The following is a 144,179-nucleotide window of genomic DNA, read 5'->3' as shown; positions in this document are numbered from 1 at the left end:
TTTTTTTTTAGGGGCAATGAATATTACAGACATTAAATTAATTGTTACCATTTATTATAATTTTATTGTTGTGTGTATGCACTACCTAATTTGCATCATCTCATTTAATCTTTGTAGTAAATCAAAGGTTGTTAATCCCATTCTACAGTTGAGAAAACTGAGTCTTAACAACATGACTATTGTCCAGGGTCACACAGCCTGGAAACAGACACAAGATGAGATCCAAACTCAGTCCTAACTCTTAAAGGTTGTTTGGCGTTGCCTTCTTAGATAGTTTTCTTTTTTACATTTATAGAATGTTAATTTCTCTTGAAAGGAACATCTGTATACCTTAGAAAATAATAACTAGTGCTTATGTCCCGGGCTTCCATTGGGAAGGAGAGGCAGGTGGCTGAGAGATCTAGAGCACAGTGTGGAGCTAGGCCCACCATCTCCTTTATGTGGGGCCAGAGGTAAGTCACACACATCCCTGTGCTTCCATTTCTGGGCCATGTAACCTTGTTGTGAAGATTACTTTTTTTATATTTATAAAGCCCTAACTGTGTTTAGCAGATACTATTCAAATGTACTTCCTATTACATGGATCCGTGAATGTCAGTCCCTGACTTAAATAGATCATAACCCACTGGTACGTTATCCCCACTCAGCCACTCAAATGACACAGAGAGCCCTTCCCAGAAATGAAATAGAAAGCGTCACCACAGCAGTGACTCCAGGACGTCCCAGTCCCAAGCACGACGCAGTGAAAAATGATGGAGTGATATACTGAGTCATAAACCTTTAACATAAGCATTGCCATCCCCACCCCCCAAAATATTCAGGACATCGTAATGCTGTTCTGAACTTCACCTTACATTTCAACAGTTCTTTGGGCCGTATCAGTTGATCCAGTTCAAATTTCCTGCTGGCCAGGTAGCACAAATACCTGCACTTCCCTTTTATTCCCTCCACATCGTCTCAGGGCTTTCTTCACTGTGCAGGCGCTGCCTGATCTGGGGTGAGGCAGAATCTGGAAGGCAGTAGGGGCAGCAAAGCCAGGCGCTGGGGGGCTGGGGGCGGGGTGGATCGGGCGGCTCATTCATCAGGACCCAGGGCTGCCCCGTGAGCACGCTGGGAAGCAGGGTGCATTCCTCCCCGCGGGGGGAATGCGAAAGTGCTTGCCTTTTTTCTTTCTTCTTTCCTCTTTTCCTTTGGTGCCTCCAAAAATGTGCAAGCTCTGGCCCCCAGCCCGTGGGGTGATTTCTTTGCTTAAGGAAAAGTGTCAAGTATTTTCACATTAAATGAAGAACTTCAGACATCTACAGAATCTGTCCTTGGAGGGCTTGTTAAAATTCAACAAAGACCCGTTTATATTTTAAGAGAACCTCTTCTTCCTTTGCTGGGGCCCCTCGAGGATTCCCATTTCTTTCTGCAACACCACTCCGTTTTGTCTTAGCAACTCCTCTTGAGTAATTATGGCCCGGTGCATTTCTCTTGTGTTTATAAGCTCCTGGGTCTCTCTTGTTCTTATTTAATCTCATCTGTGCTCATAGTGTTCATAAGTCTTTAGAACAAAACGAAGACATTTCAGTTTGTTTTAACTGCCTTGTCCACTGGTTAGGGGTAGCAGAAATATTTATGTTTAATCTTTGAAATCTCTAAAATCAAGAGATAAACTAAGAAACTAGTTTTCTCTGAGGTGGGGATTTCTCATTCCAAGTTTTGTAAGGCTCCTTGTGTACCTTTAATCTGCAAAATGGATGTCAGGAAATAAATTTAGGAGCAAATATCCAAATGAAAGTTAATTCCTGCTCCTTCTATTTATCAGGGCATGTATGTATAGCTTGCCTTTTTTTTTTGGGTGGGGAATGAAAAACGTTTTTTATATGAGTGAAGAAGTTTTTAAACTGTAGGCTGTGTGTCTATTAGGCAGTAGAGTGTCTCTTGTGTATCAGACCCTCAAAACATGTTGTCCGAAGGATAAAAAGTAAATAAATAAAAAGATAAAATATTTATCCTTAAAAACAATTTTGAATTGGTTATTTCTTCTTGTATTGTGAGAACTTAAACGTGTTCTGTTGAACCCTTTGCCGTTTCCTTCACGATGAACTGCACACCACAACACCCTGTAGGAAAGAAACGAACACGCATGCTCACAAATGTGGTCGGGTGACGTCACCTTTCTGGGGCTTCTTGGGCATAGGTAGTGTCGGGCAGATCGAGGCAGCGCGGCCTTTTAGTCCCATATGCTTCACTGCCGGCGACTGTCTGATGTCATCTCAGAAGTGTGCCCGGTGACACTCCCAGTTCCGTACCTTCAGTGTAACAGAGGAAGACAGATGAGTCTTTATTATTGTTGGACGCCCAATTAATACCAAAAGAATATTTAAGTGAGATTATTTCCTGCCTAATTACATTGATTGATTGATTCTTCAGGGATAATGTAAACTGATTATGTGCCTGACTGTGGACACTTTTATCACTACATAATAGAGGATATAAGTAATGTTATAATAAGGTAATTTAATTGACTGAAAAATTACTTGTTTTAATCATATGGCAGGACTACTAGGAAAATTTTGAGAGGAAACTTTAAACAGTAAAATTGAAATATATGTATCACAAATCTATCATCTATCTATCTATCTATCTATCTATCTATCATCTCTCTATCATCTATCTATCTATGTATCTATCTATCTATCCACCTATCTATCATTGCTCTGTCATCTCTCTAATCTGTTTAGAATCAAGCAGCCAAGGTCAGGAATCACTCCTGTAGCTGCAATTGGTTCCTCCTTGAGGACACTGTGTCCCTGGAGCCCTCAGACCCGGGGCTCATTCGCCTTTCACTCTGTCCTTCCCCTGGGCCTGCTCCGGGCCTGAAGCTCTGCTCTTCTTCCTCATTGCCTCCTGTATGCCGTCCTTTTCCTCCTCCCATCCATCCTTTCCCTTCAAAGCTCTTGCTGTGAGGGCTCCCGTTACCCTTTCCAGCTGCACTCATTTACTGACCTTCGGTCACTGTCCTTTTCTCCTTCGGGAGTTTAAGTTCTTGAATAACAGTCACTCTCTCTTACACCGCTCCTGTCTTATTCTTGGTGATCTCAGAATCTAGGAAGATGCTTTTCTATTCTTGCTTCTTAGTGCTTTGGCCTCTACTCTGAAATGATCACCTCCATCTACATAAGACAGTGATAAAGTTATACCATATAGTTTTTTTGGGTTTTTTTCCTAACAACTCTTAATGCTCAAAAAATTAATATCAGGATTCAGTTGCCATGATCATTACCTTTTGTCTTTACAGTTTATGAGTATTTATGCCTTACTGGAGCCAAAATCAATTGATCACACTGCTTTTTCATTGTCCCCTTTATTAACTCCCTTTCTTATTCACCTTATATTCCATAACTCATCGTTATAATCTCTCTCTCTCTCTCTCCTTATGTTGTAGGTGTCTTGCAGAATTTCATCCAAGGATAAATTCATTTCTCTGTGTACTCCACATCTGCTACCACACAGCTGAATATGGCTACAGAAAAACACAACCGTAATAATTGTCTTCTTTTAAATTTATGACCTCTACTCTCAAGTGGGCTCTTAATGCTGCCTGGCAATCATATTATATTTCCCTAGTCCATTCATTCTCCCATTCTCCCTGAAAAATATTTCCTACTTTTTCTTCTCTCCTCAGACTTCTAATACTTCCTCTTAAATCCTAACTCCCAGCTGAGGACCTTGCTTCCAGAGAAAAAAGAAATAAACAGAAGAGAGCTTCCATAAGCTCCTACCATAATAACTAAACACCAACTGGCATCTGGTCCTTTGATAGTGGATGACTTGAGGGTGTTTCTAGCTAAACACAATTCCTCTACTTGGCTGGACACTACTGCTTAACTTTCTCTCCTACTTCTAGACATTGCTCTCCCTCCTGTATCATTTTCTCCTACTTCCTTTTTTTCTTATTTACTGAAATTAAAGAGAGGAAGAGAGAAAGGGAAAGAGACAGAAACATCTATCTGTTCCTGTCTGTACCCTGACTAGGGATTGAACCCAGAACCTTTGCATATCAAGATGATGCTCTAAGCAACCAAGCTATCTGGCCAGGGCCATTTTCTACTAGATCATTTATACCAATATACGACCACACTCTTATTTCTTTCATCTGAACAGAAGAAATTTATTGACTCCATCCCCAGTCAGCTACCACTGAATTTCCCATTCTCTTTTACTTAAAACCTTTCAAAATGTTGTCTAAAATGATAGTCCCAGTTTGTTTTCAAACTTCTCTAATCAGGCTTTCGACCACATCACTCTCATAATGAAATCGCTCTTATTGAATCACCAATGATCTTCAGATTGCTAAATCCAAGTCAGTCTGGTTCCCATCTCACTTGACCCATATCAGATTTGACACAGTTGAGCACTCTCTCCTTGAAAGTTTCCTGTGTGGACGCCAGGATGCTACACTCTTTAGGTGTTCTTTCTCCTTGCTGGTTGCTCCTTCTAGGTCTCATTTGAGGATTTCTCTTAATCACTTTTACCACGAATTACGGGAGTGCCCCAGGACTAAGTCCTCAGACTCTTCTGTCCCCACACTTACAACAGTCTCATCTTTTTGTTTTTCGTAATTTCAAAAATTATTTCTGTTTTGAAAACTCCCAGAATACCTCCATCTTTGACCTCATCTCTCAATTTAAGATCTCTCTACTTAGTTATCTAATTGGTTTCTTGAAGTTAGCAAGTCGAAAATCACACTCTTCCCCTTCCCTCCAAGTATGCTTCTCAGTAAGGCTTCTCCATATCAGTAACTGGCAACTCCACACCTCCATTTTCCCAGACCCAAATCGCTGGGATCAGTCTCTCATTCTCTGGTAATCTGCTTTCCGTCCACCACCACGTACTGCTCACTCTACCTTTAAAATACTTCTACAATCCAAACATTTTGCACTTAACTTACTTCTATCAATTTAGTCCAAGTCATCATTTTTTTTTTGTTGTTGTTGTTGTTTTTTGTATTTTTCTGAAGCTGGAAACCGGGAGAGACAATCAGACAGACTCCTGCATGCGCCCGACCGGGATCCACCTGGCACGCCCACCAGGGGCAACGCTCTGCCCACCAGGGGGCGATGCTCTGCCGCGACCAGAGCCACTCTAGCGCCTGGGGCAGAGGCCAAGGAGCCATCCCCAGCGCCCGGGCCATCTTTGCTCCAATGGAGCCTTGGCTGCGGGAGGGGAAGAGAGAGACAGAGAGGAAGGAGAAGGGGAGGGGGTGGAGAAGCAAATGGGCGCTTTTCCTATGTGCTCTGGCCGGGAATCGAACCCGGGTCCCCCGCACACCAGGCCGATGCTCTACCGCTGAGCCAACTGGCCAGGGCCTAGGCCATTGTTATTCTTGATCCCAAGTCATCATTTTTGAATGAAAAATTATGATCACCTTCTAGCTAGTATCTCTATTTCTGCCTTTGTCACCCCAACAGTTTATTATCAATATAACTGACTTCTAAAGCATACATTCAAACATATCTCTCTTCTACATAAACACGTCAATGACTTCTCATCTCATTCAGAATAAAAGCCAGAGTCTCTACATTGGTTTAAATATCTGGTCCTGGTTATATCTTTGTGGTCATCTTTGCTGGTTGCTCCATTCTGGTCAGATTGGCCACATTTTTTCACACCACATGCATAATCTACCTTCAAAGCTTTTTAACTTTTTTCCTTCACAGAACAGTTTTTCTACTATCAATGCACATGGCTGGATTCCTGTCTATCTATTGAAGTATAAATAACCTCTCAGTGAAGCATTTCCTGGCTACCATATTTAAAATTCCTTTCCCTATTCCTCTTACTTCCTTTATTTTTCTCTCTAACACCTATTACTATCTAGCTCACTAGATATTTTACTTTTTCTTTTGCAATCCATTACTTATCTCTTTTTGGTAGAGAATGGGCTTCATTCTGTTATGTTAACTACTGTACTTCTAGGTATTCAGTAAGTGTTTGTTGAGTGAATAACTAAATGCATGAATCAATATAACAATTTTCTGGTTGTCAAATTGCCAACAACCTTCCTGAACTCTCAGAAAAAAACTGCGTATGAGGGAAAATGAGAAAAAAAAATTGTTTTCAATGCTTAAAAAATATTACAATGAAATAGAAGACTTTGAGAATTCTGTTAGTATGTTCAAAGAGTTGAATTATAGGTACAAGTTATATAGGATTCTTTCTTATATTTACAGCTATAAATAGCTGTATATTAGAATCACTAACTGTTAAGAACATATTTTCTTCATGAGAGTTTGATAGGTAAAGGTAAATTTCAACGCATCTTCCAATACTTAATAACTAAACACCAATTTATATAGACCAGAAAATGTACAAGTTTCCACTGGCAATAACAGAGATAGAATAAGATGATCTAGAACATTTTATTTGGTGATACTCACTAATTTTATGGTGTTATTCCTTTATGAACTAAAATAAAGTACCACGTGGAGTAGAGAAACCTGTCACTCATGATGTAGATCAGGGGTCCCCAAACTACGGCCCGCAGGTCGCATGCGGTCCGCTGAGGCCATTTATCCGGCTCCAGCCGCACTTCCGGAAGGGGCACCTCTTTCATCGGCGGTCAGTGAGAGGAGCATAGTTCCCATTGAAAAACTGGTCAGTTTGTTGATTTAAATTTACTTGTTCTTTATTTCAAATATTGTATTGTTCCCACTTTGTTTTTTTACTTTAAAATATGTGCAGTGTGCATAGGGATTTGTTAATCATTTTTTTTATTGTCCGGCCCTCCAACGATCTGAGGGACAGTGAACTGGCCCCCTGTGTAAAAAGTTTGGGGACCCCTGATGTAGATTTTGCACTTAAATTTTATATAGAATAGTGACATTTCCATTAGCCCTTACGAGGTCCTTTTTACTATAATCAGTTATTAGCACTCTATATGCTCGCGGGGGTTTTGTACCACAATCAGCCCACGCTCCCTACTCTGCCAGTCACTCTACAGTTAGTTCTGAAGATCTGATCCCCTTTATCTCAGTGAATGAAAAGCACCCGGAGACAGCTTGAAGAATTCCAAATGCTGTCCAGAAAGCAGACTGAATTAGCTGAGGGAGGAGAAGGGAAGTGGAAAGGAGCAGCTACATGAGTTCACGGGGCTGGCTTTTTATCATACCTACTCTTGGGGCCACATCAGTGGCCTTGCTTTCGTGCCAGGAGCAGTGCAAGTCATAATTAGAATATGGAATATTGCAAAGAAAGGGGAAAAGGCCCCATCTGTGCAGCCACTTTAACTACAAGTCCAGAACCTGTTTTACAGCTGAGACACAAAGGCTGTATTAATACATGTGGTTAGTTCCTTCTCTGTACATACTGTAGATTCATTGTGTCTGCCTTTTCTAGGTGGAGCAAACACAGACATAAAATATTCTGTTCTCTTTGTGCTGTTACACTTCCTTTCTCACCAGATGCAGCAAACCCTTTCCTAAGCCGTTCTGTCTGTGCTGCCCCGCATGTTGACACCAATCAGCTTGCAAGTGAGCAGAGCTGTCAACGCTGGATATTTTCTCCTCCATTGTCACTGGTCTAATGACATCCTCTGGTCTATGCGCTTTTCTCTCCAACACCACTGTAAGCTAGAATAACTCTCTCAGTCTGGGTGTTAGGGAACTCTCCTATAATTCATGCCAAGGAGAGGAAATCCCCAGACTTATGGACAAACAGTGTAGCATATGTAGAGAATACTGTGCAGTCTCCACGTGTACACTTTGTATTTAATACAATGAAATCAAGCAACTCAATGTGCATGATGCTTTTTTTTGCCCTCTACAGATAAAGGAGTAATCAGGGATGAGAGATCCTAGTAAAAAGGACCATTATTCCAAAATCACCATAAAAATAAGTGAAAATGTTATATATTTAAATGGATTGCAGAGTCTAGAATGTTATTGAAGCTTAATAAATTATTGTTAATTATTATATAAGCACTAGTATTGGCTGAGTCATAATGCTGATAGATATCTCTGGAAATATTCTTTAAATAGCGATAATTTATTTAGACTCGGTTTCAGGATTTGATGAAATATATCAACATAAAAACACCATATACATTTTTTTTTAATTTCCAAAAGCCAGTGGGGCCTGGCACAGAGTAGGTGTTCCAAAATATGTTTTAAATCTTTGAACCAAATTTCCTGGATTTTTATAACCTCTTTGGGTTTTGTAGGACAACTAATGCCAATTGAGAGCTATATTCTGGCTGCTCTAAAGATAAACGTTTAGGAGTAGTGTTTTAGGATGCTGTTCAGCAGTACTTGACTTTGGAACTTATTCCTCTCTAGAATGTTTCCTTGTTAAAATGAGTGAAGCCATTAGCATCAGAGAAGACCAAGCTTCAAGGCTTACTGCTATGGATGAAATGTTTCTAATATCTTCGTTTAGATTATACTTTAAACCTAGACATTATTTTATTTCATCTTCAGTAATGATAATTTTGTTACAAAGGTATTTATTTAAACTCAGGTACAAGATATTTTAAGGTTGGCACAGTTTAGTGAAGGGTAAATGCAATGAAAACATTGGGCTATTGTCCATCTTCAAAATAATCACATAGCATAGCATTTCTTCATGATCTAATGTAGAAAACATTGTATAAGAATAGTATAATTACATGAAAATGAAGGCACCTGACAACAGAAGAGAAGGTAAGCTAAAACATAATTCACATTGAAATAAGGCTTGTGGAGAATTCCCAGAAAGTTGTGAATAGAAAGATCTGGAGAAGGGATCATTTAAATTATTTCTGCTATGATTTTGAATTTTATATATTGTTTTGCTTTCTCTAATTTGCATTAGAAGTTTGGTTGATTTAGGCCTGAAGGCTGATCTTATAATTCTAGACTCTCTAACTGATTATTTATCTCTTCTGGTTCTTTTAAAATCAGTTTTACTGTTTTTAAAGATAATTTCTTAAAAGTTTAAACATGTTATACATAGAAGTTATTCTGTGCTTCCTAATGAATGATTTTATTTTTGTTCTTTGGGTAATATAAGTGTCAACATAAATAGTTATAAAGAGCTTGTTGTGTAGGCATTGTGCTGAGCAAGTTTCTACAATTTACATTAATAAATATATAACTGAAAATAAATGATCTCAACTTTTTTCTAAGGCTAATATGTTAAATACACAGAAAAAAAATAAGAGGTAATATCTGCAAGCTGGCAGAATAAAAGATCGCCTGCTCCTGTGCTCTCTTAGCAACAATAATTAGGCAGCCATCCACAGGCCAAAGTGCCTTTGTGGGTGCTTTGGGATCCAGGTAGGATACTGTGAAACTCCACTGATACCCAAGACTGAAGAAAGCCATTTTGAGAAGGCGAGCCCATGCCCAGGGGCCTGACTCACCAACCATAGTCCTGACTATAGACCCAGAAAGAGCCCCAACTTAGCTACAGCCCCACTTGATCTTGTTTTGGCCACTGGCACCATCCACCTGGGCACCCAGCAAGAGCCATACCCCCTGTTTGCCATGGTAACAAGCTTGCTTACATTGGTGCTCAGTGAGGTCCTGTGACCTGACTCCAGCCCTCTGAGCTTTGATCTAAAAGCAGTTGAGTCCACCCAAGACAAGGCAGGAAACACACAATTGTGTGGCCCCAAGGCAGGCCCACCAACCTCACTCCCAATCAGATCCTGAAATGGCCCTGTAACAGCCCCAGTTGCTCTCAGCTATGGCCTGGGAGCAGTCCTGCCTGCCCAGGGACCTAGAGGGAGAAACACCAGTCTGTACCCTTGGAGACCAACTTGGTCACCTCAGTCCAACTGCAAATCTTGAAGCAACACTGTAACCCTACCCCAAACCTTCTTAGCCATGATCTGGGAGGGGTCCTGCCTGTCCAGATACCTGGAGGGTGACATGTTCATCCATGACGCTGGAGGCAGGGCTGCTAACCTAAATCTAATTTTAGGACCTGAAGCAGCCCTGTGCTACTGGCATAAAAGCAGACACATAAGCCAATGGAACAGAAAAGAGAGCCCAGAAATAACCCATGCATATATAGTCAACTACTCTTGGAAACAGGCTCCAAGCACACAAGATGGGGGAAGGAGAAACTCTTCAATGAATGGTGGTTAGAAAACTCAATATTCACAACGCAAGAGAATGAAATTGGACCCTTATCTTAGACCATCCACAAAAAATAAACTCAAAAGGTACTAAAAATACAAATGCTAGGACCTGAAACTGTAAAACTCTTAAAAGAATATATATGGGAAACACTTTTGACATTAGTCTTGGCAATGATTGCTTTGATTTTATACCAAAAGCATATGTAACAAATGTAAAAATAAACAAGTAGAACTACATCAGACTAAAAAGCTTCTTCACAGCTTAGGAAATGAAAAGGCAACCTATGGAATCGGAGAAAATATCTTTATTCACATACCTGGAAAGGGGTTAATATTCAGAATATGTAAGAAACTCAGATAACTCAATAACAATAAAACCAAATAACATGAACTTAAAAAAAAATGGGCAAATTTCTCCTGGGATTACTTTCTAAATAAACCTTTGGATCAGGGTCAGTATCTCAGAGAAACTAATGTAAAGACAGTTATTGAGTTCTGATGAGTGAAACTATAAAATAAAACTTATCACTTCTGATCTGAGATATATAAGAGCCTGTGTGCCTCTTCAATCTTTTTTATCCTTTGGCAGCAAACTTGGGGGCCATATTTTGATAGTAAACTGTATCTTGAGTCACACTTTGGGAGAGCTCTGCTCTAGAGAACTTCTTACCCTCTTTAGACTTTTATGACTGATAAATAAATATTTGTTATGAGAAGACACTGATATATCAAGGTTTTTCTAGATTATTATAACATACCCTATCTTAATAAAAGCTCTTACTACATTTATGTATTAATATTTTAATTCCTTCCATTGGTTTAGATAAGAGTACATATGACTGTGTGTCTTTGATACTCTTTAATACCTATGCATGAAAAATGTTTTTTATATATTTAACAGTGGCTGAATGGTTGAGTGTTTTTGTTTTTTGTATTTTTCTGAAGTTGGAAACAGGGAGGCAGTCAGACAGACTCCCGCATGTGCCTGACCGGGATCCACCAGGCATGCCCACCAGGGGGCGATGCTCTGCCCCTCCGGGGCGTTGCTCTGTTGCAACCAGAGCCATTATAGAGCCTGAGGCAGAGGCCACAGAGCCATCCTCAGCGCCCGGGCCAACTTTGCTCCAATGGAGCCTTGGCTGCGGAAGAGGAAGAGAGAGACTGAGAGGAAGGAAGGGGGGTGGAGAAGCAGGTGGGCGCTTCTCCTGTGTGCCCTGGCCGGGAATCGAACCCGGGACTCCTGCACACCAGGCCGACACTCTACCACTGAGCCAACCGGCCAGGGCCTGAATGGTTGAGTGTCTGAAGGCTTAAACAAATTAATTTAAAAAATGGAATTGAAGCCTTACATATATATTTAAAGTAGTAGATGTATTCCTCAATCCTGGTAGACTCTGTTTCCAATGTCAAGAATAATAGTCATATAACAGGATCTGTTACCAAGTAAAAATAACTTCATAAACTTTCATGGTTTTAGAATTGTACCAGTGTACCCAGATTCTTAGAAATGCACTGCCAATTTAAAATAGTTGAGTGAGAAAGTCTTAGAGTAGCTGACCAGATTTATATTTTGGATATTATGCTATTTTCTTGGCCTCTGATCTTGGGGGAAGTGTTGGCACATGGCTCCAGTTCCTACTCTTCACATTTGCATCCTGAATGGAGAAACCCTGGGCACTGTTCTCCTTTGTTCAGGTGGTTAATTACGTTTCAGGGTGGTACTCAACGGGTGGAACAATTTTACAGCTAGTTGCTGCAATCTGGCCTGCTCTGCCGATCCTTGTTCCACTTGTGGTCAGTGAACCCAAACTCTGGAGGGTTAGTTTCCCACCCAAACTGCCCACCCAAGCTGGGAGCTTGAGTTCAGCATTTGCTTTCCCTGTCAATTTCATCTTTTTCCATTTGCTTTTACCCTTTTCCGGTTCTCATCGAGTTGAACCCAGCATGATTTCCCCTTAGTTAACTGCTGTGTTGTTCTAGGCATTAATATCATTGTCAACACAGTTGTGTGAACAAGTTTTATTGGTTATTTCAGGCTGCTTCTGCCAGTAGAAAGACTAAGTCTACAATAGCAATCAAATGCCTTCAAGAATCATTCATTTTGTATTTGTCACTTGCCAATTCCACCAAAGAGGGTCTTGACTCCCTATTGTAAATATTTACTATTTCTGATTTTGAAAATTAGTGGAACAGGAATAAAAACTATGAAAAGAAAGTAAATTTCACCTATAACCCCATTGCTCAGATATAAACTGTTAAAATTTTTGAAATATTTTTCACTCCTCTCCATTCCTTAGCATTTATTGATAGTTTTATATATATATATACATATATAAACACATATGCATACCCAAACATTATTTTTCAAACTCGAGATTGCAACACATAAGTAGTTTTTAACTAAATATATTTCAAAATTTCCCAAAGTCTTCAATTATTGTGTCGTGATATGATTTCTAACGACTAAAACAATTTCTTATACAAATGAATCCACTTATATGTAAATCATTTCATTTTTAATACACATATGGAATGTATCTCGCTTTTTGCTGTTATGAATACTTCCTGATTAACTATGTATATATATCATTTCATGCATAAATAATTATTTATTTATGATCATTTTCTAGAATTGGGTTAAAAATGTATAAAAGCTTTTTGGTCTCTTGCTTACCATTCCAGATTCCTTCCCTATAAGACTTTGGCAACCTATTTTATAGCTTTTTACAACATTAATAACTATTGTTTTTAACTTTCTTTAAACCATTGAAAACTAGATGTGATTGTGGATATAATTTGTATTTCTCTGAATAAGATATCCTTTTTTAATTAATTAATTAATTAATTAATTAATTTATATGTCTCTGAAGCCGGAAACGGGGAGAGACAGTCAGACTCCCACATGCACCCGACCGGGATCCACCCGGCACGCCCACCAGGGACGATGCTCTGCCCCTCCGGGGCGCAGAGGCCAAGGAGCCATTCCCAGCGTCCGGGCCATCTTTGCTCCAATGGAGCCTTGGCTGCGGGAGGGGACGAGAGAGACAGAGAGGAAGGGGGGGGGGTGGAGAAGCAAATGGGCGCTTCTCCTATGTGCCCTGGCCGGGAATCGAACCGGGGTACCCCGCACGCCAGGCCGACGCTCTACCGCTGAGCCAACCAGCCAGGGCCAATAAGATATTCTTTATATATAATATTTGAATCTCATATGCAGTACCTCCTTTAGATTATTGATACGGTCTTTTTTCTTCTTTCACAGTTTTCTTGTCTTCCGAATTGTTTTATTTCCTATTTGTTTCAGTTTCTTATATCACATTAGAGGCTTTCCTAAAATGCTGCATTCTTGACTGTTTTTAAGAATGGAAGGCCTGAGAAATGATTATAAGCTCTGTGCATGTGATGGAAACTATTGATCTTGAGATTCACAGTGAGACTATTTGAGTTGGCCATTTGTTGGGGCCCTCGGTGCCGGTCTCTTTAGACCTCTTCTCTTGCAGTGATCGGATTTCCCACTGACAGACTCTCTAAACTCGTGCCCAGAACTTAAGCCCTGTCTGCAGCGTTCTGGTACAAAGGCACAGGGAATTGAGGGGGAAGTTTCATCATGCAGTTTGCAGATGTTCTGCGATCTCCCTGGGGCTTTATTGTTGTTGTTGTTGTTGTTATAACACACCTGCCTTCAGCTTTTCCTTGTGTCCCTCAGCCCAGAGAGCCTCTCTTTCAAGTTTCGAACAGGGTCAGGGAAGCACCGTTCCTCAGGGCGGAGAGTGGGAGAGGAGATCTAGGCAGTTTCTCAAATAGCTCTCATCCAAACTTCCTTTTCTCAGCCGTCACCCCACGTACAGAGCTAGCTACCTACTGACATCCATGTCTGAGTCTTTGGAAGATTCTGCAGTCAAATTAGGCCCATGTAAGAGAGATATATGTTCCTTAGGATCATCTGGTCCTAATAAATTTTATTTACTTATCTGAACACCATGTGATGCTTCTGCTCTTTCCAAACAATGTATATAATAAATATGAACAAAATAGGATCAAAGTTATTTTCTCTAATGGGGAGTCCTACATGCTTCTCTGCCTCATTGTGCAGCCTCACTGCATATACAGTAAGTCCAGATTATTTTTTATCTCAAGAAAAAAAATGAGCTGCTTGACTGTTTCTTGGACATAGATAATCTGAAGTTAATGGCAGAAGATTTCAAGATAGAGACGTTTCTCTTTTTTCTCCAATTTCCTTTAATAATAGAAAACCAGACCCCTTCAAGAAGTACATGGAAAATTTCCCCCAGCTGCCTGCTCCTCCTCGGAGATCTGCCCGTGTGAGTCTGCTAGTGCCCACCAGAGGAAACAGTTCTGATAAGAGAGAATAACAAATGGTCGCTGGCATAGTTGAAGCTGCCGGTCACGTGATGTTGCTTTTCCGCCTATTACTTCCTTTGGGAGGGTTGACAGGTACTGTTAGCATGAGGAATAGAACCTAAAAGTTCACTATAGAAGACCTTATTTATACTGCTTCTGTGTTTAATCAAATATCCCAGGCTACACTATATTTTTAGAATCCATCGATCTCTGCTTTTTAGCGCCAGGAGTATTATGACCAATAAGAGTGCTGACTTTGTCTGTATACTTTGATTGCAACTGTCAGCCCTTCCGGCTTTTTGACAATATCAACATAACCATGCCTATGCTGTGATTTTACTTCTATTATCTTCAGCTTTGCAGCTGCATTCAATGTATCATACATTTGTATCTAAGTGTATACTCATCAATGCCTTCTAAGTGTTTTGTAGTTCTGATCACCCTTGAAGTTTCATGTAGAGTATAGCAGAATTCTGCCGATCAAAATGTAACGTGTGTATCTAGGAATTACTTTGCATACTTCTTCTTACAACTCACCTGCGTTTGCCTTTCATTCACTTTCCTTTTTAATTCTTTTTTACTTGACTTGTTCCATTACATTTTTTTTTTACATTTAGCTTAATAAGTTTATGCAAGTTAATCAAATAAATTCAGCAATAAACCCAAAATGACTGTTAAAATGATTAAATAAACTTTGTCAGCCATTGTGCAGCTGTCTAGTTCCTGCACTCTTTGCCTGAATGTATTTATATTTATAAACAAATGCTTCTATCATAGCTAACCAATTGTCAGTTCTAGGAGAAAATGATTCCAGGAGAGCCTGCTTTATGTCATTTGTTTTTATGGGAGATTGGTTACTATGGCTTCTGTTTGGTAGGCCCTTTTTAAAATATTGTAAATCCAGGATTACAATATTCAGACTAAATTGATCACTTAAAACTTTCAGACACAGATACAACAACACACATTGCTAAGATTCTACAGTATTGCAGTTCTTTAATTCTGTCTTTGCTTCTAACAGAATGATAATAGGGATATTATTCCTCTCTTTTTACTGTTGGGAGCATAGACCCAATAGGGCTTAATGTCATTTAACTATAAAGAGTTAAATATTCTGACTCAAGTTTTAGTGTTCTTTCACTGTACTGTTGGCTTCCAAATTGTTTTGGTCATAATACATTTAGATGCACAAAGTCCACTTACAACCTTCCAGTTACATTTTTTTATATAGGTGGGAGAAGGATGAGTAAATAAGATGAAGACAATGTCATAGTCTAAGCAAAATTTGTTCAGGTTGATGTAAAAACAGAATTTATTAAAAAGCAATAAGAGCAATCAAAATATATATTCAATATTGACCTTCTTAAACAAGGCCAAATTTCCAAGTATGTATGTGAGTACAATACAATAGCAGCTTCATAACACTGCTAAATATTGTCTGGGAGCTAGAATCCATAGTAGGGAAAAAAACTTTAAATACCAGGATGTATTGCTTGTTTATAAATATTACATTTAGCACAGGATAACAACTCAAGTAAAAGTGACCCTCAATTATACATAAATATGTATTTGCATGGAGTTGACCATTATATAGTCATAAGAACAGGAAAAGAACCCCTTGCATTTTGGATAATCTTCACCCATTGGGTCAACTCTTTCTGCCCAGTAGGAGATCATACCCAAGACCATGAAATATAATAGTGTGGTTTTTATATAATTTTCAAATTATGTTTCTTAGAAGAAAACTATCTAGCCAAACATATGCCTCTGTTTTAATCACAATAACTTGTCTTTATGGCAATTTATATATTATGATTTAGTGAAAGATTTAAATAAATAAATAATTTAAAAAATAATTCTAAAAAGAGCATGAAATCTCATCCTTCTACATTTTGATGTCATGACAAACATAGGAGTCATTATTTTTAATAAGCACACTAATGTTATCTGGAAGTGATTTGAGGGGGTCTATGTGAAGCTTGATGAGAAACAGTATATTTTCTATATTTTTTTACCATAAAAGTACAAAATATAAAAGAATTTTCAAAAGTTTTAATGAGTAACTTAAACTTGCTGAATGAACATAATTATTATATTAATTTTGATGCTTAAAGTGGCTACATGTCATTTCAACTGATACAAATTTTAAATGGCTATAAATTGATTTAAATTTTGTTATCTTCAGCAACTATATCTGTGAACCATTCCCAGCCCACTAAAAATCCATGGCACATTGGTTATAAAAAGATGCATTATTCCATGTTTTCTGTCTTTACACTTTTCTCTGCTCTCAAATAGTTTGCAATTTAATAAAAATAATATGGAAAGATGACCTTAGAGAATTGGAAAGTCAGTTTACAGAACTCTTATAATCCTCAAAGTAGTTCTTCGATCCTTTGTATCACTTTCCTCCCACCCCCCGTTTACATCAGATTTTTCTCCATTTTGACTTTTGAAAAATATTTACAGGCCCTGGCCGGTTGGCTCAGTGGTAGAGCGTTGGCCTGGCGTGCAGAAGTCCCTGGTTCGATTCTCGGCCAGGGCACACAGGAGAAGCGCCCCTCTGCTTCTCCACCCCTCCCCCTCTCCTTCCTCTCTGTCTCTCTCTTCCCCTCCCGCAGCCGAGGCTCCATTGGAGCAAAGATGGCCCGGGCGCTGGGGATGGCTCCTTGGCCTCTGCCCCAGGCGCTAGAGTGGCTCTGGTCGCAACAGAGTGACCCCCCGGAGGGGCAGAGCATCACCCCCTGGTGGGCAGAGCATTGCCCCCTGGTGGGCGTGCCGGGTGGATCCCAGTCGGGCGCATGCGGAAGTCTGTCTGACTGTCTCTCCCAGTTTCTAGCTTCAGAAAAATACAAATATATATATATATATATATATATATATATATATATATTTACAAACATTTATCGAGCATTTAGTATGAGCTCAAAAAATCATCTCAGTGCTTTGTGTATAAACTAAGCACAAATTTGTATAAGATAGGAGGATAATAATAATATAAGTATTATTATTACACTTATATTGCAGGAAAACTAAAGGACAGTGTATACAAGGTTGCAGTCGGCAGTGGGGTTCAGCAGTTAGTCCCTTAACCATAGGCTGGCTCACATTGCTGCTCTCCTGCTTGAAGCCTTCCAAGAGATGAGGAACTAGCTCCCTGCAGAGCCTCCCATTCTTTTTTCAGACACTTCCTATGTTTACACCTATTTTTCTTCATGTTGAGTTAATATCATAATCCTAATAACTACCCAAGTCTGGCTTTTGCTATTAAGACAAGAAAAATTGATGCCCTACTGAAGATTACATCAGGGTTGCCCTTGAGATATTTTGAGACAACTTATCAAACTGAAATTTCTCTTCTTCAGTTTTAGTATACCCCATTCATTATCCCTTTTGATATGTTTTGGGTCCCTTCACCTTTCAAACTGATCTAGCTCTATGAATGATCCTCTTAAGATATGAGACTATGACTTTGGCCTAAAGTGTCTGGTATCCTTTTACTATCCTAGAACAAGAACATTTATATCCATTCAAACACCGAAACTCCTATCGATGGAAAACCAGATCAAAATTTTTGGCAGCCTCATTACAACGTTGACACCAGTTTTATGTGGTTACAAAAGAAGGACCAGAATACTTAGCATTGTGTGACATACAGGGGAGATGTTTACCTTATTACTCCACAGTGAGGGAATGTTATGAAGTGCAGAGTTCCTCGTTCTGGGTTCTGTCCTTTAACCACGCTCCCTACTAATGAACCTACCCTTTCAAGTATGGCCTTGCAAACAGCAGTGACATATGGCATCAACTGTGTGAGTGAGGGAAGTAATGTGGCCTCAGTGGGAGGCAATCAGCCAAAACAAATTGGGGGAGAGATGAGAGATTGTGAGACTGAAGGCTCTTGTTTGAACTTGGAGTTGAATGAGACCTGCCTGGGACAAAACCAGCACATGAGACAAATTAAGGAAATAAAATATTTGGAAATGTGCTCTTGGAATAATAGAAGACTTCGAGGTCTGGCTTTTAACCAGGGCCTGAAATTGGTGGTTCTTTGGTCTAAATGAAACATTCAGTCATTACAAACTGAACAAATATGGTTAAGTCATGTTCAGAAGGAGAGATTGACTCATTCTTAAACTCCTAATTCCCTGAAAACAGAGTATACAATTTTCTAACAATGTGATTTTAATGATACTGGCATGAGATTTTATTTTTCAACTTTCAAACCATTCTTGACAATTAAACTGATGAGCTCTATAAACAAATTATAAAGAAAATGCCCATGTTGGGTCAGAAAATCTAGAATTGTATCCCTGCACTGCTATTAAATGTTTTAATATCTCTCTGTGTTAATTTCTTCCTATGTAAATTTGAATTTTTTTTCACAGAATTTAATGTAATTTTTTACAACAAAGCCATTTATAAAGAATAATTTAATATTCAAGTGTCAACTATTATCATTAACATTTACGATATTATTTATGTTTCTTAAAGATTCATTTTTATGTATGAAGTTCTTTACTAGTGTAAACAATTGTTAAATTAAGAACCTCCTAAGAATTCTCTTTATCTTTATATTAGAGATTAGGACCCAATCACCAAACTCTTTCTTGTCTTCATCCATAGCAATAGAATGGTAGTTGGAACAGTTCCCAGACCTCCTTACAGTTAGATGTGGCCAGATGTCTCAGTTTACGTGAGTGAAAGTGATGTGTGACACTCCCAGAACAATTTCTTAAGACTAGGCTCCTGAGTTTTTGTTTCTATTGAACGGTAAATCTAAATTGGGCATGGTAATAATATATGAGGAGGATACCTTAGAGCAGGGATCCCCAAACTACAGCCCCGCCAGCCGTATGCGGCCCCCTGAGGCCATTTATCCAGCCCCCACTGTACTTCCGGAAGGGGCACCTCTTTCATTGGTGGTCAGTGAGAGGAGCACATTGACCATCTCATTAGCCAGAAGCAGGCCCATAGTTCCCATTGAAATACTGGTCAGTTTGTTGATTTAAATTTACTTGTTCTTTATTTTAAATATTGTGTTTGTTCCTGTTTTGTTTTTTTACTTTAAAATAAGATATGTGCAGTGTGCATAGGGGATCCACCGGCACGCCCACCAGGGGCAATGCTCTGCCCACCAGGGGGCGATGCTCTGCCCCTCCAGGGGGTCGCTCTGCCACGAACAGAGCAATTCTAGCGCCTGGGGCAAAGGCCAAGGAGCCATCCCCAGCGACCCGGCCATCTTTGCTCCAATGGAGCCTTGGCTGCGGGAGGAAGAGAGACAGAGAGGAAGGAGGGGGGGGGGGGGTGGAGAAGCAAATGGGCGCTTCTCCTATGTGCCCTGGCCGGGAATCGAACCCGGGTCCCCCGCACGCCAGGCCGACGCTCTACAGCTGAGCCAACCTGCCAGGGCCCATAGTTTTTTTATAGTCCAGCCCTCCAACGGTCTGAGGGACAGTGAACTGGCCCTCTGTGTAAAAAGTTTGGGGACCCCTGCCTTAGAGGGTGGTGGAGGAAAAAATACAAATGAAACCTAGATCTCTGTATCACATGGTGGTCCAGAGCTGCCTGATTCCTTGGAAACCCTAATGTGCACAATTTGGGGAAGAGAAATAAACTAGTTTTAATGCCTGTTTGATACATATCTTAGTCAATTTAACTAATAAAAATATCATATCCATGATGTTTTGCGATAGTTTTAAAACAGATAGTTTCTCTGGACTTACAGAAAACACATAGGGGCTAATTAGAAAATGTCCTAAAAAGAAAAATTCTCAAATTGGTAGTGTAGAATGAAAGTATTCATAACTTAATACTAGTTAAATGATCAAGTTTAAGTTTTTATTATTAATATAATTTTATACTTATAAAATAATTTCAAAAGTAGCATAGAGAGTTCCATGCACTCTTCATCCAGCTTCATTTTATGTTAACACCTTATGTAACTGTAAAACATTTCTCAATAGCTCAGAAATTACACTAGGTACAATAGTATTAACTAAAGTTCAAGCCTTATTCAAGCTTTACCAATTCTTTGATGAATGTCTTTTTTCTGTTCCAGATCTAATCCAGGCTTACACATTGTATTTTATTGTCATTACTATGTAGTCTCCTCCAATATGTGAGATTGCAACCTTTACACTTGAAAGAACACTGGTCAGTTATTGTATAGAGGTCTCTCAACTTGGGTTTCTTTAATGTTTTCTTATTGTAATTACTAAATACTATGGAGGAATGCTATTCAAATTTCCTGATTCAGCTTAAATGTTTGCCCACTCATTTTAGTATCTATCTGTAAATCATGCCTGTGGCAATTTTTTACTGTGATGTTCCAATCAGTGGTGGTTTTCTATTTCCTTTCAGTACTTTTAAAAATTTTAATTAAAATTTTTCTTTAAAAAATGTCATCAAGTTCCCCCATTTATTAATGTTCTAAGTTATTTGTGTTAGTGTATATGCATTGATGTTTATATCAGAAGAAGGAGGAGTAGCTGCTGGGCTAGTAAAAGCAATTGGCGTTCACAGCCACGGCCCCTTACAGGGTGAAGCTAAGTGGAAGGGCCTGAAATGAAGGAGAGGGAGCCTTGGATTGCTTCAGCTTTATCCCCAAGGGGCTATGAGAAGCAATCACTTGTCTTTCCTCTGTGTAAGAAATGTGGGAGATGTTGGCCCTGTCTGGTTGGCTCAGTGGTAGAGCGTTGGCCTGGTGTGCGCGAGTCCCAGGTTCGATTCCCGGCCAGCGCACACAGGAGAAGCGCCCATCTGCTTCTCTACCCCTCCCCCTCTCCTTCCTCTCTGTTTCTCTCTTCCCCTCCCGCAGCGAGGCTCCATTGGAGCAAAGTTGGCCAGGGCGCTGAGGATGGCTCTGTGGCCTCTGCCTCGGGTGCTGGAATGGCTCTGGTTGTGGCGGAGTGACGCCCCAGATGGGCAGAGCATCGTCCCCTGGTGGGCATGCTGGGTGGATCCTGGTTGGGCGCATGCGGGAGTCTGTCTGCCTGCCTCCCCATTTCCAACTTCAGAACAATACAAAAAAAAAAAAAAAAAGAAATGTGGGAGATGAGCAGAGGCAGATTAAGGTCAGTTGAGGCCTCGGGCACAAAAGAAAATATTGGGCCCCTTAAAAAAAAAGAGAAAGACAGGGAAAATAAAAATTCATGTTATTGGGCAAATAAGTTTGTAAAATGTGATTTTTATGCTCACTTTGTTAAAAATGGCTGCTGTTCACATGATGCTGCTGCCATGTGATACTGATAATTACCTTTCTGTTTGGGAAGGGGCTCGGTTATGCTAATGTATGTTGGAGGAGGGGTTGTCCCATTGAATAGTTTTAAGAAGAAGGAAGAAGAAGGAGCTAGGAGACCATTTTTGCAGAAGCCATGTGGTTGCAAAGAGACAGGCAGCCAAGATGGCAGGGTGCTGAAGGAGAAGCCAGTTTGTGTGAGTTTGTGCAGAGAGAAGGGGATGGGAACCAGGGGAACTGAGTTAGCTGGTGGGGGCCTTTGATTCTAGGAAAACTCAAATGCGTCAGTAGCTTTGTGAGCACTGAATGAGTGGGTTTTGGAGCCCAATGTGTTTGTGTTTACTCACCTGCCAGGTGCGAGCTAGAATAAAGAAATGGCCCACCAGTTCTTGGCTCCATTGTTTCATTACCATCTGCCCAAATTCAATGAGAACTTCCATGTGAATGGCCACGATGGTGGCGGGGAGGGCCGCAACTACTGGCCTTACAATAGTAACCGTATTTTTAAATAAAAAATATTATGTACTATTAATGTTAAAATTGCAAATATGAAACCAAACTTGGTGTCATTAGAAAAAAAAGTATCAAGTTGGGGTTTTGCGGGGCCCTTCAGAATTCAGGGCCCAGGGTGCGTGCCCAGTGCACCCGCCATTAAATCCACCTCTAGAGATGAGTCAAGTTTCAGAATTCTTGAATAGTGTTCCCCAATGTAAATTATTGTAATCATAAAGTTTGTACATAGCATATAGAAATTAAAAAAAAAACCCTTAAAAGCCTGCTATCTGTTTTTTTTTTCCCTGAAAACAGTTGATGGCAACATATAGATGAGTGTTATCAATAACTGGGACATTGGAAGGGGAAGAGTAGCATAGATTTGTGAATCTGGGGCACAGTGGGTGCTAGATGAAAAATCTAAATGAGAAAAGAAAGGAAACATTTATCAAGATCTGCCCAGATTCTGAGCTAAGTACTGATATGACCATAATAAGTAAATAAAAGTCTTTTCCTGTATTTAATTCATTTAAAAATATATTTATATTGTAGAGACTAAAAAAGATAGAGAGCTGTTTCTTTCCAAGAGTGGATTAACATTTCGCAACCCAAGCACACAGCCGTGTGTGTGTGATGGGTTACACATACAGCTATGCTGGGTTTTTTTTTCAGGCAAGAGAGAGAATAATCACCTCTGATCTTCACTTCCCGAGTGAAGATATACAAATATTTTCAGAAAATTTTTGAGGAACTTCCTGTTGTAATGCAGTTCTTAGAGACTTGGAAGAGTTATTTGCTTACATCAGTTTTTAGGAAGTAATTCACAGAAGAACAATTCGATTTCAAAGCTTGATATTGTTCCTCAAGCTACACCCTCTGTCCCTTCTTGTAGGAAAACACTGCCCAGACTTCCTATTAAATGCACTCTTTTTCTAAAAGAAGGTGAGTGGCATCAATTTTGAAATAATGGAATGCCATCTGGAATAATAACTTATAGAAGAGAAGCTAACAAAAAATAATAATAATAAGCATTAGTATGAAGAAGACCATCCATGCAGAAACTGAAGAGTATTTTGTTAGATTCTAACAAATAAACTACTTATACTCTTATTCAAAACATAGAATCTTATTTAAAACTTTTCAAATTGAAAGTCAAAGCAGAACAAAGAGATACACAAATAAATATTCTCCAAAGTATGTGAATATGTCACACACATATATTTATATAATGTATAAATAAAATATATTTTTGAAATGTTTCTGAATGTTTAAACATAATTCTATAGAGATGGCATTAGAAATTTAAAAATAAAGAGGAAATAATTTCAAACACTTTAAAATAATTCTAACTACTACTTTTTTTTTTTTTTTTTTTTTTTCATTTTTCTGAAGCTGGAAACAGGGAGAGACAGTCAGACAGACTCCCGCATGCGCCCGACCGGGATCCACCCGGCATGCCCACCATGGGGCGACGCTCTGCCCACCAGGGGGCGATGCTCTGCCCATCCCGGGCGTCGCCATGTTGCGACCAGAGCCACTCTAGCGCCTGAGGCAGAGGCCACAGAGCCATCCCCAGCACCCGGGCCATCTTTGCTCCAATGGAGCCTTGGCTGCGGGAGGGGAAGAGAGAGACAGAGAGGAAAGCGCGGCGGAGGGGTGGAGAAGCAAATGGGCGCTTCTCCTGTGTGCCCTGGCCGGGAATCGAACCCGGGTCCTCCGCACGCTAGGCCGACGCTCTACCGCTGAGCCAACCGGCCAGGGCACTACTACTTTTTTGTTAACTGTTTCTAAAATGGCAAATAGTTTCTAACTTGCTGACAATATTTTCTGATCACTATGGTGAATTCTAGGGAATTAAATGTATGTTTCCTTTAAGATCATATTTTTCAATCATAAAGGCATTTTAAAATTTCATATGGAAAATAATCTGGAGTTATGTCAGCCAGAAGAGACAAGACTTGATTTTCTCATAATTACTAACAACTGTGTGGTCATGCATATTCAAAGACATTGGCAGTCATTTTTATATGCATTTGAATATGAACATTCATATTTTTCATTTCCCTTTGATAATTGTGACAGTATTATATACCACGTTGACATCTGACTATTCCTGGAGATTAGAACAATATGATGAGTGGCAATTTATTAAATTTCACAGCACACCTTCTCATGACAAGAAATTATGATCTCCATTAGATGTAATTTGTGTGAGAGTTTTGTGTTTGGAAGTGTCAGGAAATAAGGGACAACAACCTTAGTACATAAAAATGAAAGTTTGAATGAAAATTTGCTTATAAAACAAGAGAAGAGTAGAAATGAGTAAAATAAATATAGAAACAGAAATCATGTTACCCAGCACCCCATTTTAGGAGGAGCTTCACACATACTCCCATTTAGTCACTTTGCGATCTCTATGGAAACTTCAACTAAAATTATGCAGTGAAAAGCTGGAGATTTTAGATAAGAGATGGGAGTATTGGTGTGACTAAGATTCCATGCAAACATATTGCTATAAAATTTACTGATAGCACCCTCTTCCTACTGTGTTCTGGCAGAATGCTTTTAATCTCATATTAGTTATTTATGTATAGTTTCTTTAAAAGTCTTTCTCTTTCTATATAAAGAGAATAACAAGTATAACAAGAGTATAACAAGAGTATATAGAGAGTATAACAATCATTACAATTACTGGATTTTACTTTTAATATTTTTATAAAATTCAGTAGATAATCATTGAAATTCAAGAATGTTTTTAAGAGGTATAATATACTGCTGTTCTATAAGCTATAAGAATTTTTGGACATCACCATATAAAAATTATCACTTAGAAATTCTTTTATGGACTTTGCATATTTTAACTTGTGAAATTTTGGCCTATTCCAAAAATATTTCCTGTTGCAATTGCTACATGATCATTTTCTTTGGTATCTGGGAAATTATACTGTCTGTTACCAAAATGGACTAAAGTCAGTCTTTAAAAAATACACAAGCTTTCCCTTACCTAATTATTTTCTCTGGCATTATTTAAATGATGAGTTCTCATTAATAATTTAAATTTTACTTGTTTAGCAGAATAGAGATTAACCTTCCCATTTGGTTAATATTCACTCCATATATTATTTCTTTTTTTTTTTTTTTTGCATTTTTTTTTTTGCATTTTTCTGAAGCTGGAAACAGGGAGAGACAGTCAGACAGACTCCCGCATGCGCCCGACCGGGATCCACTCGGCACGCCCACCATGGGGCGATGCTCTGCCCATCCTGGGCGTCGCCATGTTGCGGCCAGAGCCACTCTAGCGCCTGAGGCAGAGGCCACAGAGCCATCCCCAGCGCCCGGGGCCATCTTTGCTCCAATGGAGCCTTGGCTGTGGGAGGGGAAGAGAGAGACAGAGAGGAAGGCGCGGCGGAGGGGTGGAGAAGCAAATGGGCGCTTCTCCTATGTGCCCTGGCAGGGAATCGAACCCGGGTCGTCCGCACGCTAGGCCGACGCTCTACCGCTGAGCCAACCGGCCAGGGCCATATATTATTTCATAATGATTATTAATAAGGCTTTGATTTTGGTTAGACATGTACTACTGAAAAAAGTAGATATGCCAAATTTGTGAATTTTTTAAAATTTATAAATGAATAAATTTTATTTTGAATAGAGATTAGAAAAACAATAAAGGTCATCTGAATGTTCTCCTTATTTCTTTGCTTTCTCAACAACAGGGGGGAAAATTCTTGATTTGGTGCCTGAACATGGATATAACTATGCAGTGTCAGGCATAGAAATGTCGATTTCCACAGGAATTGATATAGGGAAAAACTCCTATTTAAGTATTTAAATAATCTTGGAGAAGATGATTCAGGTTATAAACTTTTCCTCTAAAATATCCATATTTTATGTAAACATTTTTATTTATTTATTTTGTCAAATGTGGTTCTACACACATTCACTAGCTCACCTTGATTTGTCTATTTATATGGTGCTTTTAAGAGGTAATAAGACGTATATCTTTTTTTCTCTTTCACCTCAATTATTTTATTTTATTTTTTAAAGATTTTATTTATTTCAGAGGGGAGAGAGGTAGAGAAAGAGGAGAGAGAGAAAGAAGGGGAGAGGAGCAGGAAGCATCAACTCCCATATGTGCCTTGACCAGGCAAGCCTAGAGATTCAAACCAGAGACCTCAGCATTCCAGGTTGATGCTTTTACCACTGCGCCACCACAGGTCAGGCCATTTTCTTTATTAATTGGTGTGTTGTTGTTGTTTTTGCCACCAATTTTTGCAACTGATATTCTCATTTAAACTTTTTTTTTTTTTTTAATGTTGCTGAAGTTCTAAAAGAAGCTATCAGACATTAGAGTCAAGCTCTAAAAAGACACTGGAAAAGACTTGTGTAGCAGCTACACATATATTTATTCAAAGAGGACAGAGGCATTGGTATCAGATGCCATTTTGTTGCAAGGAATATAGTGATAAAAAGGACTCTGGCTTTTAGGAGAAAAAATGACAAACTCTACTTTCACATTAATAATTCCTAAAATCAGACCTGCGGTGGCGCAGTGGATAAAGCGTCTACCTGGAAGTGCTGAGGTCGCCGGTTCGAAACCCTGGGCTTGCCTGGTCAAGGCACATATGGGAGTTGATGCTTCCAGCTCCTCCCCCCCTTCTCTCTCTCTCTCTCTCTCTCTCTCTCTCTCTCTCTCTTCTCTCTATCTCTCTCTCTGTCTCTCCCTCTCCTCTCTAAAATGAATAAATAAAAAATAAAAATTAAAAAAAAAGAAAATCCTGGAGGAATGGATCCAGGGTTCTCATCATTAAAAATAAAATAAAATAAAATAATTCCTAAAATCAGTGATTTTTAACTTTTTTTAAATGTGGTAAATATGCTAGCTGATGGTCAAATACATTGCACTACTTTGAGAATATACTAGGTTATGAATACTTCTAGTCCACTGGTACTAGTTGTAACTCCAAAACCATGGTTATTATCATAGTAGAGGCTACAGCAGATTGATGACTGGTTACCATGGAGGTCAGATAAAACATTTCAGGACTGAGTGGCAAGTATAGAGACTGAACTCGAGTTTCTGGAGAAACAGGGTTTAAGCAAATAGGACTAAACATTTTAGAGGAATTGAAGTTTCAAGTCAGTATTGAGAGAGGAGGGCGTAGGCACAGCAGATGGAACCATGCCGCTAGCATACTGACTTATAAGTCAAAGTCTTGGTCTTACACTTAAGACACAATCTTTTGAATTTAGAACTATAATTTATGCTCAGGAAAGACCTAATGGACCCAGCAATTTGAAAAGAAATCATGGCTTAGACTTCCTCTTAACTAAATGCAGGACTGATTGAGAACCTCAGGGACCATTAAGACTGTTAGATGAGACAATTCGTCTAAGAGCACCTTGCCCATAATCTGGCACTTGGTCAGTATAGTTACTCATCTCCTTTTTATATGCCATCCAAGAAATGCTAAAATTATCCACAACTATTCCAGGATAAGTCTCTAAAAGAGTGATTTATACCATTATCTCTCCTAAATCAGGAGAAATTTAACCTAGAGAAGATTAAGAAAATACAATCTATATCATGCTTTATCTTGTATTAGAGCAGCACTTAACAATCACATCAGCCTCCTCCAGAAAATAAAATGCTTTCTTATTCACCAATATATTGATGAAGAAATTTAAAGAAACTTTAATTAATTATTATTAGGCTAAGGAATTGGTTTAAATAACATCGACACTAAAAATATTTGTTTTGCAAAATTTTCTCCATCCCATACTTTTTGTAGAACTACAAGCTATGGGAAACAAGGATATCTTCAACTAAAAGCTCTACAAGGGAAGCTATCATATCACAAAACCGAATCACAGTGTAAGGAGGCAATCTGTACACCCCTTTCCACACAGAATTTCAAATGTTAGGAACAAAACAACACCCAACCACCACCATCTGACTCCCTATGAACTGTCAGTTAGATAAGACTAAAAGGTTTTTACCACTGATTTTCTGTCTCCAGAAAAAAAAAAAAACATTTAAACTTCATGTCTCATGGTTTACGTTCAATAGACAAGCATTTGAATATCACTCTTGTTTTATGTGTATATTTGAATAACGCTTTATATTGACGTCCTTTCAAGAAAAAAAAATCTTCTTTGGAAATTTAAACAAGATGTTCAAGAATGCAAAACTGGTTTTTAGTAAACTGAGTTGAACTTAAAAGTGATGCTGTGAAGAAAAGAGCAACAAAATGTTTCCTAGTGGTTATGTACGATTGTTTTATTAGGTTTGATAAGACTAAACAGTCCAAAGATTTGACAGTCCTGACACCTGGCATATGAAAGATGGAATTCCTGAATGGAAATTATTCTTATTGAACTTCTCTGAGGAGTTTTGGCTGGAAAGAAGTATCTTTTCCAAAGCCAGTACATTCTCGGCACTCCTTCAACTGGCTGAAAAATGAGGTACTGAATTCTTTGCTTAATGGGAAATCTACTGTTGTTTTAATACATATTTTTGGAACCTTTCTTTGAAAAAATTTCTGTCATCACTTTTCTTTTGTGGAAATAAATATGACACCATATGGGAAAAAATGTTGTAGCTCCATATGTATAGAATAATATTCTGAATTTAAAGATGCACTAACTCTAACCTCCATTTTATAATTAGAAAATATTAAAAAGCAAATACTCATACAAGTCTATATGCAAAAACCCAAGGTAATATGGCTACTGTGTACTTGGCTGTGTTTAGGTAAAATCAAAGGTGTTTATAATATGAATAATAAGGTATTTTTATGCAGCTACATTGTTTATCTTACTGATTCTACTGTGTGATGCACAACAGACCCATTATTGTGCTTCAGTTCAGATATTTATATATAATATAGTTCAAAGAAATGATTCCTATCCTTCCACCTACTGCTTAAAAAATGTAAGACAGAAAGCCAAATAAAAAGAGGCCATAAATCACAATAGTACAGATGTTGAAAAGTGAAAGTGTTTTTTGGGGGTCTGTCAATGTATCACATAAATTTTTAAGTTATGAAATCCATAAAGAATAGTTTCATGATTGAAAACAAAAAAATGAGAGTCTAGATTAATTGAACAAAGAAATACAGAATTCTGCAGAATTGATTTAGAGTCTAGTGGAGGAAGCGATCCATTTTCAAAGGTGTAAGACACAAAGTATAATATTTTGTGGTTCTGGATTAGCTTCTCTACTCAGTCGAAATCTCAACATTAGGGGTCAATCTGAGGCCCCTACTTGGAGTTGGGAGCCAACAGGTATCCTGAGACATTTGCCTTTTTAACCCATTTGAATATGTTCCATATGAGTCTAATGTGGTTATAGGTGATAGACCAGGATTCATGAACCCAGAAAAATGAGCCAAGTGAAATTTTATCCTAGACATGATTAACATCTCTTATTGAATCACCTCAGATGGCAGAGAACTTACTGCCTTCTGAAATATTTTATCTTTGATCCAAACATGATTTCTTTCTACCTCTTACTCATTTTTCTCTATCACCTACAGAAACATATTTATCTTCTGGTCCAGGTGGTAGTTTCAAACATGTGAGGATAGCACTCAGGTTCCCTAGCTTACATGTCCAATTGAATACTGTATTCTCTAAAGAAATTCATAGCTTTTTCTGTCTGGTTTTAAAATTAAATTTATTGGGGTGATGTTGGTTAATAAAATTATAGAGTTTACAAGTGTACAATTCTATGATATATCATCTGTATATTGCATTGTGTGTTTACCACCCAAAGTCAAATCTCCTGCCACCATATAATTGACCCAACTTACCCTTTATTAGCCCCCCCCAATTTTTTCCCTCTGGAAGTAAGCACCATATTTTTTTCTGTGTCTGTGACTCAGTTTTATATCCCACATATGAGTGAAATCATATGTCTGACTAACTTTGATTAGCAGGATAGTCTCAAGATCCATCCATGTTGTTGCAAATGGCAGTATTTTATCTTTTTTTAAATGTCTTGAGTAGTATCCCATTGTGTATATGTACCACATCTTCTTTAACCAATCATCTATTGAGGGACACTTTTATTATTTCCATGTCTTAAGAACTCATACACAACTCAACACCAAAAAATAAAACAAAAAAAACCCAAAACCCAATTAATTCAATTAAGAAATGGACAGAGGACCTGTCGTTTTAAAAAATGTCATTTAGTGTCAAGCTTGTTCCTCATCTTTATTTCGCACCTTGAATAATTTATTGCTTTTGACAATACAGTTTAAAGTGTGTAATTTAGCATTATAATTTTTGTAGAAGATACGAACACTATCACCCCTTACCAACATCACCTGTGATCAGAAAATAAAATGTTTTACAACATATACAACAAACCACTCACTCTTCCTCCATATTGCCAATCTTGATTTAGCAACAAAATTACCTCCTTATCATTAATAAACTCTCTTTCTCTGTCTCTAATACATATGTACATACAAGAATTCTTTGGGTTATATCACAGTTCTGTTCCTACGACGGTGATGTAACCTGAATTTTGGTGTAACTCAAAACACACCCTAGCCTACATCACTTACCTATCCTAAAACAGTTGCAAAATCATAATCCTGAACATAAAAACAAAGTCAAAACCAGCGTAGGTAAGCATACTGGGGGTGGCCAACTCCCTCACTCACATGCCACGTTACTGCATATTCTTCCGCCACGTGCAACCAAACTAGTTCACCCACATAGTCCATAAGTACGATGCTAACGGCATAAGCCAAAACACTCGTGTCAACTTTTTAAAATTTTTATGGAAGTGAGTGTCGTAAACCCAAAACATCGTATGTCGAGATTGTTGTAACCCTGTATATACATATATTATATATACATACATATGAAATTCTATACCAACCTAAAACAATGAGGCATTAGAAAAATAATTTTGAGTTGAATTAGATGAATGTTAATCATATTTGAGGAGAATAAGTGCCATTGTTATTTATTCACTTGGCAGTTGAATTTTTCTTCTATCTTGCAATACTTTATGGATAAGACAGCAAAGTAAGACCTCACCTATAATAGAGTTTCTTCCCCACATAAGTGTTTATACTTTCCTGTTTTCAACTTTATTTTATCTGAGGTTCAAATAATTGACAGCATAGTCACTTTTTATATATTCCCCTGTGCCAATACTTGGCTCAGTTTCAAACTTCTGCTAATATGTAGGTATCAAGCTTCAGGTCTGGGGACCCTGGCAAACATTTCAGAATGGTTCTGCTGTTCTCTTTTGTGAAATGAAAATTGCTGTAATATCAGTGGAAAGGATGCTTTTCCTTTGTGATTCTTAAGTGTATTATGTATACTTCTGCACACATATAGAATCAAATGCAATCACTGGGTATTGGATATTAGAGAAAGCAGGTGGAAAAAAATTTTTCAAGATGAATGATTTCAGCTCTCACCTGTGAGGACATCTCTTGGAATATCCATAAGTTGGTAAATGTATTAGTTTTGTTCTATTCATCCTCAATAAAAGTTTTTAAATTTCCTTTTGAATGCATGTGTTATGTCTGAGGAATGTTTCAATGGTACCAAAGATTTATCACTCATTGAAAATGTTGTCAGAGCTTTCATATGCATTGGCTATTTGGAGAGTGAAAGTTTTAAACTCCCGGAATCCTGGCGCCTTCGCAGGCTCCAACCTAAATTTGATCTAAGCTAGAGAAGAGATTTATGTTTAAGCAAGTTGAGAGTTCTAATTAAAATCTTGTTCTGGACATGCTAATAGTTGAAACAAGGCTGTGTGTGTGAGAGGTGATCCCTTACATAAAGAATGAGGAGCAAAATCAAGGAGCCCGTTTAAGTTTTCATCCAAGAATGAGAGAGAATTCTCCCATGGAATGAGATTTAAAGGGGGCTGCAGGAACGAAGTAAAGTTGCGTTCTGATCAGTTACAATCCAAGATTCTTGCTCCATTGGAGATGGTGGCTGGACCTCAGAGGGCTATAGCTTCAAGGTTCTCCTGGGGTGACCAGGTTATAAGTACTAGAATTGCAAATGTGGGTGAAATGCCCTTTTCCAAGCCTGACAAGGAATCAGTGGTACCTGTCACTCTCAGGAGGCCATTCTCAGTTGACCAACACGTATTGACAAATGAAAAATTAAATCCAACAAACAAGGAGGACCCTGCAAATGTGCTGGATTATCGACCCTCCTTGGGACCTAGGGATGTGCCATATGAGAGATCAAATTTCTCACTAGTGACTCAGAGTCAGACTTTTTTTGATTTGGAAATGTCTATGTTTTGATATCCCAATGTATAGTTTTATTAAAAATACAGTATTTGCCTCATTTTCTAAAGTTTGTGGAGTAAAAGAAAACGCATGGCAGTAGTTGATTCAGGACACGCGCTGGGCGACGAGGCCATTCGACAGGCACGCGTACTGATGCAGTAATATCTGAAGATAACTCCTAAACAGTCTGGAGTCTCTGCACATCTCTACACCCCTGCAGCCCCTAGGTCGCACACCCCTGTCAGCGGCGTTGCTGTGCGCAGTACAGACACCGTGAGGGCATTTTTGAAGATTACTAACCTTGCTTTCCTTTCCTTCCTGGCAAATTCTCTATGAGTGGTTATTGTTTTAATCCTTAATAGATAGTCATTTTATGCCTCTAGAAGTATACCGCAGTTTTGTGGCTCTTCGTGATGAGTGAATTTTTCAGCAATCATATGGTGTGGCTGGCTCTGATTCTATCAAACCCGGATAACCTTCGGAGTCTGGGAGCAGCTTCCTCATTCCGATCTTTCGTGAGCCTGGCTGTATTGATTGCAGTCAAGTTGTTGAGTTTTCAGTCTCTGCCAGAAGGTTTAAATAAGAAAGATTGCAGCTCATCCTTGGGTTGAGCTTTATTTTGCAAAACATTCTTTTTTTTCTGTGTCATAGACACAATAAATATGTGTCATAACTTTTCATAGTCTTTGTGAATATTTTGGAAAATTTTTTGTTTCTCAAGCCTTTACATATAAGGTTTTTAAATCTCTTGGGGTAACCTTACTATGCCTTTTCATTTTATATGGATTGGAATATTTTCTTTCTACAATATACTCAGAGTTTATACTTACTGAAATATTTTGAAATGTGCTTATCTTTGCATTTTTTCAGTTTAATATAGTGAAACATTACATATAGTATCATGAGCTTATTATACAATGTAAAATTCTTTCATTATTTTGTACATACAATAATCATTGACTTAATATCTGCCAAATCCCTTGTGTGGCATCTTCCCTGATGAAATTTAATACCAATAATGAGATATTACTATTAGTAATAATAGTCATAATAATATTGAATACAGGTAAAATTTGTTGAGTAGTTTCTGCTTGTCAGGCACAATTTACATGTCAGATGTCAATTAATTCTCATAAGCAAATGGGTACTATTATTACTTGCTTTTAATATTACAAGAAAATGAGACAAGGACAAATTTATTCTCTTGTCCCACATAGATAGTGCACAATGAATTCAAATGTAGGCAGCTTAAAACTTCTGAATTGTCCTGTCTTCCTAGATAAGATAGAAAAAGACTGACTGAAATCAAATATTTCTGCTGAGAAGAGTTCAGCTTATCGAAGGCCTAGTGATTCTTGCAAACAAAATGGAGCTTTATCTTGGGAATACTGTAGATCATTGAGGAGATTTTAGTCAGGAGCTGACATAATTGGGTATAATTTCCGAAAGCTTTATCTGGTCGTTGTCTGGTGAATTTGAGGCAGGGAAAGTGAGAAATAGTCAAGTATTATTCCTACATTTCTGGTTTGAGCTGCTGGGTGAATGGAATGGTGATATGACAGCAGAGGAGAAGTGAGAAGGCAGTGAACTCAGGTTTGAAAACATGGGGTTGCACTGAGGGAAACTGGGGAGAAAGTAGAATTTTGACAGTCAAATAGAGATCTGCATGAGTTCTGGATCGAATAAGTGAGTCCAAGGAGCTCAATGAGATTATCCTTTGAGCATTATAAAATATTGAGAGAATAGAGCCAAGGACTTAGGAAAAAAAAACTCCAACAGTTATGGGAGTCCCAGAAGAAAGGGAGCTGAAAAAGTTACCTGACAAAAATTCTAACAGTGATGGGAGAAATACAAAAGCCAGCAGGTATCATGAAAGCCATGAAGGGTGGCACTTCAGGAGGCAGGACAACTGTCGTACAGTCTCAAGAAGGGCTTTGTCGTCTGATGATTGAAAATATTCTGTTAAGATTTATTTCCAGGGAGACTGTTGACAATCTTGGTATGAGTAATTTTAGTGGAATGATGAATTTCACAAAGCAAGCTGAAGTTGATTGGAGAAAAAAGTGGGAGATGAAAAAGCAGAAATAATAAATGCAACAACTCACCTGTGAAGGGCAGGAATGAAAATGGGTGGCTGCTGGCCAGAGGCACATAAAAAAACAGTGCCAGTAAACTTAGACCGTAAGTGTTCCAATCCATTTTGGCTCTAAAATAGTAGGATAGGTATAGGTGCAGGTTTATCTATACTGTTCACAAAAATTAGGGGATTATTCAAAATTAATATGAAGCGATAAAATACCCCCTAATTTTTGTGAGCACTATATTTTGCAGTTGAATATAGTGTCAAGCTGAAGTTCTCTGCAGTCAATGGTACATGTACAGTGGGTTAGAGAGAAGGGAGAGATGCTAGGAAATTAGATCACGCTGAATTAGCTACTTGTGGAAAGGGGAAGCAGTTGATCAGGGAAATGTAAAAGGATCAGTAAACTGTGTTGAGGAACAAGTTGAGAGTATAGCTCATGGTATACTCTGGGAGTTGGTACAGTTTTCTCCAGGAGAATTCAGTATCCTGAGAAAGGCAGACATCTATGTTCATTCATGCTTTTTTTTTTTTTCTATACTGGTGACTAATGAACTCATTAGAAAGGAGAATAAATGTATTACTCAGAAATTAAAAAATAAATTATGTTATCTAGTTTGAGCAGCAGCAAAATTGTAAAGCAGGGACTATTTAGTAAGCATCAATAATGTGCCAAGTGTAAGGAGATATGGATATGAACAAAATAGTTGTGTCCTGCCCTTACTCGTGTTAGTGGTTGAGATAGAAATATATAAATACTTATATAATATCAATGATATCAATTATAATGAAAGGAAATTAAAATATTAGGTGAGAGGTCAAAAGTCACAAATGGTATGGATTGTGTTTTGGATTGACTATCTTGGAAACAGACTGACAATGGGGACTTCTTAAAGAAGGCTTAGGGTGGAGTGCTGTCAGGAGGAAGCAGGCTTGGGCTGAGGGAGAAGTTGGCCACAATGTGGCGGCACCTGAAGTCTCAGCAGATCCCATGGGGAGTCTAGTTGTTAGGATGGCCCTTCAAGGCTGTCGCAAATTAAAGCAAGGGGATGGAGCTTTCCATCTTCACATCATACAGCCACTGACTACAAGTTGCGGCTCTGGAAAAGTTTATAACCATGAACAAGGCACGCCTGGTGCACCTGAGAGATTTACAGTGAGGGGTGTTATTAGTGAGCTCTGAGCAGCCCGTGTTGCCAATAGTAGAGGGTGTCATATTAGCCTTAAAGAGGAGATCTGAATGAAGAACCATATAATTGATTATATGTCATATAATTGGTTATCTGTATCATTAAGTGATACAGATCCACCAGCATCTTCCAGTAAGTTTTTCCTATCTGGGAACAGCTCCTCCAGGATTCCTGTTGACCTCCTTCCCTGGGAAATTTATAAGAAGAGGGTTTGTAGGATGAACTAGTTATCTCATAGCAGTAACTAATAACTCATTGCCCTTCTCCACTACACACTCCAGATTATCCTCACTCACTCTTAGCTAGCTTAGTTGCTTGCCCGGCTGTCTGCCTGGTGCAATGACTAAGAGCTTCCTTCATCCCTGAAGGACCCGAGTCTCTGTTAGCATGCTCTTCTCAGACAGTGACTGCTGTGATTGTTCATTGTTATTAAAATTTGTCATGGAAGCGGTGGGACACCCCAGTGAATTCCCAGAGCAAACCTATTCCTTCCCATTTCCAGCGTGATACTCAGGATGAGTTTCTTGCCAAGATGTCTGCTGAAATGGTGATTCTGATGTTTTCCTGGCACAAGGAGTCTGAAATTACTAGGGAGAAATTTTCAGACTGAAAATTAAATGTGGCTTTTATTGTGTCTCTGCCTGGACAGAGAGCCCTATTCCCCTATGGGTCATTGGAGTGATGATAAGTGAGGTCACCGATAGATACTTCCAGCCTTTAGTTTCCAGTCTCATGTGTTCAAGATACTAAGGACAAACCAGCAATTGAAGCCCATGTGTCCTGGAGTGTGGCATTTCTCCTTATCTGTTAGGGGCTGCATTGTGTCCCTCTCCCAAATTCATATTTTAGCCACAAACCCCACTATCACAGAGTGTGACTGTATTTGGAGATAGGGCTTTTAAAGAAATGATTAAGTTAACAATGAGGACTAATCCAATCTTGTGTCCTGAGGCGTCAATCAATCCTACATGATTATCTGGAGCTCAGTTGTCTCAAATTGGGGCAAGGGGCCAGGCCTTATTATCCTCACCTCAGTCTTCTGTAGGTGACCATTTCCAGGGAGAGATGCAACTTTAAGCAGTTGATAGGACTTCCAGAAGTTTCTATCACCTTTGAAAAGGGATCTGGGTGAAGCAGGCAGTATTTATTGCAGGAGGATTCAAAGTAAGACTTTTGTTTTGTGAAGAAATATATAAATTAACATCATAAATATAGAAATGTGAAAGTAAGTGATGGGAAAAGAGCATTTCAGGAAGAAGGATAACTGTGATGGTTCAGGGGTTAGGAAAGACTTCTAAAGGACTAACGGAAGTCCACTGTGAAGTGGAGAGAGCATGGGAAAGAGTAGCTCTCTGAAGAAATAGACACCAGCTAGAACATATAGGATCCTTTAGGTCCTGTTAAGGATTTTGAATTTTAGTGTAATGCAATGGGAAGCCTTTGAAGAATCAAGGGTCAGGAAGTTAAGAAGTCAAAGTAACTTCTTTTTTTAAAAAAGATCTTTTTGTGGGACATTATTGAGATTGTTTTGAGAAAGAGCCAGAATGCAATCAGGGAGGCCTCTTAGTTATTGTGAAGATAAAGACTGGTGAAAAAAGATACAACGTTAATGACAGTCAAAATGCCCAGGGCTGGATAGTGGATTAGTTATGAACACTGAAAGAGAGGAAAGTTTCAAGAAAGACACAGGAAGACAGCATTCTGGCTTAAAACTCAGGTGTTTGACATTGTGATGTGGGGGCAGGGGAGGTGGAGACTGAAGAGCTCAAAGAACCTCCAGTGGTGTCAGGACCTATGAGACGTGGGATGCTGATATCAAGGCAGCCGAATATATGGGCGGAGCTCCAATGATAATACCAGGCCAGCAAATGAAATTCAGGGGTTATCAACTATAGTTAAAAACCAAGGGAAGTAATGAGCTCAAATAGAAGCAGCGTGTATGTGGGGTGGGAACATACCTGGGAATCTCAGGTAAAGGACAGGAAAGAAATTGTCAGGTCGGGTAGTGTGTGTACCCAATTTCTAAATAGTCAAATCTAGCAGTTCCACCTTCCCTTTATGTTCCTTAATCCCCCCTCTGTTTCTCTCTACCCCAAACCCTTGCCCCAGACCCTATCATCAGTAAATGACACTCGTTGCAGACTGTCGCAAGAATGACAATGGAAACCCTTGTCATTCAACTTGAGCGGGTTCTAGAAAGCCTTGTGTTTAAACACAGGCATTTGCTCCCAATCTAAAATGATTCAGACAGTCCCTTTTCTTCCCAAAGTTGTCTATATTACTGTTTTATTTCTGTACGCTTACTCCAGAGAAAGGTGTTATTTCTCCCATTTCTTTTCTTGGTCTTTAACACCAGCCTCTTTTCCTTTTGAACAAAGATGTGCCTCAGGAGGTGTGAGGTACTTGAACGCATTGACCATGTCTTCTGTATCTCATGGTTCCAGTGTTTAACTTACTATATGGTGAGCAGTGGTAAACAAATGTTTATTGAATAAATAAATAAATAAGTGATAACTGAATAAATGACGTGGAAGGTGATATGGGACACAAGGAAATTTATGATAGCACTCACACAAAAAGGCACTGACTACTTATGATCCAAGACATTAGAAAGTCATTGTACCAGGATTGTCTTTCATATAGCCTGCTCTGACTCCTGGGACAGCCATGGATTCAGAGATGCTATCACATATTGTACATTCACTTAAGTATTAATTAAATTTTTTAAATAGGCGTGTTTCATAATACTGTCAAAATCCACATGCCAGGATCTGGTGACGATTTTTTTAACAGCTGCATGATAAATACGAGGCACTACTAAGAATGCCTAAGGTTACACACACACACACAAAAAAAAAAAGCAAAGGAGAAATGAATCATTTGACATAAGACAACTAAGAAAAGAAGCAAACACTTTTTTATTAGTCAAATGTCGATGTGTGTAGCAAAACTCAAAACTTAAAAACAAGCACAATCAAAACATTGCTCAAGGCAGAAAAAGACATATCAACCAACTAATAAAAGGTTCTTCTAACACACAGATTTCAGCTCTTTTCTTTATTCACTGGCAACCTGGAAGCAACTCAGACTTTAACAATTTAGTTTACCGAAGATGATAAATGTGCCAGAAATGTTTATCATAAACAGCGGGAGAACAGGAGACTGCAGAACAAAAAGGCCATGGTTAGAGGTGTTGGGAAGAGTCTGGCTAGAGCTTGGATGGGAACTGAGGTGCAGTGTTTGAGCGATCTGTATTTTCTGAAAATGAGGGGCTAGGATGTTATCCTTCTGCTCTCTTCTTGCATTAATTTTCTCATAATAATATAAATGCATTTATTAATAACAAGGCTAAGTTATATGAGTTTGATTAAAGCAAGTTCATATTGTAGGGTTTCACCACGGAAACCCATTTGAAATTATAAATGAAGGATTAGGGTTTTTATTCCTGTTCAATATTTTTGGGACATTTTGAAGGGAACTTTTTTATTATTCAAAAAGGAAATGATTAATCTGCTTCTATCCATTGTCAGATGGTACCATGAATTTGTAGTTTATTTAAGGATAGTCTTAAATGTGGGAGGAAGGAGGAAAATCCTATTTGTATTGTCTCAATACCTCTGTTGAACATAATTATTTTACTGTGAAATTGCATGACAAATATGGTTCCTATGTCTTCCTTGAAGTCACCACAAATAAATGGCACCCAAAATCATATTACATGCTGACAACTTTATGAAACTATTCCAACGTCCTTTCTTGAAACTATTTTGAGTAGTAAATAAATTTCCTCTTTTTGGCTTTTTAGACTTTAAATGACACCCAAAATATTTCCATTTGACTATGCACTATCTGTTATTAATAGATAAGATGACTCATTTTATGAAATTTATTCTAGAATTATTTTCTAGCATTTTTATAAATATGAGTCAAGCATATTTACTTTGAAAAGATTAGAATTTTGGAATATCTATTTTTTCTGAAGATACATTCATCTGTAGATAATTCAGTACACGAACATACTCTACAAAGGCTACAAAGGTGAAATAAAAATCTACTGCTTCTTATATCCAGGCAGTGGGATATTATTCAGCAATAATAAGAAATGTGCTATTCAGCCATGAAAAGACGTGAAAGAATCTTAAATGCATATTGCTGAGTGATAGGAGCCAATCAGAAAAGGCTATATGTTATGTAATTACTCCTATGTTACAATCTAAAGAAGGTAGATGGAGACAAAGGTATCATTGATTACCCAAGTTTAGTAGAAGGAAAGGATGAAGAGTAGGTTGATCACCAGAGAGCATTTTGGGGAATGAAATCATTTTGCACAATGGTGGTTAATGTCATTAAACATATGTCAAAACTCATAGAAAGCACAACACAAAGAATAAACCCTAACGTAAACTGTGGACTTTAGTCAAAAATCATGTATCAATGTTGGCTCATTAATACTAACAAATATATAGTGCTAATGTCAGATGTTAATAACATCATTAATACTAACAAATATATAGTGCTAATGTCAGATGTTAATAACATCATTAATACTAACAAATATATAGCGCTAATGTCAGATATTAATAACAGGAGAAACAGGAGGTAAGAGGGTATATAAGAATACCCTGGACTTGTCCGTTTTTCTGTAAACCTAAAACTTCTAAAACAAAACAAAACAAACAAACAAACAAAAACCCCTAAGTCTATTAAAGTTTTAAGAATCTCTAATCTTTTCCCTCCCAGATTTTAAAAATCTAGTTTGGGGCAGGTATATAAATAACTCTCCTTAATAGTTTCCTTGGGATGCCAAAAAAAATTACCCCAAACTTGGTGGCTATAAACAACAAAAATTTATTTTATCACAGTTCCGGAATCCAAAAGTGTGAAGTCAAGGTGTCGATACAGTTGTGCTCCCTAGATGGGGACAATCCTTCCAGCTTCTGGTGGCCGCAGCACTTTCTTGGCTTCTGTCAATCCAATCTCTGACTCCTTTTCCCCATGGTCTCTTTTTCTTCCTGTGTGTCTCTCTTCCTCTCCTCCATGTCTTGTAAGGGCACTTGTATTGGATGTAAAGCCCACCGGTTAGTCCAGGATGATCTCATCCTAAGATTCTTAATTACATCTCCAGAAAGCCTTATTCCAAACAAGGTCTAATTCAGTGATTCAGCATGGTAGGGTGTGGTTGTACCTTTTGAGGGGCCACCATTCTGCTCGTGACATCACCCATAACTTGATTTGCACTATAACAGAGTATGGTCACAGTGGGGAGAGAACAGAGAGATGAGCAATTAGACCTATTTTGAAGGTTGAATAGATACCATGAGATGAATAACTGGATTGAGTGAGTAGGGAAGGATGTGAGAGTGAATCTTCAGTTTACAACCTCAAGAAAATTTGATATCATCAGCCAGCGCAAAAACTTTTAAAGGAAGAGAGAGTGTATATGCAGAGTGTAGAAAGTTATGCACTAACTTTTAGATGTATTTAATTTTGGTGTATCCAGTACCTGAGTTCTAAATTTGGTATATCAGAATGTTTTGTTTCTGAGCAGTAAAGGGCTCTGAAAAAAGGGACCTAAGCTTTTGGAGAAATCTTCAAAATTACCTTTATAATTTCCTACATGGGTCCCTCCCAGTCAATTCCTGTCACAGATGACAAGCTCAAATAGACCACATGGCCCTGGAAACCAAAGGAATGAGAGAATCACCAAGTATTAAGAAGTTTTACTGGTTCATAGAGGCAAGAAAATAATTTCCCCTTTTGAAGGGATAGAAGTCTGAAATTACTGCTACAAAATAGATTGTGCAAAGAATTAGAACATAAGCTTTCACCAGGGGAGGAGGTCTTCAAACCCAGAGTGTTGCTTTAGTACCTTTATTTTTATCTGTGCAGAGCTGGTGCAATGAAAGAAGAAATCTACATTTCAACATAAAAAATAAACACAATATCACTGTGACAGGGACTGATTCAGTATGGAAACATTGACTGTAGAGGCATTCTGGCTTACTTCAAAAGACTTTCAATAACTGCCAAAAGAGTTTATTTGGATAGTTTCAGTTTCATGTGTTTAATCAACTAAAAACTCAACCCAGAACTGAGAGTGTGACACAGCATGTGTTCCGGAGGGGGTGTACATGTGTTCATATTTGGAGGGCAGGAGTGTGTTTGCATGTGTGGATGTTTCAGCTTGGGCAAAGGTGTGTATGCGTGTGTGTGCATTATAAAATTTTATTGTTTTATATCATTCATTTCTTTAATAGACCCACACTCATAATCTTCCCAGCTGTGATCATATCAGGCTTAAAATTTCCATGATTTCTGTAACAGTTCATCAGGCTCCAGATCTAACAATAGTATGTTGTTGCAAAAGGATTCCATAAATACAGATAAGACTAGAAAGTAGGAAAATACAACTGCTTTCCTCTGGTTAACAGACTTCATTCAGCTTGATGTCATAAGCCCTTTTTTTTAAGGACTACTATGTTCTATCAGTTGGTTTCAATGTACTTGGATGTACATTTGGCATTTAGTTAATACAATAAAAGCAAAATAATGTGTCCTTAAGGAATTAATCTCTTAGATTTTTCTGTTATAACAATAGGCAAATCTCTCACCATAGTCATTCACAGACAAATGTGTTAAAACATTGTGATACCTACCACCTCCTATGTAGTTGGTTTTTTGGAGTTGGAGACAGGAAAGTCAAACAACACTCAATGCAGTTTCTCCAAATTTTCTTATATCAGTTATTTGGGCATTTGATAAAATCATGAATGCACAGGCCCTATCCTTGCTGAACAGCAATGTTCAGAAAACTGATTTTAGCTAGCACTTTGTGTGCTTATTAAAATTCAGTAAGTTTGAGAAACAAAAAAGTAATTCAAGTCATTGTTTTTCAGATAGGAAAATTAAAACCAAGAAAAATTATTAACACTATGAAGGATGACTCATTTAGGCCTGGTACCCATGTCTCTTTTCCCTAAACCACTGAGAAGGTCCACTTACTTCTTAGGCACTCAATACACAAAGGAATTCTGATTTGGGTTTCTCAATGTAAGGGAGTTTAAAATGATTCTAGTATACCACAGTGAATTAGGTCTCATTAATCAGTTTAAATATGCTTATCATCATACAGCTTAGTGGTTGTATTGTAGACAGAGATTTTGTTTTAAATATTAAAATTTTTTTTAATAGAAAGGAGGGGAGATAGTGAGACAGACTCCTACATGCTCCCCAACCAGGGTCCACCCAGCAACCCTTGTATGGAGCCAATGCTCAAATCAACTAAGCTATTTTTAGCACCTGAGGCTGACATACTCTGACCAATGGAGCCACTGGCTGTGAGAGGGGAAGAGGGATAGATGGGGGAGAAAGAGAGGGAGGGAAGCAAATGATTGCTTATCGTGTGTGGTCTGACCAGAGATCAAATCCAGGACATCCATATACCAGGCCAACAGTCTAATCACTGAACTAACTGTCCAGGGCAAGTATTTGTTTTATATAGTAAATAAAATTTCTTTAAAAAAGAACCAAAAAACGCCAAGCTAATTTCAAAAATGACTGCATCATTTTACATTCCAGCCAGCAATGTAGAATACAGTGTTAATGATGCCAGCCTTGTGAGATTTATTCTTTTGGTATCATATAAAAACAAAAACGAACTAGTGTTCTGCCCCTCCTGCCTCTAACCATCATTCCAGCCAGCTGTCTTGCAAATGTTTGCTGCTGATTCAAAGAGGGCTCAGGTGGTGGAGTGTGGCTGCCTCAGCCCCACCATCCACATGTCTCTCGAGTGTGTGTGTGTGTGTGTGTGTGTGTGTGCACGCGCGCGCGCGCGCATGCATGCGCGTTGATGACAATGTCTCAGTAGCAGGATTTCTACAGATGAAGAACATCTTCTTAGTAGAAGTATCAGGAATGGCTCCTGTCCTGCAAGAACCCTGTGGCTGGGGAAGCAAAGGCTGACACTGAAACAAGATTACAGGCTCTGCACAGACCTGTCATTTTCAACCAGGGGTATGACACCAGGTTCCCTCTGAGTCTTCATTCCACATACAAGTGTGATAAGTTATCTCAACTGATAGAGAAAATAATGTGGATAAATTTGTTTACACCGACAGTCAATTTTATATTAGCCTGGCATTTACCCTCTAAATGATATGCATTCTTTCCTGAAGGATATTCAGTAAATATACGTGCAGCTAATTATCACTCCTTTCCAATTCCTCTAAAAGCAGATGGAAGGAATTACAGACACGGTATTTTCCTTTTGTAGAAAACATAGGTGCGAGACTTGTGCCTTAAAAATTTTGTGAATTTGCAGAAACTACTCACATTTCCATTTTCTCAGTCATTAATTGTGATCAAGAGCAACTAACTGGTTTGACAGCTATGGCCTCACTTGGGGCCAGGTGTTCCTCTCTCTGCCTTGTCATTAAGCTATTCGGTACCAACACTAGGAAGTCACAGTGGGCTGATATTCACCATTCTCTAACCCACCTCTCTCCTGGGGCAGCTCAGAATGCCTGCTCTGCTTCTGAGTTGACCAGAACTGGCAACTGATGCTACTGACTAGCTAAGACAGATAAGAAGATAAAAATAAATCCATATTAAATCTTATCAACCTGTTGCCAGAAAGTTAGCAAACGCTTTTAGCATGCTATTAATCACTGCATTTGTCCTTCACTCCTTATCTTCATCTCTGACGCTTGGGAAATGATTTAACAAATTTTACAATGTGCCAGGATCTAAGATAGACATTTTATTTGCACTAGTCTCATTTGATCCTCCCAACTGTCCTATAATATAGATTAACATTTATTTAAGTTTTCTAGGAAAAATTAAAGCTCAGAGAGGGTAATTTTTCTGACTGCATGACTATCAAGCATAAAACTTGGCATCTGAACACTTCCAGTAGGATTCCAGAGCCAAATATTTCACCCACTTGACTGTACTTTCTTCCAAAGAACTGTGGATTTAGAACTGGGGGTAAGAGGCACCATGGCATGTCTTGAAGATGTAAAGTAAGTGCTCAGTGTTTGGTGAAGTCCCTCTTCTCTTTCTCCTCATTTTCTAAGTACAATCTTCTTCTTAATTGTTGTTTGGAGCATCGCTAGGCAAATCATGAAGGAATATATAAGTTTGAATAATTTGTGGAGAATGAGCCACTAACTACTCAAGAGTAGAATAGGAGCCGGCACCCACTGAATACCAGATACAAGTATTCACTTCATTATCATATGTACCTACTGCTATGTGGGATTGACCTGTTTTGCAGATGAGGCATTTGAGTTCTTTAGATTTACCCAGTTGCATCATTTCTGATACTAAAGATGCAAAGATATTTTTCCTGTCTAGAAGAAAGCCAGATATGAATATGTTAATTACAATAGAGAGAAATAAATGTGATTAAAGAACTTGAGCTGTAAAATATACTTCCTGAGACTTTATTCACTCAAACAAAAGCTTCAAATGAAGATGATAAAAATACTGTCATGAGATTCTACTGAGTTCTAGATGGCTCAGTTGAAGAATAGACCAAAAGTAAGTCTAGGTTGGATTTTAACTCATGTTAAAGGATTCAAAAGTAATTGTTAAAGCTTATTCAAGAACTTGAAGGACATCATTAAAATGATATTTTCTGTGGTCCTGGATAACTTTCTCCACAAAACTTCCACGGCTAGTGCTGAAAGCATGACCATTTGCAGAGTTAGCCAGGTAAAGCATGGACAGTTTTCTGTAGCCAGAGGCAGTAAAATCAAAGCTCTGACATTTTTATCCCATCAGGCTATTCCAGATACAAGTTCTACCTTTTGGCAGGATGCCAAGGAGTTAACCATTAAAGCAACATATCTGGCACCACAATATCTGGCTTTTTAAATACTCTTTTCAATAAAACATAACAACATTGCACTTGGGTTTTCCATTGCTTTTCTTTTTGATTGTCTCTGAACAGACACATATTTGATTGACAGGATGCACTTAAGTTTAATGTTCCCAAAACACAAGACAAAATGTTGTGCTAGTTTAAATAAGTATTTTAATAGAAAGCACGGACGATAGTAAGGAACACAGTAAAATCTAGTGACTTCCCAGTGCATCCATAAACTGTCAGCTGTTTTAGGATAATGTGAAAACAATACACAAAGAGAACTTACCCCCAAAATCAAATCCCAAATATCCCTGAAGCAAATTATTACTAGAAGGAACAGTTGAAACTAAGAAAACCAATTCTATATAGATGACCTGTGAACAGAGAAATATTAAAGCCATTCCCAAATATTAATGAAACGAAAATCCACGGAGATGAACAGTGTCACTTTGGAATGACATCGTCAATACTGCACAGAGTGGTACAAATGGTAATCTAATTGATAACTGTAAGAAAGATTTTAAAGTATTATGAAAGTAAATGCATATATGCATTGTTAAAGGAAGAAAATGAAATAAATATACCAGAAGCTAATTCTATTCATAAACAATATTAAATATTTTCTTTATTAATATAAAGAAATGTTTTATTGTATTTGCTGTGTCTGATAAAGACATATTGTAATATTTTTATCTTCAGTTTTTCCACAGACTAAGAAAAAATCTTATATGCTCTCCCTTCCTCCCAAAGCAAAAAAACAAGGCCATTCTTCTCACTGGCATTACAATTCACTGTTCCCCCTCCCTCCCCACCGCTAACATATCACCTCTTTTACTATATCCACATTGAGGGTCTTGAAAATGTAAACCAGTCCTCCTGTCTTAAAAACATGCATAAGAAGTCTTTCTTTAAAAAAAATAATAAAAAATAAGTAAACTTTTTTTTCATATTGGGACCTAGGGCACTGTAAGAAAAGTATTCCAACTGATGGCAGAGAGCCATTATGGAGAAACAAACTGTATATAAGCATGGGACACAGCCTTTGTAGCTCTGAAATAACTTGCACAAAGAACTCATATATAAATTTGGCTCACCTCAGCCACACTTTTTCTTTAAATTACACAGAAATCTGAAATGCATTGGGTGTATGTAAGGGCAAACTGTGGCCCTGAGTAAAAAATGTGTATTTAAAAGGGGAAATGTGGAAGTAATTATTACCTTGATGTATTTACCAGAATGCATGCACCGAATGTACTCAGTAAGTCTCTCTTGGGCACTCAGGGTTTTGCAGAACACCTATGACTCTAGGAATCCAGCATGTGGCATCATGGGACCCAGGAGTTTATGATAAAGTGCCTTTACCCAGGCACTGTCGCCCTACAAAGTCTCAACCAGCCAGCCTGCTGAGATGGACTGAAATAATTATTTCAAATGAATGAGTCACACTATTCTTGGCTTCAACTCGTCTCTGGTTCAAAATGAACAAATCAGTGTTGCTGGAAGGAAGCAAGGCTTGACTAAGTCTAGAAAAGCACGTTGCAGTTTTCTGCTGAGGACAAATGTTTAAAAAGACTATTCCAGGTAAAGGGGAAACAGCACATGCCAATAAATTAGGGTGCCCAAGGAACTGGTGTCCTTTATTAGGGATGGCCCACAGCTTATTTGTGGGGTAGTGGCAGAAGGCCAGGTGAGAAATGTTTGGGCTGAGGCCAAATTATACAGGAGGACCTAATCCATCCTATGGAATTTGGACTTTATCTTTTACGTAATGATGAGCAATTGAAGGTACTAATGTGGAATGGGGGGAGAGTCACGTGTTTAAAAACACACTTCAGAAATCTCACTCTGGCAGCAGCATAAATAAATACAGTTTGGAAGTGAGAAAAGCTGGAGGTAGGGGAAAACCAGTTAGAAAAAAGAAATTGAGTTCAGGAAAAAAAATTGAGATTATTGAGTAAGCGTCAATAGTAGAAGAGCAGAGGAGAAAATAAATTCAAGAATATTCAGGAGAAAGTGTGACAGTACTTATGGAAATGAAACATGCCAGGAAGGGTGGTTTTTTGACTGCTGGTATGACATAAAGGGGGAAAAACAGATATTTTTAATTTACATTTTATTTTTAATTTACTGTGTTGACATGGTTTCAAGTGTCCCATTTAATACAACACCCTCTACACACCACACTGTCCCTCCATGCCGCATGTAGAGTCTCTTTCTGCTTTCATCTTGCCCCCTTTGCCCCCTCCCCTACCTCTACTTCCATCTCCCTCTGGCTACTGCTACCCTGTTTTTTGTATCTATGTGTTATGTGTATATAATTTGACTAATCCCTTCACCTTCTTTGATCCCATCCCCTCTTCCCTCTTCAGTCTGAAAGCTGTCTCTCTGTTCCCTGTGACCCTACCTCTGTTTCTATTTTGTTCCTCAGTTTATTGTGTTTATTAGATTCCACATATAGCCTGACCTGTGGTAGCGCAGTGGATAAAGCATCGACCTGGAAATGCTGAGGTCGCTGGTTCAAAACCCTGGGCTTGCCTGGTCAAGGCACATATGGGAGTTGATGCTTCCAGCTCCTCCCCCCTGTCTCTGTCTCTCTCTGTCTCTCTCTGTCCCTCTCTGTCTCCTCTCTAAAATGAATAAATAAAAAAAATAAAAAATTAAAAAAAAAAAAAAAAAAAGATTCCACATATAAATGAGATCATATGGCATTTGTTGTTCTCTAACTGGCTTATTTCACTTAGCCTAATAATCTCCAGGCCCATCCATGCTATCACAAAAGGTAAAATTTCCTTATTTTTCATGTCCTCATAGTATTTTATTGTGTAAATGTATCATTGCTTTTTTGTGAGGCACGTTTTTTTTTTTTCTTCATTATTTTAGAGAGGACAGAGAGAGGGAGAGAGAGAGAGACAGAGAAGGAGAGAGAGAGAAGGGGGGAAGAGCAGGAAGCATCAACTCCCATATGTGCCTTGACCAGGCAAGCCCAGGGTTTCGAACCAGCAACCTCAGCATTTCCAGGTCGATGCTTTATCCACTGCGCCACCACAGGTCAGGCTACCATTGCTTTTTTTTTATCCATTCAACCACTGATGGACATTTGGGCTCTTTCCAGATCTTGGCTATTGCAAATGATGATGCAATAAACACGGGGTTGCATATCTTCTTTTGAATTAGTGCTTTGGGTTTCTTAGGATAAATTCCTAGAAGTGATATGATCATGTGAATTTTATTCTTCATTTTTTATGTGATGAATCATGTTTATTAATTTGTGAATATTGTACCAGTCTTGCCTCCCCAGAATAAATCCCACTTGAACATGATGCATGGTATTTTTAATGTATTGCTGGATCTGGTTTGCTAATATTTTACTGAGAATTTTAGTATCTAGGTTTATCAGAAATATTGGCCTATTGTTTTCTTTTTTTCTAGTGTGTTTACCTACTTTTGGAAATAGGATAATGCATGTTCCATATGACCTTAGAAGTCTTCCCTCCTCTTGAATTTTTTGGAATAGCTTGAAAAGGATAGGTGTTAGTTCTTTGAATGTTTGGTAAAGTTTGCCTAGAAAGCCAACTAACTGGTCCAGAACTTTTGTTTGCTCAGAGTTTTTGTGTTTTGTTGTTTGTTTGTTTGTTTTTATAACTGTTTCAATTTTATTTGTTATAATCAGTCTGCTCAGGTTTTCTGATTCCTCCAGGTTTAGTTTTGGAAGATTGTATATTTCTAGGAATTTATCCATTTTGCCTAGGTTGTCATTTTTTTAGGCATATAGTTCTTCATGCTATTTTCTTACAATCTTTTACATTTCTGTGATGTCAGTTATTACTTTTCCACTTTCACTTCTAATTTTATTTACTTGAGTCATCTCTCTTATTTTTTCTTGATGAGTCTGGTTAAAGGTTTATCACTCTTGTTTACCTTTTCAAAGAACCAGCTCTTGGTTTTATTGATCTTTTGTGTGCTTTTTTTTTTTTTTAGCTTCTCTCATTTATTTCAGCTCTGATCTTTATTATTTCCTTCCTTCTACTTCCTCTGGGCTTTGTTTGTTGTTCTTTTTCTGGTTTTTTTAGGTGCAGAGTTAGATTGTTTATTTGAGGTTTTTTTATGCTTCTTAAGGTATGCTTATAATGCTATAAACTTCCTTCCCTCTCAGAACTACTTTCACTGTGTCCCATAGATTTGAGGTTGTTGTATGTTCATTTTCATTTGTTTGAGGAAACTTTTGATTTCTTCCTCGATCTCATTGTTAACCCATTTGTTATTTAATAACATGCTATTTAGCCTCCAAGTGTTTGAATATTTTTCAGTTTTTCTATTGTAGTTGAGTTCTAGTTTCATGCCATTATGGTCAGAGAAGATGCTTGATATGATTTCTATCTTCTTAAATTTATTTAGACTTGTTTTGTGTCCTAACATATAGTCTGTCCCAGAAAATGTACCATGAGTGCTTGAAAAGAATGTATATTCTGCTGTTTTAGAGTGAAAAGTTCTGAAGATATCAATTAAATCCAGTTGATCTAAATTTTCTGTATGAAGGACCTATTCATTGATGTCCATGGGATGTTAAAATCTGCTACTATTATCATATTGCTATTGATCTCACTCTTTATGCCCATCAAATCTGCTTTATATATTTAGGTGCTCCTATATTAGGTGCATAAATATTTACAATGGTTTTATCCTACTGTTGGATTGCTCTCTTTATCATTATGTAGCGACCTTCTTTATCCCTTACTATAGTCTTTGTTTTAAAGTCTATTTTCTCAGATATAAGTATTGCTACTCCAGTTTTTTTTCTTTCCATTTGCATGAAATACTATTTTCTATCCTTCACTTTCAGTCTATGTGTATCTTTTGTTCTGAGATGGGTCTCTTTTAGACAGCATATGTATGGGTCCTGTTTTCTTATCCATACAGCTACCCTGTGTCTTTTCTTTTTGTATTTTTGTATTTTTCTGAAATGAGAAGTGGGAGGGGGGTGGTAGGCAGACAGACAGACTCCCGCATGCGCCTGACAGGGATCCATCCAGCATGCCCACCAGGGGGCGAAGCTCGGCCACTCTGGTGTGTTGCTCCACTGCAATCGAAGCCATTCTACTGCCTGAGGTGGAGGCCATGGAACCATCCTCAGTGCCCGGGCCAACTTTGCTCCAATGGAGACTTGCTTTGGGAGGGAAAGAGAGAGATACAGAGAAAGGAGAAGGGGAAGGGTGGAGAAGCAGATAGGCACTTCTCCTGTGTGTCCTGGCTGGAAATTGAACCTGGGACTTACACACACCAGGCTGACGCTCTACCACTCAGCTAACTGGCCAGAGCCTACCCTATATCTTTTGATTAGAGTATTTAATCCATTTACATTTAAGGTTATTAATAATATATACAGTGTGTCCATAAAGTCATGGTGCACTTGTGACCGGTCACAGGAAAGCAACAAAAGACGATAGAAATGTGAAATCTGCACCAAATAAAAGGAAAACTCTCCCAGTTTCATACCTATTCAGTGCAGTTCCATGTGGGCTCACACACAAATTTTTTAGGGCTCCTTAGGTAGCTATCCCGTATAGCCTCTACAGACTCGTCACTGACTGATGGCCTACCAGAATGGGGTTACTCCACCAAACTGCCCATTTCCTTCAACTGCTTATCCCACTGAGTAATGTTATTCCTATGTGGTGACACTTTGTTAGAAACGTGCTGATATTCATGTTGCACTTTGGTCATGGATTCCAATTTAGCGAGCCACAGAACACACTGAACTTTCCTCTGTACCATCCACATCTTGACTGGCATGGCCGTGGGCTGCTCCGCTGTATACACGGTGTTTTGTCATCATCTGCTCATGCGCACATGCTGCCACATCATCCTACAGAAACTGGGAGGGTTTTCCTTTTATTTGGTGCAGATTTCACATTTCTATCATCTTTTGTTGCTTTCCTGTGACCAGTCAAAAGTGCACCATGACTTTATGGACACACTGTACTTATTTATTTCAATTTTATTCTTTAAACCTATAACCCTCTTTGTCTTGATTTCTTTTTTTTTCTTTCCTCTTTTTATAACAAGTCCTCCCTTTAACATTTTTGCTATATGGGTTTGGTGGTAATGATCTCCTTGAGCCTTTTTTTGTCTGGGAATCTCTTTATCTCTCCTTCATTATAAATGATTGCCTTACTGAATAGAGTACTCTTCCTGGTAGGTTCTTGTTTTGCATCACTTTGAATATTTCTTGCCAATCCCTTCTGCCTAAAGTGTTTCTGTTGATGAGTCAGATGTCAGCCTTATGGAGTCTCCTTTGTAGTAATTAACTGCTTTTCTCTTACAGCTTTTAGTATTATTTTTCTGTCTCTTATCTTTGACATTTTAATTATGATATGTCTTAATATGTGCCTCTTCAGGTTGCTCTTTAATGGGGCTCTCTGTGCTTTTTGAACTGTGTGACTTTTTCCTTCATCAGGTTAGGGAAGTTTTTAGCTATAATTTCTTCAAACAAGTTCTCTATTCCCGTTTATTCTCTTCTCCTTCTGGAACCCTCATAATGTGGATATTATTTTGCTTCATGTTGTTAAAGAAATCTAATAGAGTTTTCTTAGCCTTTTTGAGCTTCTTTTTGCTGCTCTGCTTCTGGGCTTACATTTATCTTGTCCTCTAAATCACTGCTTCAATCCTTTGCTTCATCCAACCTGCTCTTGATTCCTTCTAATGCAGTCTTCATTTTAGATATTTGCCATTTCTGACTTCTTTTTTATGGTTTCAATGTCCTTAATAATGCTTACTATTTCTTTAAGTTCTCGCTGTGATCATCTGTTCTTACTTCAAGATCCTTGAGCTTCCTTATACCTAATATTTTAAACTCTGCATCTGGTAGTTTGGTTACTTCCATTTCATTCTATATTTTATTCTGGAGATTTCTTTTGTTGATTTATTTGGGTTATATTTCTTTGCTCATTGTGTTTGTGTATTGGGTAGCTCTGCTTTGACTGCCAAATCTGTTGTGATGTATTTATGAGGAAAGTGGGTTCAGTGGTACTAACCCCCATGCCACCTGAACTCCTTGCTCTAGGAATTTTTCTTGAGGGTTATATTTATCTTCCTGTTGTATATTAGTCTTGAATGCCCTTGACCCTTTCTTGGGTGGAGGTTGGCTGACCCTAAGGGTAAACCTTGATCATATGTATTAGATGATGTGTGGTGTCTGTCCTATAGGGCATAGTAATTCGCAGCAGGGTCTGGTATCTGCTGGACTCCTCCTTTGGGCATGCCACTTTTGTGGCTAGTTGAATTTAACATTGGTGTGGTCTGTCACCCACTACTGGTTGTGCTGATTCTGGGTCCTATTGGGTGGAATTCAGATATGGGTTGATGTCAGACATTGTAACCCACTGTGGGCTACCTGTTTGGAGCTATTGCTCTGTTCACTGTTTGTGTCGGCATCTTCTGTGCCTGGGTGTGTGTGGGAGGGGCCAACTTGTATATAGGGATCATCTTCCTCCTGCTTAGAACTGACAGTGGCTCAGTAAGAGTGCCCAAGTTCCTTAAGATTTGCCTCCATTTTTCAGTTGCTCCACCACTCTTGATTGCTTTCTCATATGTGCCTTGACCACAGGCCTTCAGCAGACCGAGTAACCTCTTGCTGGAGCCACCACCTTGGGTTCAAGCTGGTGGGCTTTTTGCTCAAACCAGATGACCCCACATTCAAGCTGGTGACCTCGGGGTTTCAAACCTGGGTCCTCTGCATCCCAGTCCAACACTCTATCCACTGCACCACTGCCTGGTCAGGCTGCTCCACCACTCTTGCAGCTGCCTGGTCTTCCAACAGTCTTCTGTTGAAAGATTGTAAAGTGGGCTCTGACTGGCCTCACCCCACCAGCCCTTCCACAGGTTGCAAACTTGGTGGGTTAAGGCAGTTGAGGTTGAGATGACAATGTTAGTGGGACCCCCTGCTTTGGGAGTCTCTTGATCAGGAGCTCAGTATGAGAAAAATGGCCCCTACTCCAGAGCTTAATTCCTCAGCCACTGCTGGACCCTCTAATTCTATTTCCTCCCAACAAGGTAAGAAGCAGGTTCAGGTTGGGTGGGACCAACAGTCCACTCTGCAGAAGTTCTTTCAGCTGGGGATTCCCTGGTTCAGGGAGAAAGATTGAAAGAGTCCTCCATTGGGGCTGATTGTGACACACCCCTTTCCCAGAAGGTGGCTGAACTCCTCATCTGGTCCCAACAATAGGCTCCAAGGTACTCATACTTTGAATATCTGTGCTCTAGGCCCCTCTCCCTTCCTCCTCTGGCTCTTAGCCCACCGGGGCAGGATATACAAGACTTGGGCTGACTGCCTTTGAAGCTCTACCTTGTCAAATGTGTGCAAGCTGATGTACAGGTGTTGAACATAGAAAGTGGAGTTTGCCTTAGCTGGGTTTGGTGTCTGATGATCTCTCCCTTTGGATATGCAGCTAGTAAGTGTAGTTGGCTTCTGCTCTGATGCAATCTGTTGTTGGACACTGGATGTGTGTTCTGGGCTTCTTAGGAGGGAACCTGGTGCAGACCAGTGTAAGACACTGCCTGTGAATGGCCCTCTGCAACTTTTCAGAGCTATAAGCAATCCAGAGTTTGTGGCTGCCTCTGCTGGGCTTAGGTGCCCATGGGAAGACCAAGTTGCACATCTAGGCTGGCTTTTGCCAGCACTGGCCCTGGGGGCAAGTCAGCAAAGGCCCAAGCTTCCCTGAGATGCATCTGTTGCTTCTTCTGTCTGCTGGCTGCTTGTTGGACTTGGCCCCTTATATGACCTCTGGTGGAGTTTAGAGTCTGGAACAATTCAGAGATAAGAAAATATGGTGGGTGTGGCTCCCATCCCTCCACCCAAAGTATTGGTTTGTCCTGACTTTTTTTACAGACCTCAATAGGGTGTGGCCACCAGCAGTCCAGTGGGTGTGGCCTCTGAGACCCAGAGGTGTGGTCTTCCCAAAGTCCAGACAGTTTCTACAGAGTTTCCAGTGGGTGGGAGAACCAGTCATAGTCTCAGGAAAGTCGGGGGAAAGCTCTAGCCTCAGTGCCAGACAACTGAGTCACTGTTACCCCCTGAGTCCCTTAAGCCCCCTGCTTCCTGGTCAAGGCTGTTTACCCTTCAGCAGGGCCCAGTCTCCATAGGCGGGGGCGAGAGAGATTCACGAGGACAGGGAAGTTGCTTTTCACCAAGCTGAGGCTGCACGGAGGGGACTGCTCTGCCCAAGAAAGATGGTGACTACAGTATTGGAGAATGACTCAGCACAGGGGTTCTCGTGGCTGTCCCCTACCACACCCTTCCCTGAACCACCAACTCACACTCTCCTCACACGACTCCAGTCCACTCAGCCCTCCCCCACTGGAGCCCCAGGTAAGTGGCTGTGAATGAGATTTTCTGTGCTGGCCCTTTAAGATGGAGCCTGTGTCTCCGAGAGCTCAGTCTCTTTCTCACAGATAGAAACCTCGGCTCTTTTCACCCCACGTGCTGTATGGGCCCCTCTTCTGGGCTCTGGGGCTCTAGACTGGGGCTCTGGGCCTGGGCTGAGAACCTCCCTTCTCAGGGTGACCCACCCCCAAGCATGAGTCCCCTGGACCCTCCACTCTGCTCACTCCTGGGAGCAGAGCAGCCCTGTGTGAGTCTCTGCCCTTCCTATCAGTCTCTGTGTGGCTTCTTCTGTGATCCTTGGTTATAGATTCCTCTTCAATGAGTCCTGAGCTAGTGTTTAAGGATGATTGTTCTTAACTTTAGTTATAACTCCAGTTTGGTCCTGGGAGGGGTGAGTGGAGTCTAGCTGTCTACTCTGTCACCATCTTAGAATCTCTCCTCAGGAAAAACAGATAAGGGGTATCTGTTTTGAAGGGGTAAAAAAGAGACAAAATTAGCTTTTAAAAGGATATGCCTGTGAGGCACCTGGTGGATTTGCCTGGGTCCTGGTGGAATTATTGCTTACAGAATTAAATTCTATTATTCAGTGCACTTTGTGTTGCAAGCAACACAAACCCGATTCAAACTAGTTTAAAGCGAATCAAGGATTTATTGGCCTTTGCAAGGGGACAGCTGTCCTTAGGCTTTCGTCTTTCCAATCTTGTTGATTCTGTTTGGCTCAGTTTTGGAGGCTCCATTTTACGAGGCAGCAAGGTGATTACAGAGAGCCCCAATTCTACATGCTCTTAATTAGGAAGAAGCATGCTCTTCCCAATTTCTCCTTCGGGATTTCTAGACTCTGATTTGCCTCATTTGCCATCCACCAATCATTTACGGGAGCCCAAAATAGATAGATTGTCCTATCCTGGGTCACATTCCCAATTTGGGGGCCAGATCTCAGGTAAGGCCTTGAATGACCATTCTCAAAAGACCACATGGATGGAGAGGGATGACTCTCCACTGGGAAGGAGGTTCTGAGTGGCAAATTTTGTTCCTACTGGAACTCATTCTAATCATAAGAAGATAATGACATGCACCACTGTTTAAGATTTGCAAGGCTTGACACCAAATACTGTATCATAAGAAACAATGCAACTCTAGTGAAGCGGCAGGTGGGTGACCAGGAGTTTCTCCTGCAGATATAGTTGAATTGCTAGATGCTGGAGGACAGCGATGAAGGTGACACCACAACATGAAACAAGACGAATCTCCTGCTTTCAAAGGCCCCAGAACTGGGCCCCATACAACACTAGGGGAACCAACACTTACCTCAAATGCCGAAATACAAAGACTTTTTATTTCTTTTTGACCTTTGAAGAAAAATGTTTGGTAACCAGTTAGTTGAACAGAATTACTTGGGAAGAACTTTTAGAACCAAACTTCCCCCACCCCAGACATACACGGACGAAGTAAGACTGAGAAAAACCAGTGTGTGTGTTTACGGGGTTCAGGGGAGGCATTGGAGGGGAGAAAATCACAATCTCTGCCTGGGAAGCCAGGGAGGAGAGCTGCTTCTGTTAAAGCGGCTGCCTCAACCCCCACCCCCAACCCCCACCACACACACACACACACACACACACACACACAGGTGTTCCATTTTTGGAAGTGATTAGAATAGCATGGAAATCCTGAGCTGGAAAGGGACAGAAAGTGCTCTGGTTCCCTCCGGAGCTTGGCCAGCTTGGCCCCATTCTGGGCTGGGCCATTCCAGTGACCACTGAGCATCCTGAGAGGCAGAGCAGCTTCTGCCATGCCCTCCACCAGCAGATCCATGTGGCTGCTTGTGTTTGCAGAGAGCAATTGAACCTCAGGGTTCCAGGCTGCAGGGTGAGCTCAGGAGCAAACTTCAAGAGCTCTACTGAACACCAGCTAGGACCAAGCTTATAGCCCAGGGGTCGGGAACCTATGGCTGGGGAGCCAGATGTGGCTCTTTTGATGGCTGCCTCTGGCTCGCAGACAAATCTTTAATAAAAAAAATAATAACGTTAAAAATATAAAACATTCTCATGTATTACAATCCATTCATTTCCTACCGCTCATGTTCATGGTTGCGGGTGGCTGGAGCCAATAACAGCTGTCCTCCGGGACAACACCAAATTTTTATTGGATAATGTGTTATGTACACGGGTCGTTGTATGGCTCTCATGGAATTCCATTTTAAAATATGTGGCATTCATGGCTCTCTCAGCCAAAAAAGTTTCCCGACCCCTGCTATAGCCTGATCTATAACTTTAAAACAGTCACTCATGCAGTAGGCGGGGCTTTAGCCTTTGAAAATGTTAGGAGCAAGCCTGTCTCTAGCATTCACCAATTCAACGCCTTTTATAGTGTAAAAAACAGCAAATTGAAAATGAATTTTATTTTCATCCTGGTAGAAAGAAAAATGTTTGTTTTCCCCCCAAAAAAGGTTTACTATTACTGAAGGAATATACACTCCCAACTTTGCTGGATTGGCCTTTTACATAATTTTGCCATTTTTCTGTTAGGTTAATCCACCATAGCAGACATGTACAAAATATCTGTTATATTCCATTTGGTTTGAGTGTTTTAAAAAATTATATATATATTTTAAATTTTATAATTTTTTTTTGTATTTTTATACTATAGAATGGGTTTTTAAGCATTTAGTAGGTGGAATTTCACCTATTAGGAAAAATGGATTGACCTTTGTGTGATCATCAAGCAGGAACAAATTAGTTTCTTGTTAGGGGTCACCTTCCAGTCACCTTTTATAGCCACCTGTTTTAGGGCTTTTGTAAGTGATCACCTGCCTATGCTTCCCATTAGTCAGTCTGTGGCCCAGCCATGGAGCGGCCAGGAATCTCACTCTGACATACGGAAGCCGACTCCCTGACATACACCTTTCTAGTACAGGATTCGGTACCCTCACTAAAGGCCTTTGTCCTGGTTTTTGACAAAGCTTAAAAATGTGCAGAGAGAATAAACATGCAATCTACTTCAACAGACAATTTTATTTTGACTCTAAAAAGTATTCTCAGGTAAATACAGTCAGTGTTAGACTAATAGGTAAAAGAATAATTATCAGAATAAAAACCGATAGAATAGGTGGCTTTAAGATAAAGTAATTTGACTGGTATTAGTTTCCGATAAGACAGACTGTGTTCTACTTTTCAAAACCATTGAAAGGCATAGATGTTCCCAGTTTTCATAACCTCAGAAACAGATGTCTGGAAGGCCTGTCGTGCTCGCCTACAAATGAAGTATGGGGAGAGTGTTTGCAGAGCACGGATTACCTCAGCCCTGTCCTGGACGTCTCTGTCTTCAGTTGTATTCTTTATGGTCTGTGCTACATAAACTTTTTATAGATGGTGGGAGGAGACAGTAGCTGGAGTGAAAGTAAAGTGTCTTACCATGAGAGAACTTTTACTACAACTTCCTCTGTGACTGAGCAGAACCCCAAGGGAGCAGAAAATCTTTAGCTACAGAATGCTCTTGAGGCATTTCTAAACAGCAAAATCGTTTCATTTTGATGACTATTGGGGGAGGGGGGAAATCCTTCCTGGTAAAACTAACTCTAAGAGCTCTCAGAATCACATAGAATTTGAGTTCAGATTGGTTGCAGTTGCGTGGTAGTTAAGGACTATGGCAAAGAATCTCAGGCAAAGGATGTCATTGAGGAGTACTTCAAATGCAAGGAATGAAGAAAGAAACTTGGGTTTTGTTTCTCAAAAAAAAAAAAAAAGAATTTGAGTTCAGATTATATGGTATCCTTACTAGCTATGTATTCTCAAAGGAATTACTTAGTTTCATCTATAGATTAGAAAACACACACAAACACACATACACACACACACACACAACTCTGACTCAATAGGAATAGTCTGAGAAAGAAATAATTATGGCACAGAATCTAGCATGTAATAGGTGATCAACACTAATTAGTCATACATCTGTATATCTGACCATAATTTTTACTTTTTTAATTCAACATTAATAAGTTAATACCATTCCAATTAATAACACGACATCTGACACATGCCCATGTTGAAAAAGCAGCCACTTATTTGACATTGCAGAGATGAAAACATAATTAATGCAATTTAATTTTATACTATCTATTCAATTATATTGTTGAATATCGCTTTAATGGAAATATACATATTCATATTTTAAAACCTGATGGTTTCATTCCAGTTATTTTGGAATTAAGATACTGTTTTTTCCCCCAGTTATTTTATCATGCATTATTAATCTTTCACACATCTGACCATCTAAATTTTCTTCCTGGGCTCCCATTTAGTAATTCAAGGTTAACGTCTTCCCAAAGACCCAATTCTTTCACATCTTCCTTTCCTGGTGTTATCCCCTTTGCTTGAACAGCCTCCTCCTATATCTTGCCTTATCACTCACTAAAGACACGTCAAACAAAGAGATAAATATAAGAAGAAAATTTGATAAATAGTACTCTCATTATTACAGTATTGCCCGAAGTCATAATAAAGTTTTTAACAGATGGTAAGCCATTTAGTCTTGAATGGTATTAGTGGTTTTCTTGCCACCAGTGACTGCAGTTTGAAATCATTTTTTTGCTTCGATGCTTGATGATCTTTGGATGAATACAACCTCTATGGCAATGGTCCTCAGAGTGTGGTCTCAGGATCGGCAGCATAAGTGTAACTTGGGGAGAATTTGTTCCAAATTTAAAATTTCAGGCTCTACCCCAGATCTGTTGCATCTAAGTCTCTTGAAATAGAAGCCAGCAGTCTGTTTTTTACACACCCTATAAGTAAGTCTGAGAACCACTTCTCTGGGGATAGTGTCTTTCAAGTTGCATTGAGAGACAGTACACCTGGAGAAGAAACAGATTAAAGGGAAAATGTCATAGACATAATAAGAGTTCAAACACTGAAGGGACATGGTGATTAAAAGGAGTGAGACAGATGTGAGGAGCAGTAGAGGAGTAAGTACTTATGTCCCAAAGAACATCTGATCTGGCTTCAATAGCCCAGCTCTTCTCTTCCCTGGTAGTGTGGGCTTAGACAAGTTCCAGAAACTCTTTACTTATGTGAAAGCTCATTGCATGGGCTCAGAGAAAGACAAGAGAACTCCAATGGAGCCTTTTCCCTTTAAGGGCAGTTTTTCCAAAAAAATAATTGTCCTGGGAAAAGTTTGGAGGACACATCTCTGGAGAAATTAGCCCAAGAGAAAAGGGCCCAGATGTTGCACTTGGAGGGTCCTCTATGAAACAGAAGCCAGAATGCCCCAAATGTAGACCACCAATATACAGGCTCTGAGTTCTTTTTATTTATTTATTTTTAATTTTTTTATTATTAATTTTAATGGGGTGACATAGCTCAATCAGGGTACATAGGTTCAGAGAAAACATCTCCAGGTTATTTTGACATTTGATTATGTTGCATACCCATCACCAAAAGTCAAATTGTCATCTGTCACCTTCTATCTGGTTTCCTTTGTGCCCCTCCCCTCCCACCCCTCCCTCTCCTTCCCCCCACCCCATAACCACCACATTCTTGTCTATGTCCCTGAGTCTCATTTTTATGTCCCACCTATGTATGGATTCATATAGTTCTTAGTTTTTTCTGATTTGCTTATTTCACTCAGTATAATGTTATCAAGGTCCATCCATGTTGTTGTAAATGATCCGATGTCATCATTTCTTATGGCTGAGTATTCCATTGTATCCAGTTTCCATGGTATACCTTTAACATAAGACAACTGCCAAGAATCACTACACAGATTAAAAAAAAACCCTTAATAGAAAAGAAAGCAAAACAACTAAAACAAAGAAAATAAATACAGAATTAGACAAGGCAGAGCATTGTGGGAAATAAACTTTCAAAACTACGAATCTTCAGCACTGAGGAATAATGGTTTAAGTTCATGTTTGTTCAACCTTTCTCATGATGGAGAAGGATGGTGGAGAAGAATGGGCTGGAATAGTTAAAGATTCTGTATCTTCAAATGTAATAATCATGTCAGGACTTAACTCCACAGCCCATTTGTCTCACAGAACCTAGTAGAGATAATTTACTCTAGTTTATATTTTTCTTTTTTTTCTTTTTCTTTTTTTTTTTTTTTGTATTTTTCTGAAGTAAGAAGCAGAGAAGCAGAGAGACAGACTTCCACATGCGCCTGACTGGGATTCACCTGGCATGCCCACCAGGGGGCGGTGCTCTGCCCCATCTTGGGCGTTGCTCCCTTTCAACTTGGAACCATTCTAGCACCTGAGGCAGAAGCCATCGAGTCATCCTCAGTACCCGGGCCGACTTTGCTACAATAGAGCCTTAGCTGTGGGAGATGAAGAGAGAGATAGAGAAAGAGAGAAAGGAGAGGCAGAAGGGTGGAGAAGCAGATGGGCGCTTCTCCTGTGTGCCCTGGCTGGTAATCAAACCCCAGGAAATTCACAGGCCAAGCTGATGCTCTACCACTGAGTCAACTGGCCAGGGCCTGCACTAGTTTATATTTTAAATGATAAATACACCCACATATAGACTGAGCATATTCATAAAACGTGACATCCGTCGTGGTCCTTTAACTATAGCACTGATTTTACTCTTGTGAAAATGAAGGGACTTAGATGGTTTGTGGTCCTTGGTAAGCCATCAGATCCAGGTTACCTGACATTCAGGTTGCTGCATGGTTTGGTTTGCTGAACAGGCTCTCAGAGATCCACATTGTTGTGCTTTATTTTTACTCCAATGAATCAGAATTTAACTAGCTGTTTTCCTGTATCAGGAAAACACTGGGAAGAAGGTTAATAACTGAAGCATTTTGAAACCTTCCTAATAAACTAATGTGACTTACAATGTAGTAGTGCCAGTATAATTACAGAGACAGAGTAGTATGTTATTTAAAGTTAGCTGTAACTGTAGTAGGGGAAATAGGCAGTCAAGTAATTCTATGTGTTCACATTAAATATGCATAGAAAAAAAATTGGTCTCAATCAACTTGTCTACAAAGTATTTGCAATTGTTTAAGTGAATTTTGAAGCCCAAGTGAAAAACCATAGATTTAGATGTATGCTATAGATATAGTTATTTATTTGAAAGTATCAGTGAAGAAATAATAACCTCCAAATACTGTGAAAATTAAGGTTTAAAACATTTTGGAAATTATTTTTCTTTTCACAAAATATATCGGACTTTCCATTTCCAATTTTCTTATTTAAGTATAATTAAATGAATCTCTTTATCATGAACTGGGCATTTGAAAAACATTTCTTATTAAATGGTCATTGCTTATAATTAAGAGGTAAATTCTTACAAATGTTTTCATATAAGAAAAAAATTATTATTGCCTGACCAGGTGGTGGTGCGGTGAATGGAGCATCAGCCTGGGATGCAGAAGACCCAGGTTTGAAACCCCAATGTCGCTGGCTTGAGTGTGGGTTCACCAGTTGAGCACATTTACCAGCTTGAGTATGGTGTCGCTGACTTGAGCGTGGGATCGTAGACATGACCCCATGGTTGCTGGCTTGAGCCCAAAAGTTACTGGCTGAAGCCCAAGGTCACTGGTTTGAGACCAAAGTCGCTGGTTTGAGCAAGGGATCACTTACTTTGCTCTAGCCCCTTGGTCAAGGCACATATGAGAAAGCAATCAATGAACAACTAAGGAGTCACAACAAAGAATTGATGCTTCTTATCTTTCTCCTTCCTGGCTGTCTGTTCCTATCGGTCCCTCTCTGTCTCTCTCTGTCTCTATCACACACACAAAAATAATGATTGACTAAAGTTTCATAGAATTTTTTGGGGGGTGCTCTCAAGTTTATGAAACAGTTTGTAAGAAACATGTTATTTGGGCAGATGAGTTTTACCTTTGTCACTAGTCTTACAGTTTATAGTAAGATCCTGAAACAAAAGGTACCATTTCCCCTCACTTTGGCATGTCATAAACAAGACATACACTATCTGAAGTTCTTCCCATAATTAACTGTTAATAATAGTTGTTCCTCAGTATTCCAAGACCCTCTGCAGACACCAAAGTCTGCAGATGCCCAAGTTTCATAAAGTGGCATAGGATTTGTGTATAATCTATATATATCCTCCCAAATACTGCAAGCCATCGTTAGGTTACTTATAAGACCTAATACAATTTTAATATTTCATAAATAGTTGTTACACTGTACTGTTTAGGGAATAATGACTAAAAAAAGTGTTTATATGCTCAGTTTGGATGCAACCATTGTAGGCCTAACTGCACAGTACACATCAGCAAAAATGTAACATTTTATTTTCATTGTTTTCCCTCAAATATTTTAGATTCATGTATGGTTGAATTTGTGGATGTAAACTCTGTAGATACAAAGTGTGGACAGACTATACGTTTTATCTGACTTAAAATCTTTTAACATGACATCGCAGTATGGGGCCAAGAGGGCTGGATGAGAAAGCCCTATCAGAGTTATTTGTTACATGAACCATAAACCCATGGAGTTCTGTTTCTTTCTCTGATATATAAAGTGGTCAGGATGAGACCATCATTATGCCTGAGAACTTTCTGGAATGATGGAAATACTCTATAATCTGTACTGGCCAGTACAGTAGCCACCAGCACTGTTGAAATGTGGCTAGATTTACTAAAGAATAAATATTTCTGGTTTTATTTAATTTTCATTCATTTAAATTTAGATAGCCCCATGTGGGTAGTGACTACTGTGGACAGCGCATCATTTGACAATCTCTAAAGCATCTAATAATTTCATTCTTTTTGGAAACTGTGTAATAGTGTTTAATTGTAATCATGTAACCACATAGGTTGGACACATATCTTTACCGAAATTGTATTTAAGTCAGATTATAGAATTGATAGTGGAATTTTCTGGAAAGCATCTAAATTCATGTTTGGTATAAGATATCGTTATGTGACAAAAGTAGTTAATAGTTAATAATGAGGAGAACTGCACACAATCTGCTTTATAGTGTGATGAAAACGAGTACATTTCTCTGTTCAACAAAGGTAGATAGAGCCACAAATCACATCTGTGATTGTATGACGCTGTCATGCCACTTTACCTGTTTACACCTTCATTTCTACATCAGCAAAACAGAGCTAAAAATAAATACAGTGTGGGGCAGAAGTAGATTTCCAGTTATTCATATGGGAAATAATACAATAATAATTAATAAATAGTAATTAATAATAATAATTAATTAATAAATAGTAATACAAGAATAAATTTTGTGTTTTACGTACTCTCAACTCTAACCTGCTTTTTGCCCACCCTGAATTTTATCGGTCTAATTATGAGCATCACATGGGACAGTACGTGTTAAACACTTAGTGTGTTCTCTGGCACATAGATTCTCAAGAAAGAGTATTACTTCCACATAATGTTTTAAATTTAATTTAAAAATACACAAGTTTTATTATAGTCTGGAGGGTGATCATTTGTTTTCATTCCCTATTGAATTTGGTTTTGTTTCTTTTTAAAAAAAGCCACAAATAACAATAAAAAAACCACAGTGTAGTGTAAACCACAAATCAAAGTGGTGCAGAGTTCAAACACTGAACAAAAGAAAACTATTCTTCACCTTGAAGGCCCTTTTCTATAAACCAGCGAGTTAAAGGACTTCTTGTCTGCTGAGGGTGCTGGCAAGGACACCACACCTGTTTGCTCTCCCTCTCTCTTCCCTTTGCTCCCATCGTTCATTCCTGAGCCTTGCCACTGGAGGTGTTAGCCCCCAGCCTTCCAGAGAGACCCTGTCATTTAGGAAAGGATTTGGGGCCACCAGGTTGCTGGTGGCTCTCTGCCTCAACAGGACTGCCAAATATGTGGGAGCAACTTCCTGAAGTTGCTCCGGTATTGGCTGTGTTCAGGCCCCCACAGTGCCAGCAGCTGTGTGGGGTCCATTCTCACCATGGGCCTCTCATTCATTGCTGAAGCATTCTTGGAAAGTCAAGCTCCCAAACCAAACAAATTTTGCAACAATATGCATTGACATTTTACAGCATGATTGCAAGAGGGTTTAGGGGAAGTAAAACACGTCCACTAATATGCACACAGAACTACAACAACACTACCAGGCTTAGTAAAATTAGACCCATATTGAGATGGCATTCTCATTCATAGTGATACTCTACAGGGATCCTTATTTTAAGGAAGCCAGTGAGTTTCCTATGATTGTGCTTGCTCTTTTTCTGATCACCAACCAGCTCTTGGGTGCTACTGGTGATGCTCCATTTGTCTGACAGGCTCTCTCTTCATACCTGCTAATATTTTCAAGGTCTGTGAACAATAAATTTTGTTGTGAAACTCGTGTAGCGTAATTTAACCAGCATAACTCGTCAATGAATATTTCTTCAAGTAAGACCTATTATAAAAGTCTCACAGTGAGGAGTCATGAAATGTTGAACAAGCATAAGGCTTGGTTTATGCTTAAATGTGGAAGCATTTCTCTGTGCAGGGGTAGAAAGTGCATTGCTTCCTTTAAGAATCTTGCCTAGTTGTTTAATTCCTCTTACGTTCGAGAAGCACACGCTCAATTCAGTGGCAACTTGCAAACGTGTGACAGATGTACAATAAAATGCTCAGTCTAAGGGCTCAGAAGGAAAATGAAATGTTTCTAAGTCGGAGACCTCCAGGCAGTCAATTTTTCCATACTTTCCTGCATGTGCTACGGGCTTTGGAATGTACCGAGGAATGTGTGCAGAATGATTTGGGGTAGACATCCTTCCTTCAGATTGCACTGCACTGACAGGGGCATATAAAATCGTTAGGTGCAGTTTATCCATAGATTTATATAGAAATGAAGTAATATATTTGATACTTAATAGATATATTGCTTTCTCTGCCCAAGAAAGAAAACTTCTTTTCTCCCTGAGAAAAAGCACATCCAGTGAATGCCAATTATAACGCAACTTTCAAAACCCCAAGTTTGGCTTAGGATGTAGCGCTGGACATCAAAATACACCTTGCCTGTGTTGTGAGGTACTGTAATGCCTCATTCATCAGGCGTCATTAAAAGAAGAGTTGCTCCATGTAAAAGAAATGCCCGGATACTAAAATTTGATTCCTTTATATGTAAATTGAAAATAAAAACCACAAAAACTATTTTAAAACTTCCTTAAAGAAGTTTTATGTTGCCTTCATATGCTGTGTGTCCTGAATATAATTTAATGCCTTCGTATGCTGTGTCCTAAACACAATTTAATCAGGTCTGAGACTGAGCTCAGCCACTTATTAGTTCTATAACTTTGGCAAGTTAGTAAAAGCCAGCTCAGCCATTTACTAGTTTTATAATTTTGGCAAATTAGTTAGCCTGTTTTCTCGTCTGTCAAGCAGAGATAATTATATCTATGTCACAATTTGAATTAGCTAATCTATATAAAACACCCCATAAAACACCTAGCTCGGAGACCTACCCAGCACAGCCTCCTGGCCAGGCCTGTGGGTTTTGCAGCCAGACTGTCTGGATTTGAATGCTGTCTTTGCCACTTTCTAGCGAGGAAACTTGAGAAATCTTTTTATTTAACCTCACTATGCCTCAGCTTCCACATCTGTACAATGGAGATGATGATAATATGTGAGGATGATAAAAGTAATTCATGGAAAGCCCTTAAGGAGTGACTCCCATATATACGCAGTGAACCTTCAAATTAATCATGATTAGTAAACTTTGGCAGGGGTGTGTGCGTGTGTGTGTGTGCGGGTGGGGGGTGTTGTATATTCTTTTCCTCTGGGTATTTATGTTTGGCTATTCATTAATATATGGCTAGGTATCAGCTATGAAATGTTCTGTGAGGTAAGTCTATATCCATTGCTATGCTTCTGCATTTTCTGTGTTTGTTGGTTGATTTTGCTCTTCCTTCTTGGTTCCCTTATAAAAAATATCCCACTCATTCCCACAATACTGCAGAAAGCCTAACGTGTCTGAGAAATAATGGCCCCCTCAGGATCTGCTGGTGCAGTGACAGGGACAGCCCAGCAAGACACTGGTGCCACTCACGCAACTAGTAAATAATATGCCATTTTGCTTATAGTTGTGTTTTCCAAGAACCTATCAATGACATTGAGAACTTACTATATATAAATAACCAAGAATATACATAAAAATACATTTACAAGTACCCTTTTTGTAGTAGTTAAAAACTGAAGACAACCCAAATGTTCTCAGCTAGTAGAATGGCTGATGCTGTGCTATATTTATGTAATGGAACACCACTGTATTAGCATAAAAAGGAATGAATTCTGATACCAGCAACATGGGGGAGTAATAAAAATATGTCTTTGAGTGAAGGAAGCCTTACAGGCAAAAAAGAGTACATATGGTATGATTCTGTTTATACCAATTTTAGTGAAGCAAAACTAATCTATGATTTAGTAATTGCTTCTGGGGAAATGGTGATGGGACAGATGAGGCAGAGAATGATGAAACATTGTGGGATGAAGGTAATGGGTATGTTTGTGCTTCTTGTGTGTAGTGTAAGGTGAAATTTCTTGGAGGTGGGAAAGCAGAAATTCCTGGAACTAGAAATGTTTGTCCCACACTGGGAAGAGGATTTCCATCACCAGCAAGAATTCCCACAATGCTCTTTTCCAGGGATATAGCAGACAGAGTAAATTGTCTAGTGCAACTAGAGAGGCCCTACCTTGACTGCTGGGGCTGTGGACCAGCACAAGAATCCCAGGGTCCCCACTTTGCACAGGAGTTGCTTTCTTTAAGGGGTCAGTCAGTCCTAAATAATAAGCAAATCAATAGGGATAGATCTGGACTGAGGACCAGAAAGGATTCCCTGAATAGGTTATCTTTTGTGAGACCCTGGGGTTTTCACAGGAGTTGGCAAAGGACTGAGACAGAAAATTATACTGTTCTGGTAAGCGAGGTCTCAGAATAGAAAAATGAAGTCATGTTCTGGATCTTCAACCTTCAGTTTCTGTTTAAAAATCTAGCCCTGCTATAGAGACATTAGGTTTATGCGTGTGGCCCGGAAGGTAAAAACGTCACAAATGCATGAAACTTTTACAGAAGTCGGTGTCAGCCTCATATAAAAAATATTTCCTCAGGGAACTATAAAACCTGTAGGGGTAATGTGTTCATCGGCTAATATAAGCTCTGGTTAGCTTAAAATTTGATATTCTCTTTGCAAATTAGTAAATGGCATTCTGAGACATTAACACAAAAATAAATACAGTAAGGGCTGCTGCTGTGAACTTACCTAAATTGATTTTAGTCCCTCAGAATTACTGAGTTTTTCTTATTTTGGAAATAATTTCACAATATATCGTATATGAAATCACTGCATCGTATACCGCAAACTTACACAGTGTTATATGTCAGTTAGATCTCCATAAATCTGGAAAAAAATAATCATTGGATTCCTTTGGGTAGATATCTGTAGCCTCCAAAACCTTACTACTGTTTGTTTGTTTTTTATGATAAAACAAGTCATAGGCCAAATTTGGCCACACATATATTATTAGCAAACACACACAAATCAGGAATTCAACGGAAAACTTGACAATGTTTATTTGTCTGTTTGGACACCCTTACAATGACTTGAGAGAAAAGGATTCCATGAGACAAATGCAAAAACCTTCCAGTAGCAGAATTGTTAGTCTGCTAGTCAGAATGAGGGACATAATCTTAAGCATAGGGCATCATTTTAATCAATTGAGCTAATTCAAGATTCTCATACCTCATTCAACCAGAAGTGATCTGTCCATGTTTTATATATACATAATAATCATTTCATCACAGAAAACTCACTGGTAACTTTTCTTAGGTTAATTGTCATACCATCTGGCAGTGAGCAGGAGAACAAGGCTCAGGACAATTGAATTGGTTATGACCATGATTCTGCAGCCTAGGGTTCTGATGAGGATTTTCCAAGTAATAGTTAACCATCCCCATGATGTGTAGTCTTGATTAGAATTCTTTAAACTAACTAATTGTTCCTAGGGCACAGATTAAAACTAAATGCACATGTATATCACTTTATTTAACAAAAGTAGTCTCAATTTAAGAAAATACATTATCTGCTTCATGAAGCTATGAGTCCTCATTAGTGTAAGTGACCAAGCTTTGCCATTGAAGATAATCTCTTCACCGAATCTTTAGATCCTCATCCCATTCTAAAGTTTGTTTATTACCCAAGGTCACACAGCTAGAGGTGAAAGTAGAAGTGGAAACTGGTTCTCCTATTAAACAGAGTTTCTTATTCATGTTGGCTTCAAGACTTAACAAGTTATTCAACATACTCATTAATCATTTCTGATTAATTGTTTAAAGTCAAACACCCATGACTTTTCTTACAGAATGCTAGTTAAACCTTTCTTTTGTATCATTCTCATTTTTGTGATTATTATGATGACATTTATAGTCTGAATTGATTTTTTTATTCTGCAGACCAATGGAAAATCACATTTGTATGAAAAATGTGTAACAAATCTAGTATTAAGTTCCTCTAAAATATTAAATAAGAATCACTCTTGACATTCACTAAAGTTACAAATGAGGGTTTTAATTCCTGCAGAGTACTCTCCATACAGTAATTTGGGATATTTGTAATCTTTCAGCATGGTGATATAAAATAAGTATATCTTCTACTCTTTCTATAGACAACTATGAAATTTAATATTTGCAAATAAGACACAAAGTTTAATATAGGTATATCCTATTCTGGTAATTTAAAATGCAAAATTAAACATCATAATTCTATATTTTAGGATTTAACAAAAAAAATCAACATTATGGCTGAATGATATTTTTGGTAGAGTCACCAATTCAAAACAATTAAAGTTGTTTTAATTTTCACAGTCAATTGAAACTATTTCTTTTATTAGATAAAACACATTACACAGTCGAACTAAGCTTCAAATTGCTCTAAGGTAACTTTTTCATTTCTTTACTGATGAACCCTTCTGGTTCCTGTCATCACCTCCAAGTTTAAGGGAATTTGAAAACCAACAAAAGGAACAAAATGTTCTGTGGTGTGAGGGTTGGTGGTTTTACGGAAACTTAACAGGCTCCCTCTTTCTCCTAGCTGTCCGTATATTCTCAATGAGGACAGCTAAAAAAGGCCAAAACAAATGTTTCCTTTCTGGGGTTTTGAGGCCTCCACTTCCAGTTGAGAAATAAAGGCACACATTTAGTGGGTAGCTCTGTTGCAATAAAAAACTGCTATTCAAGGTCTGAAGAGTTGAATGAGTGATAAATTTAAAGTCCAAAAGTTTTTATTTTTCCTAAGTAATACATTTTGATAGATTATTGATCAAGATATCTACTTGTATTTCAGCAGACCAGATAATTGGGAAAAGAATTTACATCTTAATCTGTACACTGCTTTGAAAACAGATATCCTACAGTGTCCTGCAGCAGAATAAATTATAGACTACAATCTTCTTGAGGACAGAAGTATTGTGTTGTTTATTTTCATAACACAGTAGTCCAACCAGAAGATCAGTGGGTGATTGTTGAATGGGCACCATCAATCAATGCCTTAAGAAAGTAACTCTTTTGTATAGATGAGTAAAACAAGAGTTGAATTGGTTAGTGGTCAGAAAACTGAGGCTCTCTTCCTCTCCCTATGTTCTGCTAACAAGCTTCAATTTATTCACTTATGACATGAAACAATGACGCCTTCCTGCTTACCTCCAGGTTTTATTTTAAGACAAAAAAATAATTATGTTTTTTTTAAAAAATGATTTGTGCTGAATTGCTATAAAAGGGTCAATATTGCTGCCACATAGTATGAGTAGAGAATTTTTTTTAAGGATTTCTGGGCAAAGCAAAGATGGTGTGTTTCTTGATATCCCTAGAACTAGTAGGTGAAACCCAGTAATAAGAGTTCCAAGATATGACTAAATTTATTTTAAAACAAAGTATAATTTGTATACAATAAGATGCACCGATTTTTGGTATACAATTTGGTAATTCTTGACAAATGTCTATACATAGACCCATATAACCTTTAGATTGATCAAGGCATAACACATTTACACCAACCTAGAAGGTTTCCTCCTAGCCTTACAAAAGCAGCCCATTCTGTTTTTATTTTTGTGTTAATGCCTCAGGATGCCATTAATTACTTGGCGAATATAAAAATAGAACACAGTATACATCCTTTTGTGTTAGGCTTATCTTGCTCAATATAAAGTCTTTGATATTCATCTTGTATCAATTTTCTTTTTTCCCTGCTGAGTAGGAAATATTATTTGTTTACCCATTCACTTATTGGTAGACATTAATTGGTTCTAGATGTAGACTATAATAAATAAAGTTTCTGTGAATATTTTTCTACAACTCTTTTTGTAGTTCCATGCTTTAATTCCTCTAGGGTAAATATGCAGGAAGAAAGTTGCTGGATCATTAAATTGGTTTCTCTTTTACTTTATACAAAAATAACACTTTTTAAGGTAGTTGTTACAATTTAAAAACTCATTAGCACCAAATGCATGAGCGTTCCAGTTGTTCTGTATCCTGTCTAACATTTTGAATTATTTGTGTGTTGTGCACGTGTTTGTGTATATGTGTGTAATTTTTACAATTTTGGTGAGTGCTTATTAAGCATTATCTCATATGGTATTAATTTGCATCTCTCAGATCATAAAAATATATACATGATCATTCACACATCTTTTTGAAGTCTCTTACCCATTTCTAATTGTTCATTTACCTTTATATTATTATTTTATAAGAGTTTTATGCATTATTAAGACAAGTTATTTGTAAGATGTTAATTGTGAATATTTCCTCCCATTCTATGGCTTAATTTTCCATATTCTGATACTGTTTGTTGAACAAAATCTTAAAATTTTGACTAAGTCCAGTTTTTGAATTTTTTTTGTTTTACATTGAGTGCTCTTTTATTTATAAAAAATCTTTGCCTGCCTAAGTTTGCAAAGATATTTCTCTCTTTTATTTCCCCCTACTACTTTATAGTTTTAGAATTATATTATATTATGCTAACAATTCCTCTCATGTGAATGGGATGAGGTTTGGGTCAAGGTTTATTTCTTTTCCCATATATTTATCCATTTTTTTCATATGTTGTGCCATTTTTGAAAAAGACTTTCTTTTCTCTCATTAAATAAATTTAGCATCTTTTCAAAAATAGGTTGACTCTATGTATTACATATTTAGTTCTGTTTCTTAACTCCATTCTGATCTGTACATCTATTTATTCTTATGTCAACATTCTCTCTTATATATTGTATATTTATAATAACTCTTAAAGTCAGGTAAGTCCTCCAACTTTGTTCAACTTTATCAATTTAAATAGCATAAATTTGGATAATTCTGAAAACCTATTCTGAAAATCCCTGCCTTCAAATAGAAGTGTTTAATCCATTTACATTTAATGTTATTGTTGACACTATTGAATTAAGTATACCATTGTTCTATTTTATTTCTATTTGTCTAATTTATTTTTGTTCTTTTCTGTGTTTCTTTAGAATTATTGGATATTTTCAAGTATTTTTATTATCCTCTTTAATGACTTTTATCTATACCTCACTGCTTTATATTTTTAGCTATTATTTTATAGAATTTATAATCCATATGATTGGGTTTTTTTTTAACTTGAACTTGTTCTCTATATAAGATTGGTAGAAGAGATATTTGGCTTTTCACCCCTAATATTTGTGCTCAGATCAGGTTATAAAGATGTTGGAAGACAGAATATTTTCAGAGTGACTATATGAAAAGAGAAGAAGGTAGTTCTTATAAAAGAAAACAAGGAGTATAAATATAAGAATAACAAATACCAAGAAAGATTAAAGATCCATAATATATTTGGACTGAAGAGTAACCATAAACTTTTTAAAAATTTATATTAGATTTTAGCCCTGGCCAGTTGGCTCAGCGGTAGAGCGTCGGCCTAGCGTGCGGAGGACCCGGGTTCGATTCCCAGCCAGGGCACACAGGAGAAGCGCCCATTTGCTCCTCCACCCCTCCGCCGCGCTTTCCTCTCTGTCTCTTTCTTCCCCTCCCGCAGCCAAGGCTCCATTGGAGCAAAGATGGCCCGGGCGCTGGGGATGGCTCTGTGGCCTCCGCCCCAGGCGCTAGAGTGGCTCTGGTCGCAACATGGCGACGCCCAGGATGGGCAGAGCATCGCCCCCTGGTGGGCAGAGCGTCGCCCATGGTGGGCGTGCCAGGTGGATCCCGGTCGGGCGCATGCGGGAGTCTGTCTGACTGTCTCTCCCTGTTTCCAGCTTTTAAAAAAACGAAAAAAAAAATTTATATTAGATTTTAGACAGGTAGCACTGCATAGTGAGACTTGATCTAAATTCAATAGTACATGCCTGAAGCTACTATAGCTTGAAAAGGAAACTGTCTTACATGAAAGAAAAATATATTTGACCTTAAGCCATTTACATTATATTAAGATAAAATGTGACTCAGTTTTCTTTTGATTTCACTTGTTTGTTCATTCATTCATTTGTTCATTCATTGAAGAATTAGCTAGGTTTACTATGAACATCGCCATGACTACTGAGGAAATCTTAAGTCAATTCCTAAAATAAAGGCCAGGAGCAGTTAATGTTTCATTTTTGTTCCTTCAAAGCAAAAGGAGGCCTGGCCTAAATTAAGCTGAGAGTGCTTTTTGCAAAGCATACCAAGCTTTATGGGACTTCAAGCTCAGCATTTTAGGCACAGTATTTCAAACTAAATCACAAGAAAAAAATTCAGCACTATATTACTTCTTTTAAACAACTCAGCATGGTGTACATTTTTTTCTTTGGAAATGGAATACAGCTGCTTCTTGGGTCATGATTATGTTTGAGGATCTTTTTGGTAAACTGAGGCCTTCTTGAAGTATTACTATTAAAATGTGTAAAATATAAGTCTTACTGCATTAAACACTTATTGAGCTGTAGAAAAAGAAAGAATAGTGAATTTCTAAGGAAAAATAATCAATTTCCAACTTTCTAATGCATATTCGTAAGAGGTTTTTAAATGCAGCATCTTGATTTCAGACCATTAAGAACAATTAAAATCAGATTTTTATTTTTAAGTAAAAGAACACATTTCACTAAATAATTCACAGTGTAAGAAGAACACTGTGAAACTCTATTTCAAGTGTTTAAATACAAATGTATTTTGCAACCAAACCTTTTTCTAAAACATTTCCTTATTTCAGAGGAATCAAAAGTTGTTCAGATTATTCTTTATCTTACAGATATTTTTTTTACCATAATGCATATTAGCTTATTGTTCATGGTGTGTTTTTCTCCCGTATTTTTAAGTAAATTGCTTAGGCTGTGTGTGTGTGTGTGCGCGTGCGCGTGATTTCAAGAGTAATAGATATTTGTTAGAAAAAGCTACAGAGCAAACACAAAAAGTAAAGAATTTAATATGTTACTTAAAATATAGTCCCCATTATTATCTTACTGGATTTTATTTCATACTTTTCCTATTATGTATTTTATTACCAAACCTGCACACAAATACTGTCTATAAAAACATGCATACAAAAACATATATATGTTTAATGAGTGCATACTAAACTTTCCAAATATATATTGTTTTATACCCTAATATTTCTCTCAAACAGGCTCTAAACATGTTACATATCTATAAATATAGATTCAGTTTGACTTTTGTGCCCATTGCACTGAAGCAGTTTTATAATAAGGTCACTACTATCTTCTAAGTCAATACACAGTTCTTATACCTCATTTTACGGGGCACAGTGAAGCCTTCTCCTCTCCTTAAACCAGTCTTCACTTGGCTTCCAGAGCCTCCTCTAGTTTTCCTCTTGTAGCTGCTCCTCCTTCGTCTCCTTGACTGGTCTCTCCTCAATTCCAGTCTCTAAACATTGGAGTAGTGTTAGGTTCAGTCCCATTTTTCTCTGTATTTGCCCATTCCCTTGGTGCTCACCTAGGGTCTGATGCCCTCAAATGTATTTACAGGATGGCATCTCCCAAATATATATCTCCATCCTGGCCTTCTCCTTGGAATTCCTGACTGATACATACAGTTGACTGAGATTTCTATTTGAATATGTCATAGACATCTGAAATTTGAGTTTCAAAACTTCAAATTTGAGTTTCAGAACTTCAAATTTCATGTTAGAATCTGATAGATATCCTCCAAATCTACCCCTCTTTCCTGTCTCAGTAAGTGGTAACTCCATGCTTTCTGAAGTTGAATCTTTAAGTCATTTTTTAATTATTTTACTAATATCCCACATCTGATTATTACAAAAACCTTATAGTTGGTCTTCTTCCTTCTACCTTTTGACCATCCTAATCTATTCTATTTTTATCTTTTTCTTTTTGTATTTTTTCGAAGTGAGAAGCGGGGAGGCAGACAGACAGATTCCCTCATGTGCCTGACCGGAATCCACCTGGCAAGCTCATCAGGGGGTGATGCTAGTCACATCTGAGCATTTCTCCTCTGCAACCAGAGCCATTCTAGAACCTGAGGCAGAGGCCATGGAGCCATCTTCAGCATCTAGGCCAACTTTGCTCCAACAGAGCCTTGGTTGTGGGAGAGGAAGAGAGAGATAGAGAGAACAGAGAGGGGAAGGGTGGAGAAGCAGATGGTCACTTCTGTGTGCCCTGGCCGGGAATCAAAGCTGGGACTTCCACACACTGGGCCAATACTCTACCACTGAGCCAACCGGCCAGGGCCATTCTAATCTATTCTTAACACGTCTGTAGTATAACCTCATTGTAATGTAAGACAGATCACATTACTTCTCTGTTTCGTCTTCTCCAATGGCCAACACTCTTCATGGACACCAGTTTCCTCTATGACCTCATCTCTTAAGACTCCCCTTTGTTCATCCTTTCTGTCCAAGCTGACCCCTTTCTCTTCTTCACTGAACTTGTTATATTCTTTTCTCTCTGAGTAGGATTCTATTCCTCCAATTATCTGTGTAGTCTATTCTCTCACCTACTTTAGGTCTTGATGTAAATTTCAGCCTCTCAGTGGGTCCTTTCTCAGCATGGTACTACAAATTGCATCATCCCATTTCCCTGTTTTATTATTCTCCTTAGTACTAACATAATATACTTACGTCTATTTACTTAATATTGTACTGTGTCTCTCTCCAGCTAGAATGTAAGCTCCACAAAGGCAAGACATTTTCTGTTTTATTCATTTGTGTATGCCCACTATATAGTATAATTATATATAGCACAGTACCTAAAATACTATGAGCACTTAAATATTTAAGTGAATGAAGAGACAAATGACATCACATTATTGTAACTATTAGTAGCCTTTTACACATTGATGAGAATTCACGGCAGAGCCACTGTCTGTGTGGAGTTTGTGTGTTCTCCCCATGACTGCGTGGGTTTTCTCTAGGTCCTTCCTTTGCCATAGAAGTCTTCCATCTTGGTCTCACAGCCCAAAGATGTACACGGGAGCTGAACTATTGTGTCTCGTTTGTCCCAGTGTGATTGAGTGTGGCTACATTCTAAGATGAACAGGCATCCTGTCCAGGTTGGGCTCCCACTATGCAGCCTGAGCTGCCAGGAAGTCTCGGGCCACCCTCAACCCTGAACCGGAAAAAACAGGTCGGACAGGAATGACCTGACTTGTTTTCATTCTTGTTTCTTAAATGTAGGCATATACATTTACTTATTTTTAATTTATTTATCTCTTTCTTTAAAATTAGAAGTATTTTGAGTCTTTATTTAGATGTTTTTGTGGCCAGAAATATGCTGTAGGAACTTACCTCTTGTTTACATCAATTAATCTTTGGTGAAGTTGGTCTCTTTATGCATCACTTTACTTCAAGTCAGTTTCCAAGTACCTATCAGTGACATTGAGAACTTACTGTGAGTACCTCTAGTCCAGTGCATTGGCTATAGTGATTATATTATTCTCTCAGATGCTTTACAAAATATTAAAAACTTGGCATCTCAGTGTTGTTTTACATTCATATGATATTTCCCACTGGCCTAGATGGTAGCATCTCTCTCAGCCAACAGGTGAGTAAACAGCTATTGTTAGTAGTTTATGGCACCTTCTCTGACTGTACAAGGAGGTTCCTACAAATTCCTCAAATCAAGTTGAACTTTCATATTCATAGATATTTCCTTCCTATTCTCCAGACTCTGATTATAGATCCATTAACAGGACTGACACTAGTTGATTTTTTTAAGTCAGAGTAAAACAACAAACAAACAAAATTGACCACAGCTAAAATTATCTTTACTATGCACGTCACTTGTAGCGCCCCTCTGTCATTAAATGCATCAGTGAATTACTAGATGAGTACAGGTTTTATCATCCCTTTAGGGAGGCATAAGATGATCAGGAGTGTGTAGCTATCCAATGGGTCTAATGTCTTCCAAACTGAAGTTTATTTGCTTTGGCTCTGATTCTGACAGGTCTCCTTCTTGTGCTCTTGTTAGATTTTTCTGGCTACATTCATAAAATAGAGAGCCTGTCTCTTCGTGAATATTGAATTCCTCTATATAATAACTTGTGATTTTAATGAAGTTGTTTTAACCTCTAAAACATGTATTCCTGTGTGTCTAGTCCTTCTAACCTTCCTGAGCTATTTCATATTGTCATTATCTAGGTGTTACTATCTTGTCTGTCAGTATAGTTCAGATTTTCTGTGAATTCTATTAAAAGATGACCTACAAATATATATTCAAATTACATTTTTAAATTTTATCATTTTTTAAGATTTTATTTATTCATTTTGGAGAGAGGAGAGAGAGAACAGAGGAAGGAGCAGGAAGTATCAACTCCCATTTGTTCCTAAACCAGGCAAGCCCAGGGTTTAGAACCAGAGACCTCAGTGTTCCATGGCCAACACTTTTTCCACTGCACCATCACAGGACAGGCTTCCTGTGACTTCAGTTAGTTAGTTACTCTGGTTAAAATTTATTAGTATGGTGATTGAAACTATACAGGGAACAACTGTGACAGAGAAACATGGTTCAAGTGTGGCTCTGGGCGCTAAGGATAGTTTCGTTGGAGTGCATCATCCTCAGGCGCTAAAAAATAGCTCAATATTCAAGCATTGGCCCTAGATGGGGTTGCTGGATGGATTTTGGTTGGGGTGCATGAGAGAGTCTGCCTCACTGTCTCCCTCCTTTCACCTAAAAAACAAAACACGTTTTTAGTTAGAAGAATGACATTGCTTTACATTTTTGTAAATGTCTTTAACATACGAATTAGTAGATGGTAGGTGGATTCTTAACCTGTTTCTGTATTCAGTTTGTTGCAATATCATACACCATGTAGATCCTGGAAAATTGCAAAACACACTTGTGAAGAATAAAAATGAAAAAGACAAATAACATTCTGATATTATGAAAGTAGTTTTGACTTCACAGACTTCCCAAGGATTCTCTACGGGTCCTCAGGCCTATGTTGTCCTACAATAAAGAGTCAGTTTGATCCAAAATGACAAAGAGCATAATTTAGAATAAAACTTGAAAAGTTGGAACTTATTAATCTTGGTTTATAATACCTAAGTCTATGCTGTATTTAAATTTTAGTAACATTTGCTCATTTTTGGTAGACTCACCTCTTTGGTTTACTGAGTCATGCCTTCATCCACATTATGAAAAGATTTTCTTGACCTGAAACTTGCTGAGGTAGCAGAGACTGTGCCTCCTCAGAATAATTTTCTGTGCTTTACAATGACTTTATTACATCTTGGATTATTTAATAAAATACAAAACCAAACAAACAAAAAAAAGTGTTTTTTTTCAGTTACAAAAAGCTGAAGTTCTAACAGTGATATCATCTAGATTTGTTTTGAAAACCTTTATTATAACTATGATTACAGTAAACAGGTAACTAAGAATTGTTTCTTAGACACTCAGTGTTCTATTTCATTAAAGTACTCAAGTTGCCTCTCACAACTCTTCTGACTGCCTTCCCGAAAACTTTCTTGAATTAAGAAAAGGATGAAAATATTTTCAGGATATACTTCATTCCTAAAACAATATTTTGAGATATCCTAGAGGTCTCCCAAGAAATCACATAGATTGGTTCTATTACCTTAAAATAAAGAAATGTGAGATAACTTTTTATTCATATGATCTGTTACTATTACAAGAGTTGCATGTGAAAAGTTGTCACTACAAGAGAGATAGATGCTCAACTTTTCCTAGATTATGTAGGTAAAATAATGTTAGGTAAAATAATGTTAACTTAAATATTTTAGAAATATGGGAAGTCCTTGAAAATTTGTCAGTGCCTTCTCTATCCATAATAAATTTATATTCCCAGTGGAAAAATTGATAAAATTTTCTATAAAATAGTTCGATATACCACAACCACAATAGAGTTTTTATTTCTATTCTTGAGATAGTTTTGATTATGATGATAACATTATTGATTTGGGTGATAAATTAATAAAAGGCATTATGTCTCTGCATAGTTTTGTTTTACTCTGATGCTTGCGTTCAAGTCTCTGCCATGGGCTACTGGCCAGAGTTGTGTCATCAACAGAGGTTCTCTGAGACTTTAAATGATTGACACTTCAAAGAGTAGATATGAGCACAGGCTCTAGCACTGACATCACACACAGCTTTCATACCACCCTAGTAGAGTGCTTCCTGAAATTAGACCACTGACCCAAGATCCAGTAGAATGGGACTTTATTTCCTGGGACTGAATAAACTGATGAAGAAAACTTTACTGTGATTATTTGCTTGGAATACTGCTGGTATTGTTTTAAGTTTCTTTTTTTTTTTTTCTAGAGGAAAAAGTTCTTTCTCTTTCTTTTTAACCTATCCCTGTGAGTGCATATAATTTAGTAAAATCTCCTCTTTTTTTAAAGCTAAAATATAGCATTTAAAAATAATATTTGGTTCTTGCTGACCATCTATATTAGTTTTTACTCAGGTTGCTATAACAAATTACCATGAACTTGGTGGCTTAAAATGACAGAAGTTTATTCCCTTACAGTTCTGAAAGCCAGAGGTCTGAAAATCAATGTCAGCAGAGTTAATTTCTTCTCAGGCTCTGAAAGACTCTGTCCCATGCCTCTCTCTTGGTTTCTGATGGCAGCGGGCATTCCATGACATTCCATGGCATTCCTTGGATTGTAGACATATATCCATCACTTCAATCTCTGCCTCTGTATGCACGTGGGCTTCCCTTCATTGTGTCTGTGCCTCAAATCTCCTTCCTCTTGTAAGTACACCAGTCATTGGATCTAGGGCCCATCCCTAATCCAGGATGATCTTAACCTGAAATTCTTAATTTAGTTACTTACATCTTCACAGAGCCTGTTTCCAAATAAGCTATTAGGACCTCAATGTTTTTTGTATTTTGGGGAGGCACGATTTAACTCCTTAAGTCCCCTGTCCAGAATTCAAACATTTAGTATGTCTCCTTAATTTTTATGGAAATATTTGTACAAGCACAATAAGAATATGTACTCCAAGGTTTGCCTTTGTGTTTGAGACTAAAACTCTTAAGCAGGTATGACAAGCTGCCTCTACGGGGGGAAAAGGCTTTGCTTATGGAGCTAATGCCTCCAAATTTCTCCCAAGGAAACTGAGCCAATACCTGGCTTACAGGGCCCCAGCTTTATCCCTAAAGAGAGTAAGAAAAATTCGTGGCAGACCAGGAATCTTCAAAATCCTGGGAGACTTCCAGAAGATGGAATTTTACTTTGATATATAGGTACTGTCAATAAAATCTGGCGGGTAGAGATTCTTGGGCTTGTTTTCTGGATATCAGATAGAAAAATAGAAGCTCTTAAGAAGTAAAATCTGAGATTTTTCAAAATAAAAATACCCAAGCCGAAGTTCATCGCTGGTGTTTGTTGCTGTTTAGTACTATATGTATTACTCAGGGATTGCAAAACAAAGTCAAGGAGGCTGTATGATACATGAACACTCTTGCTGTTCTCAGGGATAGAAATAGGTCAAACCCAACAGCTCTTTTGTATGATCAGGAATAATCTTTGGGGATATTCTGATCAAAAGTGCAATAGACTGTCAGAAAAGTCAAATTAATTAATTAATTTATTTATTGTTTCTCTGCTCCTCCAGAATGCTTCATAAAGGCAATGATTTGGTCTTGTTCAATACTATTATGTCCAGAAGTTAGAGTAATTCTTGGAGCATTTGAGGTACTAAGTGCTTATTGAAAGAATAAATGACTAAATGAACACATTCTGAGAAATGGGGTTATAATTTTGTTTATGTGATTATATCTAAGTCACCATTTCAACTGATACCTATAGAAGAAATTAAAAAAACTAAGCAATATTGGCTTCAATTTTAAGAGTTTATTAAAATTATTAAAATTTACATATATGTTATATAATTAAATATAAGTTAAGAGTATATATGATAGCCTTTATGGTAAAAATACCAATCAAACGCAAACCAAATGTTTTGTAAAAATGAACAATCATTCTGTTATTAGCACTGTAAATCTAGGAAATAGTAATAGTATACAGTAGGTTATTTTCTTTCACATACTAGTAAAACAGTACGTATTAGATTGATTATTTTCTTCCATATGCCTTATTTCTCTTTACAATGTTCTTCTTTTCTCTCAGTATGTCTGTATGGCTCTGTCTGTCTGTCTGTCACTGGTGCATAGTGTAATCAGGTTTTTTGTCCTCCAGTGTTTACCCGTCAAAACATTTCTGTCTCTTTTTTGAGAGAGCGCCTCCGGTAATAAAAGTGTACAAGAGGTTCTGATCATAGGAGGTATTAACAGTACAGAGAGTTATGTGGCAATTAATTGCAATATTTTTGAATCTACTGTTTCCTAAAACTGATCTGCCTAAGAATGAGTCTGTGGTCAATGGTCAAGTTGATTCAAGAGTTCAGTACAATGCCTGGAATATGAAAAACTATTAAGTAATTATTGGTATTATAATTATTTATGGACTTGCTGATTTATTCCTGCCTATAAAAATTGACTAACATCTATCCTTAATCAGTAATAAACATATTATCTACAATATATTTCTATTTAACTGATTCAGGGTCACTGAGGTGTTTCTCAAATCTTTGGCCACAGAAAATGACTAATGCCTCTATAATGAAAACTAAGATTATGCATTAGAAGATAAAAATAACCTCTTTGAAAAAAATGATAATAACTAGAAATTTAATAAAGAGCTGGCCATTTCTTTGTTTTTACTTCTATTATATAGAAATAATCAAGAAGGATCATGTTTAATTTCTTTCCACTTCTAGCTTGTCAGTAGAAGTACAGTTGTCCATCACCATATCACATTTCACTTTTTGTAGTCTTACTGTATCGCGGATTTTAAAATTGTATATATCTAATTTTGTAACACGGAATTTTCTCTATATCACGGGACTTTGTGGTATATAGGTATTTTTATATATTTATTATCTTAATTATTTTGAAAGTGTTTAAGAGCATAGGAAGTGTTTATAAGAGTGTGGGAAAGGTTAATAACGGTGTGGGAAAGGTTTATAAGAGTGTGGGGAAGGTTTATAAAGCCTTAAAATATATATAAATAATAAAATATATATAAGGTCACTAAGTTTGCGGATTTTCGCTTATTGTGGGGTGTTCTAGAACCTAACTTCCGCAATAGACAAGGGACCACTGTAAATCAAATATGGATTTGTGCATAGGAATAATTTTTTTTTAATCTGAAGTTCGCCATTTATTAATAATATAGCTTTGTTAGAGATATATCCCCCCCCTTTTTTTTCATTCAGTAAGAATAAGGGAGACAGAGACAGACTTCCATATGTGCCCTGACCAGGATCTACCCAGCAAGCCCACTAGGGGTTGATTCTCTGGCCATCTGGGGTATTGCTCCATTGCTCCAACTGAGCTTTTCGTAGTGCCTGAGGTGGAGGCCATGAAGCCATTCTCAGTTCCTGGGGCCAACTCTCTCCAATCAAGCCATGGCTGCAGGAAGGGTAAAGAGAGAGAGAGAAAGAGAGAAGCAAGAGAGGAAGGGGTGGAGAAGCAGATGGGTGCTCTCCTGTGTGCCCTAGCAGTCTCCTGACTGCTAGGAATTGAACCCATCACGCTTGGCCAATGCTCTACCACTGAGCCAACCGGCCAGAGCCATTTTTTCCCTTTGATATTCATGTTTTTATTCCCTATAAAGATACCTATAATGTTTTCTTTAATGGCATTAAATCCAGAATGTGTGTAAAAGACCAGACTTAAACTAGACAATTTGGTCTGACCCATGGTAGTGCAGTAGATAAAATGTCGACCTGGAATGCTGAGGTCACTGGTTTGAAACTTGGGGCTTGCCTGGTTAAGGCACATATGGGAGTTGCTTCCTGCTCCTCCCCCACTTCTCTCTCTTTCTCCTCTCTCTCCAAAAATGAATACATAAAAAAAAAATCTAAAAAAAAGTAGACGATCTATGTACACTGTTCTCTGTCTCCCCCCCCCCCCTTTATAGTGAGGCACATAGCTGTAAGGAAATCCTGAGAGTTTCTAAAAGTCTAGGGCTTTATATCATATAATGTGAAAAGAATAAATAGGTGAACTTTCTTTTTTTCTAAATCATAGGTCATAGGTATAGTTTAATTCCTAAATTTCCATCAACAAACTACTGTTCAATAAATCACTGTTTTCAGTTGGTTGGTTTGATTCCCTTCTCTCCCTGACTCTATGGAAAATGCAATAACCCACTCATTATTTGGCAATAATTCAGACTTTAATTTTAAATTGAAAATATATTAATTTTTTATTTTTTGTAATTACAAATATTTTTGAAGATTAAAAATAAATGTTAATTTACATGGTTGACTTCTTTCTCAGCCTCCCACTACATTTGAAGTTTGAACTATCTTGTAACTATTTTGATTGGAAAATATTAGCATGGGTGGTATCTTGTGTTACATAAAAGTATGAATTTTTAACATAATATCAGTTCTTTTTAATATACCATCTCAGTGCCCATTGCCTCTTCCCAGATTCTTGGTGTTCACCTACAGTGGACCCAATCTCCTAATGACCTCAATAACCCACAGGTGTAAACTGAGCTGTCAGCAGTATTTTCACAACCACTTTGTGAAATTAGAGCAGTGTCCAAAAAATAAATTAAGTACAGTGAAATAAAAACAAAACAAAACAAATAAAACACAACATCAACAAAACCTGACATGATCCATCCAGGTAAGAGCCAAATTTCTGATGTCTTTCCAAACCATTCCTTTTCCTTTTTGTTACCAAAACAAGGACCAGCAATGCCAGAAGCCCCACAAGTCCTCTTAGTACTACTTACTTGCTTTCATTGTCAAGACATGAGAAGGGAAAACTTTCCAATTTTTTTAGGCACTCAAAACTATGAAACTGGCTTTGACCTTCTGCCAGTATAAATGAATTGCTTTAAGATAGTAGCTATTTCACACACACAAAAAAAATATAATTAATTGGAATTCCCAGGCCAGATGACATTAGTGCCAGAGAATTCAGATACTGAAACTAGCTGTAGGTCAACCTCTGACCACGACAGGGAGAAGGCAAGGAAAAAGAAAGCAAACAAGAAAAGCAGGTCCAAAGACTACAGACAACACTGAGCGTTAGATAATTCCTCATCTTTTTGAATCTTGTATGATGTCTAATGATTTCACTCTGCATGCCTCAGTCGGCCCTAGCAACACCAACTGTGCTTTTCTTGGCATCTGTTAAAAACTACTCTAATCTCAGTGCAAGTTTCCTAGTGGAATCCTGTCTAGCACCCAGTTACACTCAGCAGAGCCAAAGTTCTCAATTCCTCAATCACTTCCACCAGCCAGAGGCTCCTCTGAATGGCACACATGTTTTCCCTACCAGAGCTACGATTCTCTTATGATCTGCGCTGATTCTACAACACTTCTGGTTGCAAGTTCAGTTTTTGGATCCAGGCAGTAAGATCTGTTCAGACTCCAGGGCCCATTAAATTTCATCATCTTGAAGTTCACTGGCATCGTTATTATTTTCAAGAACACTTAAAATATGAAACACACATTCCACATTTACTAAGTATAACTTTCATTACCAGGAGAATTTCCATATTCAAAAATATGAGCTTAGATTTGGTCTACATTTAATGAAAGGAATTCCTCTAAAGAAAGCCTCCATTGCAGTTGAGTAAACACTCTTTAAGTTGGGTTTTCTCTACATATTAATTCTTTCCAAACAGGAGAAACATACAAATGAGAAATTGGAAGATTCATTTATAGAGGTCGCTTTATCAATGAACACATCTCATGTTATCCTGACCTTATATCAATTTTGGCTGATGCTCTGGAGAACAGTGAGGTCATAACAATGCTTTATAAAAAAGCTATTGTTATTGTTGTTTTACTTTTTAACATATCAAGAGGCATCAAGTGTATAAATGCAATGAGTAATATTTAAACTTCTGGCATTACCTCCTTGGGGATCTGTGAATCTTGAGAAGCACAGTGTTGCTTTCATTACAGATAAGAGTTTAACGTTTACACCTTTGAAGCTGACATAGTAACCCCCCCAAAAAAAAAACTTAAAAAATATTTTTTTTTCCATATGCAAGTCACTGAGTAGTGCAAAAGTGACTGAAAAATAAGTAGGATTGCAAATGAGTTTTTCAAGGTAGTTTCTAAATATGATATATTTCCATTTTCATGCATGATTTTCTTTTGGAAAATCAGTCCCTGATATATCTCCACTGTCAGATCTACATCCAGAGGTCTGAAAAATGCCACAGCAGAGTATGAAGTGAATACAGGAATAAATGTTTGTAACAAACAGCAAAAGCAACACAGCAACAAAATACAGTAATAAATAAGGACCAAAATATGTCTCCTGGGCTATAGCAGGCACAGAGACCTTTTTATTATTCTTATTCTTCTTATAATAGGTAAATAAAAAATAGCTGGATATAGAAACATTTAACTTTAGACTACATTAGTCTATTTGAAAATTTCTTAGCTACTTTAAACTACTGTTATTTAGTTGGGTTCTCTAGAAGCATATATAAGAAAGACCCATGAAGCAATGGTTTAATTCTGGGCAAGCACATATCAGGGCTCTGATGAGCTGATCTATATTTGTAGAAAAGCATCCTTTAACATTCTGCTGCATTCTTTTGTACTTAAAAGAATATTTGGTGTATTGGGGTGACCTTCAGATGATACTGATATTGTAAATGCAGATGATAGATAGATGGACGGGTAGCTGGATATATGGATGGATGGATGGATGGATGGATGGATGGATGGATGGATGGACGGATGGACAGAGGGATGGATGGATGGATGGATAGATAGATAGATAGATAGATAGATAGATAGATAGATAGATAGATAGATAAACATAGTGTTCCATAGAATAGTCTCACTGTTCTCTATTATTCTTTCCCTATATTCTAGGCAGTACTTCCAAATAATCGTTAATAGAAGCCATATACACAAGTTGTGGCCACTTTCTCTTAATCCACAAAGTCAAAGGACTCTGCGGCCTGCCTGGCATGCCTCTCTTCCTCCCTGCTCTCTCCTCTAACACCACTAGAGATGACATCTACATTATTCCAAGGTATTTTATGGCCAATCACAAAAAACAAAGGGTCCCATTATGTTGCTGAATTTCTCTGGTGTCTTTTATTTATTTATTTAAAAATTTTTTTTTATTTATTCATTTTAGAGAGGAGAAAGAGAGGGAGGAGAGAGAGACAGGGGAGAGGAGCTGGAAGCATCAACTCCCATATGTGCCTTGACCAGGCAAGCCCAGGGTTTCGAACCGGCGACCTCAGCATTTCCAGGTCGATGCTTTATCCATTGTGCCACCACAGGTCAGGCTCTGGTGTCTTTTAAACAAATGGTCCTCCAATAGATTCCAGAAGAGAAACTATCTGGGACATATGGTTTAGGGTTTTTTATTCACATCAGTTTTGAGAAGTGGCCGCCTTGAGGCACTGAAATTCTAAACTCCCTAGGGGATGCCAGGTGAATGCTAATTCTAAAATACTACAAAGAAAAAAAAATCTTCACCTTGATTGTCTCACGCTGATGTGTGCTGTTTCTACATAGGCAAAGAGATGCTTATTCTTTATTAAGATGTATGATTTAGCCTGACCAGGAGGTGGCGCAGTGAATAGAGCATTGGACTGGGATGTGGAGGACCCAGGTTCGAGACCCCTGAGATCAACAGCCTGAGTGCGGGCTCATCTGGTTTGAGCAAGTCTCAACAGCTTGAACCCAAGGTCACTGGCTCAAGCAAGGGGTCACTCCGTCTGCTGTAGCCTCCTGGTCAAGGCACATATAAGAAATCAATCAATGCCCTGGCCAGTTGACTCAGCGGTAGAGCATCGGCCTAGCGTGCGGAGGACCCGGGTTCGATTCCCAGCCAGGGCACACAGGAGAAGCGCCCATTTGCTTCTCCACCCCTCCACCGCACCTTCCTCTCTGTCTCTCTCTTCCCCTCCCGCAGCCAAGGCTCCATTGGAGCAAAGATGGCCTGGGCGCTGGGGATGGCTCCTTGGCCTCTGCCCCAGGCGCTAGAGTGGCTCCGGTTGCAACATGGCGACGCCCAGGATGGGCAGAGCATCGCCCCCTGGTGGGCAGAGCATCGCCCCATGGCGTGCCGGGTGGATCCCGGTCGAGCGCATGCGGGAGTCTGTCTGACTGCCTCTCCCTGTTTCCAGCTTCAGAAAAATGAAAAAAAAAAAAAAAGAAATCAATCAATGAACAACTAAGGAACTGCAACGAAGAATTGATGTTTCTCATCTCTCTCTCTTCCTGTCTGTCTGTCACTCTCTCTGATTCTCTCTGTCTCTCCCATACAAAAGAAAAAAGAAAAAAAATGTATAATTTAGTGTCAAAGTTACCACTGTTATTTTTTTAATTCTGAAAATTCTCTGTGCCATCTAATGATATGACCACTGCAGATATATTATGGATCATGTAATGCCTTTGTGATTGTTATACTACCTTTATAATCACCTAGTTCTTGTTTGTGAGATTTTAATCTAATTAATACACAATAAGTTATGTATCATAAGGGTCATCAGTTAACTATTAACTTTCTGTAATGTTTTAAGATATACTTTCACATGTTAAATCAATTTATGGTGCCTATTACTTTACTCAGAATTATTTGGATTATTGTTAAGTGTAATCTAATTGAAATTAGGAGTTTTTAGTGAGGGCCTACCTTTTAAAGATTTCAAAATTAATTCTGAGTATAATCAGTGAAAAGTCACACATGTAGCAGCACATCCTGCCTGGAAAAATAGAGAGCAGGGAACAATTTGGTTAAACCCAGTAATAAAATACATGTGCATTCTGATTGGCCAGTCAGATAAAAAGTCCAAAGGGACCCTTTTATCCTCGGAAAAAGAGGGGTTAGCTCTAGATGAAAACACCTGTGTGGTTAAAGTTAGAACTTAAGAGACATATGTCAAGAAATTCATTGCAAAAAGCGTGGCTGGAGACAATACCTTCTTCTTCAAACTAGTATGCCAAGGGCTTCTGTGACTTCACTTCTTTTATCACCCCTCAGTCTTCTCTTGATCAATTGCCTGTTCTTGTTCCTTTTCGTTTCTCCCCAGAGAAAGCAACTTCATTTCTCTTGTAAACAGCTCCATTTCCTATTTTGTGGCTGGGGGTCCTGACATATAGAGCTTCTTATGTTTCCATTAAAAGAGGTCATTAATTCTATGATACTTGACAACCATGTCCTCTTTTAAAGACACAGAACAAGTAGAGAGAGAGATTACTTCCCCTCTTCCTGCTATTGTAAGATTGTTCTATTTCACCTCTAGATGAAAGTTTCTGCTGAACACATTATGCACCTTTTAAGTCGAGTTCTAGGAGATTATGCCAACTTTCCTTTCTAAAAGTGGCATAGTGAGGTGCAAAGAATTTAGGTGTCTGAACCAGACATAGCTGAATTAAATCCCAACTCTGCCTCAGTGAGCTGTGTGGCTTTGAGGAAGCTTCTTAACTTCTCTGAACCTTGTTTTCAATCAAATATAAAAAAATAATTTGTTTTTGGGGGGATTGTTGGAATAATTAAAAGAGATAATATTTTACCTGACCAGGCAGTTGCCCAGTGGATAGAGCATTGGACTGGGACATGGAGGACCCACGTTCGAAACCCTGAGGTCAACAGCCTGAGTACGGGCTCATCTGGTTTGAGCAAGGCTCAACAGCTTGAGCCCAAGGTCGCTGGCTTGAACAAGGAGTCACTCGGTCTGCTGTAGCCACCCCCCTACCCCGGTCAAGGCACATATGAGAAAGCAATCAGTGAACAACTAAGGTGTCACAACAAAGAATTGATGTTTCTCATCTCTCTCCCTTCCTGTCTGTCTCTCCATATCTGTCCCTCTCTCTGTCTCTCTCTGTCTATGTCACACACAAAAAGGTAATTTTTTAAGTACCTAGCTTAGTGAGTAGTAGGTATTAGGAATTAATATCAGTTCCCTTTCCTCTTGCTGTTCATATTATTAAAGTTCTTACATTATTTCTCCTAGACAGGGAGTTCTATTTTAAGGAGATATTGTATATTAGGAGTATTGAATCGGTCTGGCACTGTAAAGACCTGGGCACGCTTACTGCTTAGGTGACTTTGGGAAAGTTAATTTAATTATCTGAGACTATTTCCTCTTCTGCTAATGCAAGCGTCACTTACTGAGCCTGGTAGTTATTAAATTAAATAGTATACTATAAAGTACTTGCTATAGTGTCTAGAGCAGAGGTCCACAACCCCCGGGCCATGGACTGGTACCGGTCCATGGCCATTTGGTACTGGTCCACAGAGAAAGAATAAATAACTTACATTATTTCCATTTTATTTATATTTAAGTCTGAACGATGTTTTATTTTTAAAGAATGACCAGATTCCCTCTGTTACATCCATCTAAGACTCACTCTTGACGCTCGTCTTGGTCATGTGATACATTTATCCATCCCACCCTAAAGGCCGGTCCGTGAAAATATTTTCTGACATTAAACCGGTCTGTGGCCCAGAAAAGGTTGGGAATCACTGGTCTAGAGTAATGCTAGATAGTGTGCAGTTAGCAAATGATTGTTTTTCTATTTTGTCCCACTTTTCATATAACTACTTAGCAATAAATTGCTAATTAGGACAGTCCTGTATTAAAGAACAATTATAAAATTTAATGTCCTGGTCAGTGTGAAAATATATTTTAGAAGTTGCAATTTCAGCCCTGGCCAGTTGGCTCAGTAGTAGAGTATCAGTCCAGTGTGTGGATGTGACAGGTTTGATTCCCAGTCAGCGCACACAGGAGAAGTGCCCATCTGCTTCTCCACCCCTTTCCCTATTGCCTCTCCCTCTCTCTCTCTCTCTCTCTCTCTCTCTCTCTCTCTCTCTTTCTCTCTTCTCTGCCTGCAGCCATAGCTTGATTAGAAAGAGTAGGCCTGGGTGCTGAGGATGGCACCATTGCCTCCACCTCAGGTGCTAAAAAGAGCTTGGTGGCAGAGCAATGGAGCAATGACCCAGATGGTCAGAGAATTGCCCCCTACTGGACTTGCTGGGGCAGATCCCCATTGGAGGCACATGCAGGAGTCTGTCTCTGCCTTTCCTCCTCTCGCTGAATAAAAATGAAAAAAGCAAGTTACAATTTTACTATAATTCGGGGTATATACAAGGTGGGGTGCAAGGTGGTTTACAACTGCAAGTATGCATAACACAGAGTTTATTCCTGTGTTATTATTTATTAATCATTGTTATTTTATTTTATCATTTTTCTATACAAACAACTATAAACCTACTTTTGCCCCTGTGTAATCGATCATTCAAACCTGAACAGTTTGAAAACAAAAGATGGCACCTATAGTTACTCTAACTATGTCTATGTGGGATGAGGGGTTAGTCTGGTGGGAAAGGTCAAAATAAAATTAGTAACTGATGTCTATAATTTGCTTAGGATAAAAATACAATATATAAAAGTAGGTATTTTGTTTTGTTTTTAAATATGACTACTCTATCAAAAGAATAAAAGTGTTTATTCTTTATTTGAATTACCTGCTCTGGGATAGATAGGTATGATTCAGTGAATCTAGGACAGGGTAGTTAAGCAATTTTAAATAGGATCCTACTCTACAAAACTTTTCAGTGTATATTTCACCTATATAACTTCTATCCCTTTTACAGCTTAGGAGGTAGAATGGATACAATAACGTCAGTAATGGAAGACACAATGTATGCAAGTTCAAGGGGTAAACAGTTTCCCACAGATTCTTGTGGATAGGATCAGGGAAGCATCCGACGAGGGGATCTAGGCTAGGTAGAAAGTGTAGTATTGGACAAATGGATATGAGAAGAAAATGAAATGTAAATCAGAGCATCATATTCCTCAGTGTATAAGATTCCAATGGCTATTTTACATTGGAAATAAAGGAAATTCTACTTTTATTTCATGCAAGATCAGGCCCACTCTGATTTTCTCTCCACTTTTCTTGTCCTTCTTCACTAAACCAGACACAGTGGCTTTCTTTTAGCTCCCTGCACGTGCCAACCACAGGCCCATCTTAGAAATATGCACTCTGGAAGAAGCAGAGGGAACTTTTTAGGGTGATAGAACTATTCTGTATCTTTACTGGATTGATTGCGATGTGGACATATCTATTTATAAAAAAATCGATCAGACTACACACTTAAAATAAGTGCATCTTATTTTATGTAAAATATACCCTAACAAAGTTAACTTAAAGGAAAAAGAACACCTCTTACTCAGTTATAAAAGTCAACAATAAAATATAAATGACCTAAGAACGTTTTAAGAAGAATTTTGCTAACATTTGTCAATTATTTGAAGTGAATCGGTAAAATTCAACCTCTTTGGTATGTAGAAACTGATTTTCCCAGACTTCAAACATAAACAAATGGATATGGCTCATAGTCTAAAGGAAATGGAATTTGGCGAGGAGCAGATAGCGTGAACTAAAACTGGGTGGTGGACTTCATATTCAATAGGGAGATATCACAGACTTCATCTATGATTTTCATCCAGGAACTTTTCCAGACAGCTGTAGACTATGTAGGGGGCCTTTAAAATGTATTTAAAAAAAAAAATATGTTTTTTTAAAAAAATTCTGAGTTGAGTTAAATTTCTGAAGTCAGATCTCAGTTCATCACAGCAAAACAATATAGAACAAAAGACGACCGTTGGCTTCTGCTCTTTAAAGCCTACTCTGTGCAGAAGTAAAACGTATCCTGAAGGAAATGAACTAAGACATAGGAAAGTATATACTATTGAGAAGAAACTGTGAATTGTAAGAAAAATGAAATTACGAGTGGTGACTTTTTTTTTTTTTTTTTTTTGTCTTTTGCCGTGGCCTTGATGAAAAGGAAAGGGAAGAATTTGTGCAGTTGGTTCTCTACCCCCCAGGTTTTTAGAATTATGTAAGGATAATAGTATTTCCCCACCCATCCCCTGAGGAGCTTTTAAGACTAGCATCTGTGAGGTGCATTTCCTAGATAAATGTGAATTGCCCTTTGACTCTGTTCAAGATAAGAAAACATTGACCCTTTCAAACCAAGTTATTTATGACATTCACATAATGTGAAACAGTGCTTAGACCTGACGGGAGCGTCCACAAGTACTATTCTGAGGCCGTTCAGATTCCCCTATCCTACTGTCCGGGAGAGACCACCACCCAAGTCGAACAGTGCCCAAGGCTCATTAAGAAGTTTGATGAATTTAATATAGTTCAAATTAAAAAAGATCTCAGGGGACCATGTTGAGAAAAGAAAACCAGATGGGGCTCCAGTGTAGAGCGTCCAGGGAGCAAGCGTGGGATGCCCTATAATCCGGGAGATTCTGGAAACATGAGAAAATGTGATTTATCTTCTTGGCAAATTAACATACAAAATGTGTTGGTGGCATAATACTGAGGTTTAGATTTCATAATGAAATTTTCCAGATTGTGAAGACAAAAACAACAACAAACAAACAAACAGAACAAACATTGGATGTTGGAAGGATTCATCCTTGCTTCCGATGAGACTTGCCAAATTAAAAGAGAATGAAATAAAAGGCAAGGAAAATGGACACACCATATTAGGATTAGTTATTTAGTGGGAAAAGTCAAGATGTATGCCAGCAAGAACATAAGGACAGATCTAATTGTCACCTCCTGCAGTAGTTTGTCCTTTCCTTTAATTAATATGGAATAAGAAGTCTAAATGATGACCTTCTACATTAGACTGGAGGGTGGGGCATGGTGGATTCTTTCAACAGGGAGTATAAGGAAAGAAATAAAATAAAACCCAAGGAGCTATTTTTAAAAACTGATTGTTGGGCAGATAAAATATATTATGCTCACTTTGTAAAAGATAACGCTGCCCATGTGAAGGTCGTTGCCCAGGTGATATTAATGTGTGTTGGGGGGCAGGCAGGATCGTTGTAGCCTGGGGCTTGGTTTTGGGATTAAGCCTTTCCCACCCTTTTTTGATGTGGGGTGGTACAATCCAATCATGCCTCAGAGAAGTGACTTTGTATTAGAGACTTCCCTGTTTTGTATATTGAATTAGGGGTTGTGAATCTACACTATAAAATGGGGGCAGAACAGGAGCTTGCTCTTGGGTTCCTGAGATTATCATTAGAGGAGAGAGCAGAGCAGAGAGCAGAAGGAGGCCACGTGGAGTAGGCCAGGAGAAGCAGCCAAGATGGCGGAGTGCTGAGTGAAAAGAGAGTTGGTGCAGAGTTTGTATCTGGGATAAGGAAGGAGATGGGGAACTGAGGAGACTAAGGCTGGTGAGCTAGAAACCTTTGATTCTAGGAAACTCGGATAAGTCAGTAGCTTTGTGAGCACTGAATGTGAGTGGGTTTTGGAGCCCAGTGTGTGTTTTTACTTGCCCGCCAGGTGCAAGCTAGAATTAAAGAAAATGGCCTATCAGTTTTTGGCTCCATTGTTTCTTTACCTACTGTCCGAATCCAATGCGAACCTGCATGGGCCAGGCTGCTGTGATAGTGGCCCTGGCCATGGCTTCTGGCTTTACACTGATATAAAGTTTAAATATAAACCCAGAAAGAGTGAACCTGGAGTTTTCAATTTGATTTAGTCATGGTGACGTTACCAATTGTGTAATTAACCCCGACTAGACTTAGGTATAAGTGAGGTTCATATGTTTCTCTCTAGCCCGACAAGGGCTGCTAATTCAGAGGAAATGATGGAAAGTTTGGCTTACCTACTTTGCTTTGTTCTGCAACATCTCATGAAAACATTCTAAATATATAGTGTTAATCATTTGTGTTACTAATATTTTATTTTCAAAATTTTAGCATATCATACCCAGGACAAGTAGTCCTAAATAAAGAGAGCAAGTATTCTGAATTTTCAATGTGCTTTCTTTACCAGAAAATATAAAATAGTAAAAATTAAATTAAAGACACCTGAAATTCTATTACTCAAATAGAATTACATTTAAAAATTATCATAAAATAAGATAACTTTCTACATGTAATCGTATGTGGTTTTTTATTCATATTATATATAATAAATGTCTTTTTCTGTTAAAATCTACAGATAAAAATAATAATTTTTTAATGGCTACTTAGTACACTATCTGTATATACCATAACTAAGTCAATGCATATACTATCTCAGTGCATTTAGCTGTTTTCATTATTTTCTGTGCTTAAAAACAATATGAGGATAAATATATGGAATTATTTGAACAGTTGGTATGCACTTTAATTATATATCTGTGATCTTAATAAATAAAATTAAGGGATTAAGGCTACACTCAGTAGTTTTTATTTTATGATATATGATGTGTCAGAATTCCAATTCTGTCCCATATTGTTTATCCTCACATATTAATACAAACTGGTAAAGGAAATAGGAATCATTTACAGGAACTAGAACACAGGGAACCTGAAGTCATATACCATGACCTTATTAGGAACCTAAGGAACAATGTGTGTCACATAAAAAGATAAGTGGATGCACTATAGCCCACATTGGCAAGCTAGAATGAGAAATGGGGTATATGAAGAGATTGTCAAAGTGAGGAATACAAATATTGATTGACTTACAACCTATGCAACTTAGACCATTTGACTTTACAACCACAACTGCTAGCCATGACTGCTCCATTTCTGGCAGTGCAAGTGTTGCCCAGCTGGGTGTAGGAGAGTCTGGACCAGCTTCCGGCAGCACTACCATCTCCGCGTGCACCATTTCAACTGTTATCCCAGACTCGGTACAGCAATTTGTGTTTTGTGTCTTGGATATTTTTTATCAAACTCCTCCCAAGATGTCTACCAAGAGATCATTGTCTTTGCAAATATTAAACCAGTTGTACTGGTAATGCAGTGTTTTACTTAAACCTGACGAATGTAAAAATAAGAAACAAAATGGTATAGAGATGATACAAATGGCATAAAATGAACAAATTAAATTATGATATATAACAATAATGAAGAAAAACTATGATAAAATATGACTTAAAGATTTTTATAACATCATTTCACAGTACTGTACATACAGCCTCCTCAACTTACGACCAAATCATGTTACGACTGGTCTGTCAGAACCAATTGTCGTATGTCGAGCACTAGCTGTAAGACCATCGTTAAAGGATAGCCAGGGATGCACAAACAATGGCAGGTTGACATCTACCAACAAAGTTGTACTGAGTAAATAAAGAATATGCTCTGTATTTAATTGACAGACCATATATAAAGTCATCAGGGACCCTGCTGAAACTTCTGGCTAGAATGTGCAAACTGTCATGCTAAGCTGACATGTGGTAGCAAAGACTAATGGTTTCCAGTACACAGTGTCCATTGGGAGGAAATTGGAAGCAAACCTGGGAACTTCAGAGTAGCAATTCGTATCCCTGTAATTGTCAGGATGGCAACACCTGGAAAGAATGATAGTGTCATGGATTCCCAGAAAAATAGAAATCTTGGGGAGATATATGACGTGGCTTTTGCAAGGGGAAAATAATGCTCCACTAATTAATTCAGTCACATTTACATATTCTATTCATTAAACCTTCAAAATAATAGGTTTTGTCCTCTCCTCTCCTTATTGTTGCTATTCTCCCAACTTAAAGCATTGAGATGGTTTTTCAAATAATCTGCAAACAGCCTCACATTCCCTAGTACCTCTTCTATTCCATCATTAGAGTAATGCCTCTCGGATGTATCATATTGGTCCCTTTCCTGCTTACATAGGCACTATAGGATAAAATAGGAACTTTCTACCATAGTTCAGAAGGCCTTTTGCAGTAGGGCATCTTCTGGTCTCATCTTGCTCTACAGCTTCTCACCAGAAAGGCTGGATAGCCTACACACAGTTCACCCACTGGGTGCATGCCTGCATGTTTGTAGAATGTGCTATATTCCTTTTTCTTTTTTTCAAAATGCACCTCCTGTCTCTTGATAGCTGAGTAACCTGTCTTTGAAGGCTCTGCTTAAGTGTTCCCTTCCTCATAGACCTCCCCTCAATGTAGGGGTAGAGGCTTATCCCTCCATACTCTTATTAGAACATTTAGTGATGACAAAGGTGAACCTTTTTGAGGGCTAAGTAAGGTTTCCTTCTATGTATCTTTATAGTCTCTTACAGTACTCAGCAGGTTCTCAAAAAAGAGTAATTGAATAAATAAATCTCTTCGATCTCTCAGAAGTGATATCGACAAAAGTGATATCAATAATTTTATTTCTACTTTCAAAAAGACTTTGAACGTGTTATGCTATAGGTGGTGAAACAACAATAAAAAATTTTGGTTTCCTTGTTATTATGGAAAATGTTTTGTCTTAAGTACGGAAGTGGCTTAATGACAGGAAGCAATGTGTAGGAGTAAATGATCATTTCTCTACTTAGAAAAGTGTTAGTGTCAAGGTTCCCTAGGGACCGATGCTGGAACATAATCTCAACCAACATGTTAAATATATTGCTTAGGAAAAAAGAGAGGCTCCTTGAAGTTTTCCTTTATCTACTTGTCAAGGTCTTTTGAGTGGTGAAATACTGAGATGACAGGCATAACATATAATACAAGTAATAAAAATAAAGAATAATAACAAGACTTAAGAAAATAAAGGTAAATGAATTAAAGCAAAATCCATTTATCCAATTTATTTTAAGTAACTATTATAGACAAAGTCCTATTTTAAGAATTTTAGGAACTGCAAAAATGAACAAGACTGAGTCATTGTACTTACTTTAATACATGTGCTTACTTTAATACAAAAATTAAAGTGAAAAGCATTATGCTTTAAATTAATAAAGTTACATAGATGTTTAGGAGAATAAGAGAAATTTTGTTGGAAGATTTGGGAGTTTCATGAAAAAATGTCTTATGAGCAGCTAATGATATTTAGAGGTGATTTTTAATGGTAAAACTTAACAAGGGTGGTGTTTTAAAATGAAAATTAAATGAGAAAGGAGGATCAAATATGACCTTATAAATACAATTGTGACTGAAAGGAAATAATTGTCAACAAAAAGAAAATATTCAGAAAGTTGATTTGAAGTGAGAAAAAGGATAAGATGAGTAAGTTTGAGGGAAAATGAATTTATAAGCTACAACACTGCGATTTATAAATTATGACCTAAGAAAAATATTGTAGAGTCTGGAGAATATCTCAGAATACTGTTGCAGTATCAGCAGCAACAACAGAACTTTGCAATGATGCATTCTAAATTTTATTGGAAATAAAGAATTTCAGTCAATTAAGAATTTTATTAGAAATAAAACATTCGGTGGGACTCAACTATCATTTGAAATGGTGGTGTTACTGTATTTGAATAGCTCTTACATTTTAAGCACTATAATTTTCAAAATATTTCATGACTGTCACATTTGGTACAGGAATAGGTCAGTTATTCTCATTGTAAGGGTAGAATAGCATAGACCTGGCCCTAGCCAGTTGGCTCAGTGGTAGAGCATTGATCTGGTGTGTGGAAGTCCTGGGTTCGATTTCTAAACAGAAGAAGCAACCATCTGTTTCTCTACCCCTATCCCTTCCCTTTCTTTCTTCTTCTCTCTCTTCTCCTCCCACAGCCATGGCTTGATTGATTCAAGTACGCTGGCCCCAGGTGCTGAGGATAGCTCTGTAGAGCCTCTGCCTCAGGTGCTAGAAATAGCTCATTTGCAAGCATGGCCCTAGAAGGGCAGAGCATCAGCCCCAGACAGGGTTGCAAGGTGGATCCTGGTTGAAGTGCATGTGCGAATTTGTTTCTCTATCTCCCTTCCTCTAACTTCAATTAAAAAAATATATATATATATATATATTATAAAAAATAAAAAGAAGAGCATAGACCTAACAATTTAAACAACTTTGTTCAAGCTTACGTAACTAGTAACAGAAATGCAAATCCACAGATAGAACCTAGACTTCTATATGCAAATTCACTTTCCTTTTACTTATGCCTCTTAGTGTTCAAGAGAGATATAGATATAAAGAACCAGATAAAAACCCTAAAAGGACTTCACTAAAATAATCAAGAGAATTAAGGGAATTCTTTAGAAGGAAATCTAGTTTGGAAAGCAGCAAATGGTTAATAAAATAAATACTGCAAATAAAGTGAAGATGGCTTAGATTATTAATACTCAGATAACTACAACTGGAAGAGACTATAGACCAGAAGTTACAAATGCACAATGTGTTGGCCACATCAATCTTCTAGACCAGCGGTTCTCAACCCCGGCGGGGATAGAACGACCAAAACACAGGGGTCACCTAAAGCCGTCGAAAAAATACTGTTCTAGACATACTTTGCAGTATCTTTTATTGTGATATTTTAAATAGCTGTCAAAATTTTGAAATTGGGACATTTTATAGAAATATGTGCAGCTTCTTTTGAAAACCAGAATCTCTAGAAAAAGTGGGTTTGGCCCAATTCAGCCAGGCTAAGTTGCGGGGGGGGTTCATGATTCAAGAGGAGGATTTGTCTCTGCTTCAATGTACTATTGTCTGTGTACACTACTAATGTGCACTACTCCCCAGTGGGTTATACTCAGTCTGCTTTACACCTTTATATTACTTGGGAAGCACTGGAGTGTTGGCCACTGCTCCAGAGGCTGAGCAGAAACATTTGAGGTGCCATTTGACGCTAATGGCAGGGGAGTCAGTTACACTCTCCTTCAAAAGAATTCTCCGGGTGCACTAACAGAGAATGAACATTGAATGAGACTTTAGAGGACACGTTCTACCCATAAAATTAGACCTCCAAGTTAAGGGCAGAGTTCCATGGGGAAAATCTAAATACTCCTGCTTCTACAGAGCATGACCCTGGGTCTTTCCAAAGCCATATTTTTTTTCTTCTTTTTCAGGTTCCATGTGCTTCAGTTCATTCATTTATTCAATAAATATTTACTGAGTTCTCACCATATGCCAGGTATTGTTTTAGTTGTTCAGGCAAAAGCAATGGAGAGAATAATCTAAAACCCCTGCCATTGTGATTAGTGCAAGTAGACGCAACCTAAACAATATAAATAAATAAAGATATAGTAGGTTCAGGAAGGGGTATTGGGAATAGATTAAAAAAATTGTAATTGTTTAAGGGAGAACACAAAGAGCCTCCTTGAGAGAGTGACATTTGAATAAAAATTTGGGAGAAGAGAAGGAAAATCATGAAGTATTTGAGGGAAGAGGGAAGAGTATTTCAGAGAATGCTGTCTTATAAATTACCCTTCATAGGCAATTACATAATTGTGCCTGTTGGTTCAGGTATTTTTCCTGCTAGTTAAAACCAAGAGACAATCATTTTGACTCACGATTATGGCATGTCTGATCATTCCAGTGCAATAAAGTTTTTAAAGGTGTTTTTAATGTGTCAGGGCAAAGAAATCACGTGATACTAAAGCATTTACTATATTAGGTATCTAAAAAGTTCTTTGGATTTTGTCAACTCTACACAGGATACAATATTGTCTTTTCTTTTTCTCCTTTCTTTAAAAAAAAGCATCAAGGAGCTGTGTTCTCATAAGCAAACCATGATTACCAGAAAACGAAAGAATTAATTTGAGCTTTCTCTTAAAGCGAGGCAGGAAGAAAAGCATTTTCACATTTATTCCGCATTTTAAAGATTCTTCCAAGGCTCTTTGCTTAATTACCATTAGTAAAGGGAAGAAAATAAACTTTATTTTGTATTGTACGTGGACCAGATATTATAATATTTATTTTGCCTTATACAAAAATTATTGCACAAATGAGTAGATTGAGACTTGGGCTAAATAACTTATACAAGTTTATACAACTAAAAAAGAAAAAAAAAGCAGGCTTCTGCCTCAACCCTTTAAAAAGTTGGGTTTCTGTATTACGAAAAAATTTGGAAGGTTACTTTAGACTATAATGTGACCATAAGCATGGCACTACTTAAAGTGGCTCTTTAATACATTGCTAAGGAAGAAATTCAGGTCATTTTCTGGCAGCATTGTGTGATGCTGATGGAAATATATGAAGGGGAGATTCATGAACAAATTGCTAGTGAACAAGGTATCGGGTACTGACTGATGTCGTCCTGCTGATTTATCTGTGCATCATTAGACATCACTCCTTTCTTCCAGGACACTTCTGGAAAAAATTCCCAAAGCAGCAGTTAGCAGTTCCTATATGCAGAAAATTATAGCAACAAGAACTAAAGAAAAAGAGAGAAGGGGGGCGGGGAGAAGAAGAAAAGAAAAAAAAAAAAGGTTGAGTTCCCAATAGATTCTATTGTGCTCAGGACAGAGCAACCGAACCCTGCTCTCTGCAGAAGAAATGTCAGGCCGTGGTGCTTTGGAGGACCGTGCAGCCCTCTCACGTAACTGTTCTGATGAGGTGTCATCTATTTCCATCCAAAAGCTGTTGTAATAGGATAACACCTTTGGGATAAGGCACTTCTCTGTCTATGAAATTATTGAATGCAGGCCTTATTCACCTCTCCGCATTAGGCTCGGATGCTCATGATCTGACGTTAGGCCCCGCAGAAACGAGAGGAGGCCTCCAGTCTATGAAAATCTTCCATCTGGAAAATTCTTTAATGGGAAATAGATGAACTAGATGATCCAGTGAGGTCCTCCGCATCTTTCATTTCCATGATTCTACCTCGGAAGTATTTTGGAACTTTCCAAACCCAAGGCAGATTCCACTGATTTCCGACGTGGGGAGGGGAGGAGAAGGTGATTGGCGTGGAAACAAGGAAAGGGGCCGTCCTTGATTGCGAGAGAAAGATGGAAAGCCCAGGAGGGAGGAAGTGGGGGTCATTGATCTCACACCACCTTATCTTGTTTAAATACCAGAGGATTGGAATGACAGGCCCAGGCTGCCAATTTGCTGACTCTTCTGGCAAAGGATTGGTCAGTGAAACTATCCTTCCAATAATTATCTGTTAAGAAACAGATGCGTTTTCCTCTTTAAAACCCTAGGTCTATTTCTACCTAAAATGAGCAATCAAGTCAATCCTTTTTGGTTCTCAGTCACTTCTTTAACTTCAGTTTCTAATCTGCTTGTTGTTAAGTATCCATGTCCTTAAGAGACAGAAATAACAGCTGGCTATAGACGATCTCAGTGTGGGGTAACCAGGAAAGGGTTTGCAATATTTGGTGAATAATACATTTTACTGAACAAATGAAGATATAGGAAGTGATCTGTCTTACTTCTAAAGTGTCACTTAAAATATTAAATGAAATTATTTGCAGTTTCAACTCCATTGGAATTCAGGGATATAAAACAAACCCCTTCATGTTTGCCAATGTTATTGAATCTTACGGAAACTGTGATGACAGAGCCAGTATTTCAGACCAGATCCACCTTCCCCAGGGCAAACCAACTCCTGTACCATTGAAAATTACAAAGGAGAGCCTCTTCGTATTCTTTGCTTAGTAAACTTGTGGTCTCATGAGTAAGACAATTTTCTTCTGGGAATTAAACATATTTTTATTAGTTTTTATCTCTTTAAGATTTTGAATCCTTCCTATTAGAGATCTGTCAAAAGTCCCTGATGGCTCACTGTTGTTTAGTTCTCTTTTGTGACCCAAATGCCCAAGAGTTCCTAGGCACTGTCCCTGCCTTCTAAGAATTTATTTCTGATTCTTCCATTTCGTGTAACTGTCACAGAAACACAATCATTCATATTAAGCATGTTTATATTTCTTTTTAAAATGTTACAATGTTAAAAATATATTTTCTACAAAAATATAAGGTATTTCCTGAAGTAGAATTTTTAGCTAAAAGGGACATTGGCTCTTATCTAGCCTTGTATTCTTCAAGGAATGTAAGTTAGTGGGGACTTTTGTTTTGTTTTAACTCTTTGTGAATATTTAACTAAAAGAAGAACCCACCAATCTCTTGACCTCTATTCCAGAACTTAAAAGAATAATTCTTTTTTTAAGTAATATTCTTCGTGAGTAGAAAGTCTGAGGAAAACTGCAATCTAACCTAAATTAGGCTTGATTTTTGCCACTCAAATGTTGTTTTTTATGATTGTGTTACTAACAGAAAATGGCAGCTGTGGCTGATTTTAAAAATATTAATGTACAATCCCTTGAATTTCCTTACCCCATGTGGCAGGAGCCATCATCGTGGTATAATACACATATGTTACAAAGAGTCCTCAATGTGCTTTGCTTAAGAGCCAACTCATTCTGATTGTTGTCTATGGAAGAAGAGAGCTGCTCTTGCCTTCCGAGTCCTCATCTGATGTACTCAGCTCTAGATCCCCCAACATTAGCACGCTGGAAGGCTCAATACGTGTTTGTTAAATGTTAACTCAAGAAATTGTATGAAGTTTATTCATGTAGCAACAATGTCATTCTTTTTTTATCCCTGTCACAGAGCCACCAGCTGTTTGTACAACCATGAAGGTTGAATTGTATTAATATAAATAAACATGGTCTGCCCTTAATTACACGTGTGACCTTGTGTAGGGGACTTCCCTCTCTAGACCCTGGTTTCCTCCTCAATAAAGTGAAGAAATTAAGCCAGGTAATCTCCAAAGTCCCTTCCTGTTTTTCCATACTCTGATTAGCGTGTGATGACAATTGCTCACGTTCTAATGTAATTTACAACGTTGGGAGCAGTGGACCTGCTGTTCACCCCTCCTCACAGAGGACATAAGTGGAGTTTAACAGGCATGTGGAGAATGCAAAAATAAGAATTTTGTCCCATTTGCAGCGTGATAGGCTTTTCTGTTTATGCTTCCAGAGGATAAGAATAAAGAGCATCACAAAAAATATATATTTTTTTAATACTGGAAAATATTTTATATAGATCAGTTAATGGGATAATTTTTGGTTTTATTCACAGGAAGGACAGTGCTTTTCATATTCATGAAATATTAGTGACTCCAGGCCCATTTAATTTCCACACATCTGTTTAGTGTAGAAAAAAAGAACCCTAATGATCTAAGAGAAAAACACACTAAAGGCTAACATTTGGTCCACAGACCTATCTCTCTGTGTGCCAGAATGAAGTTACTAAAGCTTTCGTAGTAATTGTTGTGACTGAGCAGAGCAATGGGACTTATGTACATTCATGCTGTATACACATGTATTTGCGCCTTCCAAGCCTCTATTAGAACCTGCTATTTATTTCCTGAATGAAACCTAAATTAGATAGTGCTATTCTGTGATGCTGCCGAGGGTGGATGTGCAATATGTTCCTGTTTAAAAGAGAGACAATGAGTAGACAGAGACACAAAAGCATTGAATTACTATGCCCCAATTTATTTCTTAGTGCAGTTCTTGCTGAAAGGTTTTTCAGAAAAACAAGGACATTCAAGAAGTAACCCCCAGTCTCTGTAGACCAATGTGCTCATCGAGAGACTGCTTGGTGAACAGTGCAGAGACTCCTGGATTTAGAGCCCGGCTTCATCTTTATTTCCTTCTGGTACTGCTGGGTGAAACCTCTCAGTTTCTTCATCCGTAAGATGGGGTTAGTATAGAATGGTTTTGAGTGGGGAAAGGCACAGATAGGTCAATGTTAGGTCTACACCAAAAATGTTTCTCTGTATTATTGTTTTTACTTTTCACAAATCTCACAATTCCCTTGGCTGTCAGTAGGCAAATATGAAAATTACTTTGTTACAGCAGCTTATAATGTTGCTTTACCCACATTATAACATAATTATACCTATAAATTTACTACCAGCAACAACCAGGGCATGTGACCCTTCCCTCCCTTCATGTAACATTATAACAGAATACCCCCCACGTGGGGAAGAAACACATGTTCAAATATTATTATAATATGTAAAACACAATCTGTACATAAAATTAGCTACACAAATTATAAAATATATATACATTTTTTGCAATAGTCTAAACATTGCAAATATTAGTATAAGTCAAAACAAAGATAAAATACGAGTGCTATTTTTTAGCAAAATCTGTCACTACAATATCAGATTACATTCTTCCAATTTCAACACCCCTACTTCTGACTTAGGACAAATTTTAAAATGTGTGCATTGTTGAGGGGAGTGGCATTTGCTCCCCACCCACTGCTACACTACTCCTTCCTGATGGTACTACTAAGCCAGAATAAAGCCACATTGAGATGTTAAGATTGATTTGGGCCAAAGAGAAGAGAAATCACCAGATTCCGAATATCTCTCTTCCATTCTTATGTCCCCCACCAATATAGGGTTTGTTTTCCTGCAAAACTCTTCTCCAAACTGGCAATTTAAAAGTTCAAATTTGGTACTCTACCTCTTGAAAGCTTTTCATGACTGCTATCATTACTGAACAATCACAAAGAGCTGAGAAATTACTTATCCACACCTCCCAAAGAAGATCTGCTTTTTTCTCCGCAAACTATCTGCAGCTACACTTTACTAAACATATGGCATCAGAAACCAGGGCTGTGAATCTTGCAGTTGGTCTATCCTGTTAGTGAGGTTCTCAGCCTCCTTCTCTTATGTTTCCTTGGTATCAAAATAGTTTCCTGCTGACACACCTACAGAAATTCATAAAGAAAAAATTTTCCAAATACCCTGAAGGCATATAGAGTTCTACTGGAAAAATTAAATCTAAGCACACAGGAATGTAAATACAAATACAAATTGGTAGAAGATAAATTCCAGATGAAGGTATGTATGTAAAGTGTATCTCTATGAATGTCTTAGACTACTTAGTTTGAGGGTGGGTGGAGGGGATAAATGTGTTAACTTTAAAACTTAAGCCCACCTTGGCCTGACCTGTGGTGGCGCAGTGGATAAAGCGTCGACCTGGAAATGCTGAGGTCGCCGGTTCGTAACCCTGGGCTTGCCTGGTCAAGGCACATATGGGAGTTGATGCTTCCACCTCCTCCCCCCTTCTCACTCTCTGTCTCTCTCTCCTCTCTCTCCCTCTCTGTCTCTCTCCTCTCTAAAAATGAATAAAAAAAAAAATTAAAAAAAAAACAAAAAAAAAAACTTAAGCCCACCTGATCAGGGGTGGTGCAGTGTGTAGAGTATTGACCCAGAAAGCTAACATTCAGAATTCCAAACCTCAAGGTTGCCAGCTTGAGTGCTGGGTCACCAGCTTAAGCCTGGAATCATCAATATGTTCCCAAGGTCACTGGCTTGAAGCCCAATGTCTCTGTCTTGAGCCCAAGGTTGCTGGCTTGAGCAAGGAGTCACTGGCTCAGCTTGAGCCTCCTGATCAAGGCTTGTACAAGAGGCAATGGATGAACAACTAAAGTGAAGCAACTACAAGTTGATGCTTCTCATCTCTCTCCTCCCTCTGTCTCTCTTCCTCTCTCTCTCAAAAGAAAGAAAGAAAGAAAGAGAGAGAGAGAGAGGAAGGGAGGGAGGGAGGGAGGGAAGGAGGAAGGAAATACTAAGGTCCAATTGGAAAGTTTTGCTTCCATAAGCATGACTACAGGAATTTACGTCATCCTTTAAAAAAAACGTTTACCTGGTTATATCTTGGAGTTTCTAGAGGCTACTTGATGTGTGTGCAAAATTATAACTGCTCAGGTTCTTTCATCTCAGTATTCACTTGAAAGTCAAGTGTGCCTGACCTGTGGTGGCACAGTGGGTAAAGCGTTGACCTGGAACCCTGAGGTCACCGGTTTGAAACCCCGGGCTTACCTGGTCAAGGCATATATGGGAGTTGATGCTTCCTGCTCCTCCTCTGTTCTATCTCTTTCCTCTCTCTCTCTCTCTCTCTCCTCTCTCTCTAATAATAAAAATGAATAAATAAAATTTTTTAAAAAAAGAAAAGCTCTTTAAAAAAAAAAAGAAAGTCAAGTGTGCTCGAGCCAGTTAAGGAAGGCTCTGTGGGCATTAACCCCAGGGCTCTCCTCAAAAGTGGAGGCCTTGAATCCCACAGCCTACTTTTGACTAACTTTTTTAATAACATGTAACAACGTGTTCCATGACTTGCATATTTGAAGATCTCAATCAATATTGAGAGTCCTTTCTACATTAAGTTAAGCCTCCTTAACATTCCCTCTAATTGTATTCTTAAATATGTGAGTTTAAATAACTAGTCACAAAAGATAAAATTCAAAGAGAATTTTACTTGAACTTATTTATTTATTTATTTATTTTCATTTTTCTGAAGCTGGAAACAGGGAGAGACAGTCAGACAGACTCCCGCATGCGCCCGACCGGGATCCACCCAGCACGCCCACCAGGGGCGACGCTCTGCCCACCAGGGGGCGATGCTCTGCCCATCCCGGGCGTCGCCATGTTGCGACCAGAGCCACTCTAGTGCCTGGGGCAGAGGCCACAGAGCCATCCCCAGTGCCCGGGCCATCTTTGCTCCAATGGAGCCTTGGCTGCGGGAGGGGAAGAGAGAGACAGAGAGGAAGGCGCGGCGGAGGGGTGGAGAAGCAAATGGGCGCTTCTCCTGGGTGCCCTGGCCGGGAATCGAACCCGGGTCCTCCACACGCTAGGCCGTACTTGAACTTATTAAACAATTTAAAATAAAAATCATAAAAGAGCTTTTTTCTATAAATGTGTGAATTTGAGCACTGCCTCTTGTAAGCTCTAATAGAATGGCGTGGAATTTAAAATTTTCCCAATTTCATTTCTGAAAATTTGGACTAGATAAATTTTTCAAGGACAACCATATTCAATGTACAGTAACTATTTAGATTTAAGAACTGTTACTTTATAAAATGCATATGTCAAATGTCATGTTTGTTATATTTGTTGTATCCCTCTTGTTTACTCTATACTAGCCCTGAGTAAGTAGGATAGGGTTAGTATAGAGTATGTGATCAGTTATATTTTGTAAGTAAATTTTTAATATATATTTTAACTTGCTGCCAACTAAATAAGCTATCATATCACCTGGGCCATGGAAACTTCATGCTCTGGGGTTACATTTCCCCAAATCAGTTCATAGAAGCCATAAAATGTGGGGCAGGATGCCAAGCTCATTAGCTGCTGTTGTCTCTTTATGCCTAAACCTTAATCAATAATTTAATGTTTATTGCTAATAAATAATTCATACTGTTATGGTATTGTTTTTTAAAACACTTGTATTGTCTTATAACTCCTAATTTTAAATCTTCCTGGCAATATGTTCCTGTAAGTATCTAGGCATTGATTCTTTAAAAGTCCCTGGGAACAAAAAGGTTATTTTAACTTGAAAGAAGCCAGATTCACTTGAATAATTAATCAGGGTCCACAGATCTTTACTTCACCCCTCATAATGAAAAAGTATAATTAGGTAATTAAAACTTAGTTATATTAAAGTAATAAATAAAATAATGAGGGAAGCATATGCTCAGTAGAGTCCAAAAAGAGACCTGTATGTATGGATCAATGTCTCTTTCTCTGATTATAATTTTTCCCAATATTTTGACTATGGTGAAATGCACATAACATAATATTTACTCATAACAATTTTTAAGCGTACAGTTCAGTGGTATTAAGTACATTCTTGTACACTCATCGTCACCATCATTTTCAGAATTCTTTTTATCTTGCAAAACATACTCTTCGTGCGGAGGACCCCGGTTCGATTCCCGGCCAGGGCACATAGGAGAAGCACCCATTTGCTTCTCCACCCCTCCGCCGCGCCTTCCTCTCTGTCTCTCTCTTCCCCTCCCGCAGCCAAGGCTCCATTGGAGCAAAGATGGCCCGGGCGCTGGGGATGGCTCTGTGGCCTCTGCCCCAGGCGCTAGAGTGGCTCTGGTCGCAACATGGCGACGCCCAGGATGGGCAGAGCATCGCCCCCTGGTGGACAGAGCGTCACCCCTGGTGGGCGTGCCGGGTGGATCCCGGTCGGGCGCATGCGGGAGTCTGTCTCACTGTCTCTCCCTGTTTCCAGCTTCAGAAAAATGCAAAAAAAAAAAAAACATACTCTTTATCCATTAAATGGTAATTTCTCATTCACTCCTTCATCCAGCTTGTGGCAACCACCATTCTACTTTGTGTCTCTATGATTTTCACTATTCTCAGTGCTTCCTATAAGGGGAAACTTGAAGTAATTGTCTTTTGCTGACTAGTTTATTTCATTTAGCATAATGTTCTTAAAGGTCATCTATGTTGTAGCACACATCAGAATTTCCTTCCTCAAGGCTGAATAATATTCCATGTATATATATACCACATTTTGCTTATCTGTTCCAACCCTGCGTTCATTTCTAAGTATATACCGGAAGTGGAATTGTTACATTATATGGCAATTTGATTTTTAATTTTAGGGGAACCATCATTCTATTTTCCACAATAGCTATACCATTTTACATTCCCACCAACAATGTGCAAAGGTTTCAAGTTTTCCACATCTTCACTAAGACTTGTAATTTCCAGGGTTTTATATATGTATATAGAAGCCATACTAATGCAAGTGACATATTCCATTGTAGTGTTTATTTGCATATTCATTATAATTAGTGACTGTAAAGCCAATATTCGCCGCCACCTTCAAAGCCGCCTGGCCAACACAGGTTTGCATTTAATTTGGACAGACGGTAAGAAATCAACAGAGCCAAAAATTGGTGTTCCATTTTCCTTTATTCTAGACTTGCACTCGGCAAGTGAGTAAATAAATACACACACTGGGCTCCAAAACCCACTCATTCAGCACCCACAAGCTACTGACTCATCAGTTTTCCTAGAATCAAAGGCTTCCACCTTACAAATCTTATTCACATCTGTTCCTCATCTCCTTCTCCTCCACGAACTGGCTTCTACTTCCCCCATTCTGCCATGTTGGCTGCCTCCTCCCCTCTACGTGGCCTTTCTCTGCCCTGCTATAGCATGGGCTGTTCCTCTCCACAAGAACATGATCCTTCTCCCCCAAGGGTCTCCTAGCTCCACCTTTTAAAACCTTTTGGTGTGAAAGCCCTCCCCCAACATACATTAGCACAACCACGCCCCTTCCCAAGCAAGAAGAGCATTCATATTATCACCTAGGCGAAGGCCATCCACATGGGCAGCGCCATCTTTAACAAAGTGAGCACAATATATCTTATCTGCCCAACAGTGACTCAGGATCAAAAATAAAAACTTAGACCAGATGTAAATATTGAGTAATGCTAACTTTAAGATATAAAAATTTTAAAAATTTGAAGTAGAAAGCCAGTGCTGAAATGGATATATCACTTCTTTTTGGTAATATACTAGTAGATATGATTTATTTTCTCTTGAAGCATATTTTGTCTTTAAGTTATTTTGCTGTATAGAAATAGAGTACTTTCACATTTGTACATTTTTTTTTCAATAAAACTATGGCTCCATTGTTTATCTCTGCATTAGAACACTTCTTGAAGTTTTCTTTTAGATTTTTAATTGCCATATTCTATAGTAGAATTAACTTGCTTCTTTACTCTGCTGCCAGGAAGTTAAATATAAGGATAAAGCTTTACTGAAAAGTGGAAAATGAGAAAATTTGAAAATTCTACGCCATTTTTTCTTTTTTGAGAAAATGTTTTTGTACCTATGTGCTTTGGGGATTTGACATTAGTCATTTTGTTGCCCTTAGGAAAGGTTGTGAACTGAATCTTCTTAAATAAGTCATTTTCACTATTAAATTTTATTGTATTTTTGGTATAAAACTGATCTTAAAAACTCCATCTGTCTTGATTGTTTTTGCTTCTATAAGGAATCATACATATATACTTATAAATATATATAATTTTTTATAAAAAACTTTTATCAATCCCTGTACCTATTTGTTAACATTTCCTTAAATGTGTTTTCTCCAGATGTTGAAAGTAAAAAGCCCTTGTTATTTTTTCCATTGTCACTCTTTACTACTTTCCATAGGCGGCATATTGTGCATGCCAAGGACTGGAGGAAATAACAGATGTGTGAGCCCCAAATTACAGGCACAAAAATAACTTTCATAAAATAGGTTTTAAATGACACCACTTTCCAAAAAGCCAGCTCTAATTGACTCAAGCCTAGAAAGCAGTAACTTTAGGGAACATCAGACACACGTCCACTGATCCCAGAAAGTGTTCCACAGTGTGACATTAGCTGGGATGATGACATTCCCAGCTTGCTGCCAGCACATTCCAGAAGGCAGGCTGGGTATTTTGGTACTGGGCAAGCCAGTCTCCTCAATAGTATTGTTCTGACATCGGTTGATGCTATTTTATTTATGCAACAACTCCTGAGAATGCCAACTCCATTGCTCAGCAACAGCAGATGAAAGACAGAGGCAGAGAAATAAGAGGGGAAAGTCCTCCACTTTTTTCTTTGAGTGCAGACAGAATCCTCACCCCGGGCTTACTGACTGGAGCAGCACGGGTTCCTGCTGTTCGCAGAATGTTACAGATGGCTGCCTGGGCAGGAAGCCCTCCCCCTTCCGTTAACGGTGCTCTGGGGAATGCAGGGGGCCTGGAACCAGCCCTCTCCTTCCCTTCCAACCTCTTCTTCAAACCCCTACTGAGTAGAAAAAAAAAAAAAAAAGAGGGAGAGAAGGAAAAAAAAAGTGCACGTCCCTGGAAACATTTCTGCCAGTCTGTTTTTTATGGAATCTTGAATTAACCTCTTCACTCCCGATTAGAATAGCGATTTATAACTTTGCCGGCATCTCTTTAAAGTCCTGAATCAATTCCACCAGCTCATTGAAGTGCCCTGCCATTTGGGTTGAATTATAATGGCACTTTGAGTTATGCAACAGTTTCAAGTAAGCAAAAGCAGGTTTGAATTCTGAAATAATTAAAAGTATTTTAGCACATCAAATATTGTATTAATAATGTTCTCTCGTTCTGTTATTTTTTATAAATCACATTTTGAAAGTGTTGTGTTTCCCATAGTTTTTCCTTTGGTGCAATTTCTTTATTTATTTCTTTTTTAAGTATAAAACTTAAAAAATACCATGCCTTTGCTTTGGACCTATTTAATTAGGAGTACTTTTCATTATCACAGTTTTTCATTTATAATTTGAAGGTAATTTCATTATCATAGTTCTATTCTTACATATTTTTAAGACATACTATGTTTGTATACTAAAGTGAGGTGTTTCTTGACCATAACTTTTGTTTGGACTTACGAAGTTAAGAGATTCAGCTGTTATTCTGCCCAAGAAGTATGAACCAAATAATACTTTATGCTAAAATATTTATATAAAATGCAGTGTTATTTCTAACCTCATAACTGCCCTCACAGGAAAAACAAAATATGCACAGGAAGAATATATTTATACACTTACATTGAAACATTTACTAAGGTGACAATCGTCCTCCTTTAGGGAGGACAGTCCTTCTTTTTAAGTTCCTCCTTCCTCGAAAAGTGTCCTCCTAAATGTCCTCCTTTTCTGATACTGGAAGACTAATCTGTAAATGTCCATATTCGATCAATGCAGAGTGGATCCATTGGGTGTAATGTGACATATTTGTATCTAAATGAGTACTTTTTTCTTACAGTTATTATTAAAAATTAATAGGCATGTAAGCATAATTATAAATTATTACAAATGTTTTTATTATGTATCAATAGTGTATTACACTGGGGAACAAAATTTTTGTTGCATCCACAAAAACACTTGTTCTTACCTAATTCGAGTGTGCTGATCTCAAATCTGACATTAGTTTTTCTCTGTAAGCTACAATTTTTTTGCAATTCAAGGATTTAGGTTTTCATCTTATTGTAAAATTTTCAACATTTAGTTTAACATAATGAAGTAGAATGTCTTCTTGGGCATCATCTTTGTGAAAATATAATAATTTATATAATGCAGTAAATACACTAATACACTACAAGATATGATTGCATCAGAATTTGTCTACAATTTTGAAATAGAACATATTAAAACATTTATTTTAATCATAAAATTTGTGAAAAACTTATTTAAATTCTATTTAGGCAAAAATTTGCATTTGTAGCTCTTGCATGTGTATTTGTTGAGGACAATCTCATTTGATGCTCCAGCAGTAGTCTGCTCATCACTAACAGCTCCAAGATTTTCGGGAAACTGATCAAGGTGACTATTCAGAAAGTGAATCTTAACACTCATGTTACATCCAATGTCACGGAAAGCCAACAGCATCCTTTGAACCAGAAGTTCATAGTTTTCTGCTTTTCTGTTGCCAAGGAAGTTCTTTGTAACTTCCACAAAATACTGCCATGCTGCTTTCTCCTCCTTATTCATCTTCCTGGCAAATTCTTCGTCACATATGAGGGTTCGAATTTGAGGTCCATCAAATATACCTGCTTTTATCTTCTCGAAAGACAAGGCAGGAAAAGCAGAAATAATATGTTGAAAGCATTCACTTTCTCTATTCAAAGCCTGAACAAACTGCTTCATTAAGCCAAGTTTGATGTGAAATGGGGGAAAAATGATCCTGTCTCGATTAACTACAGGTTCATTCACAATATTTTGCATCCCTACTTCCAGAGCTTCATGTTTTGGCCACTCCTTCTGTGTCCAGTGTTTCTCCCAAGCTCGGCTGTCCCACAAACATAGAAAGCAAGGATATTTCATGAAACCTCTCTGCTGCCCTCCAGGAAATTTACCATTTTAAGATCCACACAAATGATCCAGTTATGCTCCTCATACTTCAGAAAGTTGAGGACAATTTTTATATCATTCTTACTAAGTCAGTCAATTCAGGTTGGCTAAACTACTGAGGGGTTAATGACTGGCATCAGAAGAAGACCCTTCAGATTCTACAACCATTTCCTCATACACCTTATCAAAATACACTTGATCACCATGTTCATTCACTTTCTTCATCCTTAAAAGAAATAAAACCATTGAAAACTGGAACCAGGAGTGTCTCAGAGTGTGGGATAGGTCGTATTGCTAAAGGAATATTAGGATATGTGATTATATGCCATTTTTTCTTGCCAATGCCCTTTGTATGGATCAGACAGAAAGAACAGTTACTGCTGTGGTCTTTAGGTTCACGCCAAACCATGGGTATACCAAAAGGCATTCCTTTGCGTTTTCCTTTTGTCCAGTCATGAATCATTTCCTCACAATTATGACATACAATATGAGGAACGCAATTCTTTTTTTTTTTAATAAATTTTTATTAATGGTAATGGGATGACCTTAATAAATCAGGGTACATATATTCAAAGAAAACATGCCTAGGTTATTTTGTCATTAAATTATGTTGCATACCCCTCGCCCAAAGTCAGATTGTCCTCCGTCACCCTCTATCTAGTTTTCTGTGCTCCTCCCCCTCCCCCTAACTCTCTCCCTCCCTCCCTCCCATGTCCTCCCTCCCGCCACCCCTGGTAACCACCACACTCTTGTCCATGTCTCTTAGTCTCGTTTTTATGAAGGAACGCAATTCTTGTCTTGATCTCCAAGGGGAACTTGAAAATACGCAATATATACACGTGTCACAAATGATGAAATATTGTGCCTTTGACATTGAAGTGTATAACAGCCACATATATAACAGAAGGTGTCAGGACTATTCTTACATTTATGCCTACTTGAAGAAGCCATGATTCAATCTTAAAACAAAATAAGAGGGTGTTTTTATCAGATAATAATTTTTTTACATTTAAAAACAACTACAATTATGTAAAAGTGATGTTTGTAAAATATTAAATGCCTTGTGGTTATGTTCAATCCAAGAGTCATTGCCCTTTAACTCAAATTTAAAAACCAATGTATGCCGTTAACTGTAACAAAAGAAATTAAAATTGCATAAAAACTAGAGCATGCACCGAAAAATGGATTTCAGATGTGGAATCAGCAATGCAGAAATATGTATAGAGAGACGGTTCTAAAAACTTATGCAACAGAAAATAAAAAAAAAAAGTCCCCCAGTGATATTGTTGCGATGAATAAAATGGTTATTTTATTCATGATATTGTTTTCTTTAATTTATTTTTGCCCTTCTTTTCATTGTAATAAATTTGGTCACTGTAAAGCCAGTAGCCGTGGCTGTCCTCAAAGCCACCTGGCCCATGCAGGTTCACATTAGATTCAGACAGACGGTAATGAAACAATGGAGCCAAAAACTGGTGGGCCATTAGCTTTAATCCTAGCTTGCACCCGGTGGGCAAGTAAAAACACAAACCAGGCTCCCAAACCCACTCATTCTCTGCTCATAAAGCTACTGACTTACCTGAGTTTCCTAGAATCAAAGGTTTCCACCTCACCAGTCTTATTCACCTCTGTTCCCCATCTCCTTCTCTCTGAACAAACTATGCACTAACTGGCTTCTCTTTCAGAACTCCACCATCTTGGTGGCCTCTCCTCTCCCTCATGTGGCCTTACTCTGCTCTCCTACAGCATGGGTTCCTCCAAGAACATAATCACTCTTCTCGCAGAACAACGTGATCTCTCTTCTTTCTAAAACCTTTTGGCGTGAAAGCCCTCCCCCAACACATATAAACATAATCATGCCCATTTCAAGCAATCACCTGGGCGACGGCCTTCCACGTGGGCAGCACCATCTTTAACAAAGTGAGCATAATATATTTTATCTGCCCAACAGTCACCAGAATATTACACCTGATTCAAAAATACAGTGCCGGGAGGAAAAATAATTTTACCTCTACCCTTCTCTGTTCTTGACTGAGACACCCTTCGCTCTCATGATGAAAGACAGATTAACATAAAAAAACCAAACAGTTTAATAACATATATATTTCCTGTATACATGGGAGACTCAGGAAAACCAAGTACCTCCTGAGTGGCCCAAGCCACAACCTTAAATGCAGATCTACAGCTAAAGACAAAAAAAAGACATTGGGGGAGTGGGGAAGCCAGTTACAGCAGTGGTCCCCAACCCCCGGGCTGCGGACCGGTAGTGGTCTGTGGGCCATTTGGTACCGGTCCGCAGAGAAAGAATAAATAACTTACATTATTTCTGTTTTATTTATATTTAAGTCTGAACAATGTTTTATTTTTTTTAAATGACCAAATTCCCTCTGTTACATCCGTCTAAGACCCACTCTTGACGCTTGTCTCGTAAATTCGACAAATATATTTAAAAATACCACTGTTTTTATGCCGGTTGCATAATTTTATTTTGTGCATTTATCCGTCCCACTCTAAAGGCCAGTCCGTGAACATATTTTCTTACATTAAACTGGTCCGTGGCCCAAAAAAGGTTCAGGACCACTGAGTTACAGGTTATCAGGAAAAATGCAATACACAAGAGTATGGTTGCTATGCAGATGAATCTCAGTGGCTTCTCCATTGTTACCAGTTTGTAGAAATTTAAAGTCATTCTCTTTCTGGTACAAGGGGGAGAGAGCCTCACAAATGTACCATATTTCCCCCTGTATAAGACAATCCCGTATGTAAGACACACCTTAATTTTGGAGCCCAAAATTTGAAAAAAAAATGTATTACATAAAGTTATTGGACTCAAGTTTTATTCATCATAAAGTTCATACAACTCCTCATCACTGTCAAAAGTCCCATTCATTAGCTTGTCCTCATCTGTGTCTGGTGAGAAATCACTGTCTTCATATGTGGTCTTGTCCTCAGTTCCATCTATGGCGTTTGAAATGCCACAACCACTTAATAAGCCACACCCAGTTTTTAGACCCCCAATTTTTTTTTAAAAGGGTGTGTCTTATACATGGGGAAATACGGTAACTGTCTCTTACAAAAGTGTCAAGTCTTCTCAGCTTCCAGAGCTTTCTCTAGATCTGTTATTTCTTAAAAATAGCCTAAAATAATCCTTATGCCAAAAGACATTTTAGGGTGATAAATTGTGCTCCTCCTCAAAAGTTACAGTTCACTCAAACTCTGTATTACCAATGATAAAATGGTTAAGTATTTCATCATATTAAGAATAAACTATCCTAATCAACAATAGTTTACTCCAAAGAAGAGAAACTATTGAAAATGCAATTTAAGAATGTAACAGATCAAAGTTTAAATGAAAAGAACTTTAAATTTCATATTAAGAAATGCAGGTATTCTGTGATTGACTACTTTTATTTATTAATTATTCACCAAATATCGAATGCCTTCCGTGTTTCAAGCACCTTATTTAGTCATGAGTAAAACACACTATTTGCCCACAGGAAAATGTGAGTGGAGAATGTGACAGTCTGGGTTCCCATCACCTTCTGTCTAAGGCCCTTTTATCTAAGCACTTAGAATGGCTAAAGGACACAAATCAGTTCAACCAGTTCTCAGCCAACCTCCCAGTCAATACACCTGGCATCCATTCTGATTAGTCACTGACTCTGTTCTGAGTAGTCCCAAATCTGCACCAGTCGTTAAATATTTTTAATGGTGTATGTGTTATACACAATGAAAAACTTGAATCATTTAGGATTTCTTCTTTGGACCCTGAGAAAAAAGATTCATTTGATGTCAACCCCAAGAAGAAATTTATCTCCTGAGGTGTACTCTCCATGGCCAATTGAGGGCTAAAATTTTATGAGTAATAGGAATCTAATGGCTTAACAGGGGCTCCTTACATTCTCCGTGTACTTAGAGGAACTTCATACTGAGCTCTTGGCTTCTACACTATGCCCTGCTTGTTTAAGCTGTCTGGGTCAACAGCCTAAAGGAAAAGTTGGTCTCTTCTTTCTACCCAGGAACTGAGACCTACCCCATCCAATCAGAACTACACAATTCAAATACCTCATTTACGTAAAATAGACCTAATTGAGAAACTGAGTGGGAACTTTTGCTATAAATGGTGGCCTCCATATTGTCTCGGTGGAACACAATTTAAGATGCTATCTGAGTCTGTCTCCTAGGTTGTAGGTCCTTTTTGCTCAAATACATGCTTTTTATTCTTTATTATACTCCAAAATTAATTTTGGTTTACACTTCAAACATTTTAAAAATTTACCTTATATATATGTTCCTTAAAATATACCTTATATATGTTCCATTCCTAGTTAAAAGTAAATATAAGAGAAAACTAAGACAAAACTACATTAATTAATTTTTGAGATAAAGAAAGAGAAATGTAAGTAGAAAACCTCAACTATTTTGGGGGTGGCTTTGGTATTATTATGTTAGGAAGTGATACTTAGAGGTACATCAGTCTTGCAATTATAAAGGAAAGCTAATATCAGAGGTGTTGACCAGGGTCCTTGCAAATTTGAGCTACTTAATTACCCACCTGGGATAGGCAACCTCTGAATTTCGTACACATTATATTAATCATGCTCCCCATTTAATTTACTTTTATTTTGAGAATTTGTTACTTTCAGTCAAAAGCATATGAACTGAAATAATATATTTAGAGGAAGTGGGATAATTTTTGTTTCATAGGAATAAAAATTGAATGGCTATACCTATATTCCAACTAAAAGTTATATATTATGTGTTTAATTCATGCAGGTTTTCAAATCATAAAACTTCTTGGGAGGCATATTAAACTCTACAAAATCTAGAGTCTAGAATTAAGTATTATTTCTTGGATAAACAGCCCTCTTCCAAGCATTCTTGGATTTCAAAAGTTTATCTGACTTTGATAGCTGATTTCAGGTGACTCAACTTTCTGGTCTCAGAGTCAGTGGTGTGTGGCCTAGAGTCATACCTTACAATTTGATCAACCACAACATAAAACGCTCAATAGAGATATAGGCCAATACGTTCAAGCGAGAACCCAAGCCAAAAACCCAAATTTCCATCCCTGTGTGTAATTGTCATCAATTTTAAGTGTGACATTGAGGGAAAAAAAGAAGGCCTAGTGGGCAAATTAGAGCCTGTGGACTTCAGCTACTGGCTATAGCATAATCATTTTCACATTTTTTTTTCTTTTTCTGAAGCTGGAAACGGGGAGAGACAGTCAGACAGACTCCCGCATGCGCCCCACCGGGATCCACCCGGCATGCCCACCAGGGGCAACGCTCTGCCCACCAGGGGGCGATGCTCTGCCCCTCCGGGGCGTCGTTCTGCCGCGACCAGAGCCACTCTAGCGCCTGGGGCAGAGGCCAAGGAGCCATCCCCAGCGCCCGGGCCATCTTTGCTCCAATGGAGCCTTGGCTGCGGGAGGGGAAGAGAGAGACAGAGAGGAAGGAGGGGGGGTGGAGAAGCAAATGGGTGCTTCTCTTATGTGCTCTGGCCGGGAATTGAACCCGGGTCCCCTGCACGCCAGACCGATGCTCTACCACTGAGCCAACCGGCCAGGGCATTTTCACATTTTATATGTTAAAACTCAGCCAGATGGAAGGGTCTGGAAAAAGATGACGTTCTATTTACATGGCACTTTTTGTCTTTTAGCCTACAACCTTTCTTTGCTATAGTACAATTAGTTCCATTTCACAGGAAGACAAAGATATATATATAGGAATCTGAACAAGTGATATAATGTCGTTTATTGCTAGATTATTGGGGCTTCGGAGTTTTTAAAAGATGCATTGATTTCCTAAGCACAAAAGAGAATTACACAGATAGATATCCTCTATAAAAATAAGATGCAAATAAAGGTATGTGTGTATGTATGTGTGTGTGTATTATATCATTTATTATAGTTTTTACTGAACAGTTGAATAGAAAGAATCATAATAAAGATACATAAAAGTTGAAAAAGAACCTTTGTTGCTTTGGCATAGTAGATAAAACATGAAGTGTGTTTCAAGGAAAAAAAAAACCAAGTCACACTGGAAATGCCTTAAATGTCTACATATGTAATGATTCAGCAAGGCCCAACGCGCTAATGATGGCCCATTGCCGCACGCCACAAGGCTGCAAAGCAAAGCCATTCCTTTACGTTGCCTCTATCCAAGTCCATTAAGAAATAATGGTTCTAAGATGAAAGTCTTGTTAGGGTTTCAATGAAAATGTTTGGCACACCATGATGAAAAGTCAACAATCTGCTTTTTAACGAGAGACACTGGAAAAACGTTGGTTAACATACCACTGAAAATATTAATTCTCCTTAATGGCAGGATGCAACATAGCTTTTTATAGTTTTTGATCCATGTCATAAATTTGGCTATGACAAAGGGGATACTCCAGCATTAACTCACTGGCAAGAGCATTAGCTATTTTCCAGGCGTAAAAGGTTTGGCCCTTAGTATTTTTTGTAAAGTGCACAAAAGGACCAGATTTCTATTCTCAGAGGGATAGGCTGTCTGTATGCATGTGCTTGTGTGAGTGTGTGTGTGCAGGCATGCAAATGCTTGCACATGCATGCATATGCATGTGTGAGTATGTCAGCAGTATGAATAGTTTTCTTTAAGCTTTTGGAGAAAGACAATAAAGAAAAATTATACAAGTCCCATTCCTGGTATCTTTGCCAGAAACCCAGAATTTGCAAAATTGAATCAGTGAGAAAGATTAACAGCCTTACAAACCACAATTACTCGATCTCTACATGCCTGATAATATGCTGTCCATTTCAACTGAATGTGGTTACAAAGAGTATATTTTCCTTAGGTTTTTAGGTTTTTTTCCTTAGCATCAATATAAATTTTCAGATTTTAAAGATAAGTAAACAACAAGGTGAGAACAGCGAATATTGGCTTTGCCACTTACAATTCAAAGCCGTGGTACTCTTGGTCAAAATCCTCAAGTAGTGTCATCTCTTAGTAAAATAGACATACATATGTGATAACTTCAGTGCCATACCAGAACATTTTATACCTAATGATTTCTTTCAACTCCAATGACTGTTTGTTTTCCTTCAACACTGCTGAGAGCAAAAGGATTTTTAAAAGTGGATAATGTACTACCAGAGGAATAATTCTTTGTTGCTATGTGATAGGAAAACATACAGCAGGTATTCAAATAACAACACTTAATTCAATGTGATTTTGTTATAATGATGAGAAAAAACATCCACTTTCTGCCCAGGCCACCATATTTGTAGAGTTTGCACGTTCTTCCCACGTCTGCGTGGGTTTTCTCTGGGATTCGAGTGTCTTCCTACGTCACAAAGATGTGCTTCTGGGGTCAGTTGGCATGTCCACATGTCCCAGTCTGAGTGAGTGTGGGTGTGTGTGTGATGCTCCTTATACCTTAAGCTGTGAGGATGGGCTCCAGCCACATGAGACTAGGGATTAAACTAAGGAGGTTGGAAAAGGATGATCTTACTTGTTTTTATTCATCATTCTTAAATATATATTATATATAGCTCATCTTTGTTTTCTTGTTTAAGATTAGAAGTGTTTAGGTCTTTCTTTAGAAGTTTGGTAATGTTTTGTGACCCAAAATATGCAGTAGAAGCTTAAAACTTGTTGATATCCACTAACCTATTGTTAAATTTGGTTTATTTAATGCCATTTTGCTTAAAGTCACAGTTTCCAAAACCCTATTTACAGTGTTAAACGAGGACTAGTTGTAATTGTGATCATATCTTAAGTTTATTCCAGATTGTTTCTACTCTTCAACAACAGCAACAACAAAACTCATAAATTTAAAATATGCTAATAAATTTCTGTTTTCTCTACTTTAAATTTTTTGTGGATTCAATGTCTTAAGCAATAAATGAGAAAAAAAAGATTAAGTGTGAACTTCATAGACAGGAAAAATATAAAATAGCTTACCACCAGAACATCTTAAATGTTTTTATGAATAAAACATGAATAGAGTGGGTTATATAATACTTTAATGTTGCTTCTTTACACAAGTAGTACTTAAACTTTCATAAGCAAAACAACACTCAGTGGATGTGGGGGTAGGAGACATGTTAAAAATTGAAAATTTTAGATTTGGAGATTCTAACTCAACAGATCTAGGGTGGGGTTTAGGAACCAGCATTTACAACAACTTTCTCTCTACCCTTTGATACTAATGTTAGTGGTCCTTTCCTCAACTTTGGGAAAACACTGTTTTATAACCTATGAAGAATTAAATTTTGCACAAAGGATGTTATTCTTATTCATCCCCCTATGGCTTTACTATTAAGGGAATAACTTTGTACTTATACTCCAGAGAAAGTGTGCTCTTTCAAAAGAAGAGCCCTTGCCAATGCAAGTGTTCCGTGTTGGCTTAGCAAACACCTGGAAGGAATGTTAAATAGAGAATGTTAATACCAGCGTGATGATTGAATTAATTTCAAGATCACTTCCAATTCTGACCTTTTCATCATGAGTCCTGTAAATGGTCAGTACTTTTTTTAAACTAATGAGTGTGAAAAGGGAAGGGAGACAAAGCAGTAAGTTGTTTCTTTTCTTTGTATTTTTTAAACAAGATATAATAGAGAATTTATATCATATGCCTTTTTTTTAATGATCTGTGATTGTATGAGATTGAAATAATCTTACTCTTCAGTCAATGCACTTTTTTTGGTTTATAAGTACTCTTGCAAAATATGTATTTTTTTAGGATGTGCATATGTTTAGGTTACATACATAATACTGTTATATGTCACATTCTCTTTTGTAGTTCTGTACAGTTTAGGTCAGGTCACACTGCAGTGAGTAATTCAGCCCATAGACTCTGCTCAACAATTCATGTTGTGCATCCTCCACACTTTATCTCTCCATGTCCCAGCTTTCCTCCAAATCCCCACCACTAAAAAGATGCTACAATGAAAATCCTTTTTGATAGCTTTGATGGATTTGCACACATCAATTTCAAGGCAGATACTACCAATTTATATTTTAAAACCAACTTTAGCAAAGGAGAATCTATTGGGATTTCAAAATGTTTGTCATTCATTTGATAACCTTAGGACACTGACAGATGTTTATTTATGGTAACCTCATGTGATATATAGTTGACTATGAAATAATTGTTATAATTCACTTATTCTCTTCTGTAATGCTTTCTAGAGTAATAAACTGATTTAAATAAAAAGGAAAGAAAAAAAACAAAGGGAAAAGAAAAATATTCTCTATTTATTGCTTTCAAGGAAAGAGAAATAAACCCTACCCCCCCCAGACCTGTTTAGAGTAACTTAAATTAAAATCAGTCTTTTTCACCTGTAATTACTAATCTAAAGTTAGTCCAAATGTACACAATAGTCTAAATAAAATTCAATGAATAATTGAATTTTTTTGAAAAAACTTTTATACTTTTAGCAATTTTTGAATTTTATGTTTAAGTGCTAATATTTGAGATTATTAACTTATTAAATAGAGTAAATATTTTTATCTTATTTCTCATTATTTTCTCTTTTTTGTGACAGAGACAGAGAAAGAGACAGATAAGGGTAGACAGACAGGAAGGGAGATAGATGAGAAGTATCCATTCTTTGTTGCATCATCTTAGTTGTTTATTGATTGCTTTCTCATATGTGCCTTGACTGGGGGGCTACAGCAGACCTAGTAACCCCTTGCTCAGGCCAGCGACCTTGGACTCAAGTTAGCAACCTTGGATCAAACCAGCAATCCCACACTGAAGCTGGTGAGCCCACGCTCAAGCTGGATGAGTCTGCACTCAAGCTGGTGACCTCAGGGTTTTTGTTGTTGTTTTTGTTGTTGTTGTTGTTGTTTTTCTGAAGCTGGAAACGGGGAGAGACAGACAGACTCCCACATCCGCCCAACCGGGATCCACCCGGCACGCCCACCAGGGGGCGATGCTCTGACCCTCCGGGGCATCGCTCTGCCGCGACCAGAGCCACTCTAGCGCCTGGGGCAGAGGCCAAGGAGCCATCCCCAGCGCCCCGACCATCTTTGCTCCAATGGAGCCTCGGCTGCGGGAGAGGAAGAGAGAGACAGAGAGGAAGGGGGGGTAGAGAAGTAAATGGGCACTTCTCCTATGTGCCCTGGCCGGGAATCAAACCCGGGTCCCCCGCACGCCAGGCCGACGCTACCACTGAGCCAACCGGCCAGGGCTGACCTCAGGGTTTTCAACCTGGGTCCTCAGTGTCCCAAGCAAATGCTCTATTCACTGTACTACTGCTTGGTCAGGTTCTCATTATTTTCTAAGGTAGGTTTTTGTGTTTGCACTTGTATCTTTTAATAAGACATATGTTTAATAGATCAATCTGTTGTAGTCATAGTTATTGACTAAACTTTCATATCCTTGCATTTAATGATGTGTTACTATAATTCAATTTGTTTATCTGGTTCTTCTCTCTTTATATTTGGAATTATCCTGCCAGTAAATATCAAAAGCTGCTATGCAGAGATCAGCAAATATCTTTAAAAACTTAGCAGTAATTTATAGGAACCTTCACAGCCCCCTGAAAACATAATCCATGTGGCTGTTTCTGTTCTTGATTTGATTTCTGGGCACTTTGAACTGTTCCATGTCCAGAATAATGGTTTGAGTAGATGCAACCATTAGATGAGATTTGACATCATGTATAGCAAACAAACTGGCAAAGGCATTTTTATTAATGAAGCATTTCAATGAGACAGTTGGGGAAAACACACTTTTTCGTGGAAGCACAGGTCTGAAAAAGAACATAGGAGGTCAATGTGGAATGCAATTTGGGAGTCGATGAAGCTGAAAGGGTATCTCTGCCTTTGAGTTGGAAGTACACTTAAGACATCCCCTGGGTCAAACCCACATACATGACACATTACTTTTTTCACTGTACTACATTCCCCACCACTGGGTCATACACAAACTGACTATAGGACAGGACAGATTTAATTCAAAGGTGTGCACCATGTAGCTAATCATTGACAGTAGAAGGTTTTAAAATGTATTAAATACAGTATGTTCTTTTTAACGTAATCCTCACTTTCTAAAGTAGGTGTAATTCGCCATATTTTACTGATAATGAAAACTACATTTTGAGGAAGAAGAAAAAGCTTTGTGAGTATTAGCATCATGATGCTCGTCAATGTTCAATAATTTAGAATATCTTTTTTGTGTTTGCCTTCTCATTCATGGTCAAAACGGAAGGGTTTTTTTTAATTTTATTTGTTTTTTTGTAATCTTGAGAACCTCAAAAGTTAGTTGCTCTTGTGGAATTTATATTACAAAAAAAAAAAAAGTCAGGAATCACAAAGAAAAACAATATTTTATTGGCTTATTCAAAAAACACAATAGTTATTTTCAAAAGGAAATAACAGATAAACATTGTTTATATAAGGGTAATTCAGAATTACTTGGCCGCACTCATGTTTGTTGATAAAGCTGAAATGAACTTTCACTTAGATATACTTTGAAGCCCAGCTTCTGGCTTGGTTCCAAGGGTGGAGTGGAAGAGAAATCTGTCAGCAGCCAGCCTTGATTGTATTCAGAGTCCTGTGCTGTGTATAGAAGACACGTTTCTTTCCTTGCACCGATCCAAAGAAAGGCGAGGTCTGTCCCTGCTGTTTGTAACACCTTTTAAATTTATCCTCTTCTCTGATAGCCAGCCAGGAGGACTGAGAGCCGGGATAGTGTTGTTTAAATACCCTTTATTATTGTGTTAGATACATTGATGCTAACTTGATACCCATGTCTGTAATTAAGCCGAGAAGACTTTGTCACCCTCATTATTCTCAGTGTCATTTCTAGAGACTGGTTGGTTTTTGACAAGCCAGATTTTAAACACACCATATAGATGTGTAAAACCTACATAATTTTTTTTGCCCACAGTCTATTTTTCCATTAATTTGTTAACATAGTTCTAGCATTTCACTCATCTTCAACCAAAACTTGGATATCTATATAGCTTTAATCTATGCAAAATTAACCTCTAGGAAATAGGTAAGAAATAGATAGAACTTTTCAAACATATTTGATTCAGAATTATGGGAGGCTAGTGGTTACTTATTTTGTTTTGCCTCAGAAATGAGCACCATGTGGGTGATGTGAGGAAGCAAACCAATGAGTAATCTAAAGTAGAATGACAATCTTATTTCAGTTCTACAGTACTTTTTCATCTTGGTTGCATGATAAAATCATCAGGCAAGCTTTAAAAAATACTAACTCCCAGACCCTGCTACTGCCAGAGCTGAGAATTATTGAGCTAAGCAGTCGTTTTTATTAAAAAGCATGAAAATAAAGACATATATGCCTCTCTAAAGTTTCAAAACATAGGCATTTGTTTACCTAGAAATACAATAGATAGGACTGTTGGTCCTTGTTGAATTCAAACTTCAAGTGCGAGCATTGTGTAGCACAGCTGAGGTTAATCCTTCATAATCTTCTTCAACAGCGTGTGGTTCAAGGGCATAAAAACTTGTTAGAAATGAATGACCTTAGACTCCATCTGAGAATCTCGGGATTGTAATGTGTCTTTTAACAAGATGTCCTTGAGAGGTTGGCCTGCACAGTTAAGATTGGGGGAAAATGATATATAATTTCAGCTATAGAAAAATCTTTTGAAGTTAGGAGTTCATTTTTTTTTATCCAATTTTACACTAGAAAATGAAATGAGCACTGTATTAAGACAGGGACATGTGAAGATTGCCGCACAAATTTATAATGTGCAGGAAGATGGTGGAGGACTTTCTTATGATGATTCATACATATTCATTTTTAGTTCATTAATTCTTTTCATCTAACATCGAGCTTTATTTCATAATGAACATGCTCTCTTTTCACATATGCTTCCTTTCTGTGGCACTACACAGAATTTTCACTGTATATAAGAAAATTGCAACAGAAGGCAATACAGCCAAATATCAAGGAATGAGGGAGTTTGCTGATTGGCAACTGGTGACGGAGAAATGTTGCCAGCAGAACATTGAGTGTTCACATTGGGAGTCGTAGTTCAAACGACTGAACTACATAGTTCAGAATGACACTGAATTTCCAGCAAAATATCCTCAATGGCTGTGTAGGATTCATTCGCTTCTCTTCAGTGCTTAGTGTAATTCCTCTTATGTTTCTCTTTAATCTCAACAAACCCTTGTTTGTAACCGGGGACAGGATGAAAAGAATCAGGAACGTAAACTCTTCTTCGAGGATCTAGGGATACTTGCTGATCTTAAAAAGCACATCCCTGAAAAGACCTTTGTTACACAAACTTTTTGGTGCAGAAGAAGGGGGAAATTCTTTAGTCCCAGTACAGGTTTGTTGCACACCTTGAGTGAACTTCCAATAAAAAAGAGTTTCTCCACCCAAACCTTTCCCTTTCCTAAACAAACAGCTAATATAGCTAATCCTTATTTGCATATTAGTATTTACTGAGAGTTAAGTACTCTATATTCATCAAATTTTCATAAGAAAATGATGACACAGAAGCATAATTTATTTAATAAAGTTTATTTTATATACCAGTTTTAAATTTATACAAAAATGGCAGAGATAATACAGTTTCCATATACCTCACACCCAGAGGTAGTATTAACATATAGTTAACATCTTACATTAGTATAGTTGTAATTAAGGAATCATTATCAATACATTATTCTTAACTGATGCTCACATATTATCCCTTAGTTCTTACTAATGCCCTTCTATTGTTCTGAACATGAGATTTTTAAAGTAACTTCCAGATTTCATGATAGCAGTTGGCAGATCTTGTCTTTAAATCTCCACTAGCTCTAGAGGACCATATTCAAGTACTGTTTTATAATGCTTATAAGAAAAAGGTATGCCCATTAAATCAGACATCTCCATAAGAAACTACATCAAGTAGAAAGGAACAAAAAGTCTTTGCTGTAGTTCTGGGCAAGCTAGTGAAGTATGAGAAGAATCCTGATGAGCAAGCTTACATGTGGCATTTGTAATCAAACAGACCAAGTTCTTCTGCATTATTTATTAGTAGGCTGCAGTTACCTTTCTGGGAAATGGGCATAATATCAATATTTAAGGGCTATAGAAAAAAATTTTGTAAAGGGAAAGGGTCTATTATTCATCAAACATCACCTTTTTTTTTTTTTTTCCTGTATTTTTCTGAAGCCGGAAACAGGGAGAGACAGTCAGACTTCAGCATGTGCCCGACCAGGATCCACCCGGCATGCCCACCAGGGGGCGATGCTCTGCCCCTCTGGGGCGTCGCTCTGTCGCGACCAGAGCCACTCTAGAGCCTGGGGCAGAGGCCGAGGAGCCATCCCCAGAGCCCGGGCCATCTTTGCTCCAGTGGAGCCTCGGCTACGGGAGGGGAAGAGAGAGACAGAGAGGAAAAAGAGGGGGAGGGGTGGAGAAGCAGATGGGCGCTTCTCCTGTGTACCCTGGCCGGGAATCGAACCCCGGACTTCTGCACGCCAGGCCGATGCTCTACCACTGAGCCAACCGGCCAGGGCCAAACATCACCTTTTTTTCTTCTTTTTCTTCTTTTCCAAGTGAGCAGAGGGAAGATAGAAAGACAAACTCCCGCATGCACCTGGACCTGGATCTACCCGGCAACCCCCATCTGGGACCATGCTCATAATTGAGCTATTTTTAGCACCTGAGGCAAAGGCTCCATAGAGCCATCCTCAGTGCCCAGGGCTGATACGCTCGAACCAACTGAGCCTTGGTTGAGGGAAGGGAAGAAAGGGAAGTGGGAGGGGGAGAGGAGGAGGAGCAGATGGCACTTCTCCTGTGTGCCCTGACCAGGAATCGAATCCGGGACAGTCATATACTAGGTCGATGCTCTACCACTGAGCCAACCAGCCAGAGCCTCAAACATCTTCGATATGCCTAATGCAAAACTAGTTAATATATTTTTCACTTCCTTTCTCTCTTTCATTTCCCATAACCATATGTGTCCATGTTTACTATTTGTGAAGAGACATTTCATTACTGAAAAGTGATAAAATGTAGGAATAGCCTCACAAGTGAAAATTGTGATATTTCTCTTTACCCTGAAGAAGTTGATTGGCCGCCATCCTACATAATTTTCTTATCATTGGCTTTATGACAATATCATAAGACTCAATCCAAATGAGTATTTAAGACCACTTTGGTTCTAATTTTATATTGTGTTATCTTCCTACCTTTGGTTTCAGGATATTTAAATAACTGATATCCAAACCCCAGAAGGATGGTTTTCTCCACAAAGATTAGCTCAATATTTTGAGGCTTCTTTCCAAGAGTTGGTCTGGTTTTCCAAAGAGAGTTGGCTTCCAGTGTGTTCCTATTGCTTCCTGGGGCTTGCAACAGCATTGGGAAAAGGGAGTTCATCTTTCATACACACAACATGGCTTTGGCAAAAGAGGGAAAATGTTGATCCAGCCAGGAAAAACATTCACACACTCCCACATGTTCATGCCACCCACATGCAAAAGTCTGATGCTGGGAGCTGCCTTCATAATTGTCATCATGTTCTGATATGGATACTGGAGTTGAGATACATACATATTCAGCAGTGTCTCAAGCCCAGTGAACTGCTCTTCTATTGCTATCCTGTCACTTTCCTTTTCTTCCCTGTTCCTAATTCGATATCTCTCATCATGTTTACGCTATGAATGTTCCAAGGTGACCGTTTAATGACTTTAACTAAAATGTGCAAATGTGTTAAAGCCACCAAAAGAGCTTTAAACATTAGATGCTTTAAATTTTGTTAGAGTCCCCATGTTATATATAAAGAGGTATAGTCCATTTGTACTCATATGTAATGAATATTTAAATTTTTTGAAAATATATAAATAGAAGCCTAATTTATAAACATGAGTTATTTCTCATTTGAAACATTAGCTATTTCATTTCCACAAGAAGGGAAACTTACCTGTATCATACATCAATGGATTTAGAAAATCAAATTATACAAATATAGGGCTCAAAGCCAACTGTGAAATGTAAAATTTTCATTTAGAAATACTTCACCATTCCAAATCATACTGTTGAAAATTTCCAGAGAAGAGATTTTGTGACTTTCTGTAGTAATATATTTTCTTAAACCCCTCCTGTCTCATGTTCTTATCTCGAGGGAACTAGAGGATTATTTTTTGCCATTAATATCCCAACAACTTACACTGAATCTGCAAAAGTGGGTAAGTAACTCATATGAGTTCTGACTGTCAGTGTGTATCAAGATAGATAATAATGAAGAACAAGGGTTCCTACGCATCTGGGGGACAGGGTAACCTAGTGGTTGAGAATGTAGGCTTTGGACATATACAACATCCATTGTCTAGTGCTGCCACCTTTTTTGTTGTTGTTGTTAACTACCTATGATGTTAGAAAATTATTTATCTTGTCTGTTTCTCTGTTTCCTCATCTTTAATTAATGTAATAATACTATTTATCAAGATAAATTTAAGAAATGTTAAGGTGATAGAAACATAATGAATGGGATGTGTATTATCTCCAATGAAATAGACATAGCTTTTCTAGAGATATTTTAAATATTTAGTCTCCATTTAATCACATGATGTATCATCTGTGGGCCATTATTATTCCCATTTTATGGACAAAGAAGTAGGGTAAAGTGAAGTTAGAAATCTGCCCACAAGTACTGCATTAGACAGTGGCAGAGTGGAGAGTTGAACTCAGGGTGATCTCACTCCAAAGACCATTTCACCATCTGCCTCCACAATGAGGCAATTATCATTCTTCCCTAGAAATAATAGCATTGAAGCTCATTCTGCATACCCTGTGTTGTGATCTAATTTTTTTCTAATTTTTTAACTTTATTATGAAAACTATTAATTAAATTTATTTGATTTAATTAAATGCTACAATGAGAATTTTAGATTTTTTAAAAATGTATAAAGTAACTCAAAGGTATGAAGTACCAAAAAATATATAAAGTATCTCATTAGAGCTTTTTGTTTTGTTTTCTCTGTTTATTCAGACATTTATTGTTATTTATTTTTTTAGGTAAGAGGAGGAGAGATAGTGAGGCAGACTCCGCATGCTTTCTGACTGGGATCCACCTGGCATTTCCATCTGGGGCTGATGTGAGTCCTGAGCTATTTCTAGTGCCTGAAGCTGATCTTTAGACCAACTGAACTATTCTCAGTGCCCGGGGCAATGCTTGAACCAATTGAACCACTAGCTGTGGAAGGGAAGAGAGTAGGGGGAAAGAAGCAGATGGTTGCTTCTCCTGTGTGCCCTGACAAAGAACTGAACCCAGGATGTCCATACACCAGGTACTCTATCCACTGAGCCATCAGGACCTATTCACACATTTATACAACAAGCAGGTATGGAGTACTATGTAAATCAGGGGTCCCCAAACTATGGCCCGCGGGCCACATGTGGCCCCCTGAGGCCATTTATCCGGCCCCCCGCCACACTTCCGGAAAGGGCACCTCTTTCATTGGTGGTCAGTGAGAGGAGCATAGTTCCCATTGAAATACTGGTCAGTTTGTTGATTTAAATTTACTTGTTCTTTATTTTAAATATTGTATTTGTTCCCATTTTGTTTTTTACTTTAAAATAAGATATGTGCAGTGTGCATAGTGATTTGTTCATAGGTTTTTTTTTTTAGTCCGGCCCTCCAATGGTCTGAGGGACAGTGAACTGGCCCCCTGTGTAAAAAGTTTGGGGACCCCTGATGTAAATAATGTTGTAGATAAAATGAAGATCAAAAACAGGATTAATGCCAAGTGCCACTTTTTGAAGGATTATCTGAGTAGAAGAAATAAGACAACTCCTCAATCAATGTATGATAAAATATTCAACATTATCTAATTAAGTGCTAACATGAGTAACACAGGAAAAAATGCTTATAAAAGTTACAATACTTCTATAAAATGTTATAAGCTAGGAATGAAATCATGAAAATAATTTACCTACACCATACCAGGCATTCCAGACCAATGATAAAGTGTGAGGAAAAGTGGGCAGGTAGACTCCAGTATGGCTTCTTTGGGAAAAAATGAGGAAATTATCTCATCAGATTTAAAACTGAGTTGAGAAGATATCAAAGCTGAGATTGAAAAAAAAATTATTTCAAAAACATACTATAACCAGCTTCAATGATAAATTAATTGCAATATTTCCTTTTTATTCTATGAGCATTTTGGGTCCACTGACAGTTTGTGAGTCAGAAAATTTTTTTAATTAAATCAGTATTTTAGAGAGATTTCTGAATGACTTTAGGTTTAATACTAAATTATTTTAATCCTTTTCCTCCCACCTAATCTTGGAGGAGAAGTGATTATGGGGATAGGATTGTGTATCATAAATACCACCAGTTTCAGTGGAGGTAGAGTGTGGATTTCCAGTCTGAGATTTCTGTAATATTTGTTGAGATGAAGAGATAATGAAAATCACTAAAACATTTCTGTGATAAGGAATGGAAGGCTAAAACCATGTGTGAGAATGAATAGAAATATCCTGAAGGAATAGCAAAAATGTTGGAGGAAGATATCATAAACAGTCATACAAATGTTACCAAAACCCTACTTTCTCTCTGGATGAGATTGTTTCATATATTGGACATTGAGAGCACGCATTATAAACACACAGAAACACCTTAATATGTGTTGGGAACTGGAGGGTGATAAGGCCCTAATATGAGAAACAAGAATTCCTGCTAAAATATTAAAAATAAGGCTGTTTGTTTTAAAACATTAAAGACTCCACCATTTTATTTCCCTTCCAGCTACCCCACAGTAATATTCTGCATATGAAAGAAAACTCTGGGACACCCCGCAGTATCTTACTAAAATTCTCTTTTAGAAGAATGAGACTGTCCCAAGAAAGTTTGAGAAAGGTATAATTATGTAACTAGAGCAGGCTGTCATACAGGTTAGAATCTAATGTTATAGAAAGGTATGTGGAGATGGAAAACATAGTTGTTTATATTAACACACAAAAAGAGATAATACAAAATATATCTGGCATGGCAGAAAATAGAATAGATAAAATTGATTCAATCTTCAGAAAATCTCTCACAATGCAGAATAAAGGAATTAAAATGTGGAAATTTAAGATAGGTATGACAGACTACAGAATTTCAATGTATGTAATAGAAAGTAAGAAAAGGTAATAGAATTGACAAATAAGCAAAAGTTAGATGATTGAAGGAATTTTTTTTGAATTATAGAAAAATATACTTCAACATACAAGTGGTTGTCAAGTTTCAGGGAAAATAAGGCAAAAAAAAAATTTCTTAGGTACCCATTACTTCATGGAAGTTCTGAATTTTAGGATACATTCTAAATCTAGTACAAACATCCAGACACACACAAAAAAGTTTTAACTGCCAGAAAGCAACAGTCGTATTTTCAATGTGTGGCAAAACTCGATGGCAAGCCAAACTCATTTATGTGCAAGATGAGCAGGTGGACATTATCAGACATACAAGGGCTTAGGGAGTATACCACCCACAGTCTTCTCTGCTATAGCAGTCTCAAATGCATGCTATAGTCGATTGGAAAATGATGAAAATTTTCAAGAGTGTGGAAAATAATGGTATGAAAGCCTCTGTGGAAAACAATATGGAAAGTGTGGAAGGTCCTAAAGAAATTCAAAATAGAACTTCCATATGATCCAGCAACCCCACTTCTGGGTAACATCCAAAGAAAACAAAATCATTTTCTGAAAAAGATATCTGTGCTCCACGTTCACTGCAACATTGTTAACAATAGCCAAGTTATGAAAACTCCTTAAGTGTCTGTCACTGGATGGATGGATCAAGAAAACACAGTATATGTGTGTGTGTATATGTGTACACATACTTACATACACTAACCGCATTTCATATATATGTAAATATATTTCATCATGTGTGTATATATGATTAAATATTATTCAACCTTAAAAAAAGAAGACAACTCTATTTGAGACAACCATGGATGAACTTAGCATAATGCTGAATGAAATAAGTCAGACAGAGATAGACAAATACTGCATGGTGCCACATATATGGAGTCTGAAAAAAAATGTCAGACTTTGAGAAACAGAGAGTAGAAAAGTGATTGTAAGGGGCTGAGGGGTGGGGAAAAATGAAGCGGTTTCTAAATGGGTACAAACTTTCATTTATAAGATGAATAAAGTCTGAGGATCTAATGTTCAGTATGGTGACTATAGATGATACCACTGTATTGCATAATTGAAATCTGTTCAGAAACTAGAACATAAATGTTCACACACACACACACAGTTAATATGTGAAGTGATGAATATATTAATTAACTGAATGGGAGAAACCTTGTCACAATGTACACATAAGTCATATTGTACACTGTAAATGTCACAATTTTCTCTTCAATTAAACCTGAATAATCTGAAAAAGTGAAGTATTTATATTTCTAAAGAAAATGCAAAGGTAACATAGTCTAAATAGCAAAAGACAAGAGGAGGAAAACCTTAAATATTTTTTAAACAGAAAGCAAAGAAGATGACTTAATAAAGACCAAATATAGACACTAGTTGGAAAAATAAATGAGTAGGTTAAATTTCTCAATTGAAATTTTATGAAAAAAATAGAAATCTGGCATTTTTTATTTTAAAATGATATAAAATATGGTATAAAAGTTTAAAAATAAAAAAGTAAATTCAACAAAAAGAAAAAGGTAGGAAATATATCACTGAGAATTATAATACAAGTAATTGAAATATGTAATAACAAGGGGATAGCATACCTATAATAAAAATAGACAATAAATGCATATAGAATATTCACAAAAGATATCAAAATGACCATTTTGTATCTGAAGTAATGTTTGTTCTACAGTTCTCTGTGGGATGTAAACTTGTACAACTATTCAAGAAAATAATGGGGGGAAATTCACAAAACTTTAATAGTATGTATAGTCTTTTACTCAAAAATTCCTTTTTGGGAATTTGCCTTAAGGAAATAATCATAAACAAATACAAAGATTTTGGTGAACAGATGAACAGATGTTCACTTAAGCTCATTGTTTATAATCATGATAAATGGGAAACATCTAAGTGTTCAACAAAAGACTTTTTAAATCAAGTATATGTCTTTCGGATAAAATGTGATTAAATATTATTCAACTTTTAAAAATGTAACTTAGAGAAATATTTAATAACAAGAGAAATATCACTGATATAATAAGTTTACAAAACGGATGTAATGGTAAAACAAGAAGATGTTAAATATCTATATCCATAAATATTTATAGGGTAATGACAGTATTTCAAATTCTAGTGGATATGCTTTTCATTCCTTTTCTCACATCCTATTAATTGTTCCCTAGCACCTACCAGGTACCTTAAAGGAAGCTCAAATCCCAGCTATGCAGAACATGAGATGACAAGTTATTGCATAAAGGGTAGAGGAATTGGTCTAGATCTGAGATCAGGCAGGACTGAGAAGTTAATTGTTCCTTGCTGTACTGCAGGTTATAGCACTTGGACCATCCCAGCTCTATTTTCCCTCATTTCCCCAAAGTACATGTGAAGAAAGGGATTAAAATAATCTGTGTCATACCTATAAGCATTAAGACATTCTTGATTAAAATAAGATTATTGGAATTATGTATGTAATTTTTTTCTTCATAAGAAAAATAACTTACTTGAATTTAGAAAATAAAGTTTATAGGCCCTGGCCAATTGGCTCAGTCTTAGAGCATCAACCCAGTGTGTAGATGTCCCAGATTTGATTTTCTGGTCAGGGCACACAGGGGAAGTGACCATACGCTTCTCCTCCCCTCCTCTTTCCCCCTTGCTTCTCCTTCTCTCACTCTCTCTTTCTCTCTCTCTCTCTCTTTCTCTTCCTCTCCCATAGCCAAGGCTTCATTGATTCAAGCACATTAGCCAGGATGCTGAGGATATGTCAGGTGCTAAAAATAGCTAGTGTGGCACCCCTATGGGTGAAACATCGGCTCTGGATAGGAGCGCCAGGTGGATCCAATTTGAGGTGCATGTGAGAGTCTGTCTCTCTATCTCCCCTTCCTTCACTTAAATAAATAAAAAAGAGAAAAAAAAAGTTTATCAAGGTGCATTTCTAAGATACTGCACATTTTTCATGAAGAAATTTATACTTGCTTCATTAAAACATACTTACTGAGAGTTACAGTGATACCTTGAGATACAAATTTAATTCGTTCTATAACCAAGCTCATAAGCCAGTCAACTCGTATATCAAACAAATTTCTCCCATTTAAAATAACTGAAATAGATTTAATAAGTTCCAGCCCTGTGAAACATCCCCAAACCATCCTAAATTATGAACAAAAAGATGTGTTTCTAATTAAGAAACTCACATGTAACTTTACCAATGCATAACAAAATATATTAAATAAAAGAAAAAACTGTTATTTAGTACTGTATTCTTTCCTTGGAGACAGACACGTGTGGCTAATGGAGGTGAATGGCGGAGGAGGAGGGAGGGAGGAAGGGATGCAGGCACTGTAGACAGGTAAACTATAACTGCACTTTCTTAACACTAAATGTAAACTAAAACTGAATTTTCTTTACTTTAAACAAAACTAAAACTGCATTTTCTTTACTTAAAATGAAACCACAAAAACTTAATTGTAAAAAAGTACACTTTTTTAACTTTAAATTTAACCTAAGCTTACTATTACATATTTCCTTTAATCATCACCTGTTTTTGCCTTTTTTGCTGCACTTTCAGCACTTTCACTTGCAGGACTTTTGAATAAAAATCTATTCAAAGAGGTTTGCTTTTGCCTGCCTTTTAAAATGTTACAGAGCCTGACCTGTGGTGGCACAGTGGATAAAGCATTGATCTGGAAATGCTGAGGTCGCCGGTTCGAAACCCTGGGCTTGCCTGGTCAAGGCACATATGGGAGTTGATGCTTCCAGCTCCTCTTCCCTTCTCTCTCTCTCTCTCTCCTCTCTAAAATGAATAAATAAAAAAAAATTAAAATGTTACAGAAATGTGACAAACAAGTGTGATTAAAAAGTGCTGAAGCACGACCAGTTGAAACTTTTTCTGGGTGTTTCTTTTCAATGAAACTTGAAAGCTTCTCCCACATTGCCAGCCTGTCTTTAATTTCACTTGTAGAAATCACTTCCTCGGACTCTACTTCCTCCTCACTACTAATCTCTTGCAGAAGCTCTGTATGTTGCATCATCTGTAGCTCCTTCAACTCGTCAGGTGAGAGTTCCTCCTCATGTTCCTCCACGAGCTCATTTACGTTGCCCTCATCTACCTCCAGACCCATCAACTTTCCGAGGAACACAATCTCCTCCAATGCTTTTTTTTTTTTTTAATAAATTTTTATTAATGGTAATGGGATGACATTAATAAATCAGGGTACATATATTCAAAGAAAACATGTCTAGGTTATTTTGTCATCAAATTATGTTGCAAACCCCTCGCCCAAAGTCAGATTGTCCTCCGTCACCTTCTATCTAGTTCTCTGTGCCCCTCCCCCTCCCCCTAACTCTCTCCCTCCCTCCCTCCCATGTCCTCCCTCCCCCCCCACCCTTGGTAACCACCACACTCTTGTCCATGTCTTTTAGTCTCATTTTTATGTTCCACCAATGTATGGAATCATGTAGTTCTTGTTTTTTTCTGATTTGCTTATTTCACTCCTTATAATGTTATCAAGATCCCACCATTTTGCTGTAAATGATCTGATGTCATCATTTCTTATGGCTGAGTAGTATTCCATAGTGTATATGTGCCACATCTTCTTTATCCAGTCTTCTATTGAAGGGCTTTTTGGTTGTTTCCATGTCTTGGCCACTGTGAACAGTGCTGCAATGAACATGGGGCTACATGTGTCTTCACGTATCAATGTTTCTGAGGTTTTGGGGTATATACCCAGTAGAGGGATTGCTGGGTCATAAGGTAGTTCTATTTGCAGTTTTTTGAGGAACCACCATACTTTCCTCCATAATGGTTGTACTACTTTACAGTCCCACCAACAGTGAATGAGGGTTCCTTTTTCTCCACAGCCTCTCCAACATTTGCTATTACCCGTCTTGTTGATAATAGCTAATCTAACAGGAGTGAGGTGGTATCTCATTGTAGTTTTGATTTGCATTTCTCTAATAACTAATGAAGCTGAGCATCTTTTCATATATCTGTTGGCCATTTGTATCTCTTCCTGGGAGAAGTGTCTGTTCATGTCCTCTTCCCATTTTTTTATTGGATTGCTTGTTTGTTTGTTGTTGAGTTTTATGAGTTCTTTGTAAATTTTGGATATTAGGCCCTTATCTGAGCTGTCGTTTGAAAATATCAGTTCCCATATAGTTGGCTGTCTGTTTATTTTGATATCAGTTTCTCTTGCTGAGCAAAAACTTTTAATTCTGATGTAGTCCCATTCATTTATCTTTGCCTTCACTTCTCTTGCCATTGGAGTCAAGTTCATAAAATGTTCTTTAAAACCCAGGTCCATGAGTTTAGTGCCTATGTCTTCTTCTATGTACTTTATTGTTTCAGGTCTTATATTTAGGTCTTTGATCCATTTTGAATTAATTTTAGTACACGGGGACAGGCTGTAGTCGAGTTTCATTCTTTTGCATGTGGCTTTCCAGTTTTCCCAACACCATTTGTTGAAGAGGCTTTCTTTTCTCCATTGTGTGTTGTTGGCCCCTTTATCAAAGATTATTTGACCATATATATGTGGTTTTATTTCTGGGCTTTCTATTCTGTTCCATTGGTCTGAGTGTCTATTTTTTTGCCAATACCATGCTGTTTTGATTATCGTGGCCCTATAATATAGTTTAAAGTCAGGTATTGTAATGCCCCCAGCTTCATTCTTTTTCCTTAGGATTGTTTTGGCTATTCAGGGTTTTTTATAGTTCCATATAAATCTGATGATTTTTTGTTCCATTTCTTTAAAAAATGTCATAGGGATTTTGATGGGAATTGCATTAAATTTGTATATTGCTTTGGGTAATATGGCCATTTTGATTATATTTATTCTTCCTATCCAAGAACAAGGAATATTTTTCCATCTCATTGTATCTTTTTCGATTTCCCTTAACAATGCTTTGTAATTTTCATTATATAGGTCCTTTACGAAGTCTTCCAAAAAATTGAAGAAGAAGCAATACTTCCAAACACATTTTATGAGGCCAACATAACCCTCATACCAAAACCTGGCAAGGATGGCACAAAGAAAGAAAACTACAGACCAATATCTCTAATGAATACAGATGCTAAAATACTAAACAAAATACTGGCAAACCGAATACAACAACATATTAAAAAAATAATACATCATGATCAAGTGGGATTCATCCCAGAATCTCAAGGATGGTTCAACATATGCAAAACGGTTAACGTAATACACCATATCAACAAAACAAAGAACAAAAACCACATGATCTTATCAATAGATGCAGAAAAGGCTTTTGATAAAATACAACACAATTTTATGTTTAAGACTCTCAACAAAATGGGTATAGAAGGAAAATATCTCAACATGATAAAGGCCATATATGATAAACCATCAGCCAACATCCTATTAAACGGCATAAAACTGAGGACTTTCTACCTTAAATCAGGAACAAGACAGGGTTGTCCACTCTCTCCACTCTTATTCAACGTGGTGCTAGAAGTTCTGGCCAGAGCAATCAGACAAGACAAAGAAATAAAAGGCATCCATATCGGAAAAGAAGAAGTAAAGCTATCACTTTTTGCTGATGATATGATCCTATACATCGAAAACCCGAAGGACTCCACAAAAAGATTATTAGAAACAATAAACCAATACAGTAAGGTCGCAGGATACAAAATTAACATACAAAAGTCCATAGCCTTTCTATATGCCAACAATGAAATATTAGAAAACGAACTCAAAAAAATAATCCCCTTCACGATTGCAACAAAAAAAATAAAATACCTAGGAATAAACATAACAAAGAACGTAAAGGTCCTCCAATGCTTCTACCTCGGTCACAGTCTCTTGTTCGAATCCTTCGAAGTCCCTGTCTGCAACAACATCAGACCATAACTTTTTCCATGCTGAGTTCAAGGTTCTTCTTGTAACCTCTTGCCATGCCAAGTTAATAATGCGTAAACATATTACAATGTTGTAGTGATCTTTCCAAAACTCTTGAAGGGTTAAATTTGTATTCTCAGACACCTCAAAGCAGCGGCGGAACAAGTGCTTTGTGTAAAGCTTTTTAAAGTTGGAAATGACCTGCTGATCCATAGGTTGCAAGATTGAAGTCATGTTGGGTGGGAGGTAGAGGACTTTTATGAATTTGAACTCATTGAGAATGTCATCTTCAAGACCAAGTGGGTGGGCTGGAGCATTATCAAGGATTAGTAATGCTTTCATTGGGAGTTTATTTTCTTGAAGATATTTCTTCACTGCAGGACCAAAGACAAGATTTACCCATTCAATAAAAGAATGCCACGTAACCCATGCCCTAGCATTGGTGCCACATAACCTGCAGTTTTTCTTTAAGAATCTTGTGAGTCTTGGCCTGACCTGTGGTGGCATAGTGGATAAAGCGTGGACCTGGAAATGCTGAGGTCGCCGGTTCAAAACCCTGGGCTTGCCTGGTCAAGGCACATATGGGAGTTGATGCTTCCAGCTCCTCCCCCCTGTCTCTCTCTCCTCTCTCTCTTCTCTCTAAAAATGAATAAACTAAAAAAAATTAAATTAAAAAAAAATAAAATTAAATTAAGAATCTTGTGAGTCTTAAAGGCTCAAAGATTTTTGGAATGATACACTAGCAGTGGCTTTACTTTATAGTCACCGCAAGCATTAGCACACAATGCAAGTGTCAGACGGTCCTTCATGGGTTTATGGCCTGGCAGCTTCTTCTCCTCTGCAGTGATGAAAGTTCTCTGGGGCATTTTTTTCCAAAATAATTCTGTTTCATCACAATTGAGCACTTGTTGGGGGATATAGCCTTCCTTTGCGATAAACGCAGCAAAACGTACGATGTACTCTTCAGCTGCCTTAACGTCAGCACTCGCAGCTTCACCATGCCTCACCACAAGTGGATGCCAGATCTCTTCTTGAAATTTTCAAACCAGCCATAACTTGCTTTAAATGTATCTTCTGCTGCCTCTCTTGAGGTTGACGGTTCTTTCTTCTTCAAGTTGCTGTAAATAATACATGCCTTTTCGCATATTACAGTCTCCGTCACTGTATCTCCTGCCGGCTCTTTCTCTTTCACCCATACCAGCAGAAGCTTCTCCATTTCTTCATGGATATTTGTCCTTAATTGTCATTCCTTTCGCTAGATTTGCACTTTTGATGGCATGCTTTTGTTTAAGGATGGTACAAATTGTAAATGTATTGTGGTCGTACAGCCTTGCCAGTTCAATCACTCATACACCACACTCATGTTTTTCTATTATTTCTTGCTTTACTTCTATCGACATCATTCTGTTCTTCTTCTCACCACTGTTCTTTACACTCACTTTCTTCGGCCCCATGATAGCACACAAAAAAAGTTAGTAAGAAATGCAGAAATGATGCAAGAATGAGTATAGCACATGAGATTTGACTTGATTCTGCGGGTAACACGTGAGAAAGAATGAGATGCTTGTGTTGTGCTGCTGATACTGGACCCATGTGCCAACGCGCCAACTAGCGGCAGCTTCCCGAATCACGACTCGTATCTCAGAATTTCATTCATATCTCTAGCAAAAATACAGACAGAGTTGCAGCTTGTATCTTAAAAAAATTCGTATGTTGGTCTGCTTGTATCTCAAGGTACCACTGTATTTTTTTTTTTTTTTCATTTTTCTGAAGCTGGAAACAGGGAGAGACAGTCAGACAGACTCCCGCATGCGCCCGACCGGGATCCACCCGGCACGCCCACCAGGGGGCGACGCTCTGCCCACCAGGGGGCGATGCTCTGCCCATCCTGGTCGTCGCCATGTTGCGACCCTCCTGGGTGTCGCCATATTGAGACCAGAGCCACTCTAGCGCCTGGGGCAGAGGCCACAGAGCCATCCCCAGCGCCCGGGCCATCTTTTGCTCCAATGGAGCCTTGGCTGCGGGAGGGGAAGAGAGAGACAGAGAGGAAGGCGCGGCGGAGGGGTGGAGAAGCAAATGGGCGCTTCTCCTATGTGCCCTGGCCGGGAATCGAACCCGGGTCCTCCGCACGCTAGGCCGACGCTCTACCGCTGAGCCAACCGGCCAGGGCCAAGGTACCACTGTATTTTGAAAAACAATCATATATTCAAAAATTTTGTGACTAGAGCAGAATTATTTTACATTTTTAGAAATCTCTTTCATATCTTAATTGAAGACAGTTGGATTCTTACATTTTCTTTGCTGCATCCAAACTGTAGCTGTATGATTTTTTTTTGAGCATATAAGAAAAATGTTTTCCCACAAATATGAAATTAGAAAAGGGAGGAGAATTTTCAGATAATTGCAAATATTCTTCTTTAAACTACACCAATATCTGACAAGGAGTAGTTTCTTAACAGTTAGGTGGAATCTAAAATTGGAAATCATTTCAACAAACTTTTCTTACCCTATAATTAAAATTCATTAGTTTTTTGTTGTTTGTTTTTTGGGTTTTTTACAATTATATGATTATTTTGCTCATATGTGATTTGGTAACTTTATACATTTGATATTTGGAAAACAGATCACTGATTTAAATAATTCTTCCATAGGTTGACATATTTCATCATACATTATCAAAAAGCCGCAATCATTAATGTCCTCACTAATTTCATCAAAAAAGTGTTTAAAGTATAAGGATACTGCAAAACTCATGATGGTAGATAAAAATTCTCCAGCCTAGTTATTTTCTTTTGACAGCTCTAATTTTATCACTATTATGGTCAGTTGTTTTTCTCAAAGTGGTTCATTTTATTAGTTTTCAAGGATAGGTCTGCCCAATACCCAAGTCTGAAGAATCAATTTGTCAGTCAGTTATTATTCTAAGTACAGATAATGTTCCATGATAGCATTTAAGGTCATTATAGAAAAATAATGGGATTATCAGTAGCATTAAAAACAAAAAGAGCATCCTAAATAAATGGCTGAGAAAAGATACAATTGCATTAAAGTGTGAGGCATCCTGTGGACCCTGTAAGTATACTATTTTGTCAGGACCATGGAATGGATAATCAGTGCAAAGCTGGCAAGGACTGAATGGTAAGGAATTTGTTAGCTATTATAGAATGTTAAATTTTTGATCTGCTAATTATTTTACTTGTTGAATCACAGCTAGTCTAATAAATTTGGATTATAGGTCATAAAAGAAGGTGATTTTATTTCTTTATACACACTCAGCAGTGTATTTCATATCTTTATTTAGTATTACAAGTGTCCTTGAGAAAGTTTGCACAGAGATGTAAAATAAGGCATTGTAACAATTACATCTGATCTTCTATAAGCCTAAAAGTCTTTTTGATAATTAGAAACATTTTTTTTCCTCTTTTGGCTAAGTAATTTAATTTTTTACTGATAAGTAGAATTGGCACACATTTTACCCAAAGACTGAAAAAGCAGTCCTTGGAAATAGCTGTCTAGACTCAACTTCTTTCAGTTACCTAAAATGAAGCCCCGACTTTGAGGCTTGCCAGCCTGTATCTTGTTCTGGAAACTGGTGTCTACATTTTCACTTAGATTCTAAGGAGCTTTTTTTAGTTGTTACTCAATATTAATGCTTAGTTCTGACATCGCCTTAACAAGATGATTTGAAGATTAAAAAAAAATATCAAAGTGTGCAAAAATTTCTTTGCTGTTTAAAGTATTCTAACTCAATCTAAACTTCACCAATAGCTAAATGATTTCTTTTTGTGATTGTTGGATCAGATAGGAGCTTTATCCAAACTATTTATCCTAATCAGCAGTTGGAGGAGAAGAATGTTAAATAAACGATCTTATTTTGATTCTTTCTCTGGATGTTTACCAGGCTGTTGACAAAACCCAGAGAATGTTTAATGACTTGGTGGGGGAACTTGAAACAGAAGTGGGAACTGCTCTCAAGGAGACTCATTTGCTATTTTTTTTCAGTGCAACAAAAGGAAAACGATGACAGGCCACCTCTTGGTACCCAGTTTGAATTAGAAAATTCATCATGCTCCTTGTCGAGAGTTCAATTCTCTCACATTGAATTGAATAAACATTCTCAATGAAAGCCAGAAGGACACAGATAAAATTCAGATGTCTTTAAAAGAAATTTTACACAAGGGACCGAATGGGATAGGCTCTCCAAAGTCTCACACATGGACTTATGCAAGGTTGCTTGTGTTGTGCCAAGACATAAGGCGTGTGGCCTCAACCTTGCATTACAACGGAAACCCTATGGTCACAAACCAGAGAGTGATACCTTAGGAATGTAGTGATAAATAAGCCATTACGCTGTTAACCAAGGAAACAGTTTGGATGCACATCCATTAAAGGAATTACTGGAGTTATTCAATTTTAAATCCTTATTAATCTTTTTATAGCTTGGGTAATACAAATTCCCTAAAGTATGCTATTTAAAGCTTAGGGAAAATGCATCCTCAAGGACCAACTGCCAGCAAAGAAGCTGTTTTCAACATCTGGGAATAAAAATCACCACCAAATATAGATCATTGGGTCAACTTGCTTTGGGAAATGGTGAAAATCAAAAACGTGAGTTACAACATCTACATGAGCTTGCTGGTTTCATGATAACTAATTTAAAGTCTATTCCTAGCTCTGTAGGCTGAATGGGAAAGTCCACAGTGGTTGGTACATTATTTTCTTAACTACCAGCAGAAGTTTGGAAATATATTAATCATTTGTTTCAGTGTCTTCTTGATTTCTTTCTTTTCTCCCATTGATATCAAAATCCAAAAACGTGATTTTTCATTTCCTGTCTAAATTATCTCAACAATTACTACACAGAGCTTGAAATTGTTTTGAGTTGCTGCTCTCTCTTTAGAAAATTAAAGCCAAAGCCAAATTTCTCTGGACCTAGGATGTGGGCATTATTTTGATATAGGTATTACTGTAAACATACTTAGTCAGTTATTTAATATGGATGCTTCAATCTGCTGATTTTCAATCAGCTGTTATTTAATCACATTCTAATCTAGATTTTGTTTTAACTATTACTGAATATTTCCTTTTACTACTTTAAGGAATGGTCAACTATTCTCACAATTTGTCCCTAACCTTTTTTTAATATTTCTCAAACCCTACAGAAACTCAACCAAAACTGTTCTCATGAACAATACTGACTTCTTCATTGCCCAATCCAGTGGTGACCTGCTGCATCGAGCACATTATATATTCACTTCTTCTTAAAATAAATAAATTTATTTTATTTATTCTTTATTTAATTAATTGTGTTTACATAGAGTCTAGGGTTGCCCCGAATGCATCCTCTCACCCCCTTATTCCCCTCAACATCTTCCTTGGCCCCCTCCCTACAGCGCCCTCCCCCCTTCCCTTCAGGTTTATGCCATCCTATCATCCCCTTTCCCTCTGTCCTCTTTTCCTCTGTTTCCTTTGATCCCTCCTCTGTCTCAATTCCTTTCCTCAGCTCTCACTGTTCCTTGGATTCCTCAGATGAGTGAAGAAAGCATAGGCAGTAAGCTCACCAACATCTCTCACA

The sequence above is a fragment of the Saccopteryx bilineata genome, chromosome 7, assembly GCF_036850765.1.
Source record: "Saccopteryx bilineata isolate mSacBil1 chromosome 7, mSacBil1_pri_phased_curated, whole genome shotgun sequence".
Lineage (NCBI taxonomy): Eukaryota > Metazoa > Chordata > Mammalia > Chiroptera > Emballonuridae > Saccopteryx > Saccopteryx bilineata.
This window is presented reverse-complemented; position numbering follows the sequence as displayed.